We start from the raw sequence: 144179 nt of genomic DNA, 5'->3' as shown, positions 1-144179 counted from the left end.
TTATAATTGTTTACAATTTTTTGAAGAATATCGATCCATTTAAAGTTTTTATTAATCTCAAAAATTACTTTCATTCTCTCATTTTGAGTTCTGTTATATCTCTCTACAATACTTGATTTCTCTTCGTTTTCAGTATGATAAAATCTTGATGTCGTATTTTCTCAAAACATCATTAAATTCTTTATTTTTTAAACTCTAAACCCTTATCTGTATGAAGTAGGTTTGGAGGTTTGTGATTGATCCTTATGGCATCTTTTACTATATCTTCGAAAGCTTTTGAAACATCCTTGCCGTTTTTTCTTTTGATAGCTCTTGACCAAGCATATTTTGAGAAAGTATCAATAAACATTTAACATATACTTAAATCCATCATTTTGATCTGAATAGTTAGACATTATAACTAAATCTGCTGCCCATAAATCATCAATTCCTAAAGTTATAATTTTTCTCTTTTTAAACTTTTTTCGTATTGGTGCATGAATTTCTTCTAGCTTCAATCTCGATTTTCTTCCTTATTCTTAGATTCTTTCTTTACTTGTTTTTCATAAGGATTCTTTATAAATTTACTCTTATTTGTCTTACATTTTGAACATTTTGCTACAATTCTATACAATCCGTTTTGAGTTTGAAACAATCTTAGAATCTATAATTTTCGTTTTTTTTCTTGCATTTGTGGCAGTGAATCTTTCATTTACATGTCAAAGTTTCCAAGTTTATTTAACTCATCTAATATATCAGATTTTGCTTCATTTTTATAGCCATACGGTACTGTATCGATCTTATTTTCTAGGACAATTCTCTTATCATCTTTAGCGTTCAGTGCAAGCTTGTTTATGGTAACTGTGTACAACCTCATGTTTGTAGCTTTTGATTACTGTCATCTCCCTAAATTCTTCTTTATCTTCGAACAAACATTTCTTCAAGTTTTCGATATTTATTGTTTTATTTACAACGCTTCTCTTAATCCCTTTGCATCTTACTGGATTTTTGTCTAGATATTTGTACGAGTACATTTTCGATCTCAATCCACAAAATTCTTCTAAAACTTCGCTATTTAACTCATCTTTGAATTTCCCTATTACCTTCTTATTTTTAGTAGTGAAACATTCGTGATCTTTTGGATAATCGCTCGTATCAAAGTCATCTATATTTTCTTTAATAATTTTAAAAGGATCTCGTTTCAATTCTACGAAATAACTGTCTGTATCCATGTAACACAGATTCAAATCTGGATCATAGTTCTTTAATTTGTTGTAATAAAACTCGTACATTAGCAGTTTTGAGAGGTCGAGAACTGAAAATCCTATGTAGATCGGCTTGTTAAATTTTACTTTCTGTTTGTACATGTGACTCGCTATATAGTTGTCGTCAAAGATATTAAAGCATTTAAAGTTTGTTTTCTTGGCTTGTTTCATTGAAAATTTCTTCATTTCCTAGTCTAATATCACATCTATTTCGCACATTTTCCATAGATTTTCAAAAAACTGAGTTGTTCATTAACTTGTAAAAGTCCTTTTCGAAGTCGCTTGTAGCTTTGGTTCTCATGTTTGTGTTAAAATCAATGTAATCTTTCATAAAAGGCTTCTGATCGAATGCGATAACTCTATTCACATGTTTTAACACCATTCCTTGTTTCAGATAGAATTTCAAATTTCTCGAATGAATAACGTATTCAGTTTTATCTAATAGAGTGGTGCACAAACTTATTTTTATAATGTTCTGGAGCAAGAGGTAAATCCTTGTGATGTTCGTGTAAATTTTGTTGGATATTCTAGATCGACTTCAAGAATATATCCATAATCTTCGTCGCCAGTGAGTTCTAAAATTGTTTCTTGCCATTCTGCTGTTGTATATGTTTTCGGGTTCATCCACTTGATTTCGTTATATGGTAAATTTTGCATTAGGCCATACCCATAAAGGTTATTAGCATCGACGTACAACAGATAGTTTTCGGGCTTTGTCTTATCAAAATCTTTCAAATATTTTGTTATTTGCTTTAAACATATCGTTTAATACATTGAGAAATGCCTCCGCGAATACCTTTTTCAATCATCAAATACATATTATAATCACTAATTAACTGTAATTCTATCTTCGTTAATTTTAACATAGCGTCCCATGCGAGACTTGGAGCTGTTAGATAATGTGCTGGATCAAGTTTGTAACAATTTAGACAAATGTTTCTGAAGTTTTCGAATATATCAGCGAGCAATAATACATCTTGGATATTGTACAAATCAGAGTAATTTCCAAGATTTTTCTCTTTTAATTTGTTCCAAACGCTCAAATAGTGTTGATAATCTTTCTCAGATATGCTCTCGTCTGTCAAAAGTGAATAGAAATCTTGAATTTTCAGGTCTTCTGTGTAATCAAGTTTTTCAATACTATCGATAAATTCGTAAGGAAATATGCCTTTTCCAGATAGAATTTTAAAGATTTCTTCTTCGTCATTTGGTTGTCTATCTAGAATTGCGTTCAATATTCGTCCATCTTGTATAAAATGATTTGTATGCTTGAAATCATCTTTTTTGAGGTTTTTAGCTAACTTTTCTATAGACGAGGCCATGAATCTGAACGTGTCTACGAACGAAAACTTGATGAATTTTCTTGGCTTATCACCTTCGAATTCATATCCATATCCTGAATTTACTGAATAATTTATATATTTTTCATCGGTGTTTGCGATCAAATCAACATTTCCATATTGTTTAGCCAATTCTTTTATGTACAAATGAGTATCGTAATTTGACATATTGTGGCAGAAAACGGGAATATTCTGAGGAAATTTCAAATTTAGATTACAACATAAATGAGCAGCACCTCGAAACTTTCCAGTCAAATGACAATGATCTCTTACTTTATTATAACTCTTATCTTTCCAACTATCAGGAGTTAAAAAACCATACTGAATTGACTCAACATCATAAGCAGACCATTCGCAAATATGACAAACGTTTGCATTTTGGTATGAAATTTCTTCTTCTTCAGTCAATTTCATAGGTTTTTTGTTCTTAGAATTATACTTTTTAGCTATGTATTTTGATATTTTATTGAGCTCTTCAAACAATTTTGTAGGAAACATTTGGCAAATCTTCTTCATTTTTGGCTCGATAACATATAGGTTTATATACATGCGATTGGTTACATTTGATACTAAATATAGAGTAAAACCGTAAGGAATATGCTTCTGAATCTTGGTTGTAGTCGATTTTTGCGGATTGTTTTTGCATGTGGGAATCTTCTCTAATATGCTTTCAAAATCCATATAAATAACGTAAGGGTGAGAAAATTTCTTTTGATAATTAGTAAATGTTGTTTGTTTGACCTGGATGGAAACGGCATAATTGGCTTACAAACTTCATGTTGTTTGCAAATTTCTAAATGATCTGTTAAATCTCCAGATTTGTAGAAATGGCTTAAACATCTTCTACCAAAGAAATTTTCTTTCCTTATGCTTGGATAACTGAGAACTCACGAGCTTATTTAAATCGGTTATCAAAACATAATGAGATTTTTCTTCTTGTTTAACATACAATAAGTCAATGTTTAACTCAGCGTCGTATTTTTTCAGAAATTTGTAATGGAACAATATTGAGTTTTTCGTCATAAGTATAGACATTGATAGACATTTTAGGATACTTATACTTGGAATTGTAACTTCGTTTTTCAAATGATTGTATATCTTTTAAGGACATTGGATACTCGAAACCTGAAAATATCTCGTCATTTACAAATTTTTTCATATTTTTTTGATCTTTCGCAGTCTCTTTCGGGTTTTTCAATAGCACATCGGATAGAATAAATAAAGCAATAATGATCTTTATTTTTGATATTTATACAAGCCTTCCTATCTTTGATTTTCTTTGGTAAATCGATATATGATCCTGCGTTCATCATTTCGTGTTTGTTAAGGCTCAAAACTAGTTGTTGTTTACAACTTTTAAATGTCCAACCGGAACCTTTATTTGGATTATTCGTTTGTTCTCGATGTGTTAATTTATTAAATTGCTTAGTAATAAAGTCGTTTACGTCAAAGATTTCATCTGCTTTTATAGTAAAGTACATTGGGCAAGTTTGTGGTTCACCGTTTACTAAAGTTCGTTCGTATTCGCATTCCAAAGAGAGATATCCTTTACTATTTTTCACAGTGTCTTGAAATTTTTCTATTAAATTTTTTTAATTTCTTTCTGGCCTCATAATTGATAGATATTTGTAAATTGACATGGAATTATCGTTTAAATTTGTTAATATGTATTGCTTGAAAAGACCGTGTATTGAGGATAAAACTTCAACGTCTATGATATTTTCAGGTTTTTCGTTAAGAGTTTTGTCAATTTTCTTCGATCATTTCAGACTTAGTTTTATCGTTTGTTTCAATGGACAATTTTTTAGCGATTGATTGAATTTTTTCATCATTAAATAGATTGAGATCTTTTTTATCTTCCTTAAAGTTTTTCTTTAATTCACGCAATTTTTCTATATTGTACATCTTTTCATGATCGACAATTTGATTTTCTTTAGCCCACTGTCTTAAATAATTTAGTTCATTATTGTAAATTTGCTTGTTTTTTTCATGACTTTTAGAATTATAATGGCGATCATAGTTTTTTTCTTAAAATTTCTATTTTGCAGAAACGGACATGATATTTTATCGCGCTCCATTTATATAGAAAAAGTTATTTATCTAAATGGTGATTGTAAACCAACGATTGTGCCTCTCACGGCGTGATATCACTAACGGATATGACGCGGGCGAAGCGATTATCGTGATGGTCGGTCTGTAGTGGCACACCTCGTGCATAGCGCATTCTTTCGGAACTAAAATGTCGGTAATGCAGATTGCTTTAAAGAATAAAAATTGTGTTTCCGTTAACTATTATAACATTTTCTTTTTTTAAATGTAAGATAATTTTACCTATTTTAAATATGCGTACATTTTGTTACTTGTAATTTTCAAATTATATTTTAAATTAATTTGTTAAATTTTTACTTCTCGATTGGATGTTGTAGTTTCTTGCTCAGTATATATGTCCGCGAATTCGGTTTGGTCGGTTAGGAAGTTTACTTCTGAACTGTTTCAATGCGAGTGGCCATAGCGGAGAAACACCAAGTTCAGAAGTATTCAGATCGTATTCCGGAACCATTTCTCTATCCGTATCTCGCTCTTCTCTCTCTTCTAGCCTGAATATAGATCCTAGCCTATAAACAGCAGAAGTGATCGTGTCATAGGCATAAAAAGAGAGGGAGAGAGAAAGAGACAGAGGGAGGAGAAAAGGTCGACCGAGAAATGGTTTTGCACTTTTTGACTTTGAATTTTTTCTATTTAAATGGAGTTCTTGAAAGAGTTAAATGATATTGGTGAATGCAAGTTTAAAGAGTATAAGAAGTTGAATGAATTAGAAGAAAAAAAGAAGTACAAAATCATGAATTTGGAGAAAATGAAAGATAAATTCGGGGTTTACAATAATTGCCGAGTTGGAAGATTGTAAAGTACACTTACCGAACAGATTTTTGACTGTTTTGGATGAGAAAAAGATTAAAGAATTAAACAAAAATGAAAAAATTACACTTGGTTGTTACTGGAAAGAAGACTATTAAAGATAAAGAAATTATAACAATTAACTTTGTAGAATAAAGTCTTAACTCTAAAACTTGCAGTCCCTCCCCACGTCATAGTACTGTTTTGATAACCATAGTTGGTGTCTTTCTTCATAGGAATCACATGGAATATTATCTACAGTAATACGTTTTGTTTCACACAAAATGTGGCTATATTCTATAAGAAAAATTCTATAATGCTCTTTAATGAATTGTGTTGATAAATCTTGATACTCACAAAAATTCCTAAGAAATTCATCAATTAAGTCTTGATTATCTTGAAAGGACGTATAATATGGGAAAAATGTCATAAAAAAACACGATGAAAACTCTCTGTTTGTTTATTTTTTACTTTCTTTTCAATATCTTTCGTAATTATATTAAATATGTAATCCCTTACTTTTTTAGTTTTTTTGCCGAAAGTAAAACACTCCATTAGACGTTTTTTCTGCAAAAGACTTTACAAGTTCTTTGAATTCTGTATCATTTAAGGAAAGTATCGAAGACGGTATCAACTGTTGTTGAAAATAAACCCGGCAATTCACTGAATTCATCTTTGTTGCACTGTTTTAATGCTAGAAATTGTAGAGACTTTGGTGAGTTCATGTTGTTTATTTAGTAGAAAAGTTTTTTATTAAAGTACAGTATGTTTTTAGTAAAAATGTTTTAAATTGATTAAATTTTATTAAGATTTCGAAGATTTTTCCTTTATTCGTAGCAGATTTGACAACATTTTACAAAGCACAGCTTAAGAAAGTAGAAGCAAACAGCTGTAGATTTGGTTAATTTTTTCATTCCACAGAGTAGATAGTAATGTACCGATCGCTTTTGGAGACGAACGACTGTAGATTCGGTTTAGTTTTTCATTGAGATTTGCTGTGTTATTTCTCAGCTTCCTTTATGGTACATTGAACAGTATTTTACATTGCTTTTCGGTTGGCTCCGAAAGTGCGCCAGGAAACCCCATATTATTATCTACTTATATATATTATATATTATATATATATTATATATATATATATATATATATATATATATATATATATATATATATATATATATATATATATATATATATATACCATCATCTATTTCTTACAGTCGGCTACAATAGACACTAGAAATAACTCTTTATTTTTATTGCTATCGTCGGCCATGAAACTTGAAAGTGCGGTCGGAAATCCCAGAAAAATGACCTTTTTTGTTGTTGTAAATTTTGACAATATCTTCTGCAATAAATCATTATTTCAACATTATAATATTGTTTAATTCTTTTTCTATGCGTGTAGATTAGAGATCTTTTGTATAAGTGACCGGAGGGGTCAGTATTTTTGACACCTCAAAAAGTATGTATTCTAATCCAAGAAATGTTTGTATTCAAAAATATCTGAAACTAGATTTTTCGTAGTCTGACTATTCTAAATCTACACTTATGTAGTTATAAACTATGGAAACATGTCTTCCTACTATATTGCGTTGTTTGATACTTACCATAATGTTGATTACTCTGAGCTAACTGTGTCTAGATTTCAATGTAGATTACCTTCGATTATTCGGTAAGTAAATGGTCGATCAGATAATAATCACAATCAGAATATGTAAATCAAAATAAATTGAAATAAAATGTTAAAACACATTTAAGGAACTATATTTTTTTTAATCCAGTAATTCTGGAGAAAAATAAGTGACTATTTTTAAATTAATTATTTGGAAATAAATTTTTGAATATAAACTATAAAACTTCCTTTTCTAATAAACTACTAACCCAGATTGTACTAAAACACTGATAAAGAGCTATCCAAAAGTAAACAAAAACGTTATATTCATGCGAATTAGATTTTGAGTAGTTGGTCTTATTACTAGTACTATTGTGAATCTTTGCTTCTTGTCTCTAGATGTGTTTTAATGTTGGTAAGAGGCAATAATATTTATATATACATACAAATACAGTGTCTATATAATAGAACAATAACAAAGGGCTAGGTAACCAACTCTGCGTTGGTGTCAATGAGATTTAGTTTGTCCTTTCCACTCTGCAGCCCTTTGTTACTGTCCCTGGGCACTCTGTAAGGTTGTTATGTGAATGTAGTGTTTATATGTGCAAGTCAATATAGAGGTGAAACAAAGTCGGAGCGAGCCTAAATTTAAAAGCATGTAGAAGCTACACTTCCTTTCCATCTATAGTAATACTCAATTTATAGCAAGCAAAATTATAGTATAGATTGGCATTAAAATTTCGTGATTTTATTTCTGGTTTTTATTTGAATTTACCACTATAATTTAGGGCAAACGTATAGATGATGTAGTTTAACTCTTTCATATGGTATTTAATGTTAAAACTAGAATATAAAATTATTATGAAATATTCAATAATATTAAGTATTGTATAACTAAAACACCAAACAATAGTAGCATAGTCGGTGTGACCCTAAACTTAAATTCCTGGTGGAACCTTATTTTTATCCATCGTAATCCATATGCATACTGCATATACTCGTATAAAAAACACAATTTTGGTTATTGAATATATTTGTAACCAATTTCGCGCTTTTATTTTTGTTAACTGGAATTTAGCTTTAAAATGTATAAGAAATATAAGGTTACACTTTATCATACTGTAATTTTATTTTAATTTCATAGGGGACATTACATAACACACAAATTATATAATATTCACATATAAAGTTTTGCCACACGCATGTTCCATGGCTTAAACAAATTAAACTAAAGCCTTTCTTGAAAATATCAACCAACCATAGAGATTGGACTAAGGGTGCAACCCTAGAAGGACTACGTGTTTTATTTTTAATTTTTTCTGAAGTCCTACATCGATAAAATTTGACAAACACGTACCTTGAAGAAAAAAAGAAAAAATTTCATGCAGATCAGCCACCCATATGTGCAGAAATAAGTATGTAATACCTAAAAACTGTATATTTTGTTTTTACTTTGCTGCTATTCCAGAAATGAGCAATTTGACAAATATAGTATTATGCTCCCAACAGAATAACGGAACCGAAAATACAATAGCAGGAAGTAGTTAAATTTTGGATAAAGTGGAAGAACGCCCTGAGATGACAACGGGTAGAATGAAACGTAGAATAATTATACTTGTCGATAAGGTCATTACACTTTTCTTGATTAGGAAACAATACAAAAGCTACTGCAGAATTCCAAATACTGATCAGAAGGAGATTAAAAATTGCTGGAAATAGATTAAAAATTCTGAGACAGAAAGCTTCTTCAGACACTAACCCTGGAAAAACACATTGGAAATGTTATTTCACTCCTGAGCTTCTTAAAAACGAATACTGAAATAATATTTTATTTAATAATGTTTATTTCTTATTCAACGTTTTTATAGGGCTAAAGCATGTATAAGTGATCTATATTATATATTATATAATAAGTGATTTTACTGAGATTACTACTGAATTAGTATTTCTCCACTCGGGCCAAAATTCGATCAAATTTTAATTAAAGTGACGGTGCTATTTGTTAAAATTTTGTTAGAATGTTGCTCAAAAAATTTATATATTTCAGTGGTATTACAAATGTTTAATTCTCCGACTCATTTGATATTTTATTAAAAATATTTTGAGATTGGAATACCCTTTCCCATAGTAAAGAAAGCACATCAAATTTGAACTTAAAATTCCAATTTATTATTTATAATTTGGTTTCATAGATGTGTCCAGGCTGGTTTGTAATTTTTTTAATATGAGAGGCTTTTATATCACAGGTTTCCAACTTATAGAAGCAGGCTCCAACAATTTCATACTATCCTATTTGTTGAAGTTTTCTTTGTTCTTTATTATTTTTATAGTTTTCTTACCCTTAGATACAGTAATTTCACAAGTACTTTTTCTTGTATATTTTATTACATGTTTTGTCTTGAAACTATGTTCTGTTGTGAAAGATTTCCCAGTATATTAACGTTTCGTGTATCTAATATGTTCATTTACTCCTATGTTTTGTCTTCTTTAACTGTGGTTCAGATCAGACTCCTTATAAACAGCGTCGGTTGTTGGAGTTTTACTCTTGACCTAATGAAAAAAATTACAAAAAATCTTTTTCAAAAGTCTCACCTTTTCATCTTTAAATAGTTGAAATTTTAAAAATAGTAACAGTCACAACAATGTTGTTTACGCATATATCTGATTATTTATCCTCTCTTGCATGTTGATGGTTATAAATATTCTTCTTTTTGCATATACTGCAGTTATCTGTTCATTCTTTTTTTATCAAATTTTCGTTGTATATTTCTTATTACACACCACAAATTTATTACTGTTGCTTATTTTTATATTTAACTATTCTATTGTTGTATTTCTTCATATTTTACGATTTTCTGTATGTTTGTTAACTAAATTATATTTTTTACTTATTCATTGTTTTGAAGATTATACATTTTAGCCCTGTTGGATATATAATTGTATAAAATAAATATTGTTAGTGATTTGCGTACTAATCTCTTTTGTTGATAGCAAAGATATATTTAACCAAATGCTGATATTGTTTCCAAAAATACTATTGCTTTACAGAATTGCACTCAGTAATATTCGTAAACATACTAAGTGTAATCATATGCAATTTTAACAATTAACATAGTAACATTTATAGCCTAAATATATACTAAGCTACATAGAGTACTTGAAATGGTTCATACAACTTTAGTGAAACCAGTTACACGACAAATGGTTTGGAGTACTCTAACCTTTTTAATTATATTAACATCAAATTTGTATATAAATTACTACGCTGCGGTACTTTTAAATTTAACAAAAGTGTTAAGAACTAAAAACTGGTATATGTTGTAATTTTATGTTTTACCATAATTACAATTTGTGAAAATTCACAACGTTTCATGCTTTAAACTGAAAAAAAATATTATGCACAAGTATTAGAGAGTAATTCTTACAAAAGAGAGTAATTAAACTCAATCTGGTAAGATGGAACAGCAATGGACAAGAGTTTACTCAGTCGATAAGTTTTTGTTGTGTAACTTGAAACATCTGTTCCTTGTGCAAACATCTCCGAACCATTGTTCTCCCTTTGGCGTTATAGACTGAGTTTCTGTTGCCTATTGTTTCATCAATTACGCAATGATTTCTGCGTTTTTAGCATTTTTTGTAATTGTATTTTTAGATAAACTTTACAAATACGTTCACTTAAAATTTCAATATATAATAAATATAGCAAATAGCAAAATTTTACTAGCTACCAAAACGAAATATGCTTATAAAATAATTATTATAGAAAGTATATTAGAATGTTTAACACTTAGTCCAAGTTGTAAACTGTCTCAATGCAAAAAAAAATAGGTGATACAACACAACATGATGCGCACGTAACGTATCGCTACTGTATAACTTATGTATATAAATATGTGTTTATAACGTCTTTATTATCACGCAACATGCGGTGAGAACGAGTTACGATCTCATGAAAGTGGTTTGATATTTAAAAATGTAAATCTTAGAAAAAAAGAGCAGTTACACTGAAGCAAGGGTGCATATTTTTAATCTTAATGAAATTAAAAGAACATTATACTGACGGAAAGGATCAATTTATATTTCTCATTAAAGACTAATCGCGTTTGTAGTTATGTAGTTAATTAAAATTACATTCTTAAGACAGTGGTATATAATGAGGGCAATATAATTCTTAAAGAAAACTAAACAATTATGAATTTGCGCTGGAAACAAATTCAAACTTTATAAATAAACAACCTGGGTTTTCTTAATACTCATCCAAAAGTATACGATTTGTATAATATTAATTTTTCAAAATAAATTTAGATATGTATATATATTTTCCAGTTGTCAACCAACAAATGAGTGAAGGATCATAGCGATACTATTACATACACACTACTAACATATACAACTACACACACACAAACACATGTTTTGTGTGTGTGTATGTTATTATAAACATATACTTATATATTGTTGGAATATTCAAACAAACTTACACAATTTTCTACTCAATTGGTTACTAGTATTTATGTGATAGAACAACTAAAATACAGAAATAAAAGCAAATATCCATTCATATGTTAATTAGCAAGAAACATACTTTATTTTATTGTTAGCATGCAAATTTTTAAACTCAGAAGACAATAAAAGCCATGCTTCAAGCTTGCTTAGTAAAGACAATTATGTTTTCTATTGATAGCGTTATGATGTTATATTGTAAATATAATGTAAAATGCAAAACTATAAAAATAAGACATTTAACCTTGTATTAATACATAACCCAACAACGAAATACGACTGGCTGAATATTGAAATGTATTCATTTATTTCTTAAATACGATAGTACAATATTCGATTCTCTATTCTACCATGGGAAATGCTATGACGTCAATATGTACCAATGAAAACATCTCTGTGCTGTATTGCGGGTTGCATATTTCATGTTTTACGGCCCAGATGTAATTAAGCTCTCCCTGCTGGATACAAACTGCGGTAGGCAGTTTGATTGATTACTAGAATCGTTCATTTTCATTCTCTCATTAGTAATACATTTATTTTAAGTTTACAAGTTGAGTAATTGTTAAAACTCGTCTCAAAGAATAATAGGATATTGGTGTCATGTTTACATTGTTAAGTTTACTACAGTTTTAATTCCTCAATTAAAAACTTAAACCACATTTTATGCCAGTTCATAGTTTTTTACCAGAGGTATAGATTATAACTTACCACTCTATAAGTCTATTAGAAAGATACTAATAAGTCTCTTTAGTTATAGCAATATTCTGATGAGTAGCTTGTACTTTTGGTAACTCGGCTTTTTGTAGACAAATTGTCATATTAGGGTAGGATCGACAGAAACTGTCCCTAGAGTAGTGCTACAGGTAAACATGTTAGGCCAGAATCTATGGTTATCTGCTGTTCATCCCACTGTCTCATTAAGTCCCAAACAGTTTAACACTACCATTGCACTGTTTTACAATCACTGACATTTTCTGGTACTTACATTATAATTCTTTATATCAGACTAAACTTTGTACTTATTATTTTTTTATAAAGTTTAAGGGTTAAGTTTGTAAGCTAGTCTTAAGCAATAACGCTGTTCAAGATGATGGTCATTCGGAATATTATTAAGCTTATTATCAAGATTAATCATAATTGTATATTTTAATAATATTGTCAAGAGGATCCAAGTAACATTAATTCTTAGTTATGTTTCGATAGGTTTTAGATATCAAGAAAGTGGCTGTTTGAGGTTATATACGTATACGATTGAACCGTTGTAAGTTTTACTAGTTTATTAGAATAATTCTAACGAAACCAAGTTTACGAATCCAATAACGAACGCTTTACAAAGAAGTTAATACAAAGATTTTGTAATGAATATTTACCCAATTATGGAATTTTCACAATGTTTAATGATGTTACTATTATATTATTAGGATGCCAAAAGTGACGATTATTGTTCCGTTAGGACCTATGGCAATCCAACATATAAAATAATAATACATCTTCAGTTTTACTTTTCAAAACGACGACCTTACGTGAAATCCCCTTTTTTTGACTGCACTGGAATGGATATTTCTAATATTTCTTTTAAACCTCGGCAAGGAAGGAAAATTGATGCATTACAGATACTGAATCCTCATATAAAAATTTTAAAAGAAAATCTCTTTGTGCCCTCAAAAGTTTCTAATATACTTTCCGAAGATTATTTACAAACGATTCATTGATTTATAGGAATTTTATGCAAACTGGAAAGTTTATTGTTATTTTAATAACTTAAGGTCTTAAAGTAAAAAAAAAATTAAAATTGGATTTATAATGCTACTTATACCATCATCTTAAAGAATTAACATTTTTCTTCTAAAGGAAGGTAACATTTTGAAGTCGTTTTTAAATAAATACAAAGTGTTCCGGGATGATTACGTCATAATGTCTATTATCACTCCTTGCAGCAGGAGGAACAGAGAGAAAATATTATAACGCGTAGCTCTCCCGGTACTAAAAAAACTATTCAAAGTGTTAACAGTTACGTTTTTGTAGCTGTAAATGTCAGTTGAACAGAAAATACGTATACTTAACAGACGATATCGTGTATATATCGTGCATTTCCTTCTTATCAACGCCGTAAGAATTTGTAATTATCACGCTCTCACTGAATATGGAAATAAAGTAAATAAGGAAATCTTATTTGCCTTAATAATATTAGAAAGAGCATCACAAAATAAAAAATACCCGTATTGGTTGTTGTATTTTTCAATGTATTGATTTAATTTGTTAGTTAGATTATGTGTTAATATACTTTAAAATAGGAAGATATTAACTATCGTAATCAATAAATTAGTATACTGAAATAATGTGGTGCTAAAAACAAGGCCAGGATACTGTACTATGCTGAAAGCTTTGATGTAGGGCAAATATTTTTAGATATTAAACTGTTTAACCTAACTAGTTGACATTATTTGCTTGTCAATTAAATGTTATTTTTCACCGATTTTACATTAGTATTTAATATATAACATATTCATACATTACTTAGTCATATTTAGTAGAAGCCTGGGTAACACTTGATACAGTTCCTTGCATAAGGTGGAAGACTAGTTTTCTCCACCCTGTAACCAAACATAATTAAAGGCACAGTCCTCTTCTCACACGTCTTCACACAGTTACATCTTGCTGAAAAATGGATTACACTACCCCTCTTCTGAGTCTTAATACATTACAAGTTAGGAGTGCAGCTTGAGTTGTGGTACAGGCTTTGCTGTGGTTGCTTATAAAATTGCTATTTCAATTCACTCTCAAGCCTTTGGAAAGATAGACAAGCAGAAAATCATGCAGAAGAAGATTACTACATCTCGCGGTAGATAAAAGAGAAATTGTGGCAGCAATCAGTGAAAACTTAGCCTAATTTCTTGATAGGAACTGTACCATCATAGAACTTGTTCTTGTCTATGTATACTAGAAAAAAGTTAGTTCATTAAAATATATGTAAAAGCATTGTTGAAATTATAAGTTTCGGTGAAGTAGAGAAGGTACTAAAACGCAATAATTAATCCATGCTAAAAATGTTACATTTTTAAATCTAATATATTTATACTCTCTTCCTTTACAAGTTAATTTCTTCTGTTATATCTTTGTGCCATAAGTGTTACTCCATAAGGCAAATGTAACAATATGTGTTAATGCCCAGAAAAATCCCACAGAGCGGCATACACCATCATTGAACCCAGTGTTTCTAAAAATGTGTAGTCTATAGGTCAGTTTGTTTGGGATATGTCGTGCGGACAGTCAGATAGTAGGAAAGTGTTTTCAATTTTCTACCTTGAAAACACTTTTTCATTAGAGTTAACTAAGCAAATTTCCTGACAACATAAAGAATTGAAAAATATTCGTTGTTCTTTGAGGGTTTACAGGCAAAAATAATATTTGAACTGGTATTGTAATCAGGCCTACAGAAAGAAGGTTGAAGATAAAGATATGAAACTTGTACCCTACTTATTGCGTAAGATGACCAAAGGAATGGCATTTAAAAAATATATTTTGTGCAAAGTATTTTATTTCGAAGAATTATTTTTTTAATATATATATATATATATATTATATATATATATATTATATATATATATATAAATAATTAATATTGGAGAAAATCATTTTATTCTTCCAAGTCATAACATTCACAGTTTGTTGACTTTCAATATGACACATGTTAGTTAGACAAACCACATAACTCACTAGTTTTAATCATTATTTTAAATCCTCTTTGCCATAGCTGCATGACCTCTTAAATTTTCAAGATAAAGAATTCTCCAGGCTAATAAAATATAAATCTCAGAAACAGGAGCGCACACAAAAATTTGTCAGAACCTTTACAAGAAAAGTAGACTGTTAATAACTATTGGTTGTGAGAGTAGCAAACGCCTGGTCTCGCTGCCTCCTGTCCCTTACTATCAAAAAGTATTTACAAAAAAGTGTTTTCCAGTTTAGAATTCAGATTTTGTTCTAGATAAACAAAGAATCAACCCATTTAACAATTGAGATTTCTAAAAGTACGCAAATATGCTTTTAGCTTTTATAACTACATTTTACAAGTAACAAATGATATAGTTTTATTTTAAAGCGTGAGTGACTTAGTGGGAGAAAGGATTACAGTTTTGCGATAGCATAAATAATAGTTATTTATTGCTTTGAATTAAATTGAAAAAGTTTATGAAGAGTATTCCTGAACACATTGACACAGATCCGCCAATTTCTTATTCAGATTCGTAAATAAGAGAGTTGTAAATTTTTGAAAAATAAGATTTTGGCATGAAAATGTTCGAGGTTACAAGACAGTTTTTATCACACACTTTTACAAAATTTTACGAGCATTCAAGAATGATTTATATTTTTTCTACGTCAAAAAACAATAAAATTGTAAAATGCGAAAGGAAAATGTATATGTATATGTATATATATATATATATATATATATATATATATATATTATATATATAATGGATATTAAACGGAGTACCAAATTGGCCAATAAACTTAACCAATATATTTACAAGATAAACTCTTATGCCAAGTTTAAACTTATTTGAACGTTATATAACCCAGAAATTCGGTTAAGCAGGTAATTTCATTACAAATTCTAATGAAGTGGTAGTTAAAAAAAACATTATATACATATAGGTATACAATTAGAAAATTATGATTAGAATATGTCCATATAATCTGTAAAGGAATTATTTATTTTTAAATATGTATGATCTTCGTATTTAAATATAAGTGAAGTTTGTAAAATATTAAGCACATTTATCATAAGTATTGGAATTTTAATACTAATTAACAGATCTAAGTATGCTGCTTCTTGTTTGTAGTTGAACTGTAGCATTACATCAAGTAAACACAATCAAAATACTCAATATCCACTGTTCAAACTAATTGATTTTGTATATCATTCCATATTATTTGAATTAACCCTAGTTACATCACATTTGGTTAAATGAGATTCTAATGCAATTGTAAATTTTTAGGTAACTTAGATCACACTCATGTTACGATAAGGAAAATGTTTGTATCCAGATCTACTCATAAATACAAATGTAAATACAATAATATAATGGCAATCAGTCAAGGGCAGTACATAAGTGAGTTATAACCGTATGTAGATATTTTAAATATTTTGCGCCCTTGAAAGGGTCTGATTGCATGGACGGGGGAAAGCAACCCTCCATTATGTAAACAACAGTATGAGGAACGCCCGGAGGCTGATACTCCATCAACACGAGAACGTCATCTTCTACCCGTCACTTTCTCTGTATGCCAGTATATTACAGGGTGAGATAGCAGAAATAGTTTTTAAAGTGTAAAAAGTTCTGATAAATTGTTACAGAATACGCCCATTTAATGTACTCAAAATATAGTAAATATCATTAATAGTCCTATTATATAGGTACTTTATCATTATTAATTTGAATCAGTATGATTGTCGGATTTCCATGATATTATATTATTCAGGGGCTAATGAATGATTCCCTGTATAAAAGTTTCAAAACGTAATTACTATCTAAAATGTCATGGTGATTATTACAGTGAATGTATATTTGTCATCTTAAATGGTCTAAAATACAGAGCAGTAGGAACTCAGATTTTGAATAAGTTACAGCAAAGTAAGGTTATTTGGAACTAAATTAAGCCTTAAGCATAATTGACGCCAAAAGAAAGAGATAGACTCCAATCCTTGAAACTCAATATTCTGCTTTGGAAACATACATCGAAAAATTTGTAAAATACAGTTCGAAGTAACCATTCAAAATTTATACTTAACTTAGTTTGTAAACTTTGGTGCCTTCTTTCTTCGGATATTGCGACGCTAGATAATTACCATATTGTTGATCACACATAAGTTAATTGTGTTTACCTAAATGTCACTTCAGATTATCTTGCATTATTCGGTAGGTAAATGTATTATGAGACAATACTTACAACCAGAATATGTAAACCCACTGTAGAATTTCAAATCATACGTTAGTAGGCTACCAACATTTTAGGAAAAACAATTTTAAAAACCAAACAATTATGAAACATAACAATTTTTTTATTTTTTTTAACTATTTGGACGTATTCTTTTCCTAAGTGTATGCTTTAGTCTTATGTAAATACTCTAAAAGTAACTTACTAAGAGTACATGTGTATGTATGTAACTTATATGAAAACACTAATTATTTATTAAATTTTAAAACTTGTAAGAATATGTAATGCTTTGATAAACAAAAACTGTTATCTTTGTTAATACTTGTTACATTAAGACCACGATTGTAACATGATACTGACAAAGGGCTATCCAAACGTTAAAAAAAGCTATATTGGGGAAAATACAATTTAGTGTGACGTGTCGCTGACACGCTACAGCCCTTTGTTATCTGTCCCTGGGTACTCTATAATGTTGTTTGTGACGTTATTGTTTTACACGTGCATGTCAACACATGTGTGAAACAATGTTGGAGTAAGCCTAAAGTTAAAAGAATGATACAAGCTACACTGCCTTCCCATCCATAGTAATACTGAATTTATAATAAGTACAACTAAAGTATAGATTTGCATTACGTTTTGTGATTTTTTCATATTTTTTAATCGGAAATTACCACTCATCTAAGGAAATTATATAGATGATGTAGTTTAATATTTTCATATAGCATTTTAATTTTAATACTGTAATTTACAAAATGTTCATTAATACAAAATTATGTGTTATTTTAATCAATACGTTTCCGTTATTGTAAAGCATTAAACAATAATAACATATTTATGCATTTGTTATACATTAATACCAACGCACATATTTTTTTCAAACACTAAGTGAAATTAAATATTATTTTTATGAGGATATATTATTGGTATTAATAGTAATAGGTAATCGATATACAAAAATTGTTTGCTGAAGAACAAATTTCCTCTATATTTGTTATTAGCATGGATACTAAGTATTTACAAATTTTATGGAAATCTAAATAAGTCAGAAAATTCAGCCTTGTAAACATTTTATTACACTCCCGAAGCATCAATTAAAACAAGTCGCTCATTAGTTATTTATCATTACAGTGCTAATATCAGACGTTTGCTAAACGATATTAACGAGTCTCAGTGGAGAGTTAATTACGATTTGCAATAAAAATAGTAAATAAACTTTTCGTATTATATATTATAAACATCATATGATTTAATGTTAAGTACACTTATACGAATAAAACAAATACACAATTACTGGCTGAAAGAAAAGTGAAGAATGTAAACATTAGAGCGGAAGGGAAACAGACAGCAGAGTTCACACTCACGAATTTTTACTTGTAGTTAGCCAACTACATATCATTTTACAACATAATTGAATCGTAGAGAAGTTTCTGCCAACAGAAAGATTGTAGTGTTATACCAGATTCCTCCATCGAAATCTTAACTTTCTTAAGAACTGTAATATTTAGAATAGTAAATATGTTTCGTAATATTAAGTCGTATATAATCTGATTAATTAGATGGTGTTGATATTTCATTAATATCTTATATTCATTCGCGATTTTCATCTTCACTTACTAGAACTATGTGTACTATCTTGTAAAATAAAGAGTGCATTAATTAATTCACTCATCTTGTGAACAACAACCCATTTATTGGTAATTGTCACACATAAGGATATTTCGAGGCAAATTAAATCTATTTTAAACTTATTTAGGCCACTTCATTGTCTAAGTCAGTCCCTTGTGCAATGGTTTACTAAATTTTTGCAGAATACCAAGTATAAAAAAGGTAGCGGAAAGGAAATATTATTGAAGTGAATTAAAGTTACCGACACGAACAATACGTATTGTAGAAAAAACACCTTGCTCATATTTGGAAAACAGTATTCATTCCGAAGCACGAATGAGTAATCGAGGGAATTTAAAATTCAGGATTTGTTTTATTAAGAGGAGTCAATCAAACATCTCTCAGGTTGGACGTAGGAGTTTATACCCTTATTATTTGTATTGACTTTGGAGCACAGACACAAGACCAGGTCAGAACTTAACCAGATTACAGAAACTTTCAAGTGACGACGCCAACTGTCCGGCAAAACTTTACTTGCAATTAGCAAAGCTATTTTGATATGCGGTCTGACACAATAAACCCGAAGCCCAAGACTACAGCTATCCTGTTACACGCATGGCGTACGAGATAAAACAGGGAACCCTCGTGTCAAAATATGTCCCTTTTTGTCTACTTAGGTCTTTAACTAGAAACCCCTTACCATTTTTGTTTAATTATATGTAAAACGTAGAAAGAAGTAGTTCAACTGGTAATAATTCAATATCCTCAGCAACACTTAAAGTAGAAACATAAATTTAGCTTGAATTTGAATATCACTAGATAGGATAGAAATCAACTGTTCTCTCTCTCTCTCTCTCTCTCTCTCTCTTTCTCTCTCTCTCTCTCTCCCTCTCTTTCTCTCTTATTATTTCGATTCTTTATCATTTAGCAGCCGCTTAGTTACTTCTTGCAAATTAATTCCTGTTTTGCTAATTATGTGATGATAATATACGATAAAAATTGTCCGTAAATTTCAGTACTAAAATGTTTTCTGCAGCTTGAGACCTTTAGCCTAATATCAGATTTGATTTAAACTGGAAATTCTTCATTGTTAGTGTGAAATTTGGATACAAATAAAATAAGGAGACACCCTTTAAATGCTCATTATTTAATTCCTAACATATGTCACTGACAAATGAGATTTCTGCAGGATGAACTCGGCAGAGAGGAGTCCACCACATAAAACAACTGTTAGATAACAAATTATAAAGTAATTGATGGTGAAAAATTATATAATGTAAACTTAGTTTTAGTTTTAACATAGCCACGCTTTCCTAATGAGTTGAATCACAAGAAAGTTCTGTGTCGAAGTCCCATGTGATTCTTCACTCTAGAACGGAATTATTTTAATATAAATTTATTCTTACATATCTGATTTTTAAAAGATAATTCTTAAATATATCAGTTTACCACCGTTTTAAAAGCGAGTTAGAATAAACGGGTAGGCTGCAGACGATTTAAACTGTCACACCAACTTTGTCAACAACAGAGCGCTGGCTACATCAATTTACAGAGGGATAGGTGGTCGATACACATAACAGAAACCCAAGTGTGGCGGCTACACAACTGGACAGAAAGCTACATCGCATCCTTTATTGTAGAAATGATTTAGCTGTTACCTGGTATTGAAGTTATTTATTTACTTAATAATTGACTACCTTATCCTTAGCTTAGCACACAATTTGCTATTAAATAACAGGAACGTTATAGGTTTATTATTTTATAATAAATACTCCTAAAATTAAGTGATTTTCCAATATATTAAAGAGTACTTCTGTTTGGAATGAAAATACTACAAAAGTCCATAGTAAAATGTGCCTTGCTGCCTAAGAATATTTACATATGTCCCTCTGACAAGCATAATTCAGTAAAATAGCGTCTATTCACATTTTATTCTACATTAGTCAAGAAACATCTACTTCCAGTTATTATAATGTATAAAAGGTGTAGTGGTAGTGTTTGTATTGTTTCTCAGATCAAATAAATATGTATAAAAACTTTAGAATTACACTACATTAAAATACAGTATTTAACAACTGTAATTAAAGAAAAATTATATTTCATGAAATCTGTAAATTGATACACCGACGTGCCCGAACACCTTATTAGTCCCACCAGCTACCATGTGATTCACATATTCCCAACCCTACAAAATACTAAGAGGTTTTAGTAAATTTTCTGCAAACTGCTTGTTTTTTCATTTATTCCTAAGAAATTATAACCTTTATAAACAATTTCAATGAATAAAAATGTTCACATATCCGTATACCTATAGTATTTGGAAATTCTAGTTTTAATTAGGTGTTGGAAAGTTAAAAATAGTTAATAATGTTTATTTCAAGACATAATTTTAGGAAAAAACGTTTTTATATTAAACTTTTTTCTTAAAATTAGGTTTTTAATGTTTAGTATGGTAAAAAAATAATATAATAATATAAATTATGTTAAACTCAAGTATTAATGGTGATGTGGTAAAAAGTACTTTTTTGTACTTCGATAAACTTAAGTGATGTAATAGTTGATTCTAAAAAGTAATTAAACTTTGTAGAAATTCCTGCTTTCTAAAAATAGATAATACATTAAAGAACAATTTTAATGTGTTAAAATTTTAAATAAAATACATACATACAATTTTAAATATTGGTTGGTTAAATATTGGTGTTAAACCATAGAACTCACTAGTTATGTTATCTTTAATCCGCCTTGTAGTAGCTGCATGACATCTAAACGTTTCTAGAGAAGACAATCTTCAGGCTAATGACATATAACTCTCAGGAAACATGACTGCACACAAAAGCTTTCTCAGAACCTTTACAAGAAAGGTAAACCATTTATACCCACTTCCGTAGCACACTGCGAGTCCCACAGTCTTTTGCCCTTTCCATAAAATATTTATAAAGAAGTGTTTTATAAGTATGCGTTTATAAAATGTTCTAGATAAATAAAGAGTATACAGAATGACCAATCGTGATTTCTAAAAGGACATGTATAGTGTTAAAGTAGACAACATTTTTAGAATGTAAATAATAGCTTCTATAATTATTACGTTCACAAAAATTATATAACTTTTTTCCAGCGTGAAAATGATGCAATGACTGCTGAAGAAAGGACGAACTATTATGAACATTTTTGACATCAGATATTTTAATAATTCATTTCTTACAAGATTTTAAGTGATTTTAAAAAACTGTACGTACTTTTTATTATAGAAACCCTTACCAAATATTTAAACAATCGAAACGAAAGAAACGTCTTAACATAAATCAAGTTTTCATTAGATTACTCAAAGTATAATTGCTATTTCTTGATTATATAACTACTTGTGGTAGTCTTATCTAGTTTATATTATGTCCCATTTTATTTCTTGATATAAATTCATAAATATACTGTAAATCCAAGTTTATAAACAATTTCCAAAGAAAGAATCAAATTTAAGTTATACTAGGCTACATTTCATTTCATATCTTGTTATCATTTCATGAATATGCTAAAATATATAGTTATAAATATATAAGAAAAATATACATTAAGATATAAATTAATCGATAAATAATAATAGCATTAAATTATTTTTGCTGTAACCCAGAATCAAATCTTTTTCACGCTTAAAATGTGTACGTATGTGTACGTGTGTAAATTATCAAATACAGCAACATAAATTCACTTATATTCAGATGGTTATCTGTTACATAATATCATAAACAATACAACCATTTTCAATTGTAGTCAACTTTTAATTATACAAATGCTCTTGATTTAAAGGCAATGTACGGTCAACATTATTTATTCACTATTTATTAATGTTATATGTATTAATTAACTGCTATAAATTATCAGTGTTCTTAATAAAATGTATTCTTAATAAAAAGTGATTGGGCAGGCAGGCAGCCTGTCAATAAACAAGAGAAAAGGCATAAGTGACAATAAAGATGATAATATTCTTCCAGTTATTTGCACTGAAATAGATTGTATAGATGAGTGTAGAGATTTTTATTCTTTCTCCAGGGATTGTACACTTACCAATATAAATATGTTTCATTCAAATATTAGAAGATTTTAAAAAAATTGTTTGCGATTTATCAGTGTATTTAAGTTTATTATTAGATAAGTTAGATATTATAGTTTTTACAGAATGTTTGGCTGGGGGAAGGAGAGCAGGTGGTGAATATATATGGGTTTGACTTTGTACTGAAGGACAAAAGACGAAATCAAAACGACGGTGTAATTGTATATGCAAACAAACGCTTATCAGTGACAGCACACAAATACCCTTAGGAGACGTATAAAGGAATTTCACTTGACATTACTTAGTATAATAAGCACTTTAACTTTTTAGCAGTATATAGAACTTTTGATAGTGATGTAAACCGTTTTATTGAAGCTATCGACAAGTATTATATTAACTTACAACACAATAAAAAAATGTTTTATGCTGGGAGACATCAACATAGACCTTTTTACAAATAACGACATTTTAGATAAATACTTGAACTGCCTCACTGGCCACGGACTTGTACAATGTGTGGACAGAGCTACTCGGGTGACAGATAACAATACGACCTGCTTGGACCATATCTTTGTGAGATACGACAACTGGCGGAGTGTGCGGCCAGCATGCTACAGACCACTGTCACAGACCACTACAGCACCGTACTTGCACTCGGCAACGCTGCACAAGACACGCCCTCAATGCCCATCACGTACATAGACCGAGTAGTGTTCACCGATATTCTTACTAATACTCACTGGGAACCTTTACTGAACTGCTGTGATACAAATGAGTGCGCAAATAGTTTTGCTCATATTGTTTCAGGTGCGTTATTAAATTCAAAAAAAAACAAATTAAAAATCCAGTCACCCGTAAGAAAAAACTCAAGCCATGGATTTCAACTGACCTAATAAACAATATACGGGAAAGAGACAAAATAAGCAAAAATTCTTAAAAAGCAACCTATTAATTGTGAATTGATTGATTGATTTATTTCCAAAATTTATGTACAGAGTAAAATAGAATACATAAACAAATATCTTATAGGAAATTATCCCCACATGGGAATTACGAAACCAATTTAAAAACCTTAGGCAGAATTTGAGCAACACTTTGAAATACGCAAAGCGGCAGTATTACAGGAATAAACAGAATGAATTGAAAAGAGATGGAAAGTTATTTTGGGAAATAGTGAATGAATTGGCCGGGAGTGTTAAAATTAGAGACGCGTTTCTAATCAAAAACGTTTTCCTGGAACGACTACAAATAACAAAGAAATATTAAAACAAGTTAGTAATGATTTCAATACGTTTTTTGCATCAGTTGACAGAAAGTTAGCAGACGAGATCATTATAAGTGGGAACCCAGTGGTGGGAGACTCTGACTTTAGATTAAACACGGACTTCACAATACATATTGTGACTGAACAAGAGGTTGCACGACAAATCACTGGGCTGAGAGGAGGATCTGCATCTGGATGGGATGGGGTTTCGGAAAACCTGTTAAAGTCTAATACGCATATTATTTTGCAGCCTTTAACACATCTAAATAATTTAAGCATATCAACTGGCGTATTTCCTCTAAAATTCAAATTGGCAAAAATGTTTCCCCTTTATAAATCAAATTGCTTTAACTACAAAAGAAACTACCCCCTATTTCATTCTTAAGCATGTTTTTTCAAAGTTTTAGAACGAATAGTGATGAACCAGCTAGTCTCATATTTACAAAACAACAATATATTGAGTGTGTGCTAATATGGATTTAGATCAGACAAGAATATTAATGATGTATTCTTTGATGTAAATAATGAATTGAAGGACAATATTTGAAAAAACAATAGGTGTTTACTAATCTTTTTAGATTTAAAAAAAGCGTTTGACTCAGTTGATCGCACAATCCTGCTACAAAAAATGGAAATGATAGGAATCCGCGGTACTGCTCTAGCGTGGTTCACTAGCTACTTGAATGACAGGAAGCAGGTTGTGTCTATATGCGAAGAAAATAGCGAACCACAAAATGTAGACTACGGAGTAATACAAGGGAACACATTAGGCCCAATTTTGTTTCCAATCTATGTCAACAATATTGAAAAAATTCAGTTACAAGGTCAACTTTTTTTTGTTCGCATATGACAGTTTAATATTTATCTTAGGAAGAAGTTGGTGGCTGAAAGCACATGCCAAGGCATTGAGCGATTTGATAAATATAAAACAGTGGTTGGATCGAAATATTCTGTCATTAAAATTCTTAAAAACAAAATTTATGCCAGTCTCTTTAAGCATTAACTCAGAATGCCCTTTCAATGAATTGAAAATTGATTATTGTGGAACTTACACAAAACTTAATATGCGATTGTAAGAGTATGGAGAGTATAGTGTACTATAAGTATTTAGGTGTGGTTTTTTGATCATCGTTTACAGTGGACGGAACATGTTGCTTATTTGAAAAGAAAAGAAAATAAATTTATGCATTCAGAAGATTAGGTGACATTTTAAATTACAAAGAAATTTAAATCACGTATTTTGCTTACGTACATTCCTTATTAACATTTGGAAACATTGCACGGGGTAGAGCTCGGAAATCGGTCCTTGAACCTCTTTTTGCTACCCAGAAAAGTATTTAAAAGCAGGGTTTATAAAATGTAAAAGATATCCGACTTACAATTTTTTTCATGAAACAGCAATTCTTTCCTTGCGCTAGTTGTATATTAAAAGTATATTAACAAACATACATAAAAACTGTTCTTCAATTTTCTTTTTAACGTCACATTCTCATAATATTAGGCACTCTAATAGAGTGTGGATCTCTGTTATACCATTAATTAAGTCATATTTAAATGCTAACTAATTAATTTTTATATCTCAGAACTTATTTAGGAATAGATGTAACAAATTTAGTAACTTTTCTTTATTCGAAACTTTGTCTATTGAAATATTTAAACATAAAGTTAAAAATGTTCTACTGCATATTGGACTTTAGGAGGCCGAGGCCTGGTTACTGTCCAAGTATGAGGGGTCATGACCATTTCTTGTACCAACAGTTTACTCATGATTATAATTTACCTACGACTAACAGCTGCAGTAGACATTACTGAATACTACATTTATCTCCCCCTTCACATCCACCTTCAGCAGTAAACTTGAAAAATACCGAATGACAGGTACTGAAATACACTAATGGCGATATAATGTTTTTACTAAATAAAGACTACAGTAACTTTGCTGTAAGATGTATATCAGTGATGCATTCCAGGAGATTAGTTTTATATACATAATATTTATTAATAATACGATTCTAGCCTACGTACAGGCTGCTTGCCCATGTAGGCTAATTTTCATACGGTATGTACTTATAGTTATTTATTGAATATACATTAATTGTAAATTCAAATTTTAAAATTAATTGAAATTGAACTGAAAAATATTAAAAAATAATTCTAAAATTTAGTTTGCTGTGGAAAAACATCCTAACGGAAAATGTTTTTAACATGTTTCTTTAATTTTAAGGATCACATAGTAAATAATGAATCGTTAAGTATCTTGGAAAAGTATTATATTCCTTAGTAGCTGAGTATTAACTGCTGAGAAATTGGAAGCAAGTGTAAATACAAAAGAAGATTAAGCAATTTTAATATTTTGTTTTACTCGTGAAGCATTAATTAAACCAAGTGTCTCAATAGTTATTTGCCATCACAGTGCTAATACCAGCTATTCGCTATCGCTGTTAAAGAGTCTCAGTAGAGAGCGATAATTAAGGAGTTTTGTCTGCAATAAAATGTTAAGGTTTTCAAAAGTAACATATATATTTTCTACATTGTATGTTATGTAAATCATATGATTTAATGTCTTAGAAAATGGTGAATAAATTAAGCATTAAGAAACGAAGTGAATTTCTTCTCAATAATTTTAGTTGTAGCTAACCAACTATAATTCCTTTTAAAAATAATTAAATCGTAGAGCAGTGTTATATCTGTTTCACCCATCACGTTCAAAATTTGTTTAACTATACAAATTTAAAAAATATAATATAATAAAAGTATAAATATTGTTGAATTAAGATCGACTAAATAATCTGAAATCGTTTGGTGGTCTTGATTCTGCACCAAAATTAATTACCAATTTCAAAAACTGCAATCAAAATTAAATTGTGTAATAATGTGAAATATCAGAGTTTGTATACAATGGTGTCTGTTTCTAATACCATGAGTTTTGCAGCATATTCTGACTTTGTTTGGTATTGTAAAAATATATTCCTCCCCACCTACTTACTTCGTCTTGTAAAATAATATATTGTTAAATTTATTTGATCGAAATGAACTGAGAATATTATTTCCAAGACAGTTAAAAATCCAGTTATCCATTCACACCCTGCTTCTTTATGAGTTACAACCCGTTCATTGAAGGTCGGAAATAACTGTCTGGAAATGTTACATTCAGAGGCAAAAACCTGTTTAATTTATTAAAAACACTGCACTTGTCTAATCACTCTTGGATGCAATGGTTTGCACAAGTTTTAAAACGTACCAAATATGAAAAAAGATAAGGAACATTTAAAATGGAATCATAAATACCGAAGCCTACGATATTGCGTAAAAATGGAGTATGCATATAAGGAAATTAAATAAAAACCTTTTCTTACCGATCATCTTGCTACACATCACGGTTCTTGAGATAAAACAAGAAACCCTCGTATCCCAATTTGTCACTGAGGACTACTTACGTATGTAATCTAGAGTCCCCTTACCATTTTGGTCTATTTATATGTAACTTAGTTGTAATTAAACTGGCAGTACTTCAATATCACCAGAGCTACAGGAACAAAATGAATTGACAGGAATGATAACAGCTAATTAGTGTTTTGATTATAATATCAAACTTCCTCCTACATAGAATTCAACTGCTCTTTCTCCCTTAACACCTTTGGGATCTTAATTACGTAAGGAGGACCCCTAGTATTTTTTTGACGTGACAACGTCTTAAATTAGGTTGCGGCTCGGAGTCACTCATGAAAAAGTGCAACGCCCGGTAACGTTACGACGCCCGTCCAGTGGGTCCGCCGCACGGTATCCGCACGGGATAAAGCAGATAACTGTGGGTCCGCCGCACGGGATAAAGCAGATAACTATGTTTATTCGTGAAAATGTGGAGCGCTTAGATTCGTCATTTACAACAACTACAACAATAAAGGTAAAATAATTGTACACTGATATTTCATTATCGTAAACTATGATTGATTGATTAATTGTTAGATTGACACAAAAGTTGAGAAACTGAGTTTATAGGTTATGTCATACTATTGACAAATGTTGATAGTGTTAAGTAAATTATTAGTTTAAATCACTCTGCAATCAATCGTAATTCAGTCGATTGAGAAGAAACAGCACGTATTGCTAGTCAAACATTTAAAATAACAAATTATAACCTCTAACCTGTCATAACAGTGCGACCAAACAAACGAACTAAACCGACCAATCACCACGCGCGGAGTTAGAATTTAACTGTGTTTAGCAAGAATTTCAAATTCCAATTTTAGTAAATGTTTTATTCAACTTTACCATTTACAATAACAAATTTTAATTAATTTCAAATTATGTACAATGTTTTAGTAAACAAAATATATATCTATAGTTAAAATTTGTGCAATTCTTATTTTCATTCAATTCCTTGTTCCTATTGTGCAATTTAATAATATTCATATCAATAAATATTCTACCGAGAAAAAGACGTTGTCACGTAAAATCTTCACCCGTAAAACCGACTTTACAGGCAACCATAATTTTTTTTTTATTTAATCAATAACGAATAAAATAATATCCTTGAAGAATAAACCTGGAATGAGACAATAAAAAAAAAAACTGTTGGATATCAAGGTCTGTTGGTAGTTTAAAAATCTAAAATAATTGGTTTGAAACTTTTATAATGGAAGCATAGTTTAAGATGAATATTTTAGCTTTCAATCTAAACTTTACCTTGGCTATAAGTCATTGAGTTTTCTTTACTACTAAACGACACTTTCGTAATTTATCTACCATTGTTCATATTAATTTGTAAATGGATAAGTTCATTTACAAGCATATCATGTTTCATACAGTTTTCTATTCATCATACCTTTGCAGTCAGACCTTCCACATAAATACCTTGTATATCAAAGTAGCAGTTGAAAGTGACGTGCATCATAACTCGGCTCATTAATGTTTACTCTCTCACCAGGGTTCGTATCTTAGCTCATTTCAATATCGCACGTTTTGGATTGCATATAACGTGACATTTGCATGTAGTTCAAAAAAGTGTGTTTTTTCATTCGTGTTATATTTATGTAAGCTTTAAAAAAATTAGGTAAGTTAACGTGGTTCTTTATTAAAATGGCTTAAATGTAAAGACTTATTTTTATTATTTCTACTGTTTAACAGAACTGCATACGAGGTCTGTAAATAAACTAGTGAGACTGCTTTAATAATATGTTTTATTTACAATATATTTATAAACGAAATTTATATCTTTCAAAGTAATTTTATTAAGAAACCACACTCTTCATTCGGGTTTTTCCACTTCTCGTAACAGTGCTGGAAGACCGAAACTGGAATATCCTGCCGTTAGTTATTTTGTAACTTAATAATACAATGAGTATCCAATGCCCATTGGATCATATAAATATTTGTTCTAACGGCAATCGTGATTTTCTTACTATAAATGAGAACATAATTCGTGGATTTAAAAAAATGGCTATATAAAATCTGGGATGAATTTTTTTGACGTAAATTTGTATAATATAGAAGGGTACGACATGTAAGCCAAATGCAGCGTTCAACTAGCGGGCGTTGTGGTGGTGTATGTGGTCAATAGCTAGCAAGTTTATCATACAAACAAGCGATCAAGGTCAGCGTCAGCTTATCACTTGGCTGTGACTATTGCCTTGGTTGCGATATCCCGGTTACATGCGCAACCAAAGTTTTCCTTGCAGAATTTTCCTCATAAATATTTCATCATTGAAAAGATCTTAGACCGATATTAATGATAGTATATTGCCATCATATGGTTTACATGTGTTGCTTAACTGTTCTACCACGATGTTTAGTAATTCGATATCTTAAAATGGCCATGTTGTATGGGGGATAAAAGGTGTGTTAGTCATTCATTAGTTTATGCATGTTAGCCACCACTTGTAAATTTTTCATTGTATATTTTTTGATGTATTGGGTTTCTCCCGTTGAAATAAATAAATAAATAAATAAATAAATAAATATTCTATACAAAGTTACTGGTATTGATGTTGGTATTACAAACTATTTTAGTGTTGTATGATGCATTTCGAGAGTCGTTTTAGAAATAAAATTACGAAGGATTTTTCAAGTGTGCAGTCCCGGTAGTATGAATTGTAACATGCTTAAAAAGCAATGGTATTTTTAAAGCGTTGAATTCAACGAGATTTCTATGGATGTAAATTTAACGTTTGATAGATTTTTATAAAGAGTTGCTTGTCCATTCAAATAAATAATGAACAAGCAACTTCTATTAAGGTTTTAATGTGAAGAAATTATAACCAGATTTTTCCACTCTTGGTTCTTTAAATAAATCAGCCTCGTATTTATATAAACAACGATGAAAAATATCATAGAAATATGTTAAAAAAACCAAAAACCGGAAAGGCTCTAATAAATAATATATTACATGGTTTAAATAACTAGCCTTTTAATGTAATAAGGTTTCTTTTATTGTGAGCATCCATAATCTTTAGCATGTTTTTAAATAAATGTTCCAAATTTTTCTCAAATAGTACTTTCAGATTTGATTTATATAATAAGTATAATATAATTAATTTTAAAATGTATTAAAGAATTTTTATGACAATGAACTCTAAGAAAGAAATTAAAAAAAAAATAACCATAACAAGCTTTACAAATATTGCACGAGTTGTATGTTGAAAATATTATAGACATAAGCCACTATATTTTCACCTCCTAATTAGATTAGTTATATTGATGTCATTGAATAACCAAACATTAGAGTTGTGGGAATGATGCATTTGTTTAGTCCACAGGAACACAGTAGCAAACATATTAGGATTCTTAACTACAGTTTTGTGTACTTTGAATTAGTTTATCCAAGTGCAGAATTGGTAGTTATTACATTTACTTGATTTAGTTTATAAAATACCGTATAAAAGTACACATTTTTAAAACAATTAAAACTATCCAGAAGTAGACGTTTTTATTGGACTATTAAGTTAGCCCAATTATATATACTGATATACATTAATTCGACAAACTTCATGTATGTGACTAAATTATTAATTATCGTATAAAAAACATTATAAATGATTAAATATAGATTTAAATCATATTGAAATCTTTCAACAACAAAGTTTATGTTATTCAGGAGCACAACACAGAGATAAGACTAACTCCGTCTCACTGCTAACTCACACTTATGTCTTTCCAGCTCGATGAGTTTCTTACATCTAATAATATACGAGCTCTGTTAAGCCGGCTGTGATAAACCATTTACTCGTGTTGTAAAGTTTCCTCTGCCTTACTAAATTTATAACCCGAAAATTAATTAATATTACACTGTAAACACAATAAATAGGACTATTGATTCACGTTTTCACATAATACAACGAACGCCAGACCATATACGGAATAACAGGCTCCGCAGATGTTCAATTCAATGGCTCTAACTTTATCTATGAGATATCTTGCTGATAGACCGGCAAATAATTATGCAGAAATACATATGAATATCCACCGGCCGGAAAATGAGAAATGGCGTCAGCCTACCGAGTGGTAGGCTTTAATGACACAGATTAAAATCCCATGTTTAGAAATGCACCGTCATATTCTACATCTGGATGTTAAATTAACCAATATAACAGAGCATTGAAGCAAGTAATGACAGGGTTATGGCACTATCATCTTTTATTTCCTTCTTATGTATATGTAGCTTACTATTACTAGAAATAATACTTTTTTTAATACAAAATGGTGGCTAGCGGCTAAACAAGACATTTCTCAAGCTATGTTTATATTAAACTTTTTGTTTGAAATTAGGTATACTGTCATCCACAGTTTGTGACATACTTTTGTGAAAACCGTATATAGTGATCACAGCTCTTATGCTACATAAATATGAATAATTAACTAAATAATAACTTTTGTAAGCCTTTCTACTAATAGGTCTGCCCGTGGGCAAGCACATCTCTTGAGTTGCTGAAACTTAATAATTTTGTATCTGTATAATCAGAATGTGGGTAGGATTGTATTTTCAAACGAATGCATTTCACAATTAATTTTGAAAGTTTTATTCAGATAATCAAAGAGGAATAAAATTATATTTGAACAAATGTTTTCAATTATTATAACATTTGACCATTTTTCTTTATTTGTACAGTCAGAATGTGGATAAGGTGGTGTTTTTCAAATGAATGCATTTCACTCTTAATCTTGAGTTTTATTTAGATAATTCTAGAGAAATAAAATATATTTGAAGTTAAAAAGTTTTTAACGTTCAATCCTAACATTCAAATTATTGAAGAGCTAGGTTTTAAAATGATAATTAAACAAATTATATTTCTAATTATATTGCTTTGTATATCCAGTGAAGAGGTCATAGTAGAAGCCAGGCTCGTAGATACAGTATTATACATGCTTGTGGACCTCACAGTGCTTGTTACCATGTGACATTTTGATCCTTACATGTCCTTATTTATTCACATTCACCATTGGTAATGCATGGATACAAAGCTAGAGTTGATTTAAAACGTCAATTAGAACTAATCATGTTAAAAAATATTGTTATTATTCTTGGTTTAAAGTTTGCTATTGACGATGGATGATTTGAAAGGATAGTAGGATTTTGGAAATTTCCCACAGTTATATAATAACAAGTTTCGAGCTCACTAGTTACTAGCCCATATCAAGTTACACAATGCCCAAACCTACAAAGAGACGCGGTCAATGTTGCAATTGAAATGCAAACTACCGGGGTTGCCCAAGCCATTTGTCTGAGAGAAAGCGTTCGTCTTCTCATATTGACTCCAGACTGGGTGTCTCCGGAGGTATGATGCAAGGCCATAAAATTACTTCCCGTACTATTAACTGAAACATTATTCTGGCTTATTTCAGATAAAAATGAGACAAAGTGATTCAAAGAACAAGGGAAGAAAAAGACCGTATGCAATCTCCTCCGCCATTGCTGGAAAGGCAGGACCTATTGAAGTGCGTTGCCTTAAACCATCGTCAGGCCACATTAACGCTGATCATTCTACTGAGACTTTTCCTCATTACAAAAATAGGAACTAGTGGTCCACATCGTAAATGTGATCAAGAATTGCCGTAGGCAGTCACGGAATCCAGATAACCGATCCGCTAACAGCGGTCACAAGATATTTTGTAGGAGAACACAGCTCTCTGAGAAAGACTCGTGCAACCTCGTGGGACACGATGAATCGAGATCTTTAACCACGGTGTAGCGTAGCTACATTTTGCTATAAATATCTATGTGGGAGATATGTTTAAGCACATTTTAGAATATTAATACAATTTTTAACGCATGATGAAATTTTTCAAGAAAGGATATACGAAGATATGTTATGGTGCAGACAGAATCCTGATGTATGAGAGCTTCTTTCTTGAGCTGGTATACTCTGTTTTCGTCTGGAGGGTAATTTCTGCCTTTAAACTCACATTCTTATAGAAAGATAAAAGTTGGATTTCTTATAGCTTTTATAATTCAATTGTAATTGTAAAGTTAGCAGAAATATTAACTGAAAACTAATGATATAAATCTTTTTGCACTATTAAATTTTTATGTATGTAAAGGGAATGACACTTTAAATATTTGTTTATCCCTATCAAGTGCAAATCTATACACGATTGTTTTTGTTAAAACCACGTTTACGGCGTATTTAATAACATATATATTAAATTTTCAAACAATAAATCTTGACTATATTGGAAGCAAAGGACTATGAAGTCTTCCTCTTACTCAATCTCAAAGGTATTTTAACATATAATTATATTGTATATGTTTTTCCTAAACATTTATAACTACGAACTCATATAAAATACTTTGAAGAAATGTTACCTTCAAATCAAAAGTGCATTCCATGTTTGAATTGGCTTTATTGTTAAAAAATAACCTTCTAGTCTTATTCAAAATATTCACATATCGGGTAAAGTTGCTCGGTACATCTTTTGTCGTTCCACTTATAGCCCCTGCTATCCCTCTCCCAGAGCTCCAAGCAGTGTTCGTCTCCAGCATTGTTAGGCTCTCCAGGCCACCAGTCCGAGTAATCTGGAAGCACCGGTTCCCTGGAAGACATCCAGACCCATTGTCCCATGGGCAAGTTTGTCCCAGACGTCCAAAATTCTGCGTTAACGTATACCTGTAAAGGTATATGGTGTGTTTAATGGTAATCACAGAAAACACGTTTTACCTAGACATGAAAATAAAAATATATAAAATTTCTCGCTTTATAAAGGTATAAAGTTTAAAATAATTGATACAAACATATAAATAAATATATATATATATATATATATATATATATATATATATATATATATATATATATTATTTTTAGTATAATCACTGTACAATTAAAAAACATTAGCACTATATTTCGGTGAAAACCGTCTTCAGGTGCAAAAATTGTATAAAATATAATAATATAAAAGAAAACAGTACAAACGAAAGTAAATAAAACAGTGAATAAATAATAATAATAAATACAGATGACATGAACTAAACAATTGTTCCATATGTTGATTTCAAATATTTAGGACATTTTTGGCTAAGTTATCTGATGTTGAGTCCATGTGGAATTTTGCTCTTTAAAATCAATTGGTGTGCTTGTTCTAATGTTCTGAGGTAAATTGGGTTTGAATTTGTATGTACTTGCCGAATAGATTTGACTGAATATGTATTTTCAAAAAGTTTCGTTGTGATTTATACCATGAGTCACGACAACCTTCACCATGCTTATTAAATTACTTTTTTTGGATTTTTTTTAGGGTAAAAAAACCGAAAAAACTTTTCTCAGGGGGAAGGTAGAAAGGGGTGACTTTAAATTTTCAAATTGCAACCCTTATCTTGTGGCATGTCATATTAAATGTCTATTCATTAGAAAAATTTGGTCCAGGAGCCACCAATACTTAATTTTAAATGGATAACTTTATACATGTCCTAGCAAATTTTGTTATTATATAGCAAATACTGGATGTCAGCCAAATCAGTTCTTAGTTTCATGTAGAGTTAGAAACTTCCAATCAATACAATAATATACTTTAATAATAAGTTATAGAATATAGTATTTTTCAATTCAAATGTCTCGTTCTTAGGAATTGGTATCCTTGACATGGCTTTAACTGATAATCCATTAGTAAGGAATCTATGTTCATCAATAAATACAAAATCAGGCCCCACCCTCAAAACGTGACGGGTTAGCGAATTAAAAACAGATAGACTGCACTGTGTTCTAACGTATACGTTGGCTAGTCCTTTTCGTGATAAATGAACTGGTTCCTTACACCCAGAAAAATACAGCTTTCGTAGACAAATTATTCAAGTTATTGGTTAGAAACAGTAACAGGAAATAGGATGGGTGCGGTATTAAATATGATAGGAATTGTGTATAACACACTTAATCGCTGGTACCTACGAAAATCACCCAAGCTTATTTCACCTTATGCAAGAAATTTCGTTGGAAGATTTGTTGACTCTGCACAGCCCATTTGATATATAGTAAAACACATCATCAAATAAATCATCCAAACCAATAGACCTGAGATATGGAGTCCTCAAGGGTCTATCCTCAGTCCTGTGCTTTTCCTGCTTTACGTGAACGATATAAAATCATCGCTTCTGCATGGAAAAATTGGTGCAGTTTGCCGATGATACGACTCTTTTTTTCAATGCAATGTCAAGCTAAGTTTTGGAACAACAGGCTTTTGTTGACATCAACAACTGTGTCCAATACTTCCACAGCCTCAATCTAACAACAAACTCTTCAAAAAGACCAACGTTTTAAATTTTGCCTTGCGCACTGCAGGCAACCAGTGTGAGCCGGCCATTTTGTTAGATGACTCCACACTGGAAGAAGTCTGCTCTTCAAAATTCCTAAGAATGCACCTCGATCGAGGGCTGTCTTGGAATGAGCACATTGACCATGTTTTTGCGCAAAAATCTGCTCAGGCATTTTTGTTTTGAGATCTTTAGCCAAATACTGTCCGAGTCAGTTACTGATTACGGCGTATTACGGCTTGATTTACCCCAATCTTGTCTACGGAGTGGTCCTTTGGGGAGCTTGCGCAAACACTCAGTTTCAAAGAGCATTCAGACTCCAAAAAAAAGCAATTAGAGTAATCGCCAAAATTAAATTTTAGAGAGTCGTGCAGGGAAGCTTTCAGGAAATTGCAGCTGTTGACTCTGCCGTGCCTCTACATTTTGGAAACAACTTTGTTTTATGTGAGTAAATGTGCCTTAACCAGAGGCCAAGACATACACATGTATGAGACGCGTGGCAGAGCAAACTACCGGACTGGGAGACACAGAACGGTAGTTTATGAAACGCCTACCCTCGCAAGCGGGTGTGTAGTTCCTCAACAGACTGCCCAATTCAATTAAACATGCCCCAACGCCTAAGGCGTTAAAGACTCGCCTCAAACGCTTCTTGGTGTCTCAGGCATTCTATAATGCGGGTGAGTTTTTGGCATTTGACTGGGAGACCGCCCAATTAGAAGACTGACTCTGCTGTGCTAAGTGGGCTGCATTGGCGAAGAATGAAAGAGGCGTGATTGTAAAAATTGTGTGAATGTGTATTGTGTGTAATGAATGCTTGGAATTTTAGAAACCCCGTATTGAAGTTTGCCATACAATGTATATACAATATCGCTGCAAAAAAAAGATTTTGATTTTGATTTGACATCATATTGGTAATGTTTTGTCAGTGGCGTATATACAATTTACTTCGGGAGGGAGGAGGCTGGCACACTGGGTGGTTTGGAATGTATAAAATATACTCTATAATTATCCCCCCATAAATTGTTGACTTTTATGACGTCATATATTTGTTATAGCTTAAAATAAACTATTGGGAGGAATTAAAATATTTTTCTTTCAAAATGTTAAGGTAAGATGCTTGATCCTTAAGGCCTTTTACATAGGCTTATGTGTTTTGTTGCCACAGCTTGATTAGTAAAAGGCCAATTGAACGATATGTGTGATAAGTAGAATTTCTCACTCGTTTAACTAATAATTGTATTTACAGAAAGTAATAATGCGCGATTTATTATTTATCAGAATATAAATCATTAGAAGATGTATAATTCTTGTACCCCAATTTGTTGTGTAACCGAATGTATCCTACCTTACTGCAAGACGTCATGAATCCTCCTTATTCTGCCTCTTTGAACTCCTTGTGGCCCGTAAGGAGGAATGAGAATGGAAGGTGGTGATACGGGGATAAAATAGTAAAAGAGGGAAGTAACAATAAGAAAAAAGTAGGGATAAAAAGTAAGTATAATATGAGGCGAACGGTTACCGAAAAATTAGCGCTAGGAAGAATAATAGGAAAAGATCTGTAAAGAAGGAAAAAGGGGACAAATGGTTTTTATATTACCTAAAACTTCTATCTGAACTACCTTTTTTGAAACATTTATAACAGATACAATTTGATAGCAAATTTATAAAATCCTGTATTCGTTTATCTAAACTAATTATCGAGGCATAACATAGAACATTTATTTAATAATATAAGATTATAAATACAGAGTATCTTTATTTATTTTTATCACTAAATCACACTATTTAATTTACTTGTTGTTACTTTTATCTATGACGGCTCACCTATAAGGGCTATGGGACAGAGCCTGCCCCTAAAATAACAAGATAAATATAACACTAATCAATATTTACATAAAAAATATTACATAACAGTTGAACGAGTATCCATAATAATCAATTGACAACAAAACTATACCATTAGCAAAAGATAACGTAGGTATAGTAGGAAGGGTTGAACTAATATGTTGTGTTTAGAGTTTAGCTCAAATTCACCTTCATCTTAGTTGAGCGTCTAAAAATCTGACAATGTCATTGACTTGATTTCTGAAATCTGGAACCATGTTCGTCTGAAGAGGTTCAAAATAATTCCGTGAGATTTCAGACGCTACGTTAAGAAAGAACTGGAGCTACGATCCAAATTCATATTGATTCATTCCTTCCTACGATAGCTATGTTATGTGCAGAAAAGGTGGTTGCTCCCCCGTGCTTAGATATTGTATAACAAAATTATACCGCACTCAATTATGCACCTGAAGAGACAAGTAGAATACCTTTTCAGCTAGATACGCTATATTTTGTAGCCTGAGTGTCTCTGATGTCAAAACAATGTTTTGTTCATTTCGAATTTCTTCGTCACTGAATGTTTTTTATCTCTTCAGACGAACATAGCTCCTGATTCCAGGAGTTAGATATAAGACGTTTCACTCGAAAGAAGGTTGACTGGAGCTAAATTCAAAATAAAAAATAGCAGCAGTTTAGAAGTTCGCGCTTCCATTGGTTTTTTGTGGGCGTTGTCAAATTATACCTGCTTCAAAATAAATAAAAGCTAGGCATAAGCTCTCGACCCGTAATTACGTAAGGTAGCCAAGTCATATGCATTTGTTAAGGCGTTTTTTGTGTAGAGACCTGACTACAGTGCTGCCACCACAGGCGGTGAACTGAACTATGTGAGCAATTACGTATATCCAGCACACACGCTTGACTGTTACGTGACCTTTGGTGCTATGTCTATACTCTGCTACAAATAGTATCATTAATGAAGACATGTCCATTTATGTTTATTTAGATAGACAGCATTAAAGTACAAATGACAATGAACTAAATAATATATTTTGAATTACTCTCGTATAACTAAATCCAGGCAAATAATGTTACAAAAATATAGAAACATCTGTAAAAAACATATTTTAATAAAAATAAAAATTATTATACCCAACATACCCAATTATACAAAATAACTTAAACTTTATCATTCTAAATCCTTGTTTTCAATTAAATAATAAATTTAATAGTAAATTGTGATAGGGGAAGGATTTTTAGCAATTACGGCATAAATAAAAATAATAAACTTATATAGAGAACATGCGCTCCGTCATATCAGGGCAAGGGGGTTTTTGCAATTACTATCTAATTTTTTATTCAAGAGGCTAGTAGTCTTACCTGTTTTATTAATCACATCTTTGATTAATTTATTTTCATCTTTTGACTCAATACTCGCCAATCTTCCACCATGGGTCGTGCAATAAAGAAGTGCAGAAAAATAATTGACCTGCAAAGGCAGCAAGATTACAATTTGTGACTGTCTAGAATTATTATTAAATCAAATTATATTTATAGTAATTCACTAGATTTAATCATTAATTAATTGTGTAGAATGTTTTACACATGTTATACATTTCCTTTTATGATTTTTCTGCAGCTGCAAGCCGCGGAGTTTGGAGAATATTTTATATTCATCAAAAATATTGTATATAAGTTTAACTAAACAATACATACGATTTTAGTTTTTAACAAATAGTTTTACATCTGTACTATTACTTAATTTTGTTTGCCCAGACAATAATTAAATCCTTTTTGCACACTGTATCTAATATAAAGCAACTCGCATGCAAAATATGTCTAGTTTTATCATGACTATTAAAATTACAGGGTATATTGTTAGAGTCTGTAATACCTTAAAAAAAGCGCTCCACTCTGTAGACCTTTGTGCCAGAAGGTCTGCTGCCTGGTAATAAAATAACCTCTTTGAGTTTCCGGAACTGAAACATAATACGTTTTTGGATACTACTACCTATGTTAACAATATTTAGGTCCTGTTGCTTTAATTTAGGATTGATCTGAGGTGAGAAGATTCTTTCCTAGTAGGCATAATAGTGTAGATCTTCAATACTGTTCTTCAAAATAGCTAGTTATTATCATTATAAATAACATATGTATTAAGATTCAAGTAATAAGGTAAATAACGTTTTATAATTTATTAATTAAGCCAATATCTATTAAGTTATATTGGCTTCTAAAAGAGTAGCGATTAATAACCTAAAAATTGATAAAATAAATAAAGTAGTTTTGTTTTTACAAATTGGGACTAAAACTCCACAATTTTCCACAGCACAAGTTCGCGGTTCCATATAAAAAGACCCCACAATTCCCATAATAAAGATCCCAAATTGAAAACTTTGAAAATTTCTATCTAGTAATATGTATTCCTAGACCAAGTACCTTTCCTACCTTCCACGAGTGCCTAACCGAGAGCTGGACAAGTATGGTGGCTAGTGAGCATCCAGTGGGAATATGACGTCGCTGGGACGCACTGGGATTAACAGACTACCGCTGATTGTATCATGGCAAAAAAAGTGATTTGGCCAATTATATATATTATAACTCGTTCCATAGATTTTTCATTGATAGCTTTATTGTTATGATAAGTCTACATTTGGTGGGATTGTATAATTGGACTGTACTTAAAGGAAGGCCTATAAAGATATATTTCATAGAGAAACGCCCTATAAAGTACTGTGTTAAAATTCTTGTTTATTATTTTTTGCTGGTTACTAGCGAGATGGTGGTGTCATTGGAGAAAGAAGCGGAGCACAAAAGAAGTGTATATCACGGGAAATCGAGAGGAGGCTCAGGACAACGATGGCTTTGACTAGAGATATGCCGCTGGCCGTAATAGAAATAAGAACTACCTTGGAGTAACGAGAAAAGAACAGTACAATGAAATAAGTGACCACCATGAATAATTATTGCTGAAATTAAAGGTAATTCATGTCGTAAAAGGGTATATAGTAATGTATATTAAAAAGGGGTTTACTTGAGATAATTCACCAATAAGCCATTGTATGCAGTGCGGTTGGACTGTGTGAACAGTGGACGGTAGGGAGGGCAGACGAGAGCGGCGACGGGACGGGGGTGACCACGTTATCACGGAGGTGGCTCGGCAGGAGAGCCCCTGATAGGTCTGACAAAGAAGTCAGCTGAGAGTTTAGAAGTTAGTAATATTTTGTTTTGTGTTAATAAGAAAGTTAAAGAGATAGTGTCAAACCACCGTCCTGTAATAATAATGTGTAAATAACTAATAGAAAATAAATTTTTTTTCTTCAGTTTCCCTGTCTAAATTCATTTCATAAAAATTCTACTGAGGAGTGTCTAATAATATTTTAGAATTAAAACGTGATTTTAGTGTGATGTCTTCTTACATGAGGTATCAATACTTTCAACGGATATGGAAAATCGAACAATGAGGCAAATCAATATTGAATCATAAGAGAATTTCTTATAAATGCGTACTTTTGATAGATTTAAAGTAATGAATACTCCTACTCACCTCGCTGACAGCCGGCGAAGGGGTTGCCGGAGAAGCCAGGTTTGCAGGAACAGTACAGTACGGTACATGGTTGTAGATCTCGCAGTGGTTTTAAGCATTACCAGTGCAGGGCCCGGGACATGGGTCTTGACATGTTAGGTCTATTACATGTCAGTAGTTCACCGCAGTCAACGTTATTTATGCATTGAACTACAACTATTACAAAAGTATATATTAGTAAACAAAGTATAATTTGAGTGTTTCTTTGTCTTCTGAAACCAATTAAATGCTGTTCCTTAGAAACCTCAATAGCCTGCGACTTGACTTCTTCCATCAAAGTGTCTGCTTGATGTGGCAATATAGATATAGGTTATGTGTTTGTTACTCATCAACAGGTTAATGATACTATTGCTAACGATAGTAGACTCTGGACAGCTTGACGGCTATAGAACTGAGTACCCCCTCTACAGCTTAAACGAATGAATTTATTATGTTTAGAAGGTGGCGTAATAATAAAGGTTCGCTAAGAGGTTGGTTCGGCTAAATAATAAGGCTTGGTCCTTAGCATAGTCCTAAATCTACCTCACTAGACCCATCTAAACGCAATATGAAGTATAAAATAATATCTGTACAAGTCAGGGAAGACTTTTATGCGCGTCACCCTTTTTGAATGAAAACTCGTTTGTACTTCATTTAAAAAAATATATTAAACGGGAAAATTGTAACAGAATAGAAGTCGGGAGAGTGTCAGAAAGGCGTCAGCCCAAAAACGTGCTCTGAGCTAAGTTACTGCAACCCATACCAGCGCACCCTGCTCAGTCGCGCTAATCTTGTTTGATTTTTAGGGCAACCAATATAAATTAAAATATAGATAAATTTGTTATGAAGTATCGAAAAGTAATAAAACTATTATCTTCTATACTTTGCTCTCTATTCATATACGAAGTGTTCTAATGGCCCCTTCTTTGGCTTTGAGAATACGGACTGCTTTTGTTTTAGGTTTAATATATTTGTTATAAAGTTATTTGCAGATTTTAAAAATGGAAATGAAAACTTTCTGACGATTTCAATAAACAAAATTTGTTTTTGGCTCAGTATGGCAACGCGCCTAAAGCTACTTAAGTAATTAATTAATCCAATAACCGACGTTACCAAGCTCATCATTTAGGCTATTGCAACATTGTGCCTATTGCCACTAAGGCATTTCGTGTAAAAGAGCATTGTTAAAATACAAATCACAAGAAAAACACATTCACACTCAACCCAGAATTCAACTGTAACTATACAGTTGGATTCTGAGTGACGATTATCGTATCTCAATATGTGCATCAGATAAAAGGATAATGTTTAATTACTCACCGACAGAGCTGTTATTTTTAACAGAGGCGCGGGTGACATCAATAATCAAAACAGAACACCACAATGAATCCTAACAAGGCGAAGTTCATAGCTGAGGCACTCATTATTGAATGGACGTGAGCGAGCTTGCCGTTGTATCGAAGTTCAATGTGATGAAGTTATCAAGGTTATCACATTGGTTATAAACTGTATATCAAAACTATTTAATGAGAATTAATTTTATTGGTTTTGGATTTTCCACTTCGGTTATAAAGAGCATAGACAATAAATCAGTTATACCAATTTTATGAACGCCTTATGAACAGGACAAAATATAAATTCAAGCTTTTATATGTTACCAGATGGGAAAGATGTATCTGTTACTTCTTATGTAATCAGAAACTATTCAGATGTATGCCCTTGTAAAAAGTACGCCAAACATGATGCGCTTCACGGTAAATTTATTGCGGTTTTCCTTCTTATTTAAAGCATCACACTTTTATTAAAACCTTATTGAGTGAAGATATATTACGTTATCTTGTAAGACTTATTTTTGTAAGATATTACCTTAGATAAATATAATTTTAAAATAATGTCCATGTGAATAAATAGTAGTACTACAATAATACCCGTATTAAACTAAATATTAAGATTTTATTCAATGTTACTGAAAACTGCTATAAAATGCCTGGGTATGAACAAGAACCTTAAATGATATAGCATTACCCAACGTTTGTTACTTCTAGACTGTTCAAATTTATAAGTGATATTGTAGTAGATTTTAAATAGGCTTAAAACTGAGTTAAAAAAAGTGGAAAAATACCACAATGAACAAAAGTAGTTGATCAGCGTTCGATTTGAGATGGATTCAGTTATTATGTATTATAGTTTTAATCTATTTTAACAAAGTAATTAATAACAGGAGCTTTATAAGTTTATCACAATACAAGTAGAAATAATTTCACTGTCTTGGATTTAAAAGTGAAGTTTCTTTGGATCCTATCTTTCATTTAAATTGGAATGGGGGGTGGGGGGGGGGGGGGGTGGGGGGGGGGGGGGGTGGGGGGGGGGGGGGGTGGGGGGGGGGGGGGGTGGGGGGGGGGGGGGGTGGGGGGGGGGGGAGCTTTTTCTCCGTGTTACATTACTATTCAAAAAAGGCTTAAGTACTGGAGTCCCTATTTATTTTATTTATTTATACATTTCAACGGTATACCATTATAGGTGCAGTGTATAACAGTAGTATAACTAATAAAAAAAACCACATTGAGTATTGAATAATAATCTGTTTCTTTGCATTCACGACCAATTATTAGATCTAGTTGAATACATCAATATTAAGAAGTTCCCTATCTTGTGTGTATAAAATCTTAAGGATGTATAATAGTTTTCCTTAATTACTTGATACTAACAAAAACATGTTCTTAATTTTCGACCAGTAAAAATATGTGACTATTTAAAAGTGACAATATTAAATTTTAAATATTTTATTTGAGATCTATTGAAAGAGCCTTGTAATAATTATTCATAAATATACAGAAGTAATACATTAACAGTATCAACAATTTTATATTTAAGTCTTTTTAATCATCAGTTAGCAGCTATTTCACTTTCAATTATTAAGAGTAAAGTAGTTATTGAGTATAAAGTTATTTATAATGATTTAAAGCAATATAATATCGTCGGTCAGGATAAAATTATCCATTATATCAATTAATAAGAGAAGTAAAATAATTATTTACGGTTTAGTTATTAATTACATAGCTATAGAATTAATCCTGTTTTAGCTCACATATTTTGAAGATTATTTATATGGATTGTCCGTAGATTAGGGGAATATCTCAATACATGTTATGTGACACGTGTATTGCGTACTCCTACCTTGTTAAAAATGAAAAATAAATTCAGTTGTTTGTAATTAAAATAATTATGAGTTTAGTTACATTACTGTTAAAAAAAGTGTTTATAATATAAAATGTATAAAGAAAAAGATATTTTTAGAACCTTATGTGACCTAGCACAATATGATTAATAAGGAGATTCATACTAATTCAAACCCACGACAAAGGAATTCCCAGGAGGTTCTTGAAACGAATAGCAAACGAGTATGAAAATATGGATGTATTTTTACACTCAACTAGGGAAGACCATACTCAGAGAGCCAATTTGCATTATGTAAGGACACTATCTAGTTTATTTTAAATCAATAGAATAGGTTCCAATTAAAAATTCCACCATCAGTGGCGCTTGCATTGGTTGGGATTGAAATGAAAACGTTGGTGGAAAGGGTTGATCGTTTCAAATTACGACTATTTACATGTTATATACGTTGTCTAAGTTTGATAAAACTGACTATTTATCTGTCTGGCTGTTTTATTTTCAATCTTATTAAAATGAAAAACGTTTCTTATTTGTTAGTTTTACCCTTTCAATAATCTATTTGAAAGGAATTGGGAACGACCGGATGCGTAGATAAGAACGTAATGAAGAGCGAAAAATATGGAATTGTCACACAACAGTTTACAGTTTATCCCATGGGTTTGATTCATATAGCAGATATACACGGCACAATCTCATTTATTAGGCCTGTGACTAACGTTAAAGTTTCCGCTCCACGACACTTCAAAATATTAATAATGTTTATTGGTGTAAGTTTATGTTTCGAAGATGTGTGAAATGAATAACATAGATGTAGATAACATAATTTAAACTGATTCCAATATATCAAGTAGATGTGTCGTATAAAGTAATGTATGTTCTGAAAACATTTATGGTTTATTTAAAGTCACTAATTATTGATAAATGTTTCACCTGTAAAAAACTATTTTTGTTTATCTGCCGTTTAAAATTGTTAAGAACATTTAACAACTACGCATACTGTTATAAAACAAATACATAAATCATAAGGTTATGACTGCTCGACAGAGATTCTAATTTCGTATATTATTGGAAATAATAATCCAGAGAAAGAAAAACCTCCATCTACTAGGGAATCTGTACTACTACTGGAGAACAATCAGCTGTAATATAAAGGTAAAACTTTGAACTGCTACTGACAACTTTGTTTCAGCTGCATATTTTGCACGTTTATATTTTAATGAAAATTATAATTAGTTTGTCACAGTTATGATAATTATATTTGTGCTAATCGATATAGGGTTTTGGTTTATTATTATTTGGACAAGAGAAAGCAGGCTGCGCTCCCAATTACATACGAAATTCAATTAATAATTTTTGAGTGAAGGCGATAAAGTACAACGAGCTTAAATAAGCTACGCTACACACGCAAGGCACGCTTTAGAGACTCAGAACGAAATGAATGGGAAGAAACGCTCCCGGAGCGACGCCATCCCTGTTTTCTATTCCAATCAATCACAGACAAGAAGCGATCATTTTATCATGCCGTAATCATTTCACTGTATGCGTACAGCTAATGAGAATCTCTAGATATAAAATTCAAAGCCCTCTAGAAAATTGAAACTTGGCATGCGTTATTAACTTAAATATAAAAATAAAGCATTTTTAGACGCATCTAATATCTATAGAGGTTGCAATAGGTTACAAATCTAGAGAACTATATTTTTAGTTCTCAACTTTTTTATAACCGTATTATGGAAGAAATTTAAAATAATTTGTGCCTCATGACACAGAATATCATAATCATTTTTATAAGGAACAACTGCCCATGGGGTTATATCGTGGTTGCCACCCTTAGAAGAACTTATGTTTTTGAAATTATCTATGTCCTAGAAAGATGAAATTTCAAACAAATGACTTATATTGTCACGAGACAAAATAAAAGATTTTTCATGAAGATCAAACATCCATAGGGGTATGGTTAATGCCCCCTAGTAGAGAACTTAATATTTTCGATGTCCTACGAACATAACTTTTGACACACGTGTCTCTTCACTCATACAAAATTCAAAATAATTGTTATATAGATTAACCATTCATGGGGAATTAAATGGGGTTGAAACCCCTGTAAATCCTCAATTTTTATTTTCAATTTCGCGTTGGTCAAGAAACAGTGGATGATATTTTAAATACACGTGCATTCTCTCAACAGACAATCTAAAGATTTTTCTTTACGCCAATCATAGATAGAGGTTTATATAGGATTCCTTATCTCTAAAAAATTTATATTTTTGTTTTTATTTATTTTTCGTACTTCCTACTAGTCTAGGAAAAATCAATTTGACACAAGTCCTCTCAATATGACGTCTGACACAAAAAATAATTTAGATGGGAAGTAGGTTATAATAGTCTTTTCTGAAACAACAGATTTTCCTATCTCATGCATATAATATGTTTTCTCATATGTTTTATCATACAGGGTAACAATGCAAACTCTACTATAGCATAAAAAAATATCTTATACCAGAAATAATTTTAAACGGCCATAGATAGACGTTTTGGCTGAAGTCAATTGTTTAGCCCCACGTGTATTAATTTCTGGATAGTAACAGTGCAAATGGTACTAGGTCACAAGAACTTACTCAGACCGACTATTTATATATATTTTCTGATCGTGACAATAAGACAAGTTCTACTATTGTGTGAAATGTAATTTATTTGACCCAGAAGGCTACTTCACGCAATAAAATTAAAATAAGATCCAGCGGTACTTTTGTTTTACTTTTGAATCTGTTGAACAATGAATTTAAAAATAATATTAATCTGTAAGTTATCTTGTTCTGATTCAAATATATATTATATTGCAATTACTTTCACTAAGAATTTTATACAGAATTAGCCTTCTTTGGGATAAAATATTGTTATTGTTGCTAAACTTGCTGAGCTGTTTATTTAAATACCACGGAATGCTGCAGAGAAAACTGTCCAATTCAACAATTGATAAACTGTGAAATCAGCGACTTTATATGTCTATCTCGTATCTTTGATTGAATAGGATTCGCAAGTGGGCAACTTTTAGTTATATATAAACCATCACAAGTAAAGAAATATTATTTTTTAATAAATGATTTGTGTATGTTATAAAGGTGTGATATATATATATATATCTATATATATATATATATATATATATATACATGTACATACAAATTATACATTTTTTTATACAAAGATTATTATTTTATATAATATATAATATACATAATAATAATAATCCTTGTATAAAAAAAAATACAAAACACGTCCGCATTAAAAAGGCTTCACGTTACTTACGATGTGTTAATACGACATATATTAGATTGTCATATGGTTGTATCTAGTTCAGTTTGCCTTTATAATTAATTTTTGTCTGGCGTTTTCTTGTTCATAGTTACCAAACGTAATAATTTTTTACTAGCGCTCAGCCAAATTTCCTGTAATGTCATGAACCAACATAGAAATGAAATAGTAAAAATCTTTCCTTGTATAGAAATGAAGCTTCTTGCAAAATGTTAAGTCTATAGGTTAACTCGTCTTCGAGACATCGTGCGGACAGTTATATAGATAGAAACATAGACGAACAGACATAAATGAAAATGTTTCAGCCACTAGAGTGATAGGCTTTTCTAACACTCAGCCAATAATGGTCTAAAATATTATAATACCACAGACCTTCATATATTATATTACCTTTAGTCTGTAATATTTCCAAAGCAAAGATGAAATTTAAAATCATATAGTGTTACTATAGCTACTGTTTTATATTTCTTTGGTCTATAGCTTTTATTGAGTTTTTAAGTTATTTGTATAACGGTATATGATTATTTACATTTCTTATATCCCGACCAATTAAATCCACTAAATTCAATTAAACAATGCCTAAAACCATTTTTTAGATTAGACCTTGCGGAAATTTGAACGGCCGATATCTTGAATACTTAAGGGACGTAGATATACAGTATGTATAAACGCTGCTTGATATTAAAAAATTTTTAAAATCTTGTCATATTAAAACTATGATATAATGTACATAAGTATAGATACCAAAATTATATCTTCTTTAGTTTCTAATTGACTAAAGATAATCATGGCAGGAGAGCAGTACTTATAGATTACTTGAATAATTAGCCAACTTTACTATAGAGAAAGTTGCAAAGTGGAGGCGATCGTCATAGTTAAAATATTAAAGAGGTATATTACTGAAACTTTCTTGTTATTTAGTGTATGCACTGAATATAATATATATATATATATATATATATATAATATATATATATATATATACAATAAGGATAAATAAATCTCATTCCTCATCAAACCACATAACAATAAATATAATTTGGTATTATTTTTTTATTTATACAAAATCTTTATTGAGTTACGTCAATATTAGCTTTATAAAATTACTCATTTGTTTAGAAATGGAAAACATATAGTACATATCTTCATGTGATATATAGTTTTAAGGGCAATTATTTTCACATTAGAATTGTACTAGTTTTTTTCTTTTTCTAAGTTTGTACAAAATTATATTTTATACGAATCCAATGTTGATATAGTTTTTGTATATTAGTTTGCAAAAATAAACCTTTTAAAACAATCTTCAGCTAGAATTGTTCTGTAATTGGCGCTCAAATTGTTAAATATTCATAATGTTTATATTTAAAAATTTTGAGATTCGAACCTCAGTCTTTCACTGCTGACATACCTTGTTCTTTAAAATTTATGAAATTATTTTATATTTTGAAAAGGACCATAAAACATAAATTAATATAAAAAACTAAAATCAACACATCTACATTTTAAATAATGAAACTAATATTGGAATGGCACATTTGTATACATTTGTATAAAAATACATTCGCAAAAAATATATAATTTGTATTTTGAAAAGGATCATAAAGCATTAAATATAAAAATACAAAAATAAACTTCATTTCAAATTGTATTGTTATATGCAACGGTAGAAAACTGAAATTCATTATTCCTACATTATTCATACTTACTTTTAATTCAAAGTGTTATATCGGAACGCAATATGATTTAACTTGAAGTTAAACCAACTAAATAAATTAATTAGATTTACTATGCCAATTAGTTCATTGGCTGGAAAAAATAGTGGGCTGATTGGTCAATGTGGCAAGAGGAGAGGTTTGATCAGAGGACCACAAAAACATAGCCTATCCACCGCAGTGTGATTCATTACCACCAGATAACGCTGCCAGCCAAGGATTGGATGTGCTCTCAGTTCAATAAATCGTATTGGGGTGAATGTTACCTGACCTTTCTCTGTTTAATGTCGTAGTTTGCTTCCAACTTGTGCTAGATATGACAATTCAGTTTTTTAACGTGATATTCCATAAGAAACCAATTAATTAATGTGATCGCAAATAACTAAAAAGAGAAATATTTTAAGCAGCACAATATTATAGTTCTAGTTGATGTAAAGTAGCTAAAGTAAGGAAAGAGGATATGACTACTATGTCATAATTAATATAAAACAGTTTAGAATTGAGTACACCACATAATTATTAATAATTTTTCCATTTAAAACAACTTGGTTAGTTTATATTTTCATATGTTCATTAATTTAAACTAAAAATATGTAAATCTCTCTTAGTTTTTACCATATTATTGTTCATAAATAAAATATCATGGTATTTTTATATAATAAGTAAAATAAAAAAAATAAGTATAATTGTATAAAGTATAAACTATAATATGTATAAACTCAAAACACATTATTTGTTACTATGACCATATACGTTTATTCAATGTTTACGTTTATTCGATATAGAGATTTAATGCTAAAAGTATATAAAAAAGAAATTATTAGAATGATCCACCAGACTCAACATATTATATTCAATGTACTATTTATTCCATGTATAAAAGTTTCTTGTAAAGTTTTGCATTAATATGAATCGATATTCATCCAACAGTCACTGAAATGATAGTTATAAGAGTTGAATCAAGGTACGTCTTTTTAAATCACTCTCTTCATAATATCTGCAGATTCTAAAGTTCTGATGCACTTTCTACTCGCATTGCATAAATTGTTTTGGGCATTGTTATTGCCCTTTTAAAGGGAAATAACAATTGAAATAACCTCATAATTTTTTTAATTTGAACCTCATAATTACATTCCAATAACAATTGCCCTTTTCACCTGGTATGCAGATCAACGTGTAAAAAAATGGTAAGATAAGAAGAGAATTTATTTAATTATGATCCTATGTTCCGAAAAATAGGCAAAATAAAGGATTGTTTTTCCCAAACAATTTGCGTACAAATCAAGAAAGAAATGAACTTCTCAAATATAAGGCTAGAAGGTATTAGACGATGGGAACTCCAAAATATTGAATCTGCCAGAAATTGGGACCTGCTACAGGCCAGTAGGTGCCGAAGATCGGGAGGTTGGGAGCTTCCAGAGTATACGTCCTGCCAGGGATCAGAGACCGGAAGTGCCTAGTGGTTGGAATCTTCAGCAGTCCCGGAGATACCAACAACTAGATACTCCCAGACGGTTTTATGATATGAGATACCGATAGCTTCTACAATCAGTGAGTTGCCATATGCCTGAAACTGCTAGGATCAAACTGATACTGGGTTCTCCAAAACACTGCGAACTCTCAGAGGTAACAATATCATGGATTCTGTAACCTCTACGGAGCTCGGAGCTGTCAACGACTGACAGATACCAGAGATCAAAAGCGCCTAGAAGTCGGGCCTTATCACAGGCCAGAAGCTGTCAAACTCCAGAAGCTTCCAGAGGGTGTAAGGTACAAGATCCCAGTAGCATCCAAATATCACGAGCTACCAAACATCGGGTCTTCTTAGATCACAGGAGCTGCAATATCCCGAATGTTTCCATAGGCCGGTAATTGTCAGAGACCGGGAGACCCCAAACGCCTGAGGTTGGAGTATTTCAGAGTTAGTGAAGTGTCGGTGAGTGAGTGGATATTTTTAGATGATCAATTAGCAGGTAATGTTATTATAGTTAAAAAAAATATAATGAATCAGTTTCCCTGCATTTATATATTTACTGGTATTTATTGGTATTATATATTCAATATTTGTTAAGTATCAAATAGATTTTTTTAGTCACAGGTTAAAACATAATATGGTCTTTTCTATGAAAATGTATAGTAATTATGGTAAAATAAAATAAAATTGACAGGTAAAGGTCAAGATTTATAAATATTATGCAAAATGAACACTTGGGGCCCGTCCCAGGATAGTTCTATAAAAAGATTTGTATAAAAGTATTTTTTATTCACGATAACAATTACGAATACATTTTTGAACAGCTTATATATAAAAATATAAAAACGTTTCTAACTTAACTGCACGATGTATAGTCTGAATATCTTATTTCATTTGTATGTCATGATGCAAAGAACCAAATACTATGCTCGTGGAGAAAGAGATAACAGTTGAATCGGTTCGCTTATGGATCTCTGCTGAAACAGAATTTTAGATCAAACACTCTTAGAAGAATAGTGTTTTAAACGTGATATATTTAGAGTAAAATGTAAATGATCATAATATTACTGTCCTTTTAAGATTCAATAACAAGGTTTAGAGTACAGCAATGTAAAGAGTTTTCATTATGGTGTTTATCCTTTTGTATTAAAACTTAAAAGCTTCCATTAACAAACGACATATTAAAATTGAGATCGAAATGAATTAAAATATATAATTTGACATTGAATGCTAATAGTTAGAATATTAACATACCCTTGGAATAAAATAAAAATTAAAATGAAAAAATCATCGAAATAATAATGAAACAAGCTGCCAAAGCTGGTGTGCCAGTACGAATTAAAAGTATGCATTCACTTTTGCTTTCAAATAAGAGGCTGGAAAGAGAGAGTAGGTTAAAAGGTCTCGTTATTTCATAGCCATTTCACTCAAATGGTCAAAACTTTTTTGATCCTGTATGTTTTCCCCATTAACAAATCAAATCGAAAACAATGATAAGAGACTAAGAATAAATTTTCAAATCCTGGTTTTATATGCTATTAATTATATTTAAAAACCGTGATACATTATGTTGCTATTAAAGCAACGAAGAAAACTGTTGAGTTTATAAAACAGTTATTAATTTACTTTGGTTACTGGGTTTTTTCCTTATTTTAATATTATTAAATAAATAATTTAAATTATTAGAAAAGTATACATTATTTGTTTCAAACATTAAACAAGAATAATCATATTGTTAAGTGGAAGTTGAACAATAATACGACTAGGCATCTTCTGTTGAACAACAAAACAGCTTATTGTAGTATTTACTTATACTTAGACTGTTGTATGTTTGTGAAAAAACTTTAATATCACTGATATGATAGTTTATCAGGTAAGATAGTATTGAATTAGTGAACCTATTACGTAGCAGTTGGGGGCAAAATGATTACTTGGTCGTTCAATCTCGAGACTGCTCTCTGGAGAATTTTCAATATTGGATATTGGCTTGTTGGGACAGAACGAACAGATTGGAATGTTTCCAAGAAGAAAAAAAATACGATTTAGAAATATATTTTTAAAAGAGTATTTAATTTATGATATATGAGATACATTTATTTATTTGTAAAAAAGCAAAGATGTTTATACTACATAAAATAAAATTTGATATATTACATAAAATGATTTAAACTAAATTTGGCATAATACTATTTAATGTATTTATTTGTTTCTAATATACGTCCGTATACATAATATTAACCTCAACACGCTTGAATATAACGCTTGAATGAAATAAATATCACCTCAGTGACAGCTTTATGCAATAAATATTCCGCTGTATAGTGTATGTGCACAGTGTATCTTGTTGAACATTCAGTGATGAACATAATATTTTGGTCTTACTTTTACTGAATTAACTATTTCATTATTACATTTATTATTGGTTTCAATTTAAATTTGGTATATTATTTACATATATTACGAGTTGTAGGGAAAATAATTATTACAAAAGTTGGAAAAGGTCTCCTTGAAGTTTAACAAGACAACGTAGATGGAAAATTCATATAATAAATTCTTATAATTATAAAATTATATATTTTATAATTATATAAAATGTATTGTTTTATCAAAGTAAAGAAAAACCTGACAGCCGAACTACAAAGATAAATATTGCAGTTCTTTTTATAGTTCACTATCAACCACTATATATTAAACTATCACACCGTATAGTATACTCGTTCTGGCTTCGGTCACAAGTTTGTGATGATATTTCTCTATTTTTATATTTCTCCTCCGTATTCAAGATACGTTTTGAATTAGTTTAAACTCGAGGGTTAAAATTTGGGGTGAACCTTCACCTATACTACCTGTGTATATTACATTTCAATGGTGAACTTCGATCCATTTGGAGGTACTCTTTGGGCCAGAATATTGTCTGAACAACGCGAAGCTTACCATGTGACCCAAAGTCTGGCGTGTATTTTTCCTTGTTTAATAATAACAGTTCGATAAGTAAAATAAATATTTGCATAATTGTGTGTAGTATACTTTAGTATTTAAAAAATAATAATAGTTATTTCCAATATATATTTTTTTAAATAACATTAAAAACCAAAAGTTTAGATTTTGTCTGTGGTTAAATAGGGTTTAAATTTATAAAAAAGTCATATTTTTTGTACAATTGTTCAAAAATTACTAATTTCTTATAAAATATACAACTTTAGGGAAAATGCTATTGTAATTGTAGTTATGAAAGCGGAATACGTATAAAAAACTATTTAGTGAAACATATAAATGGAAGCCAGGTATAAAAAACGTAGTAGACTTTAGTCCAAATGGATAAATTTTCTCATTCCTTTGATTACCATGGAATTGCCGGAGTAGATCTATAACATTGGTTATAAATTCTACTTGTTGTATATTTATATGTTTCAATCAAGGTAAAAGCTGAAACATTTTGTACTATGCCGATTACAGAAAAGACTAGGAAGTTTTTGCGCTGACTGATATGGGTTAATAGAGCATTAATCACATTGCAGCTTAATTCTACAAACATTGTGTACAATGCTGATTACAAACGGGACTAGGATATTTGTGCGCTCGACTTACCTGGGTTAATAGAGCATTAATCACAATGCAGGCTAATTCTACAAACATTGTGTACTATGCTGATTACAAACGGGGCTAGGATATTTGTGCGCTCAACTTACCTGGGTTAATAGAGCATTAATCACAATGCAGGTTAATTCTACAAACATTGTGTACTATGCTGATTACAAACGGGACTAGGATATTTGTGCGCTCGACATACCTGGGTTAATAGAGCATTGATCACAATGCAGGTTAATTCTACAAACATTGAGTACTATGCTTATTACAAACGGGACTAGGATATTTGTTCGCTCGACATACCTGATTCTGACCGGAAGTCAGACTGTAAACACGCTAGTAGAAACGCTCCGTAGTATAGTTAAGTTTTAGGTGGTTTCACAGATAGAGACAGGTTTAATTCAATAAACGCAAAGGAACTTATCAGTGGCAGTGTATTTGTGAATTGGACTCAATAGCTGATTATCAAAGTGAAGTAAGTAATTGCTGGCTATAAACCTAACCTTTAAACTAACAAGGTTATACCTGCCTACAGCAATACGATCACGTTTTTATCGTACTACGGAGCGCCGCGCTTTATCATTCTTTACCATCATCATTCTTATCAGCATCCCCAGTGGCTGAATTGATAGCGTTGTGGACTGATAACTCTGAGTTCGGTGGATCGATTCCCGGTACCTGATTTATCTTTTTGTTAATTGCTACTAGTTGAAATTAAATTATTTTAATCTTCTCAGTGTATTGTTTTAATTGTTTTTAAAATGTTTGTGTAACTGTTAATTGTCAAGATTTTATTACGTGTTATTTAATTTTTTTACCATTATTTATTTAAAAAACAGAAATGTTTAAAATTGAGAAAACGAGGACAGGTAAACCATGTATTATTTTTAATGACATAAAATACAGACATCATAGAGTTTTAAAAAGCGGTGAGACGTCTTGGAGATGTCTGGGAAGGAGCTGTGGTGCGTCAATTAAAACGGATGTGACTCAGACGGTGGTGACTGTGTGTAACCAGACTCACACTGGCGAACACCCGGTCACTATGCGGTCGCTCCTGTCGCCGCTGCCGCGAGCTGTCGCGTCGCCCGCGCCTCGCACGCCACCTGCAGCACCCGCGCCAGCCTGCTCCACACCATCCGCACCTACCACACCTACTGCTGTTCCTTCGACCGACTCAACACCCGACCCGCCTGCACTACCAGCTCCAGATTTGTCGCAGCTCCTCGCAGATAACCAAGCCCTCAACCAAAAAATTCATGACATCCAACAACAGATGAAGGTCATCCTTGACCATTCGATTGAATCGGATCAAAGGCTTCTCGAGTTCACGGATCAGGTATTTGTTGCGCGTTCGGCGGTAAACGTCCCCTCTTCACCACATCAATCTAGGGACCAGTATTGTCAGACCTCAGATAATTATCCTTGTGAGAGGTGCTCAATCTTCAAAGAAGAAGTGCAAAATATGCTGACAACTATTAAGACCCTGGAAGAGGAAATAAAAGTATTAAAAACAGAAAAATTATCGCTTATAGAGAAAACCAATTGTACATATACTCAACATACAAGTTCCATCCCACTAAGCAACAACAAGTATGAAATACTATCTCATCTTCAGGATAAACCCGATGACTTCACGATAGTGACAAAAAAGAAAAATAAAAATGAAAAGAAGCAAAAGCCAAACAAAAAGAAGAAAAACAACCATTTTCTTAAAACACATAAAACTAAAATAGAAAATGGATGCGAAAAAATTAGAAAACTCCCCTTCAGGACGGTGTCCATCGTGGGCGACAGTCATGCCCGACATCTTGCCGGTATGATGAGGGCGATGGTGGACGGTGACACGGATGTGAATGGCATCTGCAAGCCCGGCGCCGGCCTCCTCAACACCACCCCAGACCCCGCCCCTCCTCCGGGAAACTGTTTCGTCTTGGTCTCCGGGAATAATGATGTGGCGGCTGGGAGGCAGAATATAATCTTCGGCAACCTTGAAGAGGTTATTAAAACCTGTAGGATGACGTCCAAGGTACTAATTACACCCTTGTTTCCAAGGTACGACCTGCCCCCTGACAGCCCCATACAGAAGAACATCAGACTCGCCAACGCCTACATCAGCGAGCTCTGTGTCCGGAGGGAGGGAGTGGAGATGGTCGATATCAGCCGCATCGGTCGGCAGTTCTTCACCGCACACGGCCAACATCTTCGTGCGAGTGGGAAGCGACTGCTGGCAGGCCTCATGGCGGATCACCTGGCCTCCATGACTTCGAGGCCTCACTGCCCGCGGCCCACTGCCCCGTCGAACACCGGAGAGGCGCCGGACCCTAGCCGTCGTGGGACGCCGGGGTCGCCGCCGTGTGACCCAAGGAGGGCTTCTCCTGGGACTTCTGCTGCGATGGCCACGTCTTCAGCCGGCGCCTCTGCACCGGCGGTTGTCGGGAGGGAGTCTACGGACGGGCGGCTGCTTCAGCGTGTCACCTACGCGGAGGCTGTCGGCGGATCCAATGGCGGAGAGGCGTCGCCTGATGGTACATGTTTTTTAGGGGCCCCACCTGCAGCAGTCGGAGTGAAGTGACTGTTGGTCAAAAAATACGATTGCTTCACCAAAATTGCCAATCAGCAACCAACAAACTTGATGAAATTCAATTGATGTGTGAAGTCCACAAAACAGATGTTTTGGTTATATCTGAAAACGGCTTTAACAAACAAAACATCCACATCTGCAAAATTCCAAATTACAAATTGGCAAATGTGTACTGTCGACACCACTCCAAAGGAGGTGGCGTTGCTATTTTCCTGAAGAACCACTTTTCATTTTCCACATTTTCAATTCAGGAAACAGTTGACCGAGATTTCGAAGCAGTCGGTGTCAAAATTCAATCACATAACTCAAATTTTTTCATCATTGGAATATACAGGTCTCCCAGTGGAAACGAAGAAGTCTTTTTTTCAAAATTAGAGTCTCTGCTCACAGACCTGACGCACAAACTCAAGGAATTCGTCCTGGTGGGGGACTTCAACATTAACGCAATGGACAACAATCATCCAACCACAAAAAAATTTGAAAATTTGTTGAGGTCTTTCGGCTTAGAGTTGTTGATCAGGACTCCAACGAGAGTAACTGCAACAACTCAGACAGCCATAGATAACGTCATCACCAATCTTCCGAGCGTCGTAGTTTCCGTGGTTAACACAGCAATCTCGGACCACTACGGCCAAGAGGCTATAATTGGTGGAAAGAGACTCGAAAGGGAGCCCAAAATTATCAAAACAGTAAGAGACATAAGGCCTGAAAATATTGTTCTTCTCAATGCAACCCTCTCAAAAGAAAAGTGGAATTTTCTAAATTCAACGCAATCCGTAGAACAGCAGTTTAAAATTTTTAACGAGGTCCTTCTCTTCCATCTGAATTTTTGCTGTCCTACAAAAACATTAAGAGTTTGTCCCACAAGGACAAAATCCAAATGGATCACTAGAGGCATATTGGTCTCAAGAGAAAAACTTAGATTTTTTTCGGAAATCAATAAAAACTCAACGAACGAAGAATTTAAGTGTTTTTTTTTCAAAAAATATAAGAAAACCTACAAGAAAGTGATCCTTGCAGCGAAAACCTATGATGTCTCTAAATCCATTACGTCATCAAAAAATGTTTCTAAAACTGTTTGGGGCATCATTAACAATAAAGAAAACCCTCATAAACAAATTAAAATTAAAATTGGGGATAAGCTTGTGGATGATGCAAAGGAGGTGGCAAATGAGTTTAACAGATTTTTCGCATCTGTTGCTTGTGAGCTGAATCCAAGACCATTACAGCCCCGAGTGAACCCTACGCGTAGGCAGAGTCCGGTATCCTCAATGGGTTTAGCGCCTGTCGTTGAAGAAGAGCTCGAACGAATTATTCAGCAGCTCCCAGCCAAAAGTTCAAATGATTCCAATTTGATATCAATGCGTCTCTTTAAAATATGCTCTAAGCACATTTTGAGACCATTAACCCTTCTAATTAACTTGTCTTTTGACCAAGGAGTTTTTCCCTCACTCCTTAAACTCGCGAAAGTAAATCCAATTTTCAAAAAGGACGACCCCAGTTCCACAAACAATTACCGGCCTGTCTCAATTTTGCCAGTAATGAGCAAAATGTTTGAAAAGATTTTTTTGTCAAGAATGCTACAGTATTTGAATATGCACAACCTACTTTCAGAAGACCAATTCGGGTTCAGAAAGGGTAAATCGACAGTAGACGCGGTAGCAAGTCTGGTCGATTTGGTTGTAGAGGGATTTGAAAATCGTAGGTCCACCCTCGGTGTGTTCCTCGACTTGTCTAAGGCATTCGACTGTGTTGACCACAAAACGCTGCTCGAGAGACTGGAATTCTACGGCATCCGAGGCGTGCCACTCTTGTGGCTCAGATCATTTCTGAGCAACAGAACTCAAGTTGTCCAAATTTCAGACCAACAATCCCAACCAATTCAGCTGAACTATGGAGTCCCTCAGGGATCAATCCTCAGCCCAATCTTGTTTCTCATTTATGTCAATGACATTGGGTCATCACTACTACATGGAAAAATTGTGCAGTATGCTGATGACACGACTCTCTGTTTCAGTGAAAAGACAAAATCTTTGTTGGAAGAACGATCTTTTGTTGATATCAACAACTGTGTTCAGTACTTCAACAGCCTCAATCTCATAACAAACACACAAAAATCCAAACGCCATGAACTTTTCTCTTCGATCTGGAAGAAGTTTACAGTATCAAATTCCTTGGAATACACCTCGATCGGGGGTTGACATGGAATGTTCATATCGACCATGTTTGCAAAAAAATTGTCCTCAGGCATTTATGTCTTGAGGTCTTTAGCCAAATATTGCCCTACTCAGGTCTTGATGACGGCATATTATGGTTTGATATACCCCCACCTTACCTACGGAGTAGTATTGTGGGGTGCCAGTGCAAACAACCAGTTGATGAGAGTGTTCAAACTGCAAAAACAAGCGGTTCGGATAATCGCTCATTTGAATTTTCGAGAGTCCTGCCGAGAAACCTTCAAAAATTTGCAGCTATTGACTCTGCCTAGTCTCTACATTTGCGAAACGACGCTGTTTTGTATGTCTAAGTGTGCCTTAACAACTGGCCGAGACATTCATTCGTATGAGACTAGAGGCAGGGAAAACTACCGAACTGGACAACACAGAACGGGGGTTTATGAACACCTGCCCTCACAAGCAGGTGTGCATTTCATCAACAAGCTGCCCAATGTGATCAAAAATGCACCATCGCCCCAGGCGGTCAAAACTCGGTTGAAAAGCTTTTTAGTGTCACAAGCATTTTACAATGTGGCCGAGTTTTTGGCATTTAACTGGGAGACCACCCAACAGGGAGATTGACTTTGGCTGAGGAGGTGGGGAAATTGGCGAATGGAAGTGCGATGAGTGAATGCGGATTTGTATGTATGAGTGTGATCTTGATGTGGGGAGAGTGGACAAAATTTTAGTTATTATAGTGACGTTTGCTATACATGTTATACATGTCTATTGCAATAAAAAATGATTGATTGATTGATTGATTGATTGATTGATTGGATTAATAGAGCATTAATCACAATGCAGGTTAATTCTACAAACATTGTGTACTATGCTGATTACAAACGGGGCTAGGATATTTGTGCGCTCAACTTACCTGGATTAATAGAGCATTGATCACAATGCAGGTTAATTCTACAAACATTGTGTACTATGCTGATTACAAACGGGACTAGGATATTTGTGCGCTCGACATACATGGATTAATAGAGCATTAATCACAATGCAGGTTAATTCTACAAACATTGTGTACTATGCTGATTACAAACGGGGCTAGGATATTTGTGCGCTCAACTTACCTGGATTAATAGAGCATTAATCACAATGCAGGTTAATTCTACAAACATTGTGTACTATGCTGATTACAAACGGGGCTAGGATATTTGTGCGCTCAACATACCTGGGTTAATAGAGCATTGATCACAATGCAGGTTAATTCAACAAACATTGTGTACTATGCTGATTACAAACGGGACTAGGATATTTGTGCGCTCGACTTACCTGGGTTAATAGAGCATTAATCACAATGCAGGTTAATTCTACAAACATTGTGTACTATGCTGATTACAAACGGGACTAGGATATTTGTGCGCTCGACTTACCTGGATTATTAGAGCATTGATCACAATGCAGGTTAATTCTACATACATTGTGTACTATGCTGATTACAAACGGGACTAGGATATTTGTGCGCTCGACATACCTGGATTATTAGAGCATTGATCACAATGCAGGTTAATTCTACATACATTGTGTACTATGCTGATTACAAACGGGGCTAGGATATTTGTGCGCTCAACATACCTGGGTTAATAGAGCATTGATCACAATGCAGGTTAATTCAACAAACATTGTGTACTATGCTGATTACAAACGGGACTAGGATATTTGTGCGCTCGACTTACCTGGGTTAATAGAGCATTAATCACAATGCAGGTTAATTCTACAAACATTGTGTACTATGCTGATTACAAACGGGACTAGGATATTTGTGCGCTCGACTTACCTGGATTATTAGAGCATTGATCACAATGCAGGTTAATTCTACATACATTGTGTACTATGCTGATTACAAACGGGGCTAGGATATTTGTGCGCTCGACTTACCTGGGTTTATAGATCTAATGAGTAATTAACTTAACTGGGTCGGATCTATTTTCTAGTCACGTATCAAGAATTAATTTTATTCGAATGAAATAAAAGGGCACTACTATAAATAAAGAAACTGAAAATGTTTCTGTATTCTTACGAAGATATTTTTAAATCGGGTATTGGTAAAATTGAAAATACCCAACAGTCAGTAAGACTCTCTGTTTGGCAAGGTACTACAGGTAAATAACTAACCTAATACATAATTACAAACTCGGTTAAAATAAACAAATCATACCAAAGCGTTGTGGCACGCCTAGGTCAGGAATAAAAACCACCATGTTCTGTGTCAACTTCACGAAGAAGAAATCAGGTTGCACATCTTGAAACGTAGTGTTTACTGATTTTTCTTTCACTGAACGATGGAAAATGTCCGGAAAATCCTGTTTCTTTCAAAATCCTTCCATCGTCAAAAATAAACTTCAAAAAAAGAAGGTACTACAGCTATCTAGTAAAAAACTATGCAGAAAACGAATGCCGGAATTCCAGGAGTCGGTATTTTTATGATGAAATAGTTACAGTTTGCAAAAGTTGAAGAACAATTTACGATCTTAAAGGAAATAAAATTAGGCAGAATCCTTAATTAAATTGTAAAAGTGAGTAAAAGATATGCTCATTTGACTCAACTGTAGTCACTGGTTTTCGAGCAAATAAATGAACATAGGATATTGTGGACATATCATGATAGGACCTATGTTGGGATTAATATATTATATTATTGGTTTCAAGGTAATGTACAGTAGTTCAGTAACCTACAGTATATTTAACGTTATGGAGAAATGAAACCATTTTCTCAAATGTGTTTTAAAACTTTGAGTAATTAATGTTGGCCTCAATTTATCAAGGATACAGTTTTAATGCATTAGGCTGAGGATAGCTTTACTAATAAAAAATTAGTTGGGATATGTAAAATTATGCAGAAAATGAGGAAAAAACACAACCTTAAAGTTATTTATTTCTCATCAGACAGCAGGCAAGTAAGTAGGCCAGTGGTGGGTTCAACCCTTGTGATGCAAAATAAAAATGACATGGGTGTCAAAATTTCCCATGGGACACTTAAACTGGGAAACATGAAAACTAAATTGATGTGGGGTTCTGAGGACCCCAGTGTGCTCTTTGACGGTTAAAAATGTTGTATCACAAATTTGTTGCATGTTGGCTTGTTTTGTAATTCTTCGTGTTTTACATGGATTTAATTGCAATCTTTCTATCTTAATCGAGTTATTTATTATTTTATTCCCATTAATCAAAGTACCATAATCCTAAAATGTGATGTAAGGTAATAAAAAATTGGTCGTAACATGTGTTTTGTATAAAAACAAAAAAAACTATTATCTCAAGAACTATTAAGGATTAATATGTCAAACTCTAGACATATTTAACTATAAAAAAGTGGCACATGTAACAGATAACTCAGTATTTTATACCAAATTTACCAGAAATTAACTGTTTTACGATTTTCATTATAATACAAAAGGCAATTTTTCAAAATGTATGCTTGCCCAAACTTGGAGAAACAAATATATCAAAACGTGTGATGGTTCTCAACTAAAAAATTAACGTTTGATGCAGCCGGCTTTCGCAGTCATACCTTTAAAGTGGTCGTGCTCGATATCATACAAACAATGATACAAATAGACTAAATAGGTTAACGTATTGGCTCATACAGGGTGGCAGTATATGATAATGTTTCTTCTCACGTTGGTGTCCATCTCAATTTATAAATTTCCTTAATTATCACCAAATATATAATTATAAACTGCAATAAAATAAGTTGATACTATTATTATACTCTTATGATATGTACACAGTAACCGTATAGTATCAGTAACAACATAATTTAATCGTTAATTAAAGGATTAGTAAACCAATTACGTCATAGTTGGGGCTGGAATGATGACTTGACCAGTCAATCTAGAGGCACTCTCTGGGGAATTTTCAATATTGGATGTTGACTTTCTGGGACTCAACGGATTGGGGCGTTTTTTCCCTTAAATGTACTGAAAGAAAAGCATAATTTATTAACCTAATTTTAAACATATAAGTTGCGCTCTCTAAGCTGTTAGCTACAGATGATTAGTTAAACAATTTGTTTATAACCAAACAAATCATTGCAAATCTACTTGAAATAAATGTTTTGGCTTCTTACGTTAAGTATCCGTAAATTCTATTTAATTTCTTTGTAACACGAGTTCATATTACAAATTTATTTAAATATTTATTTTTAAAATAAATAATTTGTAGTTAAATATCTATCCAAAACTTAAACTTATTTAACATGTATATATTTTTGTAAGGGAATAACTATATTATATGTCTATTTATATATTATATATAGGTATTAAGACTTGTTTCTACTGTCAGAACAAGCCAGCAGGTACAACAAAAAAGTTTTTTACTATTCAGTTTGAAATAGTAGTATAGTAAAAGAGAAGTCAAATCATAAAAGCAAGGTCGAAGTAATTAAAATGTACTATTTTGTAATGATTAATTAACGATAAAATTTAATTATATCAAAGTGCACATTGTTAAAGGGTTTAAAAAAATCTTGTAATATATAGTCTTAAGAAAGTTTGTGGTTATACTTATGTAGGTTTATAACTATAAAGAAACCAATATCTGTCTTATAATACTGTACATGACCTAACGCCATTATTGGTAATATACCCAAAGTTACAGAATTTATGGAATATAAATAAATTTAAATCAAGTTAAATAATAAAAGTTCAAAATAATTTAAAATTTTAAAAACTAGTTACATAACATAAATAAAAAAATAAACCCTATAGAACATTCAACATAAATTTTAATTCATAATTAATCAAATTATTATAGCACCGGATAGAGTGGATTATGAGTAGCACCTATTATGAGTAGATTTAAATAAGATATTTTCTATTTAAATACGAGTAAATATTCTCTGACGGAGTTACATGAGAACACACTCTTGTAGCAGCTGCTTTGAAAATTGTTTAGCTAAAGAGGACGCCAACTATGCTCTTTGCGTCGTTACAAGCATCTACAATTACAGGGTAAACTTTCAAATGATCCAAATGCTGAGATAACTTGCAGCATCTTGAACATTGTCGTAAATTAAAATTGTTTTAAAGAACAGGTACTTCCTTTACTCTACTCACGACTATAGTTAATGTACAATTTGAAATAAATAGTAATGATAAGATTAGATGCGGTGGAAAACTTGATACGGTGTATTGAATTGCTTAGTATTTTTTCGCTTGAATATACAAATAAATGAATAGCAGTAATTGGTTTCATACGTACCACGATGAATCACTACTCTTCATGAGTTATACCCAATGTTGCAAGATTCTTATTATGTACAAAGTACAGTTACGCCACACCACGTGTCACGTAACACGCTTCACTAGTGTTGCATGCAAATTTCAAATATTTTAAATAGCAGTTTATTTAATTTTATTACATCAAACAATTGTATTCAGCTTGTTAAAAATTCGTTTCCCAGAAATTCTTCCATTGATATTAACTATACGACTAATGTAATACGTTTTCTAACCCTCAGCCAAATCCCGTGGAGTTACGTTAACCATTATGAAACTCGATGTTGCTAATACAGGAATGAAGAAAAATTTCAAGTCTATAGAAAAGTTTCTTCTCAGAATATCGTGTTGACAGACATACCGACAGATGGAAATAAAATTGGTCCAGCACCTTGATTAATAGGCTTTGATCAAGTTTGGTGAACCAGGAAACAATTTTTATAAATAAAAACACCAAATGATATAGCATTAATGAAACAATATTATATAATATATATTATACGAATGTCCCTAAATTTATAATTTAATTTATTATAAAAATGCTAAACCAGAATAATAGGTAAATCATTTCAACACTTAACGTGCGCAATTGAAGAATTTTTGAAAAATGGTTTTTAATATAATAAACATAACGATATAACTTGTAAGCAAGTTAATATTGTGTATTATTATAACTCATTACATAATTAGAAACTCATAGGATGATATTAATAGTTGGTTGAATGTATGGTTTGGATAAATAGAGTTTTACTTGCATAATAGCAATAATGTATGAGTAGTTAAGCAATGTCAAGGTTGTACGTTTCAATTGTAAGAGGTTTAAAAATTCTACTATATATATCTCTCTTTCTATCTTGATAGTATAACATTATTATTTGTGCACGAGCTTTATAAAATTCGTAATGCTTTACACTTATTACAGCTGAGCAGCTCAATTAATTATATCTAGAATCCTGTCAATTTCTCAAAGCACTGGAGGTATAATATATTTAGTCATACATTTTTACACATAATGTTTTGGACGGTACTGGAATCACGATGTAGGGTTTCCCGGCCAACATCAATACGCTGCATTAAGAGGAAGGTGACATGTTACTACACCACATTGAATCAACCCTACCCACTTAAGTGTGTGTATTTATAGGTTAAAAGTGGGAAAGTGAGCAGACTAAACTGATCTGTATCATTACAAGGTAAAGGTGGGATAGAGGACTCCCCAGGTTTAGTTGTAATCATATCCCTTTAGTTTAAAGACGGTTTTGAGAACTGTATACATCTCACTGACTTTGAAACTGTCCTACGATACCTGTTTAATTATGGCCTTACTTATCTTCGTTTTGCAATGTAAAACATAGTATAATTTATTTGTACATTTACACTAATTTTCAACGGTATACAGTCGCGTACGAAAGTAAAATGTTAATGCTAAAATACATTAATACTTAGATGTAAGCCATCATATAGTTACAGCTTACTGGCACTATCATTTCATTGACTGTAAATATAAAACGTCTAATAGTGATGGAGTAGAAGCCTGGCACCACTTCATACAGTTACTTGAATAATGTGATGGATTAGTTTCCTTCCCCCTTCAATGAGACATATTCAAAGGCACCGAACCTTCTGAAATGTGCTCACATAGTTGCAGTTTACAGTTTACATACATTAGTTTCACACATTGTAAATATATAAACTTCCGTATTGATGAAGTAGGAGACTGGGAGACTTCATAAAGTTATTTGCATAAATTGGAGCATTATTTTCCTCCGTCCTGTAATCAGACATATTCAAAGTCACAGAAACTTCTCATATATGTTTATTCAGTTACAGTTAACTGACACGTTCATTTGTAAATTGATTGTAAATACGAAATCTCTTAATGTCATCACTTCATACAGTTATTCCCTTTCGTCTATGATAAAAATGTCACATGTTATAATCTAACACGTTTATACTTAGTTTATTAACAAATCCTAATAATATTATGATAAAAATAATAAAAATGGGCTGTTGTTTTTCTGCTTTGCTTTCATATTTAACTATTTAACCGATTGTACTGAAATTTACATTCCTGGTATGACTATTCTTATTTCGAAAATCCCTCTTGGCTACACTCCACTGATCTTTAAATAGCAGAAATCCATAATGTTCTCTAAAGTTGTGGAACAATAATTTAAGGAACCTGTTAAATATAATAAACTGTTCTGTGTAAATATTGTTGTACAATAGCACAAAATATTTAGTTTAACAGTTAAAACATAAAATTGTTTACGTTTTTAATGTGAAATCATAGAGTAGATTTGATAGTAAAAACGCCTTATTATTTCAACATTATTCTGTAATCGCTGTTGTGCACAGAGTAAGAAAGTATAAAGAATCCAGAAATATAGCAATTATGAAGCATGCAGTGTATTAAGCCAATACTGAACTGCAGATATAAAAGTCAATGTTAATCTCTTGCATATTCTATAATGTAAAGAGTGTTATAAACCCCTCTTAGTTGTCTTTTGTCATAAGTGTGTTTATATACTTTCTTGATCGGCTAACGAGACAATAATACTAAGTTAGGTATGGAGCATAAATACTAAGATTGAAGTAAATTAAAATGAATATAAACATACTCCATTTGATACAGATTTTCTTGATTCTGGCAACATGCAAACTCAACAATGGTGTCAGAAATATAAATAACATGAACCAAAAGTGCTCATACGTGCAAAGTCTACGAAATTGCATGCAAAGCGACTGGTTTTGCAAATGGAAGTAAAAAGTAAACCTAAAGCACCGAAGGAATTTTTTTTATGTTATAATATCCCCGAATGAAATTGCGTTCAGTTTTCAATCCATCACGTTGTATCACGAACTATTTTACTAAGAAAACCTAGAACTTTGAGTTTGGGTTTTCCTCACATTGGTCTTAAATACTTCCAGTGTTAGTAAAATCGGTGGAACAATCAATAAATTATATGGAATGTTAGTTGCAATTTAATGCAGAGGAATTGCGAGTAAAGCTGCGGGTAAATTATAGTTTAGTTATACACATATCTAGCTATCTAGATATATTTTACTATATATTTGATTTAGAGTATCAAAATCGTATTAGTTATGCAGTAAGAAATAATTAGAAGAAAATGATTGAATGAAAAAGTTTTAGTTTTGTCTAATCCATACTACAATTCCTAACAATAATCCATCTAAGGAGATAGTTTCTGGCTGATGCTGTAAAATACAACAAAATCTGTATAAAAGAAAAACCTTGTATTTTATATGTATGTAACGTTCTTCTAGGATTTATAGGCAAAATTATATTTGAACTCATATTGTAACTAGACATACGGAAAGAAATTTGAAGATAAAGATATGAAATTTGTATACTGCTTAATACGTAAGATGACTAAGGGAAATACATCTTTATGTAACAAATGTCATGCCTAATATTTTATTTCAAAATTGTATTTTCATGGTGTATATATTAAAATATATATTATTGCAGAGATTCTAATAATACTCACTAATATACACGTTAGTTCTGAAACCATTGACATATTATATTTAATCCACCTTACAGTAGATACACGACCTCTAAAGCTTTCAAAAGAAGGAATTCTCCAGACTAATGAAATCTAACTCTCATGAACAAGACCGCACACAAAGCTTTGTCAAACCCTTTACAAGAAAGGTAAACTGTTTATACCCACTACCGTGAGAGTAGCAACCACCTGGTCTCGCCGTCTCTTGTCCCTTAACATCAAGTATTTATAAAGAAGTGTTTCCAGCTCGGCGTTTAGAAAATGTTCTATACAAATAGAGATTTAGCACAATTACCAATGGAGATTTAGAAAAGCACTGATATACGCTTTTAATAGACATTATTTTTTAAAAATAGCTGTTACAATTGCACTATCACAAATGATATAGTTTATTTAACAGCGTGAAACGTTTTAGTGGACAGCTGAAGAAATGTTTGATAACGGACCAAGGATTAAAATTCAGTAAGTACATAAACATTAATAATTTACTTCTTGTAAAATTAAAGAAAATATTGGAAAGTGTAATAAATGCAATGAGTATTCCGGAAATCTGTTGATTTATTACAAAGATCCTTAAATAAAAGAGTTGTGAATTTTTGAAGAATAGGAGACTAAAGTATAAATCAAAATACCATATTGGATCGAAATGAGTGCCAAACTGGCCAACTAGCTTAGCTGGTATGTATAATATGTATAATTTTTATAATATAAATTTATTTACCAAATTAAATTTTCTTTGAGCATTTTAGGGCGGTTGTTACTAGCTTTGTTATGTATCATAACCTAAAAATTTGTGTAAATGGGTAAAATTTGTAAAAATTGTTATTGGAATGGTAATTTTTGAAATCAAATTATGTACATATACAAATAAGCTCTGCATGTCATGATTGAAATTTGTCTGTATAGTGTGTAAAGGAATCATTAATTGTCATATAACTATTAGACTTGTTAAATATTTAGCTCACTTATCATAAGACATGTACAATATTAGAATAATTAATAACTAATCCGTGTTGCTTCTTGTCAGCTCAACTTTGCCACTCTGTCAAGCAAATATATAATTTTAATAATATGTATAATACAATGCTTAAAAGACTGTACATTAGTTAAAATTGACTGAGTCGTTTACAAAATAAGTGAATTAAAACATGTGTGCTAGTTTACTAAAAAAAGCTTGTTTCTATGTGTGCATCATACGTGTATTTTCTTATTTAAAATAGGCAATTCAGTATGAAATGTTTTATGTTTTTGTAACATTAAATTAAAAAAATATCATCATATCACCAATGCCTCTTTATTTTGTAAGAAAAGATAGTTGTAATATAAACCCGTTTAATAATAAACATTATATTATCAAATACAAAAATTATATATTTATAAATTATGCTATCTCAGCCAAAAATGAATAAATCATAAACATGTGGTAGTTACTATGTGTGTTTATAATTTAGTATATGGACATAGTATATGGGCAAGTGAATTCTTTGCCTAAAGATACTTTTTCGTGAAAAAGGAATGATTTTGTATATTAATCCATTATGGTTTAATTAACGTCTCATAATATTTGGTTCAAAAAGATTCTAATGCGTTTTTAAAATAGATAGCTTTCCTGTTACGAGAAGAAAAAGTTTGTTATCAGACCTACGCAAAAACACAAATTTAATATAATGACAACAGTTAAGGTCAGTTATAGCCGTATGTGGACATTACAGATATTTTTCGCCTTTGAGAGGGTTTGATTACAGGATAGGGAAAGAAACCCTCCATTATACAAGCAACAATATGAAGAGCGCTCGGAGGCTGATGCTCCATCAACTTCATCTTATACCCGTCAATTTCTCCATATTCCAGTATATTACAGAGTGACATAGCAGAAATAATTGGATTTTTGAGGTGTGGAAAAACCTGATAAATGATTTAACAATATATTACATTTAGATGAAGGTTATAAACAAAAATATATTCTAATGCAACTCAAAATGTCAGTAAATATATAAGATATACGTAATTTATACGGGCAAATTAAGAAACACTATTACATTACCTAAGCCTATAGTAATGATTAAAATAGTATAAGGACAGTCCTTATTTATACAAATAATTGGCACTGGATATACGCAATACAGTTTCATTAAGAGGATTCAGTTTTTTTAGTGTATGCATTATTTTAAATAACGATTTCACGTCTATTCATAGCATGTACTTCGTAAATTATATAGAAGTATATTAAAAATATGTTACACTACACATAAGGGGTATTAAAATGTTACTGATATTAATTTATTTCAAAAATTACACTGTTTTTATTGTAGAAACCTTTGAAAATGTAAAAAAAATTGAAAGGAAAAGAAATGTTTATATAGATCAAAATTTCATGATTTACATGTAATATTATTGTCATCATGGACTAACAACATTTATCAGGGATAATTTTCTTATAAGATTCATAATTATATTACAATAAGAAAGATATTAGCAGCACGATAAGTCAAAAATTAATATCTCAAAATGTTTGAAGAGAAACTGTTATACGTTTTTATGGGGAGACTTTCTCATGTATATATATATATATATATATATATATATATATATATATATATATATACCATCATCTATTTCTTATAGTCGGCTACTATAGACACTAGAAATAACTATTTATTTTTATTGCTATCGTCGGCCATGACACTTGAAAGTGCGGTCGGAATTCCCAGAAAAATGACCTTTTTTGTTGTTGTAAATTTTGACAATACCTACTGCAATAAATCATTATTTCATCATTATAATATTGTTTAATTCTTGTTCTATGAGTGTAGATTAGAGATCTTTTGTATAAGTGACCGGAGGGGTCAGTATTTTTGACACCTCAAAAAGTATGTATTCTAATCCAAGAAATTGTTTGTATTCAAAAATATCTGAAACTTGATTTTTCGTAGTCTGACTATTCTAAATCTACACTTATGTAGTTATAAACTATGGAAACATGTCTTCCTAATATATTGCGTTGTTTGATACTTACCATAATGTTGATTACTCTGAGCTAACTGTGTCTAGATTTCACTGTAGATTACCTTCGATTATTCGGTAAATAAATGGTCGATGAGATAATAATCACAATCAGAATATGTAAATCAAAATAAATTGAAATAAAATGTTAAAAACATTTAAGGAACTATATTTTTTTAATCCAGTAATTCTAGAGAAAAATAACTGACTATTTTAAATTAATTATTTGGAAATAAATTTTTGAATATAAACTATAAACTTCCTTTTCTAATAAACTACTAACCCAGATTGTACTAAAACACTGATAAAGAGCTATCCAAAAGTAAACAAAAACGTTATATTTATGAGAATTATATTTTGAGTAGTTGGTCTTACTACTGGTACCATTGTAAATCTTTGCTTCTTGTCTCTAGATGTGTTTTAATGTTGGTAAGTGGAAATATTATTTATATATATACATACAAATACAGTGTCTATATAATAGAACAATAACAAAGGGCTAGGTAACCAACTCTGCGTTGGTGTCAATGAGATTTAGTTTGTCCTGTCCACTCTGCAGCCCTTTGTTACTATCCCTGGGCACTCTGTAACGTTGTTATGTGAATGTAGTGTTTATATGTGCAAGTCAACACAGAGGTGAAACAAAGTCGGAGTGAGCCTAAGTTTAAAAGCATGTAGAAGCTACACTTCCTTTCCATCTATAGTAATACTGAATTTATAGCAAGCAAAATTATAGTATAGATTGGCATTAAATTTCGTGATTTTATTTATAGTTTTTATTTGAATTTACCACTATAATTTAGGGCAAACGTATAGATGATGTAGTTTAACTCTTTCATATGGTATTTAATGTTAAAACTAGAATATAAAATTATTATGAAATATTCAATAATATTAAGTATTGTATAACTAAAACACCAAACAATAGTAGCATAGTCGGTGTGACCTTAAACTTAAATTTCTGGTGGAAACTTATTTTTATCCATCGTAATCCATATGCATACTGCATATACTCGTATACAAAACACAATTTTGGTTATTGAATATATTTGTAACCAATTTCGCGCTTTTATTTTTGTTAACTGGAATTTAGCTTTAAAATGTATAAGAAATACAAGGTTACACTTTATCATACTGTAATTTTATTTTACTTTCATAGGGGACATTACATAACACACAAATTATATAATATTCACATATACAGTTTTGCCACACGCACGTTCCATATCTTAAATAGATTAAACTAAAGCCTTTCTTGAAAATATCAACCAACCATAGAGATTGGACTAAGGGTGCAACCCTAGAAGGACTACGTGTTTATTTTTAATCTTTCTGATGTCCTAAATCGATAAAATTTGACAAACACGTACCTTGAAGAAAAAAAGAAAAAATGTCATACAGATCAACCACCCATATGTGCAGAAATAAGTATGTAATACCTAAAAACTGTATATTTTGTTTTTACTTTGCTGCTATTCCAGAAATGAGCAATTTGACAAATATAGTATTATGCTCCTAACAGAATAACGGAACCGAAAATACAATAGCAGGAAGTAGTTAAGTTTTGGCTAAAGTGGAAGAACGCCCTGAGATGACAACGGGTGAAATGAAACGTAGAATAATTATACTTGTCGATAAGATCATTACACTTTTCTTGATTAGGAAACAATACAAAAGCTACTGCAGGATTAAAATACTGATCAGAAGGAGATTAAAAATTGCTGGAAATAGGTTAAAAATTCTGAGCCAGAAAAGCTTCTTCAGACACTAACCCTGAAAAACACATTGGAAATGTTATTTAACTGCTGAGATTCTTAAAAAACGAATACTGAAATAATATTTTATTTAATAATGTTTATTTCTTATTCAACGTTTTTATAGGGCTAAAACATGTATTTCTTTATAAGTGCTTTTACTGAGATTACTACTGAATTAGTATTTTTCCACTCAAGCCAAAATTGGATCAAATTTTAATTAAAATGACGGTGCTATTTGTTAACATTTTGTAGAATGTTGCTCAAAAATTTATATATTTCAGTAGTATTACAAATGTTTCATTCTCCGACTTATTTGATATTTTATTAAAATATTTTGAGATCGGAATACCCTTTCCCATAATAAAGAAAGCACATCAAATTTGAACTTAAAATTCCATTTTATTATTTATAATTTGGTTTCCTAGATGTGTCCAGGCCGGTTTGTAATTTTTTTTACTATGAGAGGCTTTTATATCACAGGTTTCCCACTTATAGAAGCAGGCTCCAACAATTTCATACTATCCTATTTGTTGAAGTTTTCTTTGTTCTTAATTATTTTTATAGTTTTCTTACCCTTAGATACAGTAATTTCACAAGTACTTTTTCTTGACAATTTATTACATGTTTTGTCTTGAAACTATGTTCTGTTGTGAAAGATTTCCCAGTATATTTACGTTTCGTGTATATAATAGTATGTTCATTTACTCCTATGTTTTGTCTTCTTTAAATGTGGTTCAGATCAGATTCCTTATAAACAGCGTCGGTTGTTGGAGTTTTACTCTTGACCTAATGAAACAAATTACAAAAAATCTTTTTCAAAAGTCTCACCTTTTCATCTTTAAATAGCTGAAATTTTAAAAATAGTAACAGTCACAAAAATGTTGTTTACGCATATATCTGATTATTTATCCTCTCTTGCATGTTGATGGTTAAATATTCTTCTTTTTGCATATACTGTAGTTATCCGTTCATTCTTTTTACCAATTTGTCGTTGTATATTTCTTATTACACACCACAAATTTATTACTGTTGCTTATTTTTATATTTAACTATTCTATTGTTGTATTTGCTCATATTTTACCATTTTCTGTATGTTTGTTAACTAAATTATATTTTTTACTTATTCATTGTTTTGAAGATTATACATTTTAGCCCTGTTGGGTATATAATTGTATAAATAAATATTGTTAGTGATTTGCGTACTAATCTCTTTTGTTGATAGCAAAGATATATTTAACCAAATGCTGATATTGTTTCCAAAAATATTATTGTTTTACAGAATTGCACTCAGTAATTTTCGTAAAAATACTAAGTGTAATCATATGCCATGTTAACAATTAACATAGTGACATTTATAGCCTAAATATATACTAAGCTACATAGAGTACTTGAAATTGTTCATACAACTTTAGTGAAGCCTGTTACACGACAAATGGTTTGGAGTACTCAATCCTTTTAATTATATTAACATCAAATTTTTATATAAATTACTACGCTGCGGTACTATTAAACTTTTAAATTTAACGAAAGTGTTAAGAACTAAAACTGGTATATGTTGTAATTGTATGTTTTACCATAATTACAGTTTGTGAAAATTCACAACGTTTCATGCATTAAACTGAAAAAATATTATGCACAAGTATTAGAGTGTAATTTTTACAAAAGAGAGTAATTAAACCCAATCTGGTAAGATGGAACAGCAATGGACAAGAGTTTACTCAGTCGATAAGTTTTTGTTGTGTAACTTGAAACATCTGTTCCTTGTGCAAACATCTCCGAACCATTGTTCTCCCTTTGGCGTTATAGACTGAGTTTCTGTTGCCTATTGTTTCATCCATTACGCAATGATTTCTGCGTTTTTAGCATTTTTTTTTAATTGTATTTTTAGATAAACTTTACAAATACGTTCACTTAAAATTTCAATATATAATAAATATAGCAAATAGCAAAATTTTACTAGCTACCAAAACGAAATATGTTTATAAAAGAATTATTATAGAAAGTATATTAGAATGTTTAACACTTAGTCCAAGTTGTAAACTGTCTCAATGCAAAAAATAGGTGATACAACACAACATGATGCGCACGTAACGTATCGCTACTGTATAACTTATGTATATAAATATGTGTTTATAACGCCTTTATTATCACGCAACATGCGGTGAGAAAGAGTTACGATCTCATGAAAGTGGTTTGATATTTAAAAATTTAAATCTTAGAAAAAAAGAGCAGTTACACTGAAGCAAGGGTGCATATTTTTAATCTTAGTGAAATTAAAAGAATATTATACTGACGGAAAGGATCAATTTATATTTCTCATTAAAGACTAATCGCGTTTGTAGTTATGAAGTTAAATAAAATTACATTCTTAAGAGAGTGGTATATAATGAGGGCAATATAATTCTTAAAGAAAACTAAACAATTATGTATTTGCGCTGGAAACAAATTCAAACTTTATAAATAAACAACCTGGGTTTTCTTAATACTCATCCAAAAGTATAAGATTTGTATAATATTAATTTTTCAAAATAAATTCAGATATGTATATATATTTTCCAGTTGTCAACCAACAAATGAGTGAAGGATCATAGCGATACTATTATATACACACTACTAACATATACAACTACACACACACAAACACATGTTTTTTGTGTGTGTATGTTATTATAACATATACTTATATATTGTTGGAATATTCAAACAAACTTACACAATTTTTTACTCAATTGGTTACTAGTATTTATGTGATAGAACAACTAAAATACAGAAATAAAAGCAAATATCCATTCATATGTTAATTAGCAAGAAACATACTTTATTTTATTGTTAGCATGCAAATTTTTAAACTCAGAAGACAATAAAAGCCATGCTTCAAGCTTGCTTAGTAAAGAAAATTATGTTTTCTATTGATAGCGTTATGATGTAATATTGTAAATATAATGTAAAATGCAAAACTAAAAAAATAAGACATTTAACCTTGTATTAATACATAACCCAACAACGAAATACGACTGGCTGAATATTGAAATGTAGTAATTTATTTCTTAAATACGATAGTACAATAACCGATACTCTATTTTACCATGGGAAATGCTATGATGTCAATATGTACCAATAAAAACGTCTCTGTGCTGTATTGCGGTTGCATATTTCATGTTTTACGGCCCAGATGTAATTAAGCTCTCCCTGCTGGATACAAACTGCGGTAGGCAGTTTGATTGATTACTAGAATCAATAATAGTTTATTTTCATTCTCTCATTAGTAATACATTTTTTTAAGTTTACAAGTTGAGTCGTTGTTAAAACTCGTCTCAAAGAATAATAGGATATTGATGTCATGTTTACATTGTTAAGTTTACTACAGTTTTAATTCCTCAATTAAAAACTTAAACCATATTTTATGCCAGTTCATAGTTTTTTACCAGATGTATAGATTATAACTTATCACTGTATAAGTCTATTAGAAAGATACTAACAAGTCTCTTTAGTTATAGCAATATTCTGATGAGTAGCTTGTATTGTTGGTAACGGCTTTTTAAAGAGAAATTGTCATACTAGGGTAGGATCGACAGAAACTGTCCCTAGAGTAGTGCTACAGGTAAACATGTTAGGCCAGAATCTATGGTTATCTGCTGTTCATCCCACTGTCTCATTAAGTCCCAAACAGTTTAACACTACCATTGCACTGTTTTACAATCACTGACACTTTCTGGTACTTACATTATAATTATTTATATCAGACTAAACTTTGCACTTATTATTTTTTTATAAAGTTTAAGGGTTAAGTTTGTAAGCTAGTCTTAAGCAATAACGCTGTTCAAGATGATGGTCATTCGGAATATTATTAAGCTTATTATCAAGATTAATCATAATTGTATATTTTAATAATATTGTCAAGAGGATCCAAGTAACATTATTTCTTAGTTATGTTTCGATAGGTTTTAGATATCAAGAAAGTGGCTGTTTGAGGTTATATACGTATACGATTGAACCGTTGTAAGTTTACTAGTTTATTAGAATAATTCTAACGAAACCAAGTTTACGAATCCAATAACGAACGCTTTACAAAGAAGTTAATACAAAGATTTTGTAATGAATATTTACCCAATTATGGAATTTTCACAATGTTTAATGATGTTACTATTATATTATTAGGATGCCAAAAGTGACGATTATTGTTCCGTTAGACCTATGGCAATCCAACATATAAAATAATAATACATCTTCAGTTTTACTTTTCAAAACGACGACCTTACGTGAAATCCCCTTTTTTTGACTGCACTGGAATGGATATTTCTAATATTTCTTTTAAACCTCGGCAAGGAAGGAAAATTGATGCATTACAGATACTGAATCCTCATATAAATTTAAAAGAAATCTCTTTGTGCCCTCAAAAGTTTCTAATATACTTTCCGAAGATTATTTACAAACGATTCATTGATTTAGAGGAATTTTATGCAAACTGGAAAGTTTATTGTTATTTTAATAACTTAAGGTCTTAAAGTAAAAAAAAATTAAAATTGGATTTATAATGCTACTTATACCATCATCTTAAAGAATTAAAATTTTTCTTCTAAAGGAAGGTAACATTTTGAAGTCGTTTTTAAATAAATACAAAGTGTTCCGGGATGATTACGTCATAATGTCTATTATCACTCCTTGCAGCAGGAGGAACAGAGAGAAAATATTATAACGCGTAGCTCTCCCGGTACTAAAAAACTATTCAAAGTGTTAACAGTTACGTTTTTGTAGCTGTAAATGTCAGTTGAACAGAAAATACGTATACTTAACAGACGATATCGTGTATATATCGTGCATTTCCTTCTTATCAACGCCGTAAGAATTTGTAATTATCACGCTCTCACTGCATATGGAAATAAAGTAAATAAGGAAATCTTATTTGCCTTAATAATATTAGAAAGAGCATCACAAAATAAAAAATACCCGTATTGGTTGTTGTATTTTTCAATGTATTGATTGAATTTGTTAGTTAGATTATGTGTTAATATACTTTAAAATAGGAAGATATTAACTATCGTAATCAATAAATTAGTATACTGAAATAATGTGGTGCTAAAAACAAGGCCAGGATACTGTACTATGCTGAAAGCTTTGATGTAGGGCAAATATTTTAGATATTAAACTGTTTAACCTAACTAGTTGACATTATTTGCTTGTCAATTAAATGTTATTTTTCACCGATTTTACATTAGTATTTAATATATAACATATTCATACATTACTTAGTCATATTTAGTAGAAGCCTGGTAACACTTGATACAGTTCCTTGCATAAGGTGGAAGACTAGTTTTCTCCACCCTGTAACCAAACATAATTAAAGGCACAGTCCTCTTCTCACACGTCTTCACACAGTTACATCTTGCTGAAAAATGGATTACACTACCCCTCTTCTGAGTCTTAATACATTACAAGTTAGGAGTACAGCTTGAGTTGTGGTACAGGCTTTGCTGTGGTTGCTTATAAAATTGCTATTTCAATTCACTCTCAAGCCTTTGGAAAGATAGACAAGCAGAAAATCATGCAGAACAAGATTACTACATCTCGCGGTAGATAAAAGAGAAATTGTGGCAGCATTCAGTGAAACTTAGCCTAATTTCTTGATAGGAACTTTACCATCATAGAACTTGTTCTTGTCTATGTATACTAGAAAAAAGTTAGTTCATTAAAATATATGTAAAAGCATTGTTGAAATTATAAGTTTCGGTGAAGTAGAGAAGGTACTAAAACGCAATAATTAATCCATGCTAAAAATGTTACATTTTTAAATCTAATATATTTATACTCTCTTCCTTTACAAGTTAATTTCTTCTGTTATTTCTTTGTGCCATAAGTGTTACTCCATAAGGCAAATGTAACAATATGTGTTAATGCCCAGAAAAATCCCACAGAGCGGCATACACCATCATTGAACCCAGTGTTTCTAAAAATGTGTAGTCTATAGGTCAGTTTGTTTGGGATATATCGTGCGGACAGTCAGATAGTAGGAAAGTGTTTTCAATTTTCTACCTTGAAAACACTTTTTCATTAGAGTTAACTAAGCAAATTTCCTGACAACATAAAGAATTGAAAAATATTGGTTGTTCTTTGAGGGTTTACAGGCAAAATAATATTTGAACTGATATTGTAATCAGGCCTACAGAAAGAAGGTTGAAGATAAAGATATGAAACTTGTACCCTACTTATTGCGTAAGATGACCAAAGGAATTACATTTAAAAAATATATTTTGTGCAAAGTATTTTATTTCGAAGAATTATTTTTTTAATATATATATATATATATATATATATATATATATATATAAATAATTAATATTGGAGAAAAGCATTTTATTCTTCCAAGTCATAACATTCACAGTTTGTTGACTTTCAATATGACACATGTTAGTTAGACAAACCACATAAATCAGTAGTTTTAATCATTATTTTAAATCCTCTTTGCATAGCTGCATGACCTCTTAAATTTTCAAGATAAAGAATTCTCCAGGCTAATAAAATATAAATCTCAGAAACAGGAGCGCACACAAAAATTTGTCAGAACCTTTACAAGAAAAGTAGACTGTTAATAACTATTGGTGTGAGAGTAGCAAACACCTGGTCTCGCTGCCTCCTGTCCCTTACTATCAAAAGTATTTACAAAAAAGTGTTTTCCAGTTTAGAATTCAGATTTTGTTCTAGATAAACAAAGAATCAACCCATTTAACAATTGAGATTTCTAAAAGTACGCAAATATGCTTTTAGCTTTTATAACTACATTTTACAAGTAACAAATGATATAGTTTATTTTAAAGCGTGAGTGACTTAGTGGGAGAAAGGATTACAGTTTTGCGATAGCATAAATAATAGTTATTTATTGCTTTGAATTAAATTGAAAAAGTTTATGAAGAGTATTCCTGAACACATTTACACAGATCCGCCAATTTCTTATTCAGATTCGTAAATAAGAGAGTTGTAAATTTTTGAAAATAAGATTTTGGCATGAAAATGTTCGAGGTACAAGACAGTTTTTATCACACACTTTTACAAAATTTTACGAGCATTCAAGAATGATTTATATTTTTTCTACGTCAAAAACAATAAAATTGTAAATGCGAAGAAATGTATATGTATATATTATATATATATATATATATATATATATATATATATATATATATATATATATATATATTATATATATATAATGGATATTAACGGAGTACCAAATTGGCCAATAAACTTAACCAATATATTTACAAGATAAACTCTTATACCAAGTTTAAACTTATTTGAACGTTATAACCCAGAAATTCGGTTAAGCAGGTAATTTCATTACAAATTCTAATGAAGTGGTAGTTAAAAAAAACATTATATACATATAGGTATACAATTAGAAAATTATGATTAGAATATGTCCATATAATCTGTAAAGGAATTATTTATTTTTAAATATGTATGATCTTCGTATTTAAATATAAGTGAAGTTTGTAAAATATTAAGCACATTTATCATAAGTATTGGAATTTTAATACTAATTAACAGATCTAAGTATGCTGCTTCTTGTTTGTAGTTGAACTGTAGCATTACATCAAGTAAACACAATCAAAATACTCAATATCCACTGTTCAAACTAATGATTTTGTATATCATTCCATATTATTTGAATTAACCCTAGTTACATCACATTTGGTTAAATGAGATTCTAATGCAATTGTAAATTTTTAGGTAACTAGATCACACTCATGTTACGATAAGAAAATGTTTGTATCCAGATCTACTCATAAATACAAATGTAAATACAATAATATAATGGCAATCAGTCAAGGGCAGTACATAAGTGAGTTATAACCGTATGTAGATATTTTAAATATTTTGCGCCCTTGAAAGGGTCTGATTGCAGGACGGGGAAAGCAACCCTCCATTATGTAAACAACAGTATGAGGAACGCCCGGAGGCTGATACTCCATCAACACGAGAACGTCATCTTCTACCCGTCACTTTCTCTGTATGCCAGTATATTACAGGGTGAGATAGCAGAAATAGTTTTTAAAGTGTAAAAAGTTCTGATAAATTGTTACAGAATACGCCCATTTAATGTACTCAAAATATAGTAAATATCATTAATAGTCCTATTATATAGGTACTTTATCATTATTAATTTGAATCAGTATGATTGTCGGATTTCCATGATATTATATTATTCAGGGGCTGATGAATGATTCCCTGTATAAAAGTTTCAAAAAGTAATTACTACCTAAAATGTCATGGTGATTATTACAGTGAATGTATATTTGTCATCTTAAATGGTCTAAAATACAGAGCAGTAGGAACTCAGATTTTGAATAAGTTACAGCAAAGTAAGGTTATTTGGAACTAAATTTAAGCCTTAAGCATAATTGACGCCAAAAGAAAGAGATAGACTCCAATCCTTGAAACTCAATATTCTGCTTTGGAACATACATCGAAAAATTTGTAAAATACAGTTCGAAGTAACCATTCAAAATTTATACTTAACTTAGTTTGTAAACTTTGGTGCCTTCTTTCTTCGGATATTGCGACGCTAGATAATTACCATATTGTTGATCACACATAAGTTAATTGTGTTTACCTAAATGTCACTTCAGATTATCTTGCATTATTCGGTAGGTAAATGTATTATGAGACAATACTTACAACCAGAATATGTAAACCCACTGTAGAATTTCAAATCATACGTTAGTAGGCTACCAACATTTTAGGAAAACAATTTTAAAAACCAAACAATTATGAAACATAACAATTTTTTTATTTTTTTTTTAACTATTTGGACGTATTCTTTTCCTAAGTGTATGCTTTAGTCTTATGTAAATACTCTAAAAGTAACTTACTAAGAGTACATGTGTATGTATGTACTTATATGAAAACACTAATTATTTATTAAATTTTAAAACTTGTAAGAATATGTAATGCTTTGATAAACAAAAACTGTTATCTTTGTTAATACTTGTTACATTAAGACCACGATTGTAACATGATACTGACAAAGGGCTATCCAAAACGTTAAAAAAAGCTATATTGGGGAAAATACAATTTAGTGTGACGTGTCGCTGACACGCTACAGCCCTTTGTTATCTGTCCCTGGGTACTCTATAATGTTGTTTGTGACGTTAGTGTTTACACGTGCATGTCAACACATGTGTGAAACAATGTTGGAGTAAGCCTAAAGTTAAAAGAATGATACAAGCTACACTGCCTTCCCATCCATAGTAATACTGAATTTATAATAAGTACAACTAAAGTATAGATTTGCATTACGTTTTGTGATTTTTTCATATTTTTAATCGGAAATTACCACTCATCTAAGGAAATTATATAGATGATGTAGTTTAATATTTTCATATAGCATTTTAATTTTAATACTGTAATTTACAAAATGTTCATTAATACAAATTATGTGTTATTTTAATCAATACGTTTCCGTTATTGTAAAGCATTAAACAATAATAACATATTTATGCATTTGTTATACATTAATACCAACGCACATATTTTTTTCAAACACTAAGTGAAATTAAATATTATTTTTATGAGGATATATTATTGGTATTAATAGTAATAGGTAATCGATATACAAAATTGTTTGCTGAAGAACAAATTTCCTCTATATTTGTTATTAGCATGGATACTAAGTATTTACAAATTTTATGGAAATCTAAATAAGTCAGAAAATTCAGCCTTGTAAACATTTTATTACACTCCCGAAGCATCAATTAAAACAAGTCGCTCATTAGTTATTTATCATTACAGTGCTAATATCAGACGTTTGCTAACGATATTAACGAGTCTCAGTGGAGAGATAATTACGATTTGCAATAAAAATAGTAAATAAACTTTTCGTATTATATATTATAAACATCATATGATTTAATGTTAAGTACACTTATACGAATAAAACAAATACACAATTACTGGCTGAAAGAAAAGTGAAGAATGTAAACATTAGAGCGGAAGGGAAACAGACAGCAGAGTTCACACTCACGAATTTTTACTTGTAGTTAGCCAACTACATATCATTTACAACATAATTGAATCGTAGAGAAGTTCTGCCAACAGAAAGATTGTAGTGTTATACCAGATTCCTCCATCGAAATCTTAACTTTCTTAAGAACTGTAATATTTAGAAAAGTAAATATGTTTCGTAATATTAAGTCGTATATAATCTGATTAATTAGATGATGTTGATATTTCATTAATATCTTATATACATTCGCGATTTTCATCTTCACTTACTAGAACTATACGTGTACTTACGTGTACTATCTTGTAAAATAAAGAGTGCATTAATTAATTCACTCATCTTGTGAACACAACCCTTTTATTGGTAATTGTCACACATAAGGATATTTCGAGGCAAATTAAATCTACTTTAAACTTATTTAGGCCACTTCATTGTCTAAGTCAGTCCCTTGTGCAATGGTTTACTCAATTTTTGCAGAATACCAAGTATAAAAAAGGTAGCGGAAAGGAAATATTATTGAAGTGAATTAAAGTTACCGACACGAACAATACGAATTGTACAAAAATCACCTTGCTCATATTTGGAAACAGTATTCATTCCGAAGCACGAATGAGTAATCAAGGGAATTTAAAATTCAGGATTTGTTTTATTAAGGGGAGTCAATCAACCATCTCTCAGGTTGGAGTTATACCCTTATTATTTCTATTGACTTTGGAGCACAGACACAAGACCAGGACAGAACTTAACCAGATTACAGAAACTTTCAAGTGACGACGCCAACTGTCCGGCAAACTTTACTTGCAATTAGCAAAGCTATTTTGAGATGCGTTCTGACACAATAAACCCGAAGCCCAAGACTACAGCTATCCTGTTACACGCATGGCGTACGAGATAAAACAGGGAACCCTCGTGTCAAAATGTGTCCCTTTTGTCTACTTAGGTCTTTAACTAGAAACCCCTTACCATTTTTGTTTAATTATATGTAAAACGTAGAAGTAGTTCAACTGGTAATAATTCAATATCCTCAGCAACACTTAAAGTAGAAACATAAATTTAGCTTGAATTTGAATAGCTAATTTGTGTGCTGATTATGATATCAAACTGCTATCTAGATAGAAATCAACTGTTCTCTCTCTCTCTCTCTCTCTCTCTCTCTCTCTCTCTCTCTCTCTTTCTTTCTCTCTCTCTCTCTCTCCCTCTCTTTCTCTCTTATTATTTCGATTCTTTATCATTTAGCAGCCGCTTAGTTACTTCTTGCAAATTAATTCCTGTTTTGCTAATTATGTGATGATAATATACGATGAAAATTGTCGTAAATTTCAGTACTAAAATGTTTTCTGCAGCTTGAGACCTTTAGCCTAATATCAGATTTGATTTAAACTGGAAATTCTTCATTTTTAGTGTGAAATTTGGATACAAATAGAATAAGGAGACACCCTTTAAATGCTCATTATTTAATTCCTAACATATGTCACTGACAAATGAGATTTCTGCAAGATGAACTCGGCAGGGAGGAGTCCACCACATAAAACAACTGTTAGATAACAAATTATAAAGTAATTGATGGTGAAAATTATATATAATGTAAACTTAGTTTTAGTTTTAACATAACCACGCTTTCCTAATGATTTGAATCACAAGAAAGTTCTGTGTCGAAGTCACATGTGATTCTTCACTCTAGAACAGAATTATTTTAATATAAATTTATTCTGTTACATATCTGATTTTTTAGAAGATAATTCTTAAATATATCAGTTTACCACTGTTTAAAAGCGAGTTAGAATAAACGGGTAGGCTGCAGACGATTTAAACTGTCACACCAACTTTGTCAACAACAGAGCGCTGGCTACATCAATTTACAGAGGGATAGGTGGTCGATACACATAACAGAAACCCAAGTGTGGCGGCTACACAACTGGACAGAAAGCTACATCGCATCCTTTATTGTAGAAATGATTTAGCTGTTACCTGGTATTGAAGATATTTATTCACTTAATAATTGAATACCTTATCCTCAGCTTAGCACACAATTTGCTATTAAATAACAGGAACGTTATAGGTTTATTATTTTATAATAAATACTCCTAAAATTAAGTGATTTTCCAATATATTAAAGAGTACTTCTGTTTGGAATGAAAATACTACAAAAGTCCATATTAAAATGTGCCTTGCTGCCTAAGAATATTTACATATGTACGTCTGACAAGCATAATTCAGTAAAATAGCGTCTATTCACATTTTATTCTACATTAGTCAAGAAACATCTACTTCCAGTTATTATAATGTATAAAAGGTGTAGTGGTAGTGTTTGTATTGTTTCTCAGATCAAATAAATATGCATAAAAACTTTAGAATTACCATACATTAAAATACAGTATTTAACAACTGTAATTAAAGAAAAATTATATTTCATGAAATCTGTAAATTGATACACCGACGTGCCCGAATACCTTATTAGTCCCACCAGCTACCATATGATTCACATATTCCTAACCCTACAAAATTCTAAGAGGTTTTAGTAAATGTTCTGCAAACTGCTTGTTTTTTTTCATTTATTCCTAAGAAATTATAACCTTTATAAACAATTTCAATGAATAAAAATGTTCACATATCCGTATACCTATAGTATTTGGAAATTTTAGTTTAATTAGGTGTTGGAAAGTTAAAAATAGTTAATAATGTTTATTTTAAGACATAATTTTAGGAAAAAACGTTTTTATATTAAACGTTTTTCTTAAAATTAGATCTTTAATGTTTAGTATGGTAAAAAAATAATATAATAACATAAATTATATTAAACTCAAGGATTAATGGTGATGTGGTAAAAAGTACTTTTTGCACTTCGAAAAACTTAATTGATGTAATAGTTAATTCTAAAAAGTAATTAAACTTTGTAGAAATTCCTGCTTTCTAAAAATAGATAATACATTAAAGAACAATTTGATGTGTTAAAATTTTAAATAAATACATACATAAAATTTTAAATATTGGTTGGTTAAATATTGGTGTTAAACCATAGAACTCACTAGTTATGTTATCTTTAATCCACCTTGTAGTAGCTGAATGACATCTAAACGTTTCTAGAGAAGACAATCATCAGGCTAATGACATATAACTCTCAGGAACAAGACTGCACACAAAGCTTTCTCAGAACCTTTACAAGAAAGGTAAACCATTTATACCCACTTCCGTAGCACACTGCGTGTCCCACAGTCTCTTGCCCTTTCCATAAAATATTTATAAAGAAGTGTTTTATAAGTATGAGTTTATAAAATGTTCTAGATAAATAAAGAGTATACAGAATGACCAATCGTGATTTCTAAAAGGACATGTATAGTGTTAAAGTAGAAAATATTTTTAGAATGTAAATAATAGCTTCTATAATTACGTTCACAAAATTATATAACTTTTTTCCAGCGTGAAAATTATGCAATGACTGCTGAAGAAAGGACAAACTATTATGAACATTTTTGACATAAGATATTTTAATAATTCATTTCTTACAAGATTTAAGCGATTTAAAAAACTGTACGTGCTTTTTATTACAGAAACCCTTACCAAATATTTAAACAATGGAAACGAAAGAAACGTCTTAACATAAATCAAGTTTTCATTAGATTACTCAAAGTATAATTGCTATTTCTTGATTATATAACTACTTGTGGTAGTCTTATCTAGTTTATATTATGTCCCATTTTATTTCTTGATATAAATTCATAAATATACTGTAAATCCAAGTTTATAAACAATTTCCAAAGAAAGAATCAACTTTAAGTTATACTAGGCTACATTTCATTTCATATATTGTTATCATTTCATGAATATTCTAAAATATATAAGACAAATATACATTAAGATACACATTAATCGATAAATAATAATAGTATTAAATTATTTTTGCTGTAACCCAGAATCAAATCCTTTCTCGCTTCAAATATGTACGTGTTTATGTGTGGCTGCATATGTGTATGTGTACATGTGTGTTTCTGTATGTATGTATGTATGTATATATATATATCCCTAAGTAGATAGTAATATGGGGTTCCTGGCGCACTTTCGGAGCCGACCGAAAAGCAATGTAAAATACTGTTCAATGTACCATAAAGGAAGCTGAGAAATAACACAGCAAATCTCAATGAAAAATTAACCGAATCTACAGTCGTTCGTCTCCAAAAGCGATCGGTACATTACTATCTACTCTGTGGAATGAAAAATTAACCGAATCTGAGCTTCTACTTTCTTAAGCTGTGCTTTGTAAAATGTTGTCAAATCTGCTACGAATAAAGGATTTATCTTAATAAAATTTAATCAATTTAAAACATTTTTACTAAAAACATACTGTACTTTAATAAAAAACTTTTCTACTAAATAAACAACATGAACTCACCAAGCTCTCTTCAGTTTCTAGCATTTCAAAAACTTACAAAGAAAGACAATTTTAACGAGTTCAACGAATTACCAAAACATTTTAAAGAACAGTTGATACTTTCCTTAAATGATACAGAATTCAAAGAACTTGTAAAGTCTTTTGCAGAAAAAACGTCTAATGGAGTGTTTTTACTATCGGCAAAAAACTAAAAAAGTAAGGGATTACATATTTAATATAATTACGAAAGATATTGAAAAGAAAGTAAAAAATAAACAAACAGAGAGTTTTCATCGTTTTTTTATGACATTTTCCCCATATTATACGTTCTTTCAAGATAATCAAGACTTAATTGATGAATTTCTTAGGAATTTTTGTGAGTATCAAGATTTATCAACACAATTCATTAAAGAGCATTATAGAATTTTTCTTATAGAATATAGCCACATTTTGTGTGAAACAAAAGGTATTACTGTAGATAATATTCCATGTGATTCCTATGAAGAAAGACACCAACTATGGTTATCAAAACAGTACTATGACGTGGGGAGGGACTGCAAGTTTTAGAGTTAAGACTTTATTCTACAAAGTTAATTGTTATAATTTCTTTATCTTTAATAGTCTTCTTTCCAGTAACAATCAAGTGTAATTTTTCATTTTTGTTTAATTCTTTAATCTTTTTCTCATCCAAAACAGTCAAAAATCTGTTCGGCAAGTGTACTTTACAATCTTCCAACTCGGCAATTATTGTAAACCCGAATTTATCTTTCATTTTCTCCAAATTCAAGATTCTATGTTTCTTCCTTTCTTCCAATTCATTTAACTTCTTATACTCTTTAAACTTACATTCTCCAATATCATTTAACTCCTTCAAGAACTCCATTTAAATAGAAAAAATTTAAAGACGGAAAAAATGAAATTCGCTAACCTTCACTCGAGAAGTCGGGGAGAATGTGAGTAAAACCGCATTCTTTTCAAGAGGTTCTTCGTTTAATTTCTCCAAATGTACTATAAAATCATCGAGGATTTCTGGTTCAAAATCATAAACAAATTCAACATCCAGATAATGAAAAAATACAGGTAATATCTTTTCATAATAAACGTGTGTATCGATACCTACAAACCTAATGTATTCTTTGAAAAGGAAAATAATTTTGTCAATGGTTCCAAGAGATAAGTAAAAATTTTTATTCTGTTTTCTAAATTCTGTAACAAATTTTGTTTGCTTCTTGTCTCCATATTGCAATTTTGTAAGCAGGTTTATTCAAATGTGTTAATTTATTTCGAAATTTCTTAGGTTTAGGTCTTTCTAACAAAATTAAATTACAACCTCTACAAACTAAATATCTTTTATCGATAATTTCTCCTCTATTAGAACACTTGTAACAGTTGGCATTATACTCTTCCATTTAAACAAAAAGATTTTTTTTATAAATGGAGATTATGGAACTAAGTCTGCCGAGATATAAATTTTTCAGCGCAAATGTTTGTGTTTACATTTCTACAACAGAGATAAATAGAAATAATTTCATTCTATTGTACAACTATTTAGGATATTATGTGTACGATTATAAAGATTATTACGGGAGAAATCGGGATTTTTTCAGTGGCGAAAGAGTATATTTTTGAAATATTAGAAGGAATGAAAGAGAATAATATGAACATCATTAACTACTGAATTTCTCTAATATCGTTCTTAATCACATCATAGGCTAAAAATTTCTCAGAGACAACAACAACATAACAAATCGCGTTTGTAACAGCTTTTTGAAAATCCATATTGATAATTATATCGTTCTTTGAACCAGAAATATTTGTCAAACTCTTTGTTGTATCAATGACATAAATAGGTCTATTCGCTAAAAATTCTTTAGGATTGTAATACATTTCCTTATTATTACAGTAAACTTTCTTAAAATCTTGATACATCTGATACATGATTCTGAAAAGACCTCCGGAAATGTTTAAATTTTGTAATTCATCTGGATAATAAGAACCGTTCAATTTTACTCTGATATTTTTTACATCCAAACTATCAAACTTTGAAGGATTTTTTTTCTTGATTATTCTGTCTATCTGTTTGAAAACCTATGATAACGAACTTGGGATTGAAGATATTTCTATAAATATTTGTGATATCGAACGAATAAGTTGTTCCGGAAATACCTTTTTGTTCAATACATTGCCAATCTAGAAAATTAAACATAATGTTTTGACTTTTTGTAATTTCATCAATCAACCTAATTTTACTCGTGGTTTTATAATCAATCATTGGAACTCTAATAAAAAAATCTGTAATTGTTATTTTTTCCATCAACAGGCATAACATTTCCAGTTGCAGTCTTCAGAATCACATCATCGTCTTCTGCTCTTATAAAACTTAGATAAAATCCTCCTTTATAGATCGGAATAGTAACATTTTCAAAAAATCCTAATCCAAAATGAGATAAATTTCCAGCTGCTTCAAAAACACCAAATTTAAAATCTGATTCAAAGCCATTAGAAGTTTGAGAAATAACATCACTTTTTGAATACGAAATAGTTCCTTTAATTGTGCTTAATTGGCCACAGTTTTCGACTTCTTCTATCAATTTATTGTGTTTTCTTACTTCAATCTTAGAAAATAAAAACGGTATAAAATTATCGATTAATCTAACATTATCAGTTCCAAGATATGCTTGACCATCTTGTTTTGTTAAAGTTCCAGAAATATAAAACTGGAAGTTAGACGAGCAAAAGTTATCTCCAAAATCAATATTAAACTCAGTTCTTTTATTCGGTTCATTCAAATGTTGTTTACTAATTGGATAGAAATTTTTAAACTCCGCCCTTTCAATATCACTAGCATATTTTCTGTAGTCCGCCATTTAATAAGAGAAAATTTAGAAATTTTAAACATCGTGTATCATTTTTTCATCGATCTAATGTACGTTTTTATAAGAAAAGATATAAATTTTAGTAAAATAATTAAAAAGATTAGAGTCATTTTTAATGATCTACTTCGTCATATTCAGGATTCTCTTCCTTAAATTTTGCGATCTCGGTCACATATTTCAATAAAATCTGCACAGGATAGTAACCGCTATCTATAATATTATTCCAATCAACTGTATCTTTATTTTCATCCAAAAACTTTATACTCAAGTGTTGATAGAGACAAAGAACAGACATATGATCTTTTAATTGATAATGTATATTTTCTTGAATGAACTCTGATGATAAAGTTTGATATTTAGCAATGTTATACCAATTCAATTTGTTTACGTATAATCTCATCATATCTTCGGATAATTCATATTTTTGAGAAATGTCATCCCAATGTTCTTTTTTCAAATCTCTTTCGTGTTGCATGATAAAAAGATCGAAAGCACTGTAATGTCCCGCCATCTCTATTTATTAAGAAAAAATTTCAAAATCAAGTTTTTATAAATTGGCTCTTTTTTGCGTTACATTCAGCACATTTTCCAGAAATTCTCTTAACTCCATTGATATTTGCGTAATATTTTATATCATTTGTTGCAGTTTTTTCTTTACATCTCACACAATATATGAGCGCCATTTATATAAGGAAAATTAGTCATCATAGCCGCCTAATCCATTAAATCTGATGTCGATGGCTCTAAAACTTATAACAACATCTTCTTTAAATTTATTAAAGTTTTCTTCTAATTTTTGAAATTTGACAGCATAAGAATCATTGTATTCAACAAATTTATGACCAATTATCTCAAAAGTTTTCGTAGCATCTAAACTAAACTTATCAAAAGACTCTTTAAATTTAGTAAGTTTTTCATTAATTTCACCAACATCGTCTACTGATCTTTTACTTCTTTCATCAAGTTTTTCATAGACTTCTGTTGTAAAATCTTTAACATGCTGTTTATGATTCTCATAATTTTGTTTTAGTTCATTAAACATTTTAATAGGATCTTCTAATTGAATCATTACAACAACATCAAATGGATTAATTCCTTTACTAACACCGCTAATTCTTTTTCCTTTAAAATCTAAGGCATTTTTAACATTCGGATCATGTAAATCAACAATATCGATGTTTTCTGATAATTTTAGAGGTTTTAAAATTTGTTCTTTAACAACAACATCATGTTTGTCAATACCAGGTCGAACACCGACAATTCTTTTCTTATTAGCCAAACTAACATAATTCTTTTCAACTTTGATTGCTTCAGTAATTTCATCAGCTTTTTCGATGTGAGACATTAAATTGGTAAATAATTTTTTTACACCATCATCAACTTCTTTTTCCAATGTTTTTATTTTATCAGCAACTTCATTTGAACTCATGAAATTTGCAAGTTTGTTATCATATTCTGCTTTAAAATCTTCAATCTCGACAGCAAACATATCTGAATCTGGAAGGTTTTGTAATAAATTTTCTAACTTGTTATCAAACTCATTTTCTCAAACTATCAAAATTGAAACTATTATCTACATTTTGAATAATTTGTGTTCCAAATACGTCAAAAATATTTTGTGAATCCATATTTATTAAGTAATAATTTGTTAACAACTTCTTTAAAATCTTTACCAGTACTCAGTTCATTCAAAACAAAAACACATAAATTACCACAAATTGGGGGATCTTTATAGTCTTGAATCTGAGAATCATTGTAGTAGACGCTTGATTTTTTCAAATATTTGATCAATTCTATAGGTGGTTTGTCCTCAATTCTTCCATACGAATCAAAATAACATGCATTCTTATCATTTTTATAATAACAAATCCAATGCGTTCCACTTCCCATAATCGAGTCTAAATTCACAATTCCACATTCAAATTTCTTAACTTTTTCAGGTAATGTATCTCTCATGAAGATTCCTCTAAAATGTTTAATATTTTTGCAGATTTCTTCCAATTCCCCGAATGTTAAAGGTTTAAATTTTTTTTTCAATGTTTGATTTCACGTAATTCAAAGTTTTTTCATCTAATCCAGATCCTGTAACATCTTCCAACTCTTTATCTAACCAATTTAAAATGTTTCGAACAATAGGAATCACATCCTTTTTAACGATTGGAGCAGCTTTACGAACATAAGGAACAACATTTTTAACAACTGGAATATTTTCTCCAAAATCTAATAAATCTTTCAAAAGTCCACCATTTTTAAGTTCTTTCAACTGATTATAAGAAAATTCTATTCTGGTTCCTTTATTGTTTTTCTTATGTTTTTCGAGTTTATTATATTGTCTATTTGTTAAAAATATCTTATCTTCGCCATTTTATAGTTGATCTATTTTAAATTGAATACTAACGGGTATTTTCTTCTTAAAAGCGGATTTTATTTTTTATTTCTGATTTTTGCTGAAGTTTACGTTCACCTCCATTTATATAGTTAAAATTTCAAGTTCTCTTCGATTCCCATTCCTAGTTTTCTCTTCAAAAACATTGCTCCAGCTGTTGGAAGCGCAACAAATCTTTCACCTAAACTAGCATCTTTTGATAAAAATCTATCCATTGCCTTATCTTGCAAAACTTTATCTGCGATATGTCTGGAATTTGTGTCTCTATGTTTTGCATAAAAAATATCGTGTTCCATAGCAGCTTGATCTAATTTATTTATACCAGGATCTCCTCTTTTTAGTCTTTTTTCGAGTTTTGTGCCAGGCCCCAGATACTGATAAGTTGGTACGTGTAATTCAAAAGGTAAATTGTTGATAAAATCATTCAAAAGTCCACTACCCTCAATCATAGATGAACTTATTGCCGGCAAAACTCGTTTTAAATATTTAATTCCATCAGGTTTTTCAATCATTTCATCAAGTTTGTTCGAAATAAAATCTTTAATCGCATTCTTTTCGTTCAAAAAATTGTTGTTTCCAGCCTTTTCTTGAGCATAAATATAATTAATAATTCCATCGAGTTTTGTCAAATCGTCGATATATCTGTATTCAATCTTATTATCACTGTATTTTCTCACACCTGATCCTTCGATTCTTTTTTCCCAAATTGGTTTAATCAAATTGAGATATTTTTTACCTTTACTTGACTTTGGTTTCTTAGTTGATGGATCATTATTTTTGTAAATTGAATCAGATTTCCATAAAATTTCAGTATACTTTTTCAAGTCTTCTTCAGAATATAAACCGTCTTTTGGAACATCAGTGCCTGTTAATAATCTCCATAAACCTTGAGTTCCTTCATATGTTTTTTCATTAATAATGATATCATTATGCTCAAAATTCACGGGCAAATTTCCAATCATAAAACTTTTCTTTTTTCTGTCCCAATACAAACCAAATTTATCATCCTTTGCTCTAGGAAGAAATTTTTACCAATTTCACCAATTATTATATCCGTTGTTCCAGGACTTATTGGTTCAACTATGGTAGAGTCTTCAATGATTCGAGGTCTAAATGGTGTTGAAGATGGTAATTTTGGCAATTCAAACTCAGATTCTGGTATCGAAATATCAGCAAATTGTCGTACAACTGGAACCAAATTCATTAAATTTTGATTATTGCTTAAAACATTTTCAATTTTGCCCTCAACATTTTTTATTGCAGAAGTTACAGGTTGATTAATTTTTTGAATAAATTCTTGTTCTTTTTCATCAATTCGAATCTGGTCTTTAAATTCTTTGATTAATTTCTTTTCTATTTGATCAAGTTTTTTTGCTTCTTCTGAAGTTACGTTCGCCATTTATTTAGGAAAATTTTGAAACGTAAACGTGGAACGTGGAAACGTGAACACGAAACGTGAACACGGAACGTAAAACGTGAACACGGAACGTAAAACGTGAACGTGGAACGTGGAAACGTAAACACGAAACGAGAACACGAAACGTGGAACGTAAAACGTGAACGTGAAACTTAAAACGTGAACGTGGAACGTAAAAACGAGAACACGAAACGTAAACGTGAACGTAAAAACATGAAAACAACTAGGTTATCACACACGTTTATATTGGAAAATTTATTCAAATATTTGCCATTTTTAGGCTTCAAAGTTAGATTAATAGTTAAAAATCCGTAGTCTTCCTTCCAAATTTTATCACATAATTCATTAAAGTGGTTAAAACTCATATCAGATCCCACATAATTGTTATAAATCTTTCTCGAATAGTGATCATCTTGCTTAAAAATACACAACATATTCAGGTTATTTCTTATAACTTGTTTATCAACCTTTGAAAAGCATTGGGAAAGATAGATACAAGATATGTTTTTGTGACGAGACATTACGAAATATTCCTTAATAACGTCCTGATTTTCCAAAATACAATCATCAAAAACGATTAACGAATTGGGTTTACATTCGCTTAATGGAACTATGTCCTCAGAAGCATTATAAAAATGTGATATTTTTTTGTTTAAGTTTTTCTCAATATTTTCAAATCTTTCTTGTAATTTTTTTATAGGCGTCTTGTTCTAAAGATTTACTAAAGACGTACAAATTGGAATAAGGAATCAACCTATTGTAGATGAAATTCAATAATAAAGTTGTTTTTCCACATCCACTTGAACCAACAATTAACAATCTGATTGGTTGATCTTTCTTATTTTCTTCAAACGTTTGAAGTTTTATCTGATCTTTTTGCTTTAAAAATTTCTCCATTTAAATAGAAGATTTTCATCTTGAAGCAACGCTTGCGAAAATGAAGCTGTTCAAGTTGACTTCAGAAAGCTCTAAATTAGTTTTTAAACTTGGAACATCCTATACACTTAGAGGAAGAATCAAATTATTTTATCGGTTTAAGCGGTTTTTATTCTGACAATTTTGTAATAAATATTAGTGAAAGTTCTCCTTATTGTATAGGATTTAGTGAGAAGAACATAACAAAATACTATGGTTTAAACAAAGGATATTATACTTTCGATCAAATAAAAAATTCCCTTAAAAATTATCTGAAAACATTCAAACAATCAGATAAATCTTTAAACTTTGACGAAAACAAGTTTGAAATGCAAAAAAATTATCTTTATAATAAAATTCAAATAAAATCACCAGTAAGAATAATGTTTTCAGCAATTATTGTAGATTTGTTATGGTTTTGTTCAAGAAACTATTGAGCCAAATCAGGTATATTTAGGAAATAAAACGCCAAAATTTAGACCGTTCGATGTAATTGAAGTGCACTGCAATCTCGTTGAACCTAGTTTTGAAAATCATACCGAACATTTACACAAAGAATCTGAAATTTTGTACACTTTTTTCCCAAATGTTGCTTATGGATCAAAAATCAGTGAAAAACCGAATGAAATCGATTATATTCCAATTAGAAAAAATATTAAAAGAATTCAAAAAATCGTTCTAACTATACAAGACTCTGAGGGAAATTTATTAAATAATGAGAGTAAAACAACAATATATTTAAGATTGAAAAAGGATTAAAATGGACCCCAAAATATAAAAAAAGCCTCGAAAACATACATTCTGAAGGTAGGGGTGATTCGCCCCCGCCTTCAAACTTTCAAAAAAAACACTGTTTTCATTAATGAATCAGGACTTTATACTCAAAATAAAAATTGCTTGTTAAATTTCTTTTCTATCTAAATGGAGTCAGTTGTAGACCTACTCAATAATCAACTTAGATTTGAAAACAAACATATCTTTACAATTGTCGATGATAATAATGAATTTTGGTTTAAAGCAAAAGATATTGCAGAAATATTGGAATTTAAAAATACGATGAAAGCGATTAGAGATCACGTTAAAGAAAAATATAAAAAAAGCTTCGATAACATAGATTCAGAAGGGGGAACGAATCGTTCTTACCTTCAAACTTTCAAAAAAACACTATTTTTATTAATGAACCGGGCATATATTCTTTAATACTGAAATCTAAAATGAAGATTGCAGAATTATTTCAAAATTGGGTTTTAGAAGAAGTTTTACCGAGTATTAGAAAATATGGCGAGTACAAACTTGAAAACGAAAATAAGCAGTTAAAAGATGAAATAAAACAGTTACAAATTAAAGATGAAATGAAATCATTGAAAATAGAGAATCAAGAATTGCGAATGGAATTAATGAAGAGAGATGTGGTATGTAAAGATTTTGATAAGAAAAAACACCATGTTTTTGTGTTAATTAAGAAGAATCACATGTGGGAATATCCTTATTATGTTATCAGAGCTCAAAAGAGAGAAATACCGAAAAGATTAAAACATCTAAAAATAAATTATCCTGAATTAGAGATTTTGTTCATTGATGACGAACCAAATTCTATCAATCTGTATAACCAAATGAAAGAATCTTTGAATATTTTATACAACGGAAATCATTTTACTACAAATATGGCAGAATCTCGACTGATTTATAGAATATCTAAATTACACGATGAAAATGTTTCTAAATTTTTACTAAAAACTCTCGATTTATTATATTTTGTTTGTAAATGTTTAGCATAACTAGGTAACCATTGTAAAATCTTTTTTTCATATTCACAAGGCATTTCGTTTTTATAACTTTCGCTGAAAATTTTTTTAGCACAATCTTTGCAAAAAGCATCTTTTCTATCTTTACTATACTGCCAGTTATTAAATTCAGAAATATTTTTAATTTCTTTACAAAAGTAACAATTTTTTTCTTCTAAAGTTAATTTGTCCATTTTAACGTATAATTCCTTACAATAACAGTCTTTTCTATTCTCTTCTTGACACTTTGTACATTTCTTTTGAGACTCCATTTATATAGAAAAAATTATTACACGATGAAAATGTTAAACTCTTGAATTATGATATTTTGTTTGTAAATGTTTTTGATAATTATTTAACCATTTTATAGTTCTTCTTCCACATTCACATTGAGTATCTTCATAATATAATCTATGGTGATTCTTCTTTACACAATCTTTACAATATGAGTCTTTCTTATCTCTACTATAGTGATCACTATTAAACTCTGAAATTTTTTTAGTTTCTTTACATTTAAGACATTCTTTATCTTCCAAAGTTAATTTTTCTATTTTATCATATAATTCTTTATGATATTCCCTTTCACAATCTTTGCAATTATAATGCATTCCATCTTTCCTATTTTTATCTTTATAAAATTCATTTAAATCTTTAAAATTCTTTGCACTTTGTACATTTCTTTTGATGCGCCATTTATATATAGAAAATTTATATTACAGTTTTGACTTCTTCAATTTATATTCATAAAACTTTCCGGTTATTTCTTCATTATTTAAATCTTTTATACTATAAGTTACAGGATCTGTGTTATTAATTTGATAAATCACAAAGATTTCTCTTGACCAATTGTTCTTATATTTGTTCGAAAATGTTTGTTTTTTACTAACAATTCTTACATGATCATTGACTTTAAATTTAGTTTTCGTGTGAATTTCAGGTGGAACATACTTGAAAACGGTCTCTAATAACTCTTTTTCTGCATCATTATCTACGTCTTTAGGCTTCATTTTGATTGTGCTATGAACAGTATCGTTATATTTCTTTACGATTTCTTGAAGAATATCGATCCATTTAAAGTTTTTATTAATCTCAAAAATTACTTTCATTCTCTCTCATTTTGAGTTCTGTTATATCTCTCTACAATACTTGATTTCTCTTCGTTTTCAGTATGATAAATCTTAATGTTGTATTTCCTCAAAACATCGTTAAATTCTTTATTTTTAAACTCTAAACCCTTATCTGTATGAAGTAGGTTAGGAGGTTTGTGATTGATCCTTATGGCATCTTTTACTATATCTTCGAAAGCTTTTGAAATATCCTTGCCGTTTTTTCTTTTGATAGCTCTTGACCAAGCATATTTTGAGAAAGTATCAATAACATTTAACATATACTTAAATCCATCATTTTGATCTGAATAGTTAGACATTATAACTAAATCTGCTGCCCATAAATCGTCAATTCCTAATGTTATAATTTTTCTCTTTTTAAACTTTTTTCGTACTGGTGCATGAATTTCTCGAGCTTCAATCTCTATCTCATCTTTAGTCTTCAATTCTTGCTTAACAGGTTTTGGATTTGGATTCTTTATAAACTTACTCTTGTTTGTCTTACATTTTGAACATTTTGCAGCAATTCTATACAATCCATTTTGAGTTTGAACGATTTTTGAATCTATATTTTTCGTTTTCTTTTTACACTTGTGACAGTGAATTAAATCATCTTCCATTTACATATCAAAGTTTCCAAGTTTATTTAATTCGTCTAATATATCAGATTTTGCTTCATTTTTATAGCCATACGGTACTGTATCGATCTTATTTTCTAGGACAATTCTCTTATCATCTTTAGCGTTCAGTGCCAGCTTGTTTATGGTAACAGTGTACAACTCATGTTTATAACTTTTGATGACTGTCATCTCCCTAAATTCTTCTTTATCTTCGAACAAACATCTCTTCAAGTTTTCGATATTTATTGTTTTATTTACAACGCTTCTCTTAATTCCTTTACACCTAACTGGGTTTTTATCTAGATATTTGTACGAGTACATCTTAGACCTTAAACCACAAAATTCTTCTAAAACTTCGCTATTTAACTCATCTTTGAATTTCCCTATTACCTTCTTATTTTTAGTAGTGAAACATTCATGATCTTTTGGATAATCACTTGTATCAAAGTCATCTATATTTTCTTTAATAATTTTAAAAGGATCTCGTTTCAATTCTAGAAAATAACTGTCTGTATCCATGTAACACAGATTCAAATCTGGATCAAACTTCTTTAATTTGTTGTAATAAAACTCGTACATTAGCAATTTTGAGAGGTCGAGAACTGAAAATCCTATGTAAATCGGTTTGTTAAATTTAACCTTTTGTTTGTACATGTGACTCGCTATACAGTTGTCGTCAAAGATGTTAAAGCATTTGAAATTTGTTTTCTTAGCTTGTTTCATTGAAAATTCTTCATTTCCAAGCTTAATATCACATCTGTTTCTCACATTTTCCATAGATTTTCCAAAAACTGAGTTGTTCATCAGCTTATAAAAGTCCTTTTCAAAGTCGCTTGTAGCTTTGGTTCTCATGTTTGTGTTAAAAATCAATGTAATCTTTCATAAAAGGCTTCTGATCGAATGCGATAACTCTATTCACATGTTTTAACACCATTCCTTGTTCCAGATAGAATTTCAAATTTCTCGAATGAACAACGTATTCAGTTTTATCTAATAGAGTGGTGCAAAGTTTGTTTTTAAAATGTTCTGGAGCAAGAGGTAAATCCTTGTGATGTTCGTGTAAATTTGTTGGATATCCAAGATCGACTTCGAGAATATAGCCATAATCTTCGTCGCCAGTGAGTTCTAAAATTGTTTCTTGCCACTCTTCTTTTGTATACGTTTTAGGATCCATCCACTTGATATCAATAAACGGCAGTTTTTGCATAAGACCATAACCATAAAGATTATTGGCATCGACGTACAACATATAGCTTTCTGGTTTTGTCTTATCGAAATCTTTCAAATATTTGTTATTTGCTTTAACATATCGTTTAATACATTGAGAAATGCCTCCGCGAATACCTTTTTCAATCATTAAATACATATTATAATCACTAATTAATTGTAATTCTATCTTCGTTAATTTTAACATAGCATCCCATGCAAGACTGGGAGCTGTTAGATAGTGTGCTGGATCAAGCTTATAGCAATTCAAACAAATATTCCTAAAATTTTCAAAGATATCAGCGAGCAATAGAACATCTTGAATGTTATAGAGATCAGAGTAATTTCCTAGATTTTTCTCTTTTAATTTGTTCCAAACATTTAAGTAGTGTTGAAAATCTTTCTCAGATATGCTCTCATCTGTCAAAAGTGAATAGAAATCTTGAATTCTCAATTCTTCTGTGTAATCAAGTTTTTCAATACTGTCGATAAATTCATAGGGAAATATTCCTTTTCCAGATAGAATTTTAAAAATCTCGTCGTCGTCATTTGGCTGTCTTTCTATTATCTCATTCAGTCCATCTTGTATAAAATGATTTGTATGTTTGAAGTCTTCTCTCTTTAGATTTTTAGCTAACTTTTCTATAGACGAGGCCATGAATCTGAACGTGTCTACAAACGAAAACTTGATGAATTTTCTTGGCTTATCACCTTCGAATTCATAGCCATATCCAGAATTTACAGAATAATTTATATATTTTTTCATCGGTGTTTGCAATCAAATCAACATTTCCATATTGTTTAGCCAATTCTTTTATGTACAAATGAGTATCGTAATTTGACATATTGTGGCAGAAAACGGGAATATTCTGAGGAAATTTCAAATTTAGATTGCAACATGCATGAGCTGCGCCTCGAAACTTGCCGGTTAAATGACAATGATCTCTCACTTTATTATAACTCTTATCTTTCCAACTATCAGGAGTAAAACCATACTGAATTGACCCAACATCATAAGCAGACCATTCACAGATATGACAAACGTTTGAATTTTGATACGAAATTTCTTCTTCTTCTGTCAATTTCATAGGTTTCATGTTCTTAGAATTATATTTTTTCGCTATGTATTTCGATAATTTATTGAGTTCTTCAAACAATTTTGTCGGGACGTTTTTCAAATCTTCTTCATTTTTGGCACGATAACATATCGGTTTGTACATGCGATTGGTCACATTCGACACTAAATATAGAGTAAAACCATAAGGAATGTGCCTCTGAATCTTGGTTGTAGTCGATCTTTGTGGATTGTTCTTGCATGTCGGAATTTTTTCTAATATGCTCTCAAAGTCCATATAAATTACGTACGGATGGTTAAATTTCTTTTGATAATTAGTAAATTTAGTTGTTTGACCTGGAAATGGCATAATTGGCTTACAAACTTCATGATTTTTACAAATTTCTAAGTGATCTGTTAAATCTCCAGATTTGTAAAAATGGCTTAAACATCTTCTACACAAAAAATTTTCTTTCTTTATGTTTAGACAACTGCGAAGAAACAAGCTTATTTAAATCGGTTATCAAAACATAATGAGATTTATCATCTTGTTTAACATACAATAAATCAATGTTTGTTTCAGCCGTCATATTTTTCAGAAATTTGTAACGGAACAATGTTAATATTTTCATCAAAACTGTAGACATTGATAGACATTGTTGGATACTTATACTTGGAATTGTAGCTTCGTTTTTCAAATATTTGTATATCTTTCAGAGACATTGGATACTCAAAACCTGAAAATATTTCGTCATTCACAAATTTTTCGTATTGCTTTACACGTTCACAGTCTCTTTCTGGTTTTTCAATAGCACATCTTATTGAGTAAATAAAGCAAAAATCATCTCTATTTTTTATATTTATACAAGCTTTTTTATCTTTGATATTCTTTGGTAAATCGATGTATGATCCTGCATTTCATCATTTCGTGTTTGTTAAGGCTCAAAACTAGTTGTTTACAACTTTTAAATGTCCATCCCGGAACCTTTATTTGGATTATTCGTTTGTTCTCGATGTGTTAATTTATTAAATTGCTTAGTAATAAAGTCGTTTACGTCAAAGATTTCGTCTGCTTTGATAGTAAAATACATTAGACATGTTTGCGGTTCACCATTCACTAAAGTTCGTTCATATTCACATTCCAAAGAGAGATATCCTTTCATATTTTTAAACATTCTCTTGAAATTTTTCTATTAAACTTTTAATTTCTGGCCTCATAATTGATAGATATTTGTAAATTGACATGGAATTATCGTTTAAATTTGTTAAAATGTATTGCTTGAAAAGACCGTGAATTGAGGATAAAAACCTCTACATCAATGATATTTTTATGTTTTTCGTTAAGAGTTTTGTCAATTTCTTCGATCATTTCAGACTTAGTTTTATCGTTTGTTTCAATGGACAATTTTTCAGAGATTGATTGAATTTTTTCATCATTAAATAGATTGAGATCTTTCTTCTCAGCCTTGAAATTTTTCTTTAATTCGCGCAATTTTTCTATATTCTACATCATTTCATGATCGACAATTTGATTTTCTTTAGCCCATTGTCTTAAATAATTTAGTTCATTATCGTAAATTTGCTTGTTTTTCGTGACTTTTAGAATTATAATGGCGATCATAGTTTTTTCTTAAAATTTCTTTTTTGCAGAACGGACATGATATTTTTTCGCGCTCCATTTAGATAGAAAAATGTATTTAACTAAATGGTGCTTGTTAAACCAACGATTGCGCCTCTCACGGCGTGATATCACTACGGATATGACGCAGGCGAAGCGATTATCGTGATGGTCGGTCTGTAGTAGCACACCTCGACTGTCATTGAAGATTTTTCCTTTATTCGTAGCAGATTTGACAACATTTTACAAAGCACAGCTTAAGAAAGTAGAAGCAAACAGCTGTAGATTTGGTTAATTTTTCATTCCACAGAGTAGATAGTAATGTACCGATCGCTTTTGGAGACGAACGACTGTAGATTCGGTTAATTTTTCATTGAGATTTGCTGTGTTATTTCTCAGCTTCCTTTATGGTACATTGAACAGTATTTTACATTGCTTTTCGGTTGGCTCCGAAAGTGCGCCAGGAACCCCATATTACTATCTACTTCCCTAGAACTGGCGGTTATTTCATCCTGTAGTGTCGGGCTGTTTTGGAGCTTCGCGCAAGGTGTTTAAAAAAAAATATTAAAAATATAAAATAAAAGCAATATAAATAAAAGTATATATTTTTGTGTTCAAGATTAAACGTAGAATTATACTATATTGTAAAATTAACCATAAAAAGTTTTTTAATAAACACTTTTTTTAATCAAATATAAAATTTACGAAAATATTTCTTAAATTTGGGGGGACTATACCTAGCAAATGAAGTTATAGTGAGATATATTTAAAAGTGAGATAGCCATTCTGTGTCAAAGTTTATCTAGTTTTCAGAAAACATAAACATTATACACATTTATGAAAGCATCATAAAGCTATAGAACAAAAAGCAGCGATGCGCATAAATTCTGAAAATCAGGTGTACACGTAAGACTTTGGTAAAACAAGTTTTGCTAATACATTTATCTATGAATACATGTTATATTGCATATTTTCTTAATTAGAATAAAATATAATATACAGTACTAATGAAATAATGACCATAAATTGTTTTTTGAAAAGTAAAAAAAGTTGCATTTTGCCATTATTCAAAAATTTTGCAAAAAATTTTCATTCAGCAAAATATAAAATCGTTTCTAAAGCTTGTACTATATCAAAATTTATAAATTTATGGTTTATAAGTAATAGGAAATATTATGTAGTTAGAAAACTATAAATATAACTAAATATATGGAAAAATTATAGAATAACCCAAACAGTTTATTACCCTATATATAACCAAAGGAATTACAGGAAATATATATTTTATTGTGAAAACTATCTATTTACCAAAAATAAATAGTTACTTCAGACCTTAAAGAGTGCTATAAATAACGTTTAGTAAGTGAAAACAATAACAAACTATGTGAAATGAATTTTAGCCAAGTCATTTTGCCATAGCCTACACAAAGCCGGTAATTTCTCAAACACATTTCAGTAAATAGAAATTGATTTATTATAAAATATATATGTTTACACTACTACGACATCAAACAACACACTACACATTAAATACGACACTAAAACACGCGTAAAACTATTAAAACTTACAAATATCTGGTTCTCCTCATTAGCATAAATTCCAATTTAAGCATAAATTCCAATATCCTCCTTAAAGGTATAACAATTAAAATCTCATCATCAAAAACTGCCAATTTAATATAATATACTCCTACATTATTAAAAAAGTTCCTACCTTAAACAACTAATATGTTGTATGGCTAATCAAGATATAACAAGAAAACAGTGCACTTAAGATTTTTGTTATAACGATCAAATAAAATGTAACAGCTGCTGCATTTCAACATAAATTCTTGATTACTCAATGATCAAAACAAGAGATCAATAACATATTCTAGTAAGATTAATTGTGCTGATTAAAAAACGATATATATATTTATTGTTATTATTATAAATAATAATACATTATTGTTATTTAGTTTGTTATATGTTTAAAATTATTTATCTTTTAATGCATCAAATACAGCAACATAAATATTCAGATCGTTATCTCTTACATAATATCATAAACAATACAACCATTTTCAATTGTAGTCGACTTTTAATTATACAAATGCTCTTGATTTAAAGGCAATGTAAATGAAGGAGAGCAGGTGGTGAATATAGATGGGTTTGACTTTGTACTGAAGGACAAAAGACGAAATCAAAACGACGGTGTAATTGTATATGCAAACAAACGCTTATCAGTGACAGCATCACAAATACCCTTAGGAGACGTATACGGAATTTCACTTGACTTTACTTACTATAATAAGCACTTTAACTTTTTAGCAATATATATATATAACTTTTGATAGTGATGTAAACCGTTTTATTGAAGCTATCGACAAGTATTATATTAACTTACAACACAATAAATAATGTTTTATGCTGGGAGACATCAACATAGACCTCTTTACAAATAACGACATTTTAGATAAATACTTGAACTGCCTCACTGGCCACGGATTTGTACAAAGTGTGGACAGAGCTACTCGGGTGACAGATCACAACACGACCTGCTTGGACCATATCTTTGTGAGGTACGACAACTGGCGGAGTGTGCGGGCTGCATGCTACAGACCACTACAGCACCGTACTTACACTCGGCAAACGCTGCCCAAGACACGCCCTCACTGCCCATCACGTACATAGACCGAGCACTGTTCACCGATATTCTTACTAATAGTGTATGAATTGCCGGGAGGGTTAAAATTAGAGACGCGTTTCTAATCAAAAATTTCTTCCTGGAACGACTACAAATAACAAAGAAATATTAAAACAAGTTGGTAATAATTTCAATACGTTTTTTGCATCAGTTGACAGAAAGTTAGCAGACGAGATCATTATAAGTGGGAACCCAGTGGTGGGAGACTCTGACTTTAGATTAAACACGGACTTCACAATACATGTTGTGACTGAACAAGAGGTTGCACGACAAATCACTGGGCTGAGAGGAGGATCTGCATCTGGATGGGATGGTATTTCGGAAAATCTGTTAAATTCTAATACGCATATTATTTTGCAGCCTTTAACACATCTAAATAATTTAAGCATATCAACTGGCGTATTTTCCCTAAAATTAAAATTGGCAAAAATGTATCACCTTTATAAATCAAATTGCTTTACCTACAAAAGAAACTACCCCTTATTTCATTCTTAAGCGTGTTTTTTTCAAAGTTTTAGAACGAACAGTGATGAACCAGCTAGTCTCATATTTACAAAACAACAATATATTGAGTGTGTGCTAATATGGATTTAGATCAGACAAGAATATTAATGATGTATTCTTTGATGTAAATAATGAATTGAACAACAATATTTGAAAAAAAAAAACAATAGGTGTTTACTAATCTTTTTAGATTTAAAAAAAGCGTTTGACTCAGTTGATCGCACAATCTTGCTACAAAAAATGGAAATGATAGGATTCTGCGGTACTGCTATAGCGTGGTGTACTAGCTACTTGAATGACAGGAAGCAGGTTGTGTCTATATGCGGAGAAAATAGCGAACCACAAAATGACTACGGGGTAATACAAGGGAAAAACATTAGGCCCAATTTTGTTTCCAATCTATGTCTACAATATTGCAAAAATTCAGTTACAAGGTAAACTTTTTTTGTTCGCATATGACAGTTTAATATTTATCTCAGGAAGAAGTTGGCTGGAAACACAGGCCAAGGCATTGAGCGATTTGATGAATATAAAACAGTGGTTGGATCAAAATATTCTGTCATTAAAAATCTTAAAAACAAAATTTATGCCAATCTCTTTAAGCATTAACTCAGAATGCCCTTTCAATGAATTGAAAATTGATAATTGTGGAACTTACACAAACTTAATATGCGATTGTAAGAGTATGGAGAGTATAGTGTCCTATAAGTATTTAGGTGTGGTTTTTGATCATCGTTTACAGTGGACGGAACATGTTGCTTATTTGAAAAAAAAAAGAAAATAAATTTATGCATTCAGAAGATTAGGTGACATTTTAAATTACAAAGAAATTAAATCACGTATTTTGCTTACGTACATTCCTTATTAACATTTGGAAATATTGCATGGGTTAGAGCTCGGAAATCGGTCCTTGAACCTCTTTTTGCTATCCAGAAAAGTATTTAAAAGCAGGGTTTAGAAAATGTAAAAGATATCCGACTTACTATCTTTTTCATGAGATAGCAATTCTTTCCTTGCGCCAGTTGTATATTAAAAGTATATTAACAAACATACATAAAAACTGTTCTTCAATTTTCTTTTTAACGTCACATTCTCATAATACTAGGCACTCTAATAGAGTGGGGATCTCTGTTATACCATTAATTAAGTCATATTTAAATACTAACTAATTAATTTTTATATCTCAGACCTTATTTAGTAACTTTTCTTTTTTCGAAACTTTCTCTATTGAAATATTTAAACATAAAGTTAAAAATGTTCTACTGCATATTGGACTTTAGGAGGCCGAGGCCTTGTTACTGTCCAAGTGTGAGGGGTAATGACCATTTCTTGTACCAACAGTTTACTCATGATTATAATTTACCTACGACTAACAGCTGCAGTAGACATTACTGAATACTACATTTATCTCCCCCTTCACATCCATCTTCGGCAGTAAACTTGAAAAAAAAAACCGGTTGACAAGTACTGAAATACACTAATGGCGATACAATTTTTTTACTAAATAAAGACTACAGCTGTAAGATGTATATCAGTGATGCATTCCAGGAGATTAGTTTTATATACATAATACTTATTAATAATACGATTCTAGCCTACGTACAGGCTGCTTGCCCATGTAGGCTAATTTTCATACGCTATGTACTTATAGTTATATATTGAATATACATTAATTGTAAATTCAAATTTTAAAACTAATTGAAATTGAATTGAAAAATATTAAGAAAATAATTATAAAATTTAGTTTGCTGTAGACAAACATCCTAACGGAAAATGTTTTTAACGTGTTTCTTTAATTTTAAGGATCACATAGTAAATAATGAATCGTTAAGTATCTTGGAAAAGTATTTTATTTCCTTATTAGCTGAGTATTAACTGCTGAGGAATTGCAAGCAAGTGTAAATACAAAAGAAGATTCAGCAATTTTAATATTTTGTTTTGCTCGTGAAGCATTAATTAAACCAAGTGTCTCAATAGTTATTTGTCATCACAGTGCTAATACCAGCTATTCGCTATCGATGTTAAAGAGTCTCAGTAGAGAGCGATAATTAAGGAGTTTTGTCTGCAATAAAATGTTAAGGTTTTCAAAAGTAACATATATATTTTCTACATTGTATGTTATGTAAATCATATGATTTCATGTCTTAGAGAAAGGTGAATAAATTAAGCATTAAGAAAAGAAGTGAATTTCTTCTCAATAAGTTTTAGTTGTTGCTAAAAAAACTATAATTCCTTTTCAAAATAAATAAATCGTAGAGCAGTCTTATATCTGTTTCACCCATCACGTTCAAAATTTGTTTAACTATACAAATTAAAAAAAATATAATATAATAAATGTATAAATATTGTTGAATTAAGATCGACTAAATAATCTGAAATCGTTTGATGGTCTTGATTCTGCACCAAAAATTAATTACCAATTTCAAAAACTGTGCAATCAAAATTAAATTGTGTAATAATTTGAAATAGAAGAGTTTGTATAAAATGGTGTCTGTTTCTAATACCATGAGTTTTGTAGCATATTCGGACTTTGTTTGGTATTGTACAAATATATTCCTCTTCACCTACTTACTTCGTCTTGTAAAATAATATATTGTTAAATTTATTTGATCGAAATGAACTGAGAATACTATTTCCAAGACAGTTAAAATCTAGTTATCCATTCACACCCTGCTTCTTTATGAGTTACAACCCGTTCATTGAAGGTCGGAAATAACTGTCTGGAAATGTTACACTCAGAGGCAAAAACCTGTTTAATTTATTAAGAACACTGCACTTGTCTAATCACTCTTGGATGCAATGGTTTGCACAAGTTTTATAACGTACCAAATATGAAAAAAGATAAGGAAAATTTAGAATGGAATCATAAATACCGAAGCCTACGATATTGCGTAAAAATGGAGTAGGCATATAAGGAAATTAAATAAAAACCTTTTCTTACCGATCATCTTGCTACACATCACGGGTCTTGAGATAAAACAAGAAAACCCTCATATCCCAATTTGTCCCTGAGGACTACTTACGTATGATAACAGTGACCTTTGGTGCTATGTCTATACATCTGCTACAAATAGTATCATTAATGAAGACATGTCCATTTATGTTTATTTAGATAGACAGCATTAAAGTATAAATGACAATGAACTAAATAATATATTTGGAATTACTCTCGTATAACTAAATCCAGGCAAATAATGTTACAAAAATATAGAAACATATGTAAAAAACATATTTTAATAAAAATAAAAATTATTATACCCAACATACCCAATTATATAAAATAACTTAAACTTTATCATTATAAATCCTTGTTTCAATTAAATAATAAATTTAATAGTAAATTGTGATAGGGGAAGGATTTTTAACAATTACGGCATAAATAAAAATAATAAACTTATACAGAGAACATGGGCTCCGTCATATCAGAGCAAGGGGGTTTTTGCAAGTACTATGTAATTTTTTATTCAAGAGGCTAGTAGTCTTACCTGTTTTATTAATCACATCTTTGATTAATTTATTTTCATCTTTTGACTCAATACTCGCCAATCTTCCACCATGGGTCGTGCAATAAAGAAGTGCAGAAAAATAATTGACCTGCAAAGGCAGCAAGATTACAATTTGTGACTGTCTAGAATTATTATTAAATCAAATAATATTTATAGTAATTCACTAGATTTAATTATGTAGAATGTTTTACGCATGTTATACATTTCCTTTTATGATTTTTCTGCAGCTGCAAGCCGCGGAGTTTGGAGAATATTTTATATTCATCAAAATTGTATATAAGTTTAACTAAACAATACATACGATTTTAGTTTTTAACAAATAGTTTTACATCTGTACTATTACTTCATTTTGTTTGCCCAGACAATAATTAAATCCTTTCTGCACACTGTATCTAATATAAAGCAACTCGCATGCAAAATATGTCTAGTTTATCATGACTATTAAAATTACAAGGTATATTGATAGAGTCTGTCATACCTTAAAAAAGCGCTCCACTCTGTAGACCTTTGTGCCAGAAGGTCTGCTGCCTGGTAATAAATAACCTCTTTGAGTTTCTGGAACTGAAACATAATACGTTTTTGGATACTCCCTATGTTAACAATATTTAGGTCCTGTTGCTTTAATTTAGGATTGATCTGAGGTGACAAGATTCTTTCCTAGTAGGCATAATAGTGTAGATCTTCAATACTGCTCTTCAAAATAGCTAGTTATTATCATTATAAATAACATATGTATTAAAATTCAAGTAATAAGGTAAATAACGTTTTATAATTTATTAATTAAGCCAATATCTATTAAGTTATATTGGCTTCTAAAAGAGTAGCGATTAATAACCTAAAAATTGATAAATAAATAAAGTAGTTTTGTTTTTACAAATTGGGACTAAACTCCACAATTTCCACAGCACAAGTCCGCGGTTCCATATCACAGACCCCACAATTCCCATAATAAAGATCCCAAATTGAAAACTTTGAAAATTTCTATCTAGTAATATGTATTCCTAGACCAAGTACCTTTCCTACCTTCCACGAGTGCCTAACCGAGAGTTGGACAAGTATTGTGGCTAGTGAGCATCCAGTGGGAATATGACGTCGCTGGGACGCACTGGGATAACAAACTACCGCTGATTGTATCATGGCAAAAAAAGTGATTTGGCCAACTATATATATTATAACTCGTTCCATAGATTTTTCATTGATAGCTTTATTGTGACGATAAGTCTACATTTGGTGGGATTGTATAATTGGACTTTACTTAAAGGAAGACCTATAAAGATATATTTCATAGAGAAACGCCCTATAAAGTACTGTGTTAAAATTCTTGTTTATATTTTTTGCTGGTTACTAGCGAGATGGTGGTGTCATTGGAGAAAGAAGCGGAGCACAAAAGAAGTGTATATCACGGGACATCGAGAGGCTCAGGACAACGATGGCTTGACAAGAGATATGCCGCTGGCCGTAATAGAAATAAGAACTACCTTAGAGTAATGAGAAAAGAACCGTACAATGAATAAGTGACCACCATGAATAATTATTGCTGAAATTAAAGGTAATTCATGTCGTAAAAGGGTATATAGTAATGTGTATTAAAAAGGGGGTTACTTGAGATAATTCTCCAATAAGCCATTGGCATTGTGTGCAGTGCGGTTGGACTGTGTGAACAGTGGACAGTAGGGAGGGCAGACGAGAGCGGCGACGGGACGGGGGTGACCACGTTATCACGGAGGTGGCTCGGCAGGAGAGCCCGTGATAGGTCTGACAAAGAAGTCAGCTGAGAGTTTAGAAGTTAGTAATATTTTGTTTTATGTTAATAAGAAAGTTAAAGAGATAGTGTCAAACCATCCTCCTGTAATAAATGGGTAAGTAACTAATAGAAAAAAAAAATCTTTTTCTTCAGTTTCCCTGTCTAAATTCATTTCATAAAAATTCTACTGAGGAGTGTCTAATAATATTTTAGTATTAAAACGTGAATTTAGTGTGATGTCTTCTTACATGAGGTATCAATACTTTCAACGGATATGGAAAATCGAACAATGAGGCAAATCAATATTGAATCATAAGAGAATTTCTTATAAATGCATACTTTTGATAAATTTAATGTAATGAATACTCCTACTCACCTCGCTGACAGCCGGCGAAGGGGTTGCCGGAGAAGCCAGGTTTGCAGGCACAGTACGGTACATGGTTGTAGATCTCGCAGGTAGCATTACCAGTGCAGGGCCCGGGACATGGGTCTTGACATGTTAGGTCTATACATGTCAGTAGTTCACCGCAGTCAACGTTAGTTATGCATTGAACTACAACTATTACAAAGTATATATTAGTAAACAAAGTATAATTTGAGTGTTTATTTGTTTTCCGAAACCAATTAAATGCTGTTCCTTAGAAACCTCAATAGCCTGCAACTTGACTTCCTCCATCAAAGTGTCTGCTTGATGTGGCAATATAGATATAAGTTATGTGTTTGTTACTCATCAACAGGTTAATGATACTATTGCTAACGATAGTAGACCCTGGACAGCTTGACGGCTATAGGCGTGAGTACCCCCTATACAGCTTAGACGAAAGAATTTCTTATGTTTATAAGGTGGCGGAATAATAAAATTCGCTAAGAGGTGGGTTCGGCTAAATAATAAGGCTTGGTCCTTAGCATAGTCCTAAATCTACCTCACTAGACCCATCTAAACACACTATGAAGTATAAAATAATATCTGTACAAGTCAGGGAAGAATTTTATGCGCGTCACCCTTTTGAATGAAACTCGTTTGTACTTCATTAAAAAAAATATAATAAACGGGAAAATTGTAACAGAATAGAAGTCGAGAGAGTGTCAGAAAGGCGTCAGCCCAAAAACGTGCTCTGAGCTAAGTTACTGCAACCCATACCAGGGCACCCTGCTCAGTCGCGCTAATCTTGTTTGATTTTAGGGCAACCAACATAAATTAAATATAGACAAATTTGTTATGAAGTATCGAAAAGTAATAAAACTATTATCTTCTATACTTTGATAGAATTTGCTCTCTATTCATATACGAAGTGTTCTAATGGCCGCTTCTTTGGCTTTGAGAATACGGACTGCTTCGTTTTAGGTTTATATATTTGTTATAAAGTTATTTGCAGATTTTCAAAATGGAAATGAAACCTTTCTGACGATTTCAATAACAAAATTTGTTTTTGGCTCAGTATGGCAACGCCCCTAAAGCTACTTAAGTAATTAATCCAATAACCGACGTCACCAAACTCATCATTTAGGCTAGTGCAGCATTGTGCCTATTGTCACTAAGGCATTTTGTGTAAAAGAGCATTATTAAAATACAAATCACAAGAAAAACACATTCACACTCAACCCAGAATCCAACTGTAACTATACAGTTGGATTCTGGGTGACGATTATCGTATCTCAATATGTGCATCAGATAAAAGGATAATGTAAATTACTCACCGACAGAGCTGTTATTTTTAACAGAGGCGCGGGTGACATCGATAATCAAACAGAACCACAATGATCCTAACAAGGCGAAGTTCATAGATGAGGCACTCATTATTGAATGACGTGAGCGAGCTTGCCGTTTATCGAAGTTCAATGTGATGAAGTTATCAAGGTTATCACATTGTTTATAAACTGTATATCACAAACTATTTAATGAGAATTAATTTATTGGTTTTGGATTTTCCACTTCGGTTATAAAGAGAATAGACAATAAATCAGTTATACCAATTTTATGAACGCCTTATGAACAGACAAAATATGAATTCAAGCTTTTATATGTTACCAGATGGGAAAGATGTATCTGGTACTTCTTATGTAATCACAAACTATTCAGATGTATGCCCTTGTAAAAAGTACGCCAAACATGATGCGCTTCACGGTAAATTTATTGCGGTTTTCCTTCTTATTTAAAGCATCACACTTTTATTAAAACCTTATTGAATGAAGATATATTACGTTATCTTGTAAGACTTATTTTTGTAAGATATTACCTTAGATCAATATAATTTTAAATAATGTCATGTGAATAAATAGTAGTACTACAATAATACCCGTATTAACTGAATATTAAGATATTATTCAATGTACTTACTGAAAACTGCTATAAAATGCCTGAGTATGAACGATAACCTTAAATGATATAGCATACCCAACGTTTGTTACTTCTAGACTGTTCAAATTTACAAGTGATATTGAAGTAGATTTTAAATAGGCTTAAAACTGAGTTAAAAAGTGGAAAATACGTGAACAAAAGTAGTTGATCAGTGTTCGATTTGAGATGGATTCAGTTATTATGTATTATAGTTTTAATCTATTTTAAAAAAATAATTAATAACAGGATCTTTATAAGTTTATCACAATACAAGTAGAAATAATTTCACTGTCTTGGATTTAAAAGTGAAGTTTCTTTGGATCCTATCTTTCATTTAAATTGGAATTGAACAGAAGGAAGGATATCACGCAAGTGGAAACAATGTATTGTTCAAAGTTAGACAAAAATACATGATATCTAGGTATATAATTGGTTATTGCAGTATATAAGAATTCTTCATAGACGGTTTGAATTACCCAATTTAGAAGAGATGCTATGTAGCATAAATTATTACTTTTTATATTGTGAACATTCCAAAACTACTATTAATTAGATATTTTCTTAATATTATTCCTATACTTAAGGAATTGATAAACATGTTCAGGAAGTTTTATATGCTTAAGCCAGTTTAAACAGAAACGGTACCCATTATATAATTAAAAAAACAGTAGCAGTCGTGGGACTGCCGATAGAAGTGAAAACGGAACTATTAAGTTGAGAGTAATTAACAATACGTTATAGTAGCAGAACATCTGTAATTGTAAATGTGACGCGTTTTTAATTTTCCAATTTTAAAATCCACGAAAAAATATTATCAAATAACTAGAAATCTATTTTACCACGCTAGTAAGATAAATCTTATACCGTAATAATACTCGTTTCATGATGAAGAGGTTAAATATTAAAAACATAATTAAAATGAATAATGCTAAATTTTAAATACAAATATTCGTACAAATATTAAAAATGTTTAAAAATATATTCGTTGTTTTCATTATTCATTTATCTGTATACAAATATGTTTGTAATTGCTCAATATTAATAGTTAGTTAAACATAGAATACAGTGAGTAAACACCGAGTGAACAACAGTGAGTTGAACACCGTTGTAAAAATAATACAGTTATTGCTACGGATAAAGTATATAATTGCAATAACAATTAAACCCACAATATTTTTAAAACTAATAAATTAGTTAAATTAACTTGGTTCTTTCGTAAAGGTATTTTTATTGCACAATAAACTAATTTATTGAGTTAATACGGTATCAGTAAGCCAATGCGCCAACTACAGTTCCGGCAGAAACGTTCACTCATCACTTCATACGCTACTACAGGCTAAACTAAACTTCCAATAAAAAAATGATAAATTACAAAAAACATATTCATCTATTTTCACACAACTTTCTCGCTGACAAATTTTGTCTGACCAAAAAATAAAAAAAATCCTCGCTTACTACTTTTTTCTTGTCATTGTAAACGCTATGTAAAATGTAAACAATAATCAAAATTATTTCGAAATTTTTTTAATATTTAAAAATGTAACCAATAGATTGCCAATATTAAGAGCTTTAATTTGACGCATCTTACAGAATTGTACGATATTGGCTTCACTTTTAAATCGCGAGAGGAAGCCGTAAAGGTCACTGATTTTCGCAGTCTGTTTTCATACTCCGCCGGGACAGTTTTAACACAGCGAGACTGACTTTTTCATGCAGGTTAGTAGTCCGCGGCCAAGTCTACGGTTAAAAAAACACAGCGAGACTGACTTTTTCATGCAGGTTAGTATCATTAGCATGTCGGTGACGCGAACCGAAGATTTTACCCTCTACCAAAACGCTCAACGCGCCTAAAGAAGTTTTCACTTCAAAAATCATACGATACAGTACAAAATATACTTTCAAAATAGGTATGAAAAATATCAATGGTGTATTGAAAATCTTTTAAATCCTCTACTAGCATGATAATCCTAGTGACGTTTACGCAGTAATTAATGAAGGCCTGATTTTTAGGTTGTTACTTTTTAAGCCTATTGATGATTTTTATCTCGTTTTAATATTTAAATTTTATTAAACCTCAGAAGGTTTTAGTTTCCAAAATAACAGAAAATGAGCGACATTGGGCTCCACCATTGATTTGTTTCATATCATATGAACGCAAAACTTAACAATATCTATAATTCTTTCTTTCATGAAAAAACCCAATATGCAGGCCGAAGTAAATGAATTTTGAGAACGCAACAGTATTGTAAAAGAGATTGTATTACTTTGACATAATCTGTGTACATTCTATAACACTTACTTGACTAGTTGTGTTTTTGCCCCAAATTACAGAGGGCATTGTACAGTAGAAAAATATAGAGCAATCGAGATATATCCGCACAGCTTAGCCTATCATGGCTGAATAAAAAGTGACAGTGAACTTTGCATCTAAGGGCGATGTTATCTTCTTTTGAAAGCAATAACAAGTACTAAATGCAGCGTCACAAAGATTTTCAGAACAGAAAATAAAACTTTTTTATTCTCAATTGGTTTTTCAATTAACGAAGAAGGTCAAATTTAAGGTTTTACAATATAGACACTATGTTTTTAATAATTAAACTACTATGTAAATCGTTTTAGAAATTAAAAATAAATAAATAAAATATTCTATTTCTAAATGTTACAGCACTTTTAGATGGTATTCAAGACTTTCTAAAGTCTTCTATTCTTTGTTTTAAGTAAAACAGAGATCGATTAACTTTTTATCCTTATTTTAACAGTCTAAATGTCGAGAACCACGATAATCTTACTATAACAAAACCAGGGGGAGTCTGGCAGCAATACAAGACAGCATTACAAGGCAGCATAAACTGTGTTCACAAAAATACTTTGATTAAATATATTATTTATTAACTGTTTATTTCTTGTAAATGTAAATGTTGAATTACAAATTTCTTTGAAAAAACTCTGCAACCTAGATTAACTAGTAGTATAAACGGGGACTCTTACTGTGTCTTATTATAAATAAAAAATGAATAGGTAAAAGGTAAATGTGTTTCTAGCCACTAATAACGAGAACGGTGCACCGATTCGGCTAACTGTTTGTTTAACTATTTGTTGAAATTCTAAAAAGAATCTTCGAAAAAAAATTGATAAAGCAAAAGATTTGCAACGTTTCTTTGTATATTATATTATTGGGAAAACTGAAACTTTTTATGTTCCCTAATCCACATTTAACTGACATCAAACAGTTGTTGAAGTTTTCCGCTGGAGTTCAACAAAGAGACTGAAACATGTCTTTATACTAAAGTTTTAGAATAGTGCATTATCAGCAGTGTAACAAAAACAGCAACTACAAGGTCAGCATCTCAATTTTAATCCGGATTACACTATTTGTTCAGATTGTAGACAAAGCTGTGATTCTTTTACATTAGGTTCTCGAAAGTAGTTAGCATCTTTCACGTTGTAATTTTGCAAGGAATCAATCTACTATGGTTTAACACACAATATACTGTGGTTTAAGAAAACAAATAAATGAACAATAACATACCTCAACGATTCATTGTTTCCCAGCCCAAAGAAAAACAAGACCTCTTTAAAGGAAGACGTTAAAAACGAATATTTAAGATGTCGCATGAAGTAAAGGAATTCTCCCTTATAACAGAGTTATATGCTTTTTGACAATAAGCAATTGAATTGTAAGCTACATATATAATGTATATTTTCTTCGACAGAACAGGACACACTCTACTATGGCACTAAACATAAATTAGACCGTAATATAATTACAAGAGCCGGAAGTAGATCCTTTTTACTGAGGTACGTTTCCAAGTGTGCAATTTATATTCGTTATTCGTTATTTATATTTTGATCCGGACAATAATAAAAAAATCACCTGAAGCACCGTTAGTGAATTTAATCTACCGGTAGTACAGTAGTGGATCTTTGACCGAAGTAGGATTCTCTGTCATACGTATGTACCTGTATATATCTTTCCTTCATCTTAAAAAATAATAAGGCAAATCATGATACTAAAACGAAAGTTGACGTCTTTTGACTAGAGTAGGTTTTAAAGACCTAAATTCGCATATATTTTCAATCCGTACTATTGTTGTTGCGTTATAAGTAAACAACTGTGGCACCGCAAGTGAATTTAAGCTGCCATAATTTTTACCATCCAAAACTAAATAGAGCGTATCTATAATTTTAACTCACACTCTGTGTGTATTTGTGTGTATATCAGTTACCCGCGGTTTTAGTACTTTTGTTTATAGTGGATTTTGAACAGTTTCGCGACCAAGAAAATGTATAAACATACACAGGTCTGAGAAGCCTTATGACAAAAGACAAATATAGATGGGCTTTATGACAGTCTAAATTATAGTATATGTGTAGACAGTAACATCGACTTATATATCCATATACATTTATACATCCAGTACTGGCCAAGTTCTGCATACTTAATATTTGCTGTACATATTGTACTGTTAAAAGTATACTTTTAACTTCCCTATCAGGATATTTTCTTACTCTGTGCTCAACGGCAATTGCAGAATAAGGTTGAAATAAGAAGTGTTGTTAGTATAAAGCATATTCTATGTTTTCACACTATAAAAGTAAACAAATTTATAAAAGTGGTTAAATTAAACACATTGTGTTATCTTAAAACAATCTTTACGCAGAAGATTTAATTAAATTTGAGAGGATCACTCAATTATTATTTCACATCTTTAGAGACCAAGATGGGATTTTTGCTATTTAAAGACCAGGAGGGTGTAGAACAAAGGGGTTTTTCCAAATACGAATATTCTATATTCATACCGGGGATCGTAAGAATGTCTCTGTAAATTTTCAGTTACATCGGTTAAAGAGTTACGTGTAAAAAAACCAGACAAGCAAAAGCACTTTTGCGTTGATAATATTAGTAGCAGTTACCCAGGGCTTCGCACGAAATTTAATAGGTTTTGCACCTATATGAGGACTTCCGATTCACGTGAATTATTTTTCGGACGCTAATGTTCAATTTACCTTCTGTCCAAGATCATGAAAATATGTTTAAAAGTGTATATTTATGGTGATTGTAATTTACTTCGTTGTTAGTATGTTTACTTCCATTGCTGATTTAGTTTCTTTTATGACCAAGAAAATACCTAAATATGAATAATTAATTATGAAAATTACTTCGTGACGGTTATTGCTGCTCATGTGTATAAATTAAATGTTAGTCGATTTAAGATTGTTATAGGCTAGGTTGTCTTGCAAACAAATATATATGAAAATGTGCATGTAACAAGTATATGTAAAGTGTGAAGTATTATAAAGTGATGTAAGACTGAAGCTTTTTAAGAAAAATACAAATAATAACTTAGTTCCTTCAAATAGAGAGTATATATTTTATATACTTAACTTGTCTTACCTGTCTTGCAATTGATATTTATTTATATAAAGAGGATGACATAAATCATAAAAACTTACAAATAAATAAATTAATAAATATAACAAATAAATTTTAATATGTTTATATATATATATATATATATATATATATTACTCCTTATTAGTAAATTTGTAATTTTAAACATATTAAAATTCTATAACTTTCTCTAGAAATATGCAAGAGTTAAATGTATACATGTTATTCTGTATCTTATTTAAGTTATTGTGGTACCCTACTTTTAAACAGATAATAAATTAATGTTATCAGTAACATAGTCACTGTCGACTTTTATACTAAAATTTGAAAAACAAATATATCACAACTGTTGTATGGAAAATTCGCATAGATCTAATTTTACACATATATTATACGTATCAAAATTACAGCCTAATTATGTTACTGTAGAACGTTTCTTAGACTAAATGAAATCCAACTTAGCCATTGAAATGAACTTTTGCTCATCAACGGGTTTTGATATTATATGCATCTCCATACTTATACATAACGTATTGATTTATTTGCATTTATACACTTATACTTTTTTCAATTTATAATAACATGTCATAATCATTCACAGAAAAAATAGAAATAATAATACACGAGAAATAATATAGTTTAAAATATTTAACTTATCTGCTATAACTCTAAGGCACGAAATAAATAGGTGGCAATAAACAATAATACAGAAATAGATGAAAAACATATGCGAACATAACTACACACACATTCACTCGCTCACACTCATACCACATTTACAACTTAAATTATTCTGAATTATAGTAATAAGGGACAATTGATTAGTACCTCCGTACATGCAAAATGATAACATGCAACATCGTATGTATTTATGAAATTATTAAGTCAATAGTTATTATTAAGATGATAACATACATTTTTGGTGTCCAAAGTTATTTGATTTACATATAGGAGGTAATAGTAAGAAAGTCTGCCAGTATTATATTAATTTCATAAATGTCGGTACTTATAAATATACCGAGTGATTTCCCCTTCTTAAGTTTCAAAGTTACTTCTACTCGTATGTCATCCAATAAAATGCCCAGAGCCGTGAAAATTAATTAATAGATGGAGGAATGGTATTAATATAAATTAATTCCTGTAGGCTTTATATGAATGTGCCATCTCATATTTTATTTTCAATAGAACCAGAAATGTTTGGAATTGTGAAAAATGAAGCTGATGGAGTTTAACGAGCAGTGAATAAATTATACGAGAAACTTTCCTGATAACGCTTTCAATTCAGAGCACATGTCATCAACTTTACTTGGAATTACATCGCAAACAGAACATTCAGATTCGTATTTCGAAAACGTAACCGTGTAAATATAGTCATTTCTGAATATACTTCCTATAAAATGTTCTGATTGAGCACATTTCTAAAATTATAAATAAAATCCTCGATACGGTTTTAAGTATTAAAGTCAGAAGAAACTGCACTGCGTGTTACACTGTTAACTCAGTCAGTAGAAGCGTGTAAGCTTAAGAAAACCCACTTTATAGCATGTGATACATAGTTAATCCCACCCCTAATATTATAAATTCGGAAGTCCTGTGGACATTCTTGTGGTCCCTGGTATGAATACACGATTATAATTATTGTTGAAATCTCTCCGGGCTCCACTGGATTCTAAAGTAGTGAAAAATCCCATATTGGTCTCAAAGGTTGCGAAATATTAATTGGAGGAGCTTGTTAAATATCATCAAACGCTCTCTTCCATCATAAAGTTATGACAGCACAACCGTATGATTTATAATTAAACCAATATATTCAATTTGTTTACATTTATACTCATGAAAATAAGCTTGATGGTAACAACACTTCTTATTTCAACCTTTTCGGCAACCACTGTTGATGTGCTCAACAGTAAGAAAATACCCAAGTGATAGAATTAAAAGTTTTGATAAAAATAAAAGTTTATCTGTAGCCGAAATAGTTATCAAAATAAATATAAATGGGAAAGTTACTATCTAACTTTTGGTATAAATTTTAAGACTTATAAAGCTCATCCTTGTTTTCATTTGCAAGAAGTAGGCTTCTAAGATCTGTAAATGTATGTAATCATAATAAACTAGGGATCAAAAAATAAGACTTGTATAAATTACATTAGCCATTTACATTATAATATTGATCGTAGCAACTAGCCAAACTCAAAATTGCCGTCGGAAACACATTTAACTCGACCAGATTTGCTATATACGCACCAATCTAAGAAATTGCGTTCGTAGTCACGGGTAATTGCGAGTAAATAATAATACAACATGAGACAATGTGCACAATATTGGACCTGATGAGACAATGGAGCTAAATTTAACATGAAAAGTTAATAAATCCTTCATACTATAATTACGTTAGGTGTAGAAAACTCGATTGTTCCATGACGCTTAGCGATCGTATCAGAAACATCATAGTGCAATTAATTGTGCACCTGATGAGACAATGAGACTGCCACTTCACCTATTCATAGTTTCTCTGATGTAAAGGTTCGTTTTGAGCATATTCGTCACCTACTTTCCATTGATCTCTTTACACAAACATGAGTCCAGATTCCAGGAGTCAGCACTGAGACAGCGCAGCGTCATATGCCAGACGTGAGATGAACTGGAGTTAAATTTAGAATTGAAATTCATATGCTTGTACAAAGTTTGTTTAAACATTTATTTATTCCAAAAACTTACCGTTTCTATCTTGGCTACTCATAAACCTAAAGTAAACATGTTCGCTAATGCTTAGCTAAATCTAATAGAATTACATGTACCGTTATCAATTTCGATTTTGCCTATATATAAACGAAACTCGATGAAAAGTTCCTTCTCAATAAGTCAGTGAGTTTTTCTAATATCGTGCGGATAGGCCAACTGGCAGATAAACAGATAGACAGACAGACATACAAAATTTAAAGTTTTCCTTTTCCTTCAACGATAGGATTTGTTAACGTTTAACCAACTATGGTAAAAATTTTGTGCCCTACGCATTTCAAGTTTGATTATAACATATTTACCTCATAAAAATGTTTATATTATAATTTTCCGTTTGAAACTAATACTGCATTACATTATTATCACTATATGACTCAAAGTGTATTGGCTTTGCTCGCTGAAATAAATAACTATGGATATTAACGATGGGAGTACTTGAGTCTACTATTTTAAACTTTTATAAACCTAAAAACAAAAATATCTAGTCTCAACCAGTTATCATAGTCATTTAACATTTTACAGTATATCTTGGAGAATTCAGTAGCATTAAAACTAGTAAGAACTCATGTAAGGACGATAATAGCGTGATTTGGCGAGTCAATCGTATCGTTCTTTAATATATATATATATATATTATATTAATATTATATATATTATATTACATACATGTGTATTTCATTTGTGTATGAGCCTTTTGTCTATTGTCACACTCAAATTCGTTAAATTATAACGTTATATTAGAAATTATAAGCACGTCGTTCCACGCTTCGCTGTTTTGATGTCATTGGGTAATCAGGAAACTAATACTGCATTACATTATTATCACTATATGACTCAAAGTGTGTTGGCTTTGCTCGCTGAAATAAATAACTGTACCATAGTTCTAATTCTTTATGCTGAATCGCGGTAGGAAGTAGGCTCCTGTTAACTAGACGCGGTGCGTGGACATTGTTTTGTTTAGTTGAACCGGTAATCAGCTGATCGGTCTACGTTCCGACCCGGCAAGCCTGGAGAGGGTCAGAAGTCGTCAGTCGAGTCTTGAAGCCACGACGAGAAGGTGTACCGGTCGAAGCTGAAGTTTTCTTCCTCTAACCCTATAGTTGGGATTTAGAGTAATTATTTATCGCGTGTAAATTCAAGTTCAAGTATTTAAAATTTTTAGTGCGTTTTATTTTGCGATCTGCCTCCGTAATCTTCAAAGCAGTAAGTCCCGTACCAGCGTATAGTTAATATCTTTTATTTTATAATACTGTAATTAAAATTTCTAAAGTTTCCCATCTTTCAGAGTCTGAAAATTTAATTCAATTTTTTGAAGTATTGTGAATTAAATTTTGGTCATAAAGTAAATATCAAGTTTTGTGTTATATTAATTTTGAGTATTTTGAGAAGAGAACTTTTTATTTTGTTTTGTTAATTTAAACCATTTTTGGAGAAGTATACATTTTTAGTTTAATTTTAATTTTAAATGTTTTTTAATCAGACTCTTAATTAGATTTGTTCGATTGAGTGACTTTTGAAGAAAATTGAATCAAAAGTTTGTAAACTTTGTAAACTTTTGGGTGAACTTAAATTTCGGAATAAAGCAAGTATTTCCGAAAAGTTGTTTAATTTATAAAGTATTTGCTCCATATAAATTTAAAATATATGTGCTATAAAAACGGTACATAATTTGCGCCAATCTGCTATTTCTTTTTGAGCATAAACTTGTACAACAGGTTATTTACAGGAAAGAACTTGTAAACTGGTATAAACTTGTATAATTCATGAAAGTGTGTGTAACTTGTATAAGACTTGTATGAACTTGAACATTGTGTATAAACCTGCATAATTTTGTGTAGTGAGTAAGACTTAGGACTTAGAATAATATTGTGAGTTTGGAATATTTGATTTATTTTAAGAAAATTATTTTAAAATAAAAATGGAGCTAGCGCATGTGGATTTGTTGCTCAAAAAGGAATTATATTTGAAATAAATTTTAGGGACGGAAATGCTTTTAAATAAGAGACTGTCAGAATCTTAGGAAAATGTGAAGGTCCACTTTGAAATTTAATATTAGGGACAGGGCTTTTAATCTGGAAGGGGGTTATAAAACAATTATGATTATGAAGGGTTCAAGAACAATGAGGGCAGGAGATAGGAATATTGTTGAGAGCGTCCTGTGTAAATGTAAAAAGGTCCGGATGTTTCCAATCCGCAATAATTCAGCCCGTTGTAAAAGTATTTGTTTGAAGAGTCCGTATCGTAAAGTTTTATTACAAGTGAACCTAATAAGTGAAATTGAAGTGAACCTGATAAGTGAAAAGTAAGTGAGCCCGATAAGTGATAGCATTTATGACATGATAGTAAAGATAGGACGGGGCAATATGATTGAATATTTTCATGTGAAATGCTTATCGGATATAACAAGGAAATATTGAACCTGGTAAAATGTGTTTTTTGTTTTAAAATAAAGATAGCTTGTTTTCTTTTTTTTTAAGGTGCATAAGGTATTAACAAATAATAAGGTACAATTTCTAAATTTAAATTTAAATTCGAAATGTGAAATTTGAGAACTGAATAAACATTAGCCCGGGGCAAAGGTCAGTATGTTTTATTTTCAGGACAATTATATTGTCGAAAAGGAATTGAAGATGGGTCTAAAACAATAAAATTGGCAATATAATTTATTTCTAAATTAACTTCAAGAATTGATTATATAATTATATATTAATTTGGCCCAAAACACAAAACAAGTTAAGTATGAGAGTCCAGTAGTTTATTATAATAATACAAATAAATATTGGAATATGAAAGGGTGATGTGACGACGTTTTTATTTCAGAAATTGTATGGCTAAGATGAGAAGTCATAATATAAAATGCCAGTGTAAGTGTGTGATAGGAGTGTTGTTTGTAAACCATGTAATTTTCAGGGACAATGAATGGCATTAATGGTGTATGAAATTAATACACAGAGGTATTGTGATATATAATGAGATATATTTCTTCCCTGTTCCTTCAAATGTAGAAGGACAGGGTAATTTTGGTAATGTTGTGGTGTTGTTGTCCCCTGTTCCTTCCAATAGAGAAGGACAGGGTAATATTTTTTGGTGTACAATGAGTTGTATTGATAGTGATATTTCTTCCCTGTTCCTTCAAATGTAGAAGGACAGGGTAATATTGTTTTTTATCACTATATGAGGTTTATTGTGTGTAAACAATTGATTATTGTGCCATTGTAATCCCTGTAAATTGATTGTATTGTAATTAACAACATCTGGTAATGGTTTACATTCGTGACACTGGCGCAGGCGTACAATAAGAACACCGTGAAAGACTGACAGCCATACAATTATACGGAGGGAATATTTTGTAAAAGGAATGTCCTCCAAGAGCTCAATGCCTCGCTGGCTGAAATTGTTATTAGATTGGAGGAGCAGGTAGCAGTGCTATTAGCGAACCAGAGCCAGCCAACCACGAGTTCAACGAGGCCGCCGCACTGCACCGGCCGCACAATCATTGGAGAAGCTACCTGCCTCGACTCCTCACCTACCACATCCCTCTGCGATGGCTACTTGGGGAGCCACACTGGACGTCGGACACTCCTACCACATCACCCCTCGGACTACACATCACAGCCTCCACGTAGTGATAAGTACAAAAGAATTGTTATTTAAAAGTGTGCATGTGGAGGGATATGATTGTACTTAGTCCGGGATGAGTGTTTAAAGGTTTAGGTTCCTACCGTGATTGCAGCTTCGGGCTAGGGAAAATATGTACCATAGTTCTAATTCTTTATGCTGAATCGCGGTAGGAAGTAGGCTCCTGTTAACTAGACGCGGTGCGTGGACATTGTTTTGTTTAGTTGAACCGGTAATCAGCTGATCGGTCTACGTTCCGACCCGGCAAGCCTGGAGAGGGTCAGAAGTCGTCAGTCGAGTCTTGAAGCCACGACGAGAAGGTGTACCGGTCGAAGCTGAAGTTTTCTTCCTCTAACCCTATAGTTGGGATTTAGAGTAATTATTTATCGCGTGTAAATTCAAGTTCAAGTATTTAAAATTTTTAGTGCGTTTTATTTTGCGATCTGCCTCCGTAATCTTCAAAGTAGTAAGTCCCGTACCAGCGTATAGTTAATATCTTTTATTTTATAATACTGTAATTAAAATTTCTAAAGTTTCCCATCTTTCAGAGTCTGAAAATTTAATTCAATTTTTTGAAGTATTGTGAATTAAATTTTGGTCATAAAGTAAATATCAAGTTTTGTGTTATATTAATTTTGAGTATTTTGAGAAGAGAACTTTTTATTTTGTTTTGTTAATTTAAACCATTTTTGGAGAAGTATACATTTTTAGTTTAATTTTAATTTTAAATGTTTTTTAATCAGACTCTTAATTAGATTTGTTCGATTGAGTGACTTTTGAAGAAAATTGAATCAAAAGTTTGTAAACTTTGTAAACTTTTGGGTGAACTTAAATTTCGGAATAAAGCAAGTATTTCCGAAAAGTTGTTTAATTTATAAAGTATTTGCTCCATATAAATTTAAAATATATGTGCTATAAAAACGGTACATAACTATGGATATTAACGATGGGAGTACTTGAGTCTACTATTTTAAACTTTTATAAACTTAAAAACAAAAATATCTAGTCTCAACCAGTTATCATAGTCATTTAACATTTTACAGTATATCTTGGAGAATTCAGTAGCATTAAAACTAGTAAGAACTCATGTAAGGACGATAATAGCGTGATTTGGCGAGTCAATCGTATCGTTCTTTAAAATATATATATATATATATATACTAGCAGACCCGACAGACGTTGTCCTGTACACACGTCTTTAATGCGAAAATTTAAAACTTTGATTAATTTGTAAAAATCTGGGCTGTTTTGATAAAAATGTCTATTAAAAAGTTATTACAATATCTAACTTCATCACATGTACATTTAATCACACTTCGACCAACCGATAGTGTGTGAGTATAACATGAGTGATGTGAAATGTAGAGGATGTTTTAAATGAAAACTTACTTAATCTGAAGGTAAAAAAGTTGAAACAAACGATTTTATAAGAGGTATATTTTTTCAATTTACCGTAATGCCATTGAATGTACAATATTTTTTGTTAATCCTTCAGGAGTATACACAAACAAATTAGATGATTTTCCGATAGGGCTGAAGTATAATAAGTGACCTCCATCACAATCGAATTATTGATATTTCTGAATAGCCTATATAACTACTATCTGAATTAGATTATAGTAATGTAAAGCCTGAAGTATAATAAGCGGCCACCATCACAATCGAATTATTGATATTTCTGAATAGTCTATCTAAACTACCGAATTTCATTATAGTTATTTAAAATTACAGTATAGTACCGGAACTGGCCAAACAGAATTTAATTTATCTAAAATACTAAATAAGTATTCCGTATAGGGCTGAAGTATAATAAGTGGCCACCATCACAATCAAATTATAGATATTTCTGAATAGCCTATCTAAACTACTAAAATGACGAACTGAATAAGATTATAGTTATTTAAAGGCTGAATTATAATTAGCGGCCAACATCGCAATCAAATTATTGATATTTCTAATTAGCCTATCTAAACTACCGAAATTCATTATCTTTATATTTATATGTCTTGTGTGCGTGTGTATGGAGCTGAACTCCTCCTAAATGAGTGGACCATCTTGGAATGTTTTACATTGTATCCAGCAGAATGCGCTACGATCACAGTTTCAAATGTTTTCTATTTTAATTCCAGATTTTCCTGACAGTTTTTGCTGCTATCAAATATGTGTGTTGTTTTGTAACATCGTGTAATTATTGTGTGAGTGCTAATTGTAATATTACATTGATAGAGATTGAAGATGTTTGAAGTATATAAAAAACTATAGTTATTTATTGAAGTTATTGAACTAATTTTGAAAATTTATTGAACGAAGTGAGAATATTGGTCGCATAACCTAAGTAGCATACAAATCAAAAGGTTGTGTTTCTATGTGTGAATAACTATTGTTAACAGTTTGGTCACATAAGTTCACATTAAGTAGCATATAAATCACATGATTGAATAACTATTCGTCCTCTTCCACGAAGACGTGGCATTTTTCTGTAAAAATAAAATTCTGTATAATAGTACACAATGAATATGAGTAACTTATTGAATATGTAATTTTAATTAAGTAACTTCTAGATAAAAATGTATAACAACGTAGACTACGGTATCTAAAATACTAAATAAGTATTCCCTATAGGTCTGAAGTACAATAAGTGGCCACCATCACAATCAAAATTATTGATATGTCTGAATAGCCTATCTAAACTACTAAAATGACGATCCAAATTATAGTTATTTAAAGGCTGAAGTATAATAAGCAACCACCATCTCAATCGAATTATTGATATTTCTGAATAGCCTATCTAAACTACTAAAATGACGATCCGAATTAGATTATAGTTATTTAAAGGCTGAAGTATTATAAGCGGCCACCATCACAATCAACTTATTGATATTTCTGATTAGTCTATCTAAACTACTGAATTACATTATAGTTTTTTACAATTACAGTATAGTATCGAAACTGGCCAACAGAATTTAATTTATCTAATATACTAAATAAGTATTCCCTATAGGTCTGAAGTACAAACTACTGAATTTCATTATAGTTACTTTAAATTACAGTATAGTATCAGAACTGGCCAACAGAATTTAATTTAAAACCAATTCCTACATTATTAACAATAGTTATTGACACATGTGATTCTCTATTAATTTAATATTACAATTAGCACTCAAACAATAATTATACGATGATACAAAACAACACACAAATTTGATAGCAGCACAAACTGTCGGGAAAACCTGGAATTAAAATAGAAAAACATTTGAAACTGCGATCGTAGCACATTCTGCTTAATCCAATTTAAAACATACCAAAATAAAAAACAATTTATTTATAAACAAAAAATTAACTGATCAATCGCTGCACACTTAATATTTACGAATTTCAGTTAAAAGTTTATTTTACTAAAACTGCCAATTTCATATCTGGATAACCTCTATTGATATTCCTGATTAGCCTATCTAAACTACCGAATTTCATTATAGTTATTTAAAATTACAGTATAGTATCAGAACTGGCCAACAGAATTTAATTTAAAACCAATTCCTACACTATTAACAATAGTTATTCACACATATGATTTGTATGCTACTTAATTTGAACTTATCTGACCAATTTTGACTGCAGATTAAAAATGTAAATTACAACAAACTATTTTAAATCCATTAGTTTAAAACTTAATTATCTAAAATGTTAACAATAGTTATTCACACATAGGAACACAACCTTTTGATTTGTATGCTACTTAGGTTATTTGAGGTAATGCGACCAATAATCTCTATTAATGTACTATTATAATTTTAGCACTCACACAATAACTACACGATGTTTTATTTTTTATTTTCTTCTTTTTGCCTGTTGGCTTTTATAAACTTATAACGCGGTCACGTAGTAAACTTTTTATAACTTCATTCTGTTATATTTTAATGTTATTTGCCGTATTTACTTTTGAAACATGAACCTTACAAAACAACACACACACATTGATAGCAGCACAAACTGTCAATTTCAGTTAAAAGCTAAAACTTCCAATTTTATATCTGGATAATCTCTATCCTCCAAAGTGAGTACAGAATATATTGAAATAAGAAGTGGTGTTATTTTTATATGTTTATGCTTACTCTATGCTTTCAAGACTATTATTGATTAAACTGTGTTGTAATATTATAATGTTTACATAGAACATATGGTGAAAATTTAACTTTGCAATCTGCATTAGACTACTGATCAAGCACTTTATAATAATGTAATCTAAATGTAAACAAATGTTTCTGCCTTTTTGGTGAACTTCAGCTGAAAATATTCACAGCTGTTAAGTGTCAGTTCACTTTGTATTATGTGTCGTAGCGCAGTCTGTCGTATCAAATATAAAACACTCCAACATCAACAACAATTTATAATTAAAAATTTAATTATATTTGACCGAATAAATAACTATAATGAAATTCAGTAGTTTGGATAGGCTATTCAGAAATATCAATAATTCGATTGTGATGGTGGCTGCTTATTATACTTCAGCCTTTAAATAATTATAATCCTATTCGGATAGTAGTTTGGATTGGCTATTCAGAAATATTAATAATTCGATTGTGATGGAGGCCACTTATTATACTTCAGCCCTATCGGAAAACCATCTAATTTGTTTATGTACATTCCTGAAGGATTAACAAAAAATATTGTACATTCAATAGCATTACGATAAATTAAGTTGTAAATTAAAAAGATATACTTGTTATAAAATTAGTAATTTAAAATTGCAGTATAATATCGGAACTGGCTAACAGAATTTTATTTAAAACCAATTGCTACACTATTAACAATAAGTAGTTATTCACACATGCGATTTGTATGCTACTTAATTTGAACTTATGTGACCAATTCTGACTGGAGATTAAAAAATGTAAATTACAACAAATTATTTTAAATCCAATTAGTTTAAAACTTGATTATATAAACTGTTAACAATATTCACACACAGAAACACAACCTTTTGATTTGTATGCTACTTAGGTTATTTGATGTAGGCCTATGCGACCAATATACTCACTTGAATAAAATTGCAAAATGAGTTAAATAACTTTAATAAATAACTATAGTTTTTTTATGCACTTCAAACATCTTCAATCTCTATTAATGTATTATAACAATTAGCACTCACACAATAATTACAGAATGTTACAAAACAACGCACAAATTTGATAGCAGCACAAACTGTCGGCTGGAATTAAAATAGAAAAACATTATGGCTGTGTTGTAATATTATAATGTTTACGTAGAACAATTGGGGTAACTTCATCTTTGCAATCTGCATTACACTACTGATCAAGCACTTTACAAATTTAAAATATCAACTTTCTAAATTTTAAATGTGAACAAATGTTCCTGCCTCTTTGATGAACTTCAGCTGAAAATATTCACAGTTGTTAAGTAACAGTTCACTTTGTATTACGTGTCGTGGCGCAGTCTGGCGGATCCAATGTAAAACACTCCACCATCAACAACAATTTATTATTAAAAAATTAATTAAATAAACTACTAAAATTGGACCGAATTATGAATCTAAACCATTCTCGGATCCAACTGAAGACACACAAAAAGTTTCATTAAAATCGGTCCACCCGTTTAGGAGGAGTTCATTAACATACACACGCACACAAGAAATATAATATATATATATATATATATATATATAATATATATATATATATATATATAAAGATTATATTAATATTAATATTATATTACATACATGTGTATTTCATTTGTGTCTGAGCCTTTTGTCTATTGTCACACTCAAATTCGTTTAATTATAACGTTATATTAGAAAATATAAGCACGTCGTTCCACGCTTCGCTGTTTTGATGTCATTGGGTAATCAATGATATCCATTTGGTTTATTCTACTGTCTGAAATACTGACCATCTAACTACCAACGATACCACTAAAGATACTTGTAATAATTTGAGAAATATGTGCCCTTCCCTTGAATTCTTCACTGTTGGGAGGTCATGGATATATCCTAGCCAGCATCCTGATTAGGTACGGGAATTATACTTAAGGGCATCGAACCTACTTCACTTAATTCTTATTTCACTTATGGGCAGTAATAAAACAACAAACCATCATCAAACTCGACCTTGCCTAACTAGAAAGGGAATTACATTTAAATGTGAATGCTATAATTAGTTCTTAGGTTATCGCTTTTAGTGATAGACTTCAACAAATGTAAAAGTCGATATTTCCAAACTCGAAATGAAGTTACATGTAGTTTTGAAATCTATAGGCCGATTCCTTTTCAAGATACCCTGAGGATTGACACACAGACAGAAGAGAAATCTTACCACCCCTTTAGTTGTAGGTTTTACTAATATGAGTATTATTGGTAGAGACCAATAAGGGCAATACGAGTATGTAGCAGAATTTATAGGTTAGTTTTGTTTAATAAAACATTAGTAATAATAAACGCAACAACTTCGTAATAAAAATGTTTTACTACAAACCTAATTTAATAAATTATAATTTAAAATACACAACAACCTTATGACAGTGATAATAACTCTAAACGTATTCTGTAATTAATTGTTAATTGTTATGCATTAAACATATATGTAATTTAGTCTAATATAATAAGTGTAATATTACTATTCAGTATTATAAAACAGAAAAAAATTACACTTAAAAATGACTTTCATGGTACTTGAATCAACTTATGGTAATTCATGGTACTTACTTACTCGGTTGTGAGTTTTATAGTTTGTTGAATGTAAAATAGATCAGTCAAACTTCCTGTTCACCTAAAAGTAATATACACTGGAGAAGTTTAACGATTGGGACGTTCAGCATCTGAACTGGAACTGACTAGCGGTTCGTGACTTGTATGGTTAGTATATTCGATGCACCATTTGAGATTGTCCTATTTAAATCGTCCCAGTGTGTCGGCCAGTTGTAGAGTAAATAAATGCGAGTTTGGGACTTATACTGGGAAGCGGAGCAATTAACAATTACATTTTGGCCAATATCCTTCCGATGTAACCTTACCTCACATTTATTGTGAAAGAACAAACAGAATAGTTCTAGTCATATTTTAATAGTTCGTGGAAACATTTAAAACCTCTGAAATTAAAATAAGTGTTTGTACCTAAATTACGAATAAATTTATGCAAAATTATGCCACGTTGAAAATAATTATACAAATTTTAAATTATTCATCAAAGTCTTTATGTACTGATATACCCTTGAAAAATATATGTTCAGTTCTATAATCTTTGTCCACACCAGATTTTGCGTCAAATCCTGATGGCAAACCTGAGGATTTAAGAAACAAGCATAAAGTGAATGGTTCTATAAGGTCACCATGCACAAGTCTAAAAAATGAACTAACTAAATTAAATAAGAGTGTAAACAATAATATAAAAGGTGAAAAATAGTTAGCGATAGCCATGTTAGCTTTGTTTCTTGTTTATTGGAAACGAGAGCTAAGGATGCTGCAAGTATGTTTGCCTTGGTAAAATGTAATGCTAAGTATGATGAAATACTCAAAATTGCAAAAAAAATAGAAGCTTCTACCAGGCGTAATTTAATTAAATACATTGTTTTTATTGACTTTAAAAGTACACTTAATTGCTTACAATTAATGTTACATTTATAGCACTATAAAATACAAGGACTTTAGAAACAAGAAACATAGTATGTAACGAATATAAATACTTTGGCATAATTTATGCACAGCTTTAGATATAAATCTAGTTTAAAACGTTAACTGATTGTGTAACTCCAGTTAAATTGAACAATGGCAACTGCAGGGTATAACAAGACGTCAAACTTGAATAAAGAATATTCAAGAATATGCCGTTTGGAATTGTTGAACATTCCAACTCATGTTATTACAACCAGTGGTTTGACTCTCAAGTGAATAATCAAACAAACTACTGAGATTAAAGCTCTCCTATCTCTCTATTTTAATATTATATTAAGATTGATGTAATATTAGTGCATTTATATAAGATACTAGAGAATAAGATACAGATACAAGATACTGTAAGCGGAGTAGACTCCACTAATAATGGTCGGGTAAGTCGTATACAGTAATAACTTTAAGAGCCCAGGTTGGAATGGTTAATCTGTTAAATCATGTTAGTAGAAGTAAAATACTAAATTACAGCAAAAATATAAATAAAATTAAGGTAACTATTGAAAAAAAAAATATTTAAATAACATCAATATTAAAAATGCAGTCTTAGAGATTAAATACTAGCCATGTAGCAACTATATTCATAAATCAAGCACAAGTTTATTAACTTAAAAGATATCTTTGAAAGGTGCAAAATGTAGAATATTTATAATTAAAAAACAGACAAAACTGCCCTTATTCTGTAGGCAAATGTATAACTACAAAAGTATAATATCAAGTCTTTAAGAGATATGTTAAGTATATAATTTTAGAAAAAAGGCACATTAATCAATTATTACTCAACATGCAGGTTTACTCAACTTTATTCAAGCTAAGAAAACGAAAAAATGCTTTAAACCAGGTGTTAAAAGCTACAAAGATAAATTACTATGAACACCAAAACTACATGAGTATAACAATATTCTACACCTACACTAGGAAGGAGTCGGCGAGAAGAGAATTTATTAAACGTAGTCGTAAAGATAGGATGTCAGTACAATCGCCGGAAAGAAACCAGTAGTAAGTCCAGTTCGAACTGGTTTTTTCGGGTAGGAGATAAATTGAAGGAAAGAGGCACTCGTAAAAGGAAATTCGTTAAGGAAAAGTTGCCAGTGCGATCGTCAGGAAGAAAAAGAGAACATAGTAAAAATGGCGAGTTCTAAAATATTTAGAAAGAAAAAATTGTGCACAGTTTATTTAAGATTGTAGAGATATGAAAAAATCTGAGTACTTGTTGTTTAAAATTTAAGTTGAATAAACAAAAATGGAGTACTATTTAAAGTTTGATATATATGTTAGGAAAGTTAAGTTTGTTCCATTTAAATGTATTGGTTCTTTTAAATAGCAAATAAAATAGGGTGCATTTAAAATAAATTCTCTAAATAGCCATCTAAATATTAAGCGTATGTTTAAATTTAAATAACGAATATCTCATTAAATTCTATACATTTATAACGTATACTACAATAAAACACTTTTTCTTTCCTTAAGACCTTTATTATTGGAGTGTTTGTTTTAAATGTACTCGTATAACTAATTCCAATAAGAAGCGGGTTTAAAATAAAAAAGGGAGTAATTATTGACAGTTTGAAATAAATACTTTAGTAAGGAACAAAGTCGCGGTTCCTTACCTGATGCTGTGTATCGACGTCGGGTCGCGACGTAAGTTCAGCGAGCGAAGAGTCGTAGCAGCAGACGGTAAGCAGCGAACGCAGTCTGCGGCCTCAACCGTTCGCGGTTGTTCTCTCGACTTGACAGTCAGCTGTTGTTATATAGGTTCGCTAGACTGCGTGAAGGGGTTAGCGTTCATCAAGCGGCGATATCCTGTGCGGACACTGACCTGTCTGACAGTTAGTGTCTAACCCATCGTTAGTAAAGAATACTAATAACTAATAAAACAATGAATAGTAATAATAATATCTGTACTTACAGATCACTATGAAAACCCAAATCAGTATATTATGCTATAAAAAAACAACATTTATTTTGTGAATTCTCAATTCCAATAATCAATATTTAATTTCGTTTGGGAAGAAACAAGTAATGTGTTAAATCTCATCTGTACTTTGGGAGGCAAAAATTAAGAAAACCGACCAGGAAGCGTGGTATTTGTACAATAATAAAAAGTTTACCGTAGTTTAATCTTCTCTTAAATCATTTCAATCATTTATGAAGTTAAATTAAAGAAAATAAATACTCTTTTAGTACAAAATAGCATTTTATTCCTTGATTAAAATGAAATCTTCTGGTAAGAAAAACATGACAACTAAAATTAAACGGCAATCTGTATGAACAAAAAACATAATAAAATATTATAAAAAATAAATATAATATATAAATGAAATCAGAGATGTATAAAATAGATAAAACGTCTAAGGAAAGGATATTAGACACGCTAGGTACATAATAGTGGGAGTCTTATAAGTAAGAATAGGGAAGAGAAAGGTGATTGGCCGAAGGGAAACTTACAAAACAATTCTTGGTCTAAGGAAATAAATACTATCCATTGTTTGCTGCGGTTTGCTAAGAGCATTAAATCAGCAAAATGTTTGGGGATTTTTATTCATTTTCCAGGAGGGACGCCCTTGCAAAGATGTTGACGAGGTTCAGAAACGTGTGAGATAACGTATGATAATGTCGATGGGGTTGGAAGGGAAGTAATAGGAGTTGGAAGTAATAGAAATGGGGCTGGAGAGGGTGGGGTGGATTTTATTTGAGGATTGATGTGCTGAGATAAGAGGTCAGAGCCTGGTTGCTCCTCCCCGAGCTTCTCATTAACCCAGCCCTCGTTCGCGATGATGGATAGACAGGGGGATGGACAATACTATCCTAATACTGGATTAGGGATTTTGTCAAGGTAGGAGGTAATATGAGGGGAGAGGTCCACGTTTCGAGAAGGGAATTCGAATTTATGGTCAGAGATATGAAGATCGGTCACGACGCCAGTTGAAGTCGTTTGGTAATCTGTACTATGGAGGACGAAGGTCGGGGATTTCAGAATTGAGTATATTTACCAATATTTTTATATAATTATTAATATTTACCCTGACTATTGTCAGGGTTATAGTAACTATAGCGTTAGTAGTTGTTACGGGTGATATTTGGGGAACACGATGGGCAGGATCAGACGACGAATCACGGAATTCCTGTTACAGCTCCTCCCACGGAATGTCTAACCCGTTTTCGTCGTCGAAAACTAAAATACTGACGCTACGGTCGTCGGCGAAGGTATCGTGTACGGGGTTGACAATACTTCCTCAACACTGAGCTTCGCCAAAAAGGAGTCATATTACAGTTCCAACCTGAAAGACTCTTTAGTACGAAGGGGAATGAGTGTCGTCTTCCACTCCGCGCTCTAGGGTTTCCCAAGCCTTAACGTTGAGCAGATCGGGATTGAAAATTCCTCACATTCGGCAAGGTGTCCGTCAAATGTACCCAACCTGCTCAGCCGTAAGGCTTCCTCCATGTGGACTCTCCACACCAGTGTGCTGAGTTGTCACTGTTCAATTGGTTGGCCACGAGAGACTTGTTCCGCAAAATATATGACGAACACCCACAATCCACATTGTTCTGTTATCTAGAGCAACTGTAAGTGATATCCTGAAGGAGCCATGATTGTGCGGTCCACTCTAAGCTACGAAACTGAGCATACATCCTTAAGTCGTGGAACACTCTTTCCTTTGTTGAGAAGTGGGTACCGCCCAGAGAATTGAATGCTGAGATCCGTTTGATGATGGGTCCAGCTATAAGGACCCAGTGTCCTATACCGGCAGGAAGGTAAAGAGAGATCAAGGTAAGGCCGATGCCAAATTGGTTGACTGTCCTAAACCTCCTACCTGCTCTATTGAAATATGCATCCTCAAGGTCTTTCATACGGAAGATATCTAAACCTAAGACGGTCGGAAATGCAGCCCTTTTTGATTCCGTCTCTCAATGAGGCGGAAATAACCATTGATGACAATGTAATTCAGACTTACACTGGGCCTTATCTGTACAAGAAAGCGACCTGCAGCCGAGAAACCGTGCAAATTAAGGAAAACTACGGTCACACTACAGGACAACACAAGGATCTCGTGTGCCTTCCAAGGAAGAATATGTCTTCAGATCCTTCGAGTGGGCTTCAAGGTATCTTGGAACACCAGTACAGTATAAATCCTTTTACTTATGAGATCGAGGAAAAGGTCAAATCAGATCAACGGTTACTGTAAACCAAGGTCCTTGGTGGCGTCTGATGTGTATTTTCCTCACCGATTTACATTGTTTTACCTTATATCTATGGAAAGTGTCATAATTTTTCAGATATTTTCAAAAATAATTTCTCTACCAAGGCCAAATATATATGTCGACGATTTTCTTTATGCTTTTTATGGTCATTTTCTATCATAAAAAACATATGGTTGATATTTGAAAATCTGTCCCACATGGTTTTCAACAGGTGTTTGTATCAGTAGTATATTTATCGCTGTTTTGTGGAGTTTATTTCCTTGAATTGTATTATCTGAATGTTTATTTGAACCCTTAGATACTTTCGAGGCACTTTCAAGTGACAATCTGGAGTGAGTTCGCCTGAAACTGGCTCTTGCCTTGATTCCTTGGTTTTAAGCAACATTTGCCTCCAAGCGTTATACGAACTGTAGTTGGCGGCGCTATAACTGTTGAATCGGCTACAGGGTCACAGTCTGACGCGTCGATTGGATACTGGGAGATTGTGTCTGCTACTCGGTTCAGGACTCTTTTCATACTCAACGACCTTCTCCCGTTTGCTAATATTTTTGTTAATCGAAGCTCCTAAACTTTCATTGGAGGCATTCACGTGGAGCATAAAAGTTTCCTTAAAGCCAGGGCATGCTAAGACCGGTGCGGTAGAAAGTTTTTCTTGAAGAGAATTGAATGCTCGTTCTTGAAAATCTGTACATTCCTATTGATTCCCCTTTCTAAGTAGTCCTAAACTCAATGTTCGTCAATGGCATGGAAATTTTTCAAAACTTTCTATAATTCGCCTGTACCAAGGCTAAAGTCACAAGAAAATCCGAACTTGTTTTACAGTTTTAGGTGCTAGAAATCTACAATTGATTTGACCTTCTCTGGATCCGTCTGGATTCCTCACTCGTTTATTACGTAGCCTAAGTATTTCAACTCCTTTTTAGAAAAGTTAAGTTTTTACATATTTGGAAGTGGTCCTGCATTTCCAAGACGTTCAACAACTTTCTCGAGAAGATTTCAATGTTCTTAAAACGTTCGGAATACTCGCACTAAATCGTCTAAATAGGTAAAAGCGTAGGGTTCAAAATCAGGTCCTATCATTTGGTCCAGCATTCTCTGAACGTTAGCCGGAGCAGAGTGTAAGCAATGTTACATGAACAGTAAAAGCCGTAATAAAATTGGTTTACTCTTTTGAGGTTACCTGCCAATAGCCTTTCTTTAAGTCGATCGTGGGAATATGGTTAGTATTCGTCAGTTTGTCGAGTATCGTATTTATTTGGGGAAGATGAAAAGCGTCCTCACTGGCCGCATTAACTCGCCTTAAGTCGATGCAGCATCTTATTTTTCAATTAGGTTTTATGACCAGCACTAGTGGAGAGCTCCACTAGTAGTAAAAATAGTAATTTCGGTACTTCAATTCAGACCGCTTTAGAGCCCAATTTGTTACAATATGCGGCACTGGTAATAAAAAAACTGCTACGTTCTAATTTAACAATTGCACTAATTAATATTTAATTTAGTATGTTAAGAAGGAAACTAATATTTTACCAATGTACTAACAAAAATTAATTATAATAGTTGATGAAAGTCGTATAATAAAACGTTAAAATAATAAGTCTAGACCTAAATTCAATTAAAATATAATTATTTACTCTATGGATGAAAGTATTTATTAAATTAATATACATAGTTATTACATTATTCAGTTGTACATCCCTAATAACGAAATAGAATCACGCTTTTGTATTAATAATGTAACAGCATAGACATGTTTAATACGGCTAACAATAAATAATCACACTGAGTTTACAAGAAAATACACATGTTGAGAAATAACATGGTATCGATTACGAACATTGTACTTGAATATTCCTTTTAGGTAAAAACATTCAACTGTCTAACGTTAACTAGGGATGACTTTATATCATTATCAATATAAAGTAATGAATAAGTATTTTGTAATTTTGATTTATATTGGTTACCATTGTTAGTGTAAATACACATGGATACTAAAGTTAATCACATTTATATTTCCCTTTATATATTTACACTGGCGTATAATTAAAAATACAATTTTTACTATTTACCCAAATTTGCTTTTCATAAAATCTTAACACCAATAAATTTTACTTTTTTGAAGCATGTTACAATTTTCAGGCTGAATATTAATGCAAACACAGGCGTGTAACCAAATCAACAGCGAGTTGATTAGTACGTTTATTGAATTGTCGGTTTAATATTGTCCGCGGATTTTACAGCTGTTGACATAACAAGGAACATAAGCTGATTTAGATACGCTCGTAATTACCTGGATTTTATTGCCCACATTTTTTATTTTTCTCGCTTCAACAATTTTTATCATCAAAGGAGTTTTAAGCTTTAAAGTTTATTGAAAAATTAGTTACCATATACTAAATCCATGGAAGGTTACATTATATGGTACCATATCAATTTTAAGTTTTGAAGATATTTTATTGTTCTGTTAAATAAGAAAGAAGTAACAGGTTGACTAAACAGCAAAACAACAAAGCAACCATTATACCTCATATGCAATTACTGATCGTCAGTAATTCTTTTGTATTTTACTATTGAAAAATATAAAACATAGGTATTTGAAAATTATTGCATAAAACTTTAAAAATTCAAAATTTACTCTTTCACGCTCTGAAATTTCAAATGTGGATTAGACATTTAGGAGCTAATAGAAGTCGAGACATGCAGGACGAGAAGTTCAAAAGCCCATGAACTGCTAAATACTGAAACTTCCAGAGGCCTGGTTGTGGTTAAAAGCTGCTAACTATAAAATAAAGGGAGATGCTTGAGTCTGCAGTACTCCAGAGATCCTGTAGCTTCAGGAACGGGGTTCTGAAAAAATTGGGAGCTTCGGATACCAGATACTGAAACATAGTTGTGCCATTAATTTGTATGATCACCGGTCCCGCTGATGGGTTGTAAAGAAATAAAATAATACTCTAATAGTTAATAAAAATGACTAAAAACTATAATCCTCTTTTTAATGAATTGTTTGGACCTATTAACTGAATAGTTATGGTTTCTAGTCTCCAAAACATGTTTAAAAATAAAATAAATTAATAATATATTTTGTATCATTCCATATGCTGTAAAAAATATCAATTTGGTATTTTGTGCGAAGTTAATAAAGTAAAAAGTCTCTGAAAAAGCCGTAAAATCAATGTATACTTTTTATTTATAGTCAAATAAAATTATTAAGCATAATATTCAAAATACAAGTTCTTGAAGTTCTGTATTTGCATATTTTGTGATATTTTTACTGTCAAAAGTATTTGTAATTAGATGATCCATGCTGGAATTTCACACTAAGATGGTTTTCATCAATAATTCTCAAAGGAAAACCTCCCCCTCATTATGTTTCTTTTCCTGAAATCAGTAATTTTTGTTCTGAAATAATTCAAGAGCCCAGTTACTGACCAACAAGTATCCTAGGAAAGTGATGTGAGGTCATGAAACTATACCCACTCATGGAATCCATGTAGAATCCGTCTTGAAATAATGATAATTCTACCACGGACTGACTCTACAAAGTTTCTTGAACTGACCTGGGAAGACACGTTAAACACTTCCTCTAGCGTTACCGCAATTATTGTTCTATTATGTAACTTGGCCTTCTGCAAGTTTTGAACTGTCTACAGTTGACATACAAAATATAACTGTATGATGAGTTTGAAAAATTAAACAAATTTAAAGCTAAAAAAAATTCAGAATCATTGCATACCGTTATTGATTTGTATGCAACCGTCTTAAGTATAATACAGCATATTAGAAATTCTATCAGGGTGCTTGCATTTCTGACCTTGTATAATTATAAGCTAGTACTTTATTTTAGGGGTAATCTCGTATTTAACACTGTGACACAATATAAATTATCCAAATCAACATATATCCAATACAGAATCAGGCAAGAGTGAGTTTTTAAAGTAATAGTCGGTAAAAATAATTAAATATGTAATACTACACTTACATACTGTTATGGTTACTTGTGTAAAGGAGACAACTTAGGGAAATGGGAAACGGCCTAGTATATCAACCCTAAAATCAGGCACAGCATTCCATGTCTATAAGAAAGTTCAAAGTTTGAAAATATTTGGTCTCTAGAAACTCCTATTCACTAGGAGTCACTGCCTCTTAAGAGACCCTGTTGTAATTGGATGATAAGTGCTTAACCAGGTCTGATAAAGGGGCCAACTCTCTTGCTCGTTCTCTACACTAAGCCATTGCTTTAACACCTTCACTGCAGCTTATTTTAAAAACAAAAATACTGTTCTCTTGTGAAGCCACTACTAAAGAGTATTGTCTTAATTTCTTATGTAGCTTAAGTATTACTACTCAATATTATACCTGGATAGGAGAAACTATTTTAAATGCCTTTAACAAGTACAAACTAAATTGATTTATTTTAGTAACACTAAATACACTAGGTTATGGCTATTTATATTTAAAAAATAATTATTGTGTAGGTGATATGCTAAGTAGTTTCAAACCTCAGAAAAAAGTGGGAAATTGATGAAAACTATTGATTTCTTTTTAAATTTAATTGAATACATTCTTCGCTTACCTTTAAGAACAAATTACTTGGTTCAAATAATTTTCTATGCGTAAAACCCAACTATAACATAACAATGCATTTTCATAATAAAAAAACTAAAAATGAAAAACTATACACGAACGGAAAAACTTCCACATAATTTGTAAATGGCTTTAGATATAAATGTAGTTTAGTAAAGGATTAAACGTTAACTGATTGTACAACTCCAATTAATTACAGCACCAGTTAAAGCAGTAGGGCATAATTAGACGTCAAACTGGAATAAATAAATCCAACTATTCTGGCAGTTTGGAGTTTTTCAAGGATTTCAACTTGCGTTATAACAACTGATGGTTTATCTTTCAGATGATTAATGAAATAACTACTGTGATTAAATCATTCATTCTAGTTAAATACAACTTTAAGAGTGATATATATTAAGTGTATTTATATAAATATCATTATAGTAATTATTTATTCGTCTCTCGTCCCTTACACCCAATACTTTTAAAATAAAATTTATAACGATTAACCTCTACAAGGAATTTTTATTAAATAATAAATATTATAAATGTATCTTATAAAGTTGATAAAGTCAGTATTAATCTCAAATATCGTACAAATATTTATAACGTATAGAAATTGCAATCGAATTCTTATATTCAAAGTGAAAGAGGATATCCGCGTGGTTTGTTAAATGATTAAACAAAGAAACTATATTTCCTAATCCTCATATAAAAAACAATACCTTAATATTAAGCTTTTGATAATCCCAAAGTTATCAACGGAAAAATGGGGTGGGGTTGATTTTGGAATAAGTTTTATTCCTAAATATCGGTTGCGTGTTACATAATTGACTCATTACATAGAACATTTTGTAGATAATAAGTATTATAAGATAATAAAAATAAGTATTTTAACCGTATTTGAAGGATGTGCATAAAGTTTCGTATCATATGTTTTAAATTACGTACTGCACCAATCACACTATAACGTGCGAGGCTAACAGTGCGTTTAGCATGTTGCCGAGAAACTTTCAATAAATGTAACCATGTTCTAAAATTTAAATTAATATGATTTTGGCTATTGCTTAGAACTATTTGATTTTTGAATTACAACTTTGAATTTAAGTTTTAAGGCACCGTTTTAAATAAATATGATTTTGGCTATTGCTTAGAACTATTTGATTTTTGAATTGCAACGTTGAATTCAAGTTTTAGGGCACCGTTTAGACTATTAAATTTAATAGGGTAAAATACCTTGCCGTTGCCGATCCAACTTTCTTATTTAAATGGTAGCTTCTCAAATCTTTTTTAAATTCTAACACGCTGCTTCAATAAATACAATTACACCTCATACAAACAAATAGAAAGGTACAGAGATACTCAACACAACAAAGATATTATATTATAATTTAGTCTACACGAATGGCCAGCCTTGAACAGAAGCTAAAGTAATTTATTATTATTTGAAAAATTAGAAATTTAGTTCATTATAACTTTTGAGGAAATTACCGAAAGCTTCATTCTAAGTAAAGACTAATGAATTAAGTATTTGTTGTTTTTAAATATTAAAGAACATCAGCTTCCATATTTATACATATTTATTTTTTTTATACACTGGTCTTCTACCGTTAAATCCCGTATAAATCATCTAGAGCTAGGCTTTAGTTTAATATTTTAAATTATGCTAGTTTTCATACTATCACTATAATCTTTTACATCCATAACCAATAAACTAGCGTCTATAACCTAGTACGATATACTTTTAGAAGTAAAATCATTAATGGTTGGTAAAGACAGCTAAGTACTTTTAAACGTCCGGTAATTTTAAACGAATCTGTTACATAATAGTTAAAAGTAACACAGCTATGGAGGGATTTATCCATTTTATAGCTTGTTTTGCAACAAGTTAAACTATATGAAAAAAGTTTGTAAAGGCTTCTTCAAGAACAGTTTGCTAAAAAACTACTCTGATAAAAATTAATTTGTGTATTTAAACCACGATAGATGAATGAAAAACCAATTAATGTTTAATGAAGTCGAATTTTCCGCGTAAAGATTTAGGTTATCAAGTTTTGTAATACGTCTCTGAAGGTTACTTTATAATTTATGAATAATTAATATTCCAACAACTCAGCAGCACAGTTATAATCAAATAATTTTTTTGCATTATATAAGTAACTTATATACTAGATGTCCTTTAAGTGCCTAAACATATGTAAGAGAACGATTGTTTTAACGTATGTTTTAATAACATTTAAGGAGAATGGTATGTAAAACTGGATGTCTTGGATTCAAATGTCAATGTTAGGATCATATAAAAGAAGAATCGAACACGTTTGTAATTTTTACTTTATGTGTGGTATTTATGACTGTCGGAATAACCTGCGATGCTGGTTACAAACTGTGGTTACATTCCTAGCTTCTGATGGCTTCTTTTTGTTTTAACAATTTTGTTTCGTGAAATATCGTTTGTCGTATCTTACACCGAAGAACAATTAATTGTAAACGGGTGAAATAATACAGGCGCTGGGATTAGTAACTCTAATCAGAGCAGAGTCAATCGAAGTTGAGTCAATACGAACGGTCATTATCATCACAACGCAAGTGAAAGTTAGAGGGTGTAAGGAGAGATATACTAAGATTACTCTAGCGGCAGTGGTCTGAAAACAAAAGTACCAGAACTAGGAGATAAATGTACATTGTTCACAGGTCTGCCT

General features: G+C 31.0%; 2 protein-coding genes across 5 annotated transcripts; both read right to left on the bottom strand.

Moving 5' to 3' along the window:
- Positions 1 to 34317: 34317 nt before the first annotated feature.
- Positions 34318 to 41627, bottom strand: LOC124363507 (perlucin-like). Its single transcript, XM_046818755.1, has 3 exons — positions 41560 to 41627; positions 39907 to 39991; positions 34318 to 34554 (listed from the first exon to the last, which is right to left on the bottom strand). The coding sequence occupies exons 1-3, from the start codon at positions 41625 to 41627 to the stop codon at positions 34318 to 34320; spliced, it is 390 nt and encodes a 129-aa protein (XP_046674711.1).
- Positions 41628 to 62493: 20866 nt separating this feature from the next.
- LOC124362329 lies at positions 62494 to 112765 on the bottom strand. 4 transcript variants are annotated; one of them, XM_046816744.1, is made up of 5 exons: positions 112642 to 112765; positions 111320 to 111502; positions 109678 to 109760; positions 109179 to 109287; positions 62494 to 63569 (listed from the first exon to the last, which is right to left on the bottom strand). In XM_046816744.1, exons 1-5 carry the CDS (start codon positions 112739 to 112741, stop codon positions 63508 to 63510), a joined length of 537 nt encoding a protein of 178 aa, XP_046672700.1. In that variant the 5' UTR covers positions 112742 to 112765; the 3' UTR covers positions 62494 to 63507. The 4 variants fall into 4 exon arrangements, with proteins under 4 accessions (XP_046672700.1, XP_046672697.1, XP_046672698.1 ...); XM_046816741.1 differs by lacking the exon at positions 62494 to 63569 and adding an exon at positions 78386 to 78480; XM_046816742.1 differs by lacking the exon at positions 62494 to 63569 and adding an exon at positions 84595 to 84689.
- Between the last annotated feature and the right edge of the window lie 31414 nt (positions 112766 to 144179).

This window comes from Homalodisca vitripennis, chromosome 5, assembly GCF_021130785.1.
Source record: "Homalodisca vitripennis isolate AUS2020 chromosome 5, UT_GWSS_2.1, whole genome shotgun sequence".
NCBI lineage: Eukaryota > Metazoa > Arthropoda > Insecta > Hemiptera > Cicadellidae > Homalodisca > Homalodisca vitripennis.
Note: the sequence above shows the minus strand (reverse complement) of the source record. Positions and strands in the feature narration are given on the sequence as shown.

Coding starts and splice junctions, on each gene's coding strand:
- LOC124362329 (XM_046816741.1), bottom strand. CDS start 112,741: ATGAGTGCCTCATCTATGAACTTCGCCTTGTTAGGATCATTGTGGTTC. Junction 111,503..112,641: donor TAAAAATAACAGCTCTGTCG/GTGAGTAATTTA, acceptor ACTTTGTAATAG/TTGTAGTTCAATGCATAACT. Junction 109,288..109,677: donor GAGTGGAGCGCTTTTTTAAG/GTATGACAGACT, acceptor CTGCCTTTGCAG/GTCAATTATTTTTCTGCACT.
- LOC124363507 (XM_046818755.1), bottom strand. CDS start 41,627: ATGTACCGTACTGTACTGTTCCTGCAAACCTGGCTTCTCCGGCAACCC. Junction 39,992..41,559: donor CTTCGCCGGCTGTCAGCGAG/GTGAGTAGGAGT, acceptor ATTATGTTTCAG/TTCCGGAAACTCAAAGAGGT. Junction 34,555..39,906: donor AGTGGAGCGCTTTTTTTAAG/GTATTACAGACT, acceptor ATACCTTTACAG/GTATACGTTAACGCAGAATT.